This window comes from Hyperolius riggenbachi, chromosome 1 (assembly GCF_040937935.1).
Source record: "Hyperolius riggenbachi isolate aHypRig1 chromosome 1, aHypRig1.pri, whole genome shotgun sequence".
NCBI lineage: Eukaryota > Metazoa > Chordata > Amphibia > Anura > Hyperoliidae > Hyperolius > Hyperolius riggenbachi.
This window is the reverse complement of record NC_090646.1, coordinates 347,362,932-347,507,110: the sequence shown is the minus strand read 5'-3', so window position 1 is coordinate 347,507,110 and position 144,179 is coordinate 347,362,932. Positions and strand designations below refer to the sequence as shown.

The following is a 144,179-nucleotide window of genomic DNA, read 5'->3' as shown; positions in this document are numbered from 1 at the left end:
TATATAGCATTGTGTTTACTGCCACTCAGTGTCGCTGCTGGGAACAGTAGTACATCGCTCACCCACCACTGTATAGCATTGTGCTCTGTGTCGCTGCTGGGAATAGTAGTACACCGCTCACCCACCACTGTATAGCATTGTGCTCTGTGTTGCTGCTGGGAATAGTAGTACACCGCTCACCCACCACTGTATAGCATTGTGCTCTGTGTCGCTGCTGGGAATAGTAGTACACCGCTCACCCACCACTTTATAGCATTGTGCTCTGTGTCGCTGCTGGGAATAGTAGTACACCGCTCACCCACCACTGTATAGCATTGTGCTCTGTGTCGCTGCTGGGAATAGTAGTACACCGCTCACCCACCACTGTATAGCATTTTGCTCTGTGTCGCTGCTGGGAATAGTAGTACACCGCTCACCCACCACTGTATAGCATTGTGCTCTGTGTCGCTGCTGGGAATAGTAGTACACCGCTCACCCACCACTGTACAGCATTGTGCTCTGTGTCGCTGCTGGGAATAGTAGTACACCGCTCACCCACCACTGTATAGCATTGTGCTCTGTGTCGCTGCTGGGAATAGTAGTACACCGCTCACCCACCACTGTATAGCATTGTGCTCTGTGTCGCTGCTGGGAATAGTAGTACACCGCTCACCCACCACTGTATAGCATTGTGCTCTGTGTCGCTGCTGGGAATAGTAGTACACCGCTCACCCACCACTGTATAGCATTGTGCTCTGTGTCGCTGCTGGGAATAGTAGTACACCGCTCACCCACCACTGTATAGCATTGTGCTCTGTGTCGCTGCTGGGAATAGTAGTACACCGCTCACCCACCACTGTATAGCATTGTGCTCTGTGTCGCTGCTGGGAATAGTAGTACACCGCTCACCCGCCACTGTATAGCATTTCTGTACTGCCACTATAATGCTGCCAGTCAGCGTGTACTTTTACGGATAAGTGAAATGAAGAAGAAATCCTGTGAAAGAGGGAGGGGCAAGGGAAGAGGTGTCCCCCCTGACGGTTCACTTACAGGCCACAGTGGAGCACCGAAGAATACCCACTCAATACCGCCCATGTTGTCCAGGAAATCAACCCTCACAAATCCAAAAGAACAGGACCAGATAATTAATTGGATGACCTCTCAAGCGTCCAGCAGTGGGTTAAGCAGCACCAGCACATCACGCACGAGGTCCGAGTCCTCAGCCAGTTACAAGGAGCCAGTGGGCACAAAGCAGACACAACCGGCAGCGACACCATGCACACAACTGCCAAATAACCAGTCCGAAGAATTTCCTCAGGACACAATGGGGTATTCGCAGGAGCTATTCCCAGCCCAACAAACTTCCACCTTTCAAAGGTCAATGGAACTGCCAGAAATTTTGTGCCCGGATTCACAACCATTGACTGTGGGAAATGCACCGCGCACTGAAATGCAAGGCGAGTCTGAGGAGGACTCGGAAACCCAAATCCCAGAGCAAGTTGGGCAGGAGGGGTTTCAATTGCAGGAGGTCGGCCGAGAAGATCTTGAAGACGACGTTGGAGTGTGCTGCGCAGAGGTTGTTGTGGGGAGCTCTACTCCACGGCGGCGGCCCACAATCACATATGACGAGTTTGAGGAGATGGAAGAGGAGGAGGAGGGTATGGACAATGTTGACAGAGACCCAGATTTTGTATGTGAAGGAGAACATCGCCGTCGTAGCAGCAGCACAGATGAGTCTGTTGAAGAACCCACTGCTGCACGAGTTCGACTTGTGCCACAAGGTAGGCGGCGCGAAATTTCAGGCACCACAAGCGTGGAAGTTCAAGTGAGACAAAAAAGAGGCGCAAACAGAAATCGCCAGCAAGGCAGGTGCTCCAAAGTCTGGCCTTTCTTTGAAGACTGCAGTGAGGATGGTACCATGGTGATTTGCAAGGTGTGCAAGACCCGCCTGAGCAGGGGGAAACATATTAACAACCTCTCCACCACCAGCATGACCCGCCACATGGTATCCAAACATCCCACTCTGTGGCCACCAGGACAGGGTACCAGCAGCAACACTGCCTCCCTTGGGGTCACCAGACTCACCACCAGACCCTCCTCAGCAGCAGCAGTAGCCCAGCCATTGCGTGGTTCACAACAACATTCACAAACATCAGACAACGCTGACACTGTCACTTTCCGGAATAGTGCTCTTGAGGTCTCCCAGTCATCAAACACAACAACCAACAGCCGTTCAGTGTGCAGCCCTACGGTTCAGTTGTCTGTCTCGGAGATGCTTGAGCGCAAAAGGAAATTGCCAGCAAATGACCCCCGGGCCGTGGCAGTAACAGCCAGCATAGCCAAGCTTCTGGCCTGCGAAATGCTGCCATATCAAGTGGTGGAGACAAACAGCTTCAAGGGCATGATGTCAGTGGCCATCCCACGTTACGTGGTTCCCAGCCGCTATCACTTTGCGCGCTCTGCAGTGCCTGAGTTGCATGAGCATGTGGTCAGCAAAATAACCCGAAGCTTGAAGAATGCCGTTGCCTGCAAGGTTCACCTCACCACTGACACCTGGACGAGTGCGTTCGGCCAGGGTCGATACATCTCCCTTACCGCGCACTGGGTGAACCTTGTGGAGCCTGGCAACGATTCCTCACCTGCTACGACGCGGGTGTTGCCCACGCAGCAAACAGCTGCACCGCCGTCCCTCCCACTGGATAACAACAGCAGCACCTACCTCTCTGACTCCTTCTCCTCCAACGCATCTCAAAGCTGTACCTCATCCGGAAACGCTAACCCAGCAGCAGTAGGATCGTGGAAGCAGTGCAGCACAGCTGTTGGCATGCGTCAGCAAGCGTTGCTGAAGCTGATCTGCCTTGGGGATAAGCAGCACACAGGGGAGGAAATTTGGAGGGGAATAAAGGAACAGACGGATTTGTGGCTGGCACCGCTGGACCTGAAACCGGGCATGGTTGTGTGTGATAATGGGAGTAATCTCATTCGCGCTTTAAGGTTGGCTAAGCTGATACACATCCCTTGCCTGGCGCACGTGATGAACCTAGTAGTTCAGCGGTTCCTGAGGACATACCCAGGCGTGGCCGATCTTCTGTTGAAGGTGCGACGAGTGGCCAAACATTGTAGAAATTCCAGTACTGCTTCGGGGGCACTCGCCAAGATGCAGGAGCGCTTCAATCTCCCCCACCATCGCTTGCTGTGTGATGTCCCTACACGCTGGAATTCTACGCTGCACATGCTAGCCCGCTTTTGCGAGCAGAAGAGTGCAGTGGTCCAGTACATGATGGCGCAGTACCGAGGCGCATTCGGACAGCTGCCAAGCTTCTGTGGATCCGATTGGGCCAATATGTTGGACCTCTGCCAAGTCCTCCAAAATTTTGAGCAAACCACGTTGCTTGTGAGCAGTGACAACTCTTCAGTCAGCATTACCATACCACTGCTGTGTTTACTGAAGAAGTCAATGTTGAAAATCAAGGAAACAGCTGTCATGATGCAACTGGGGGAATCTGAAGGAGAAAACGATCAGCGTGATGGTACCAACATCAGGCCATCAGGAAACGCTGGCCCCAGCAGCTATGACGAAGAAGAGGAGGAGGAACAGCTGGAGTTGGAGCAGGAATTTCATGCCACCACTGACGAGGGCCAGAGCGGTGCACGTTGGACTTCCACAATTCAGCGCGAATGGTCAGCAGAAGCAGACCAGGAAGAAGGTGACGACTATGATGCATCACAACAACTATCACAACGCTCACAAGAGGATGATGAGGATTCTGGCAGGACTCTGGCACACATGGCTCAATTCATGCTAGACTGCATTGAACGCGACCCACTCATTGTGCGCATTCTGGACAACACCAATTACTGGGTTTATACCCTTCTGGATCCACGGTACAAACACAATGTTCCAAAACTGCTTGAAGAAAGAGTCAGACAGGTCAAAATGGAAGAATACCAGCAGGCCCTTGTGGAGACTTTAGAGAGGAGATTGACATCCTCCCCCTCCTCTAGCCAGTTGTACGCCGACAGACTGACTTCCGCAAACCCAGGACGACCAGGGGGGCAGCAAACAACACAAGCCGCAGCTAGTGCACAAAAGGGAATGGTATCGGCAGTGTCCTTGGAGTGGGAAAATTTTCTGACACCCATGCAGCAGCCCACAGAACAGCAAGCGTGCAGATCCACCTCCAACACCGATCGCCTGGAGAAGATGGTCAAGGACTACATGTCAGATGGCGTAGCTGTGTTGAACAATCCATCTGCACCCTTCAACTATTGGGTATCGAAGCTAGACACCTGGCACGAACTGGCAATGTACGCAATAGAGGTGCTGGCTTGCCCGGCAGCCAGCGTTATGTCGGAACGCTGTTTCAGTGCTGCCGGAGGCATCGTCACAGATCGGCGTATCCGCCTCTCCACAGAAAATGCAGACCGTCTGACTCAAATTAAAATGAATCAATCCTGGATTGAAAATGACTATGCAACACTCCTGGACCCCAACCAAGTAACATGAACAATGACCATCTGTGATGGGTTAGCGTTGCCGGTCCCTGTTTATGGAACCTCTTATCTTTATTACATTTATGACTGCATGGCGGCAAAAATCATGCTATCCGCACGCTTCTTGTCCTCATGCAAGGCCTGGGTTGTTGTGTCTGAAAGCGTGGCCTTCTCCTCCTGCGCCTCCTCCTGTTCCATCACGTGTGCTGCTGCTGGGTTAGCGTTTCCGGTCCCTGTTTATGGAACCTCTTATCTTTATTACATTTATGACTGCATGGCGGCAAAATGCATGCTATCCGCACGCTTCTTGTCCTCATGCAAGGCCTGGGTTGTTGTGTCTGAAAGCGTGGCCTTCTCCTCCTGCGCCACCTCCTGTTCCATCAAGTGTGCTGCTGCTGGGTTAGCGTTGCCGGTCCCTGTTTATGGAACCTCTTATCTTTATTACATTTATGACTGCATGGCGGCAAAATGCATGCTACCTGTGCAAAGAAAACAGACATTTTCCGCATTTTAAAGACAGTTTTCCCTTTGAAAATTTAAAATTGATTTTCTCAAAAACTATAAGCTCTTTTTGCTAATTTTTTTTTCCTCTTGTACCCACTCCCAAGGTGCACATACCCTGTAAATTTGGGGTATGTAGCATGTAAGGAGGCTTTACAAAGCACGAAAGTTCGGGTCCCAATTGACTTCCATTATGTTCGGAGTTCGGCGCGAACACCCGAACATCGCGGCCATGTTTGGCGAACGTTCGCGAACCCGAACATCCAGGTGTTCGCCCAACACTACTCTGCATGCCGCATGACTGACTGACACTGAGCCAGTCTGTTTGCTAGTACCATCATAAAGTTCTATAATTAATTTTCCATCCCTTCCAGGCCTCTGCTACACGTGACGACATGCTGGTCCGTTTACTTGAGAGGCACGCACTAAATTAATAAAAAAATTAGGTAAATTACACTGAGGCCCCTTTTACACTTAATCAGTTGCTCTCAGTTATAACTGAAAGAAAACTGATTTTCAAAGTAAGTCCCATGTTTTCTTATGGCACCTTTCACACTTAACGCGTTTTAACTGAAATCTTCTTCCCAATGCACTGCTATGGAAAAAACGCATACTAATGCATACTAACGTATACTAACGCACACTAACGCATACCAACTGAATAAGTGTAAATGGGGCCTGACATTTTTTTTTCTAAAAAACTTTTTTTTCTAAAAAACATTTTTTTTTTATAAATAACAACGCCCAAGCTCGTCCGTTCAGTTGAGCGCGCTTGCAGCACCCGCACACCTAAGGGCCTTACAGACCTGTTACCGCCCAATCTTGAGTGGCTGTGTGGTCGTGTAACTAGTTAGCATGGTGGAGTTCACATATAGACCCCCCCCCCCAAAAAAAGTTAGGCTGTACACTGAGCCTGTCTGTCTGGTGAACCTTGTAGCAACACTGGTCCATTAAGTTGAGCGCACATGCAGCACCACACACACACACCTAAGGGCCTTACAGACCTGTTAGCGCTCAATATCGGTAAATGCAGCATTTGGTTTGTCAGAGTGAAGTGGGCATAACCCTTACATTACCACTCTGGACATTTAAAAGCAGCACGGTCAGGGCAGGTATATCACCCTCAGCTACCCAGGGCCTATTCCACATCCAACATCCCAGTGCTGTAATAGCATTTTTTTTCAAAATGACAATTACATTTTCCTCATAAATAACATTAACAATTTTTTTCTCAAATTAAATTTGTATGTGTAAACCTGCGCCATCATGTGCAGAACCAAGTCACCGCATCTCTGGCACACAATGTTGGGGCAAGGGTCCCTCTAACCACTGACCACTGGTCTGCTAAGCATGGTCAGGGCACATATATTACCTATGCCGCACATTGGGTAAACCTGCTGACCACTGAGGCAAGCCTTCACTGCGTGGCTCTGCATTGAAGTTGGTGACACCCCCACCACCCACTCCACAAATGGCAGGCAGGCCTGCTGCAAGCCTGCCACCGACTGAACACCAATGGCAACTGGCAAGCCTTCAATGCATGGCTCTGCATTGGAGTTGGTGACACCACCACCACAAATGGCAGGCCTGCTGTAATTTGTTTTTGTTGTAATTTTTTTTTTCAAAAATAGTTTTTACATTTAAATAACATTGAAATGTAGTTTTTCTTTAATAACTTTGTATTTGTCTTTATTAATTTCCCCCCCAAAAAAATGTCAAAATAATTTTTTACAAATAAATTTGACATATATGTTTTAAGAAAATAGGTTGTAGACTGAGCCTGTCTGGTGTCTGCTTCAGCTGAGTGCGCATGCAGCACCGCACATGCACACCTAAGGGCCTTACAGACCGTTAGCGCTCAGTCTCGGTAAATGCAGCATTAAAGAGAACCCGAGGTGGGGTTCTGACAATGAAATCCGCATACAGAGGCTGGGTCTGCCTATACAGCCCAGCCTCTGTTGCTATCCAAATCCCCCCTAAGCCCCCCTGCGCTCACCCATAAATCACAGTCGCGCTGTGCGGGCTGTTTTTACCTTTGTATTGTCAGTCTCGGCTCTCCCCCCGCCTCCTGCATAGCTCCGGTCCCCACCCGCGTCCCTTCCCTCCAATCAGCGGGGAGGGAAGGGACGCGGGCGGGACCGGAGCTATGCAGGAGGCGGGGGGAGCAGCAGACTGACAGTACAGAGGTAAACACAGCCCGCTGTGACATGCTTTATGGGTGATTTATGGGTGATCGCAGAGCGCAGGGGGGGCTTAGGGGGATCTGGATAGCAACAGGGGCTGGGCTGTATTGTCAGAACCCCACCTCGGGTTCACTTTAAGAGTGGCAGTTCGAACATTGTCACTAGATACAAGGACATCATGGTGGTGTCTCAGGAAGTCTGCATTTTATTGCCTGCCAGAGAAGCTGCCACCGTGCTGTAATTTTAATATTGTAATTTAAAAAAAATGAAATTTAAATAACATTGTCGTGTTTTTTTTTTTTTTTCAAAAATAACTTTGTATTTGTGTTGTTGTTATTTTTTCATAAAAAAAAAACTTTCAAAATAATGTTTTACAAATAAATTTGACACATATGCTTTAAGAAAATAGGTTGCAGACTGAGCCTGTCTGGTGTCTGCTTCAGTTGAGCACGCATGCAGCACCGCACATGCACACCTGAGGGTCTTACAGACCTGTTAGTGCTCAATCTCGGTAAATGCGGCCTTTGGTCTGTCACTGTGAAGAGGGCATAACCCTTACATTACCACCCTGGACATTTAAAAGCAGCCCTTTATTCCTCCAATGTAGGAATGTACTGTGATTTCTGCTCTTTATGGATTAAAACCTGACTCTGCGTCAACTCCATAATTTTTGGTGGTACTTTTGGCATGGATCCCCCTCTGGCATGCCCCTATCCAGGTATTAGACCCTTTGAAACAAGTTTTCCATCACTTTTGTGGCCAGAAAGAGTCTTTGTATGTTTCTAAATTCTTCTCCCCATTAGTCTATGGAGGTTCGCCCGGTTCAAACTTTTCCGGAAGTTCACATTTGCCGTTTGCGAACCCAAAATTTGATGTTTGCAACATCTCTAGTAGCTAGGTAGTATATAGTATTTTCTATTTATAATACTGTAGGTGCAATATGAGCAAAGATTTGGTTTTTTTAGCTTAGCTCTTCTTTAACCACTTGAGGACCGCAGTGTTAACCCCCCCCCCTTCCTAAAGACCAGGCCATTTTTAGTTAAATAGGCCATAAAACCCAGCACACAGGTGATTCCAGCCCCTCCCCCCCTTTTCTCCACGCCAACAGAGCTTTCTGTTGGTGGGGTCTGATCGCTCCCCGAATGTTTTTTTTTTTTAAATAAATATTTATTTGTATTCTTTTTTAATAAAATGTTGTTTTTTTAAATTTATTTTACTTCCCTCCCTCCCCTGGCCAGCCAATTACTGCGATCAGCTATGATAGGCTTCAGGCAATTGGCGTGGAGCAGTCGGCAAGTAGTTAAAGTCTCTTCTCTTTGATTAAACTCTTCTTTCGGCTTTCATGCATTTGTCACCTTTTAATTTCAAGATTTGGCACTCAATTGATTAATCCTACAACACATATTTTGACAGAAAATAGAGTTATGTCAGTAACCAATCAACACAGTGGATGAAGAGATGCTTCAAAAAATCTGGAAGATGATTTCAGGCACTATCAGAGAGGTGCCACGTGACAGCAATCAAGAAAAGAAGAGGCTTTAACTCTTCCCCTGAACCCACTACTTAAAAGCAATCCTGAAGTAATTAAAAATGTAAAAGTTAGATACTTACCTCATTAATGAGAAGTCCAGAGGCTTCCCAGATCCTTCTCTCCAGCGGTTTGAATATGCTTCTTCTGGCACATCTGCACTGGGCATATGCAAGTGCAGACCGTGCATGCCCAGTCAGAGCCGGGACAAGGTCCTCCAGCACCCAAGGCTGAAACACCAAAGTGCGCCCCTCCATCCCTTCACCCCTGCCGTCACACACTGATTGCTATTAGACTAAGAGGCACCCCAGGGCCCCCAACACCTTAATCTCTAGTTATCTGGCTTGTAGTCACTTCCATGTATCTCCTTTTCTTATTTATTTCTGCTTCAAACACAATTAGGAATGACAGCTGAATGAATTGTGCGCCCCCTTCTACACTGCGCCCTGAGGCTGGAGCCTCTCCAGCCTATGCCTCGGCCCGGCCCTGTGCCCAGTAGAACAAAGCACTCATGTACGGAGCAAAAAAAACCAAAACATGCACAAGTGCATTATACTGCGCTTTGAGTCCACTAGGAGAAAAGCGCAATGTAAATTTTCTGTGTTTTGTCTTGTCTACTGAGCATCTGTGGCCCGTAGGTTCACAGACAGGAAACTGTAAGGACCTAGGTCCTGACATCACACTGTGGGAGGGGTTCACTACAATATCAGCCATACAGACCCCCCTGATGATCTATGCAAGAAAAGCTAAAGATTTCTCATATAAAAGGGGCTATCTGCTACTGTTTGAGATGAAGTTCAATCCTGGGTTACAGCGGATCCGAGATGAAAAACTAACTATAACAAGTAACTTGTCTATATATCTTATCTAAAGTTTAGATAGTTTACACAGCAAATATAGCTGCAAACAGCTTTAATAGAATATGATTATTTCTTCCTGTGATACAATGACAGCAGCCATGTTGTTTGTAAGCATTACACAGAGGCAGGCTTATCTGTATCTTGATCACTAAGCCTGTAAAAAAAACCTAATCTTTCCCCCTCCTCCCTCTGCCTCTGAAATCAATGGCTAGTAACACCTCCTGCTCCTCCTGCCCAGACTGAGCTCCCATGAGCCCTTGCTACTGCCAAGGCTCTCTGAATATCTGTGGGCGTAGGTTATTTAGTTTATAGGGAATTACAGTATTAAAACAAAAACAAAAAAGTATTTGGCTTGAGGAATCTATATATATAATAGACTAAGTGCCTCAACCTTCAAACAAGAAGAAGTACTTTGCATGAGAACATTTATGCGTGCTCAAACACCAAGTTTAAGGCCTCTTTTCCACGGACTGTTGAGCTGTGTGCTCAGCAAGCAGTTACCAGGCAGCAGTGAGCAGATACCAGGCAGCAACAAGCAGTTACCAGGCAGCAGCAAGCAGTTATCAGTCAGCAGTGAGCAGATACCAGGCAGCAACAAGCAGTTACCAGGCAGCAGCAAGCAGTTACCAGGCAGCAGTGAGCAGATACCAGGCAGCAACAAGCAGTTACCAGGCAGCAACAAGCAGTTACCAGGCAGCAGCAAGCAGTTACCAGGCAGCAGTGAGCAGATACCAGGCAGCAACAAGCAGTTACCAGGCAGCAGCAAGCAGTTACCAGGCAGCAGCAAGCAGTTACCAGGCAGCAGTGAGCAGTTACCAGGCAGCAGTGAGCAGTTGTGAGAGTTTGAGAGCCATTTCACTGCCTATTCACAGTCCATGGAAAAGAGGCCTTACCCTAGCAAGTCTGACATTGCAAATCTGTAATTGGCTATTCATGAGGCAATGCTCATGCAAATGCATGCACAAACCAATACCACAAAGCAGTCACCCTGCTACATGCTACATTAGCACTATCCGGCTTAGTGCACACCAGAGCGGTTCGGCAGCGTTTTGCGATCCACTTGCGGCTGCGGATACGCTTGGGTAATGTATTTCAATGGGCTGGTGCACACCAGAGCGGGAGGCGTTTTGCTGAAACGCATACTCCCGAGGTGAGGCATTTTTTGGATTGCGGAGGCGTTTCTGCCTCCAATGTAAAGTATAGGAAAAACGCAAACCGCTCTGAAAAACGGCAGTTCAGAGCGGTTTTGCAGGCGTTTTTGTTACAGAAGCTGTTCAGTAACAGCTTTACTGTAACAATATATGAAATCTACTACACCAAAAACTCTTTACAAAACCGCAAAATGCTAGGTGAAATGCTACAGAAAAATAAGAAAAAGCGTTTCAAAATCTGCTAGCATTTTGCGGATCTGCTAGCAGTTTTTGGTGTGCTCCAGGCCTCCAGGAGCGCCACGGGGAGGATTCCCAATGCCCCCTTTTTATACAACTGGGGGGACCGCAGGGTCCCAGGCTCTCTCACTGCCTGGAAACCACAGCGGCACCCCGGAGGGGGAGGCTGGGTGGCGTGAACGACCACCCCCAAGTGTGGCCAGCGCCGGGGAGAGCCGTCTGCACCCACCTCCCAATATTAAAAACAGGCACTTACCTTAACGTCCATTGCGTTCTGCTACATGCGCATTAATTTGGGGTCACCACATGAGAAAGGAGAGAAGCATGGGTCACCCCGAGCTTTAGAGCTCAGGGCTGGCTCACATACAGCACTCCAGAGGGGGGGGGGGGGGAGGACAGGCGCACACACTCCAGGGTTCACACCACCGGAGCAAGCCATCCACCACCTGCCTCCAAAGGATACAAACTGCACAAAATGCTTTCCATGAGAAAATTAATGCGCATGTAGCAGAACCCAATGGACGATAAGGTAAGTGGCTGTTTTTAATATTAGGAGGTGGGTGCGGACGGCTCTCCCCAGCGCTGGCCACGCTTGGGGGGGGGGGCGGCTGCGCCACCCAGCCTCCCACTCCGGGGTGCCGCTGTGGTTCCCAGGCAGCGAGAGAGCACTTTGCAGTATTGGTTTTTTGACCCTGCATAGTTTGGCATGCGAAAGCAAATGCATATTTGCATGAGCATTGCCTCATGAATAGCCAATTAGGCCGGATTTGCAAAGCCAGACTTGCTAGGGTTAAACTTGGTGTTTGAGCACGCATACATTTTCTCATGGAAAGCCTACTTCTTCTTTCTTCAAGGTTGAGGCACGTACTCTATTAGATAGATAGATGCGGCGTATGCTACAACGCGGGTTGGCTAGTGTCCTATAAACAATAGGAAAGGAACACAATTATGCAATGAGTAAAAGTTCAACTCGGATCCACTTTAAGTACTGGGTTTGACAGTTTGCACATTACAGTGTTTATTGTCAGACTTGCACTCAAGAATGTTTAAAAATTGTGTCAGGGCAATAATGGGTTACATTAGAAGTTTAGTCTGTCTCGCCAGTGACTGCCGTAATTTTACTAATAAAATCTAAACTCTTTCCATCTGCTGCCATTTATTCAGGCTTCTCTAGCATTTGAAAATTCACATTCAATTTGATTGCCTTGGGCTCCACAATTTCACTTCAAGTTATGAATAATTTTGACAAAACAAATTAATACTTCAGGCGGACATTTTTCCTATTTGTAATGATTCTCAGTGTAAAAGGGATGTTATCATAATAGACCAGTGTGGTAGTGATATAAGCTATCCATTCAAGCTGACCAAGCTGACCTCGTATCAGTGGCAAATTAAAAATGGGAATTACTGGAATAAAGGAAGAATCTGGTACTGGCAGGACTGGGAATGTTGCCATAGTAACTGCAGAGATCAGCTTTACTTCCCAACAAACTTACCTCACTGCAGTCAAGGAGATAGGACTCTGGAGGGAAGGGTGGAAAAACATGCCTTTAACCCTGGCAGTGCCAGCAGATATGCCATAACAGAGTTAGAAAGTCAACCCAACTGTAAATTTTACAAAAGAACACAAACCATATAGTTTTAACAGTAAATTGTATTTTATAATTCTAACCAGAAATGAGATCACAAGAGGTCACTGTGGATGCACTAACACCCAAGACCCACATCAAGACAGGAGACAAAGTGACCCAAATTATTCTCAGTGGGAAATTATATAGTTGTTTCTTTATATGCTATATACTGTATAGTGCACATAACCCTTTCTCTAGATGAGTCCATAATGTTAATCAGCAATCACCAGATATATGCCCAGACTGTCAAGATGAATGTGCAAAAGGTTTCCCTCAATTTGTATAGTTATTTTATTATAGCAAATGTGGAAAGATTTCTACCTCTTTACCTTCCATGCCGAGTGCCTGACCAGTGCACAGGAGCGGCTGACAACCAGTGAATTAACCACCCTGGCGTTCTATTTTTTTGCGGCGCTCGGCCGCAGGTGTTTTTTTTTAACCTATTTTTTTTTCATCATGTAGCTAGCCTAGCGCTAGCTACATGATTCCCCCCTCCTGCTCACCCCTCCGATCGCCGCCGGCGATCATACCCAACAGGAAATCCCGCTCTGAACGGGATTTTGCTGTTAGGGCTTCCCTCATTGCCATGGCGACGATCAGAATGACATCATCGACTTCATGATGTCAGGGATAGTCCCGATCCACCCCATAGCCTGAGGGTCTGGGGAAGGCCTCTTTCGCGGTGCGTAGCGGCAGATCGGCGGCAAGCGTCGGCGATCGAATTAAACACGCAGCTAGCAAAGTGCTAGCTGCGTGTTTAAAAAAAAATGTAAAAAAAGACGCACCAGGGGCTGAGATATCCACCGCGGCGGTAATGGATGAGCTGAGCTCGTCCATACCGCTAAGGTGGTTAAAGTACCCCTGCATAAAATGGACCTTACCCATCACTTAATATCTATTTTGCCATTTTTTCCCATTCATCAGACAATTTGTGGGCTTTCCATGCCATTTTGTTGCATATGGGTGCAGAAGCTGCACCTCTTGATGCTCAAACAAACCACAGAAATCCTTTCCTCAAGGACTTCAGTGTTGTTTTCATTTACTTCCAAATCCTAAGCCTTTTGACAAATCTTATCACAACGAAACAATCAATATCTTGTTTTTTTCGCCACCATTATTTTATTCTAACTCCGTTTTAATGGGAATAATAAGAAAAAAATGGAAAAAAATTCATTATTTCTCAGTTTTCGGCCATTATAGTTTTAAAATAATGCATGCTACCATAATTAAAACCCACACATTTTATTTGCACATTTGTCCCGGTTATTGCAACATTTAAAAATGTTCCCTAGTACAATGTATGGCGCCAATATTTTATTTAGAAATAAAGGTGTATTTTTTCCATTTTGTTTTTATCCCTAATTACACGCCCATAATTTATAAAGTAATTGTAGTAGACTCTCTTTACATATATATTAAAAAAGTTCAGTCTCTAAGGTAACTATTCATATATTTTATTTTTTTGCTTAATTAAAAAAAAAAAAAATGTGGTAACTTTAGGGGAGTGTGGGAGGTCAGGGGTTAATTTAAAAAGGAAAAACAGGTAACTAGGGATCATTTTACAATTTGGCCACAAGATGTCCTCAGTGGTGAATTCAGTTAGTACGGGAAGCGGAAGGATGGTTGGATGGGATTTGTGAATGGCAGAGCCACTGAATCATTAACAGGGGGACTTAGATCAATGAATGGGAACTGTGTTCCCATTCACTGATCTAGCAGCTAACGATTGGCGGTAATGAGCGGCGGTACCGAGCGCAGGGCGGTGATCGGGGGGCGCAACAGGGAGGGATGTAGTAGCTACGCCCTTGCACAGAGTTGTGGCATTTTGCAGGGACGTAGTTACTCATCCCGGCAGATGGGAAGTGTTTTTAAGCAGGTGTTCGATGTGATAGTGCTTTGTGTTTGTGTTTTGCAAAACATCAAGTGTCTAACTGGTAATATCCTTTCTACATGACTTTAAAGGGAGTCTGAAGTGAAAATAAAAACAAAAAACAGATACTCACCTAAGGAGAGGAAAGGCTCTGGGTCCTATAGAGCCTTCCCGGTCCCCACGTTCCCCCCGCAGGCTCCTCCGTTAGCAGTCTCCGACCGTTCAGTCAGAGACTGCTCTCTTCCACTTCTGGTGGGCTTTGGGAGTCTTTGGAAGCACTTGGACTTCCGAAAATGGGCCGCTCCATTGCAGTATAGAGCTGCCTGTCTTCAAGAGCCCGAGTGCTCCTGCGGTGGGAGATTTGAACCGGGGATCCAGTATTGGAATGAGGTGGTCGTGAGAAGAATGGGAAGGTTTTACAGGACCCAGAGCCTCCTTAGGTGAGTATATGTTTGTTACTTTTATTTTTATTTTAGATTCCCTCTAATAACAACACCCCTGATACAGACAAATCCACCTGCATGGAAGAAAAAGGAAATAGGAATGTCACAGATGCAACAATCTCCCTTTAGTGGTTTACATAGAAGAAAAAAAATCTGGTGAAGCTATAATAACGTTATATCTTATAATAGAGTAAACATGCATAGCATGTGGTTTAAAACTAGTAAAGCTGTAATGAAATTTAGGGGGAAAGGACATTACTAGTAGGTAGCTTTGGTTTTGTACTACACAGTTTATGGCAGCCACATCTGAGGAAGCTACCAGTGATCTCACCTTAATAGAGGAATATGTATCAAGAATGCTCCTGGTCTCCTATGTCAGAGGCAGCGCCCTTAACCAGTACACTAACCAGCCACTATGTACTTATGTTTAGCTCATCAGGTCTCATATGACTTTTGGTACACGTTAAAGCAAATTTAAACTATCCAGTAATGCAGTGTTGCATCGCTCTATTGGGTATGCCCATACCTAATTCCTGCTTGGTCAGTAGGAATACGCTTGTCCTCAGCCAGAAGTGCAGCTGGGAGAAGCTTATTTGATGGACTCCAGTCAAAAAAAATTGTGGGAACAGTGGGGTGTAAAAAGAAATGGGAAGTGTATGGACTATCCAGAGGTTTCCCACTATCGAGGAAAGTATCTAATTTTTATTTTTATAACCGCTGTAGGGATACTTTAAGTTCATGTAGATGCTCCTTTCCTTCACATATAGTATAATATATATAATAGCTAGTCATTGTTTTATGCAAAGCATCTGAGATGAGCTGTAGCGAGCTGTTTTATTTTTCCTAAAACCCAGTGTGCAAGTAGCATTACATACACGTGTTTATTTTAGAAGAATGAATTCACAATCTTTAGTGTATAAAACAGTATCTGAAGCACACAGATGCAACTGAACTAGGCTTCCTCCTGTTTTCAATGAAGGCAGCAACAAGTCAGGTTTGATCTGTTCGCAAAGCACTCTGGGTAAGCATTTATTAGTGCATGGAGTCTTACATCCTGCTGGCTCACACTGGGAATATCAGCTCAGCAGAAGAAAAAAAAAAGCTGACAGGGAAAGAGAAAAGCAGTCAGAGCCAGCGGCCATAGAACAGCAGTGTTCTCGCATTATATGTCAAACCTCAGGAAAGGCAGCCCTTGGGCTGCATGATAAGAAATACAAAAGATATAAATGTATACAGCTAATGTACCTACACACAGAAATAGAAGCTGGTAATAACATTTCTTGTAAATGTATGTTGAACATCAGATAGGAATAATTTTGTATGGTTCACTACAAATTCCTCTATACAGAAAAGCATCACATCTTTCAGATCTAATCCTCCAAACAAACTTCAATGCACATCTATTATTTAGCACATGCTAGGTGATCTCCCCTTTGCTTTAACAGCAGAGATAAGTGGACATTCAGATGAAGAATTCTAAGCCATCTAGTCAAATTCCACCCTAGCATCCTGATACAACCATTTTTGTAACTGATCGGTGTGTACCGTATGTCAGAGAATTTAAGCCAGGGGTGTCAAACTCAAGCCAGGGGGGCTACAATTTACAACATAGTCTAAGTCACAGGCAAAGATGTTTATTAAGTTTTAACACTTATTGAAAGGTCTCAAATTAAGTGGCATAACTATAGCAACCATAGCAGGCTCCCTCCTCCCCCTTCTGCAGAGTAGTACAGTGGAGCAGTGTGATATTTACCAGCTCCAGTGATGCTTTGGGTCTTCTCTGATCTTCCTGACAGCCACATGCTCTATGGGTTATTGCTGCACCCCAGGTCAAATTGGCAACGTTTCAGTCAGAAACACTGTCACTGGTGTGCTCTTTTGGACTGGAAGGTGGTGTGCTGTCTTTCTTTTGCTGCTTTCAATGATAGACATGAACCTCTTGAGGGCCACGTAAGAAGGCAAGTAGGGCTGCATTCAGCCCACAGACCTTGTGTTTGACACCTGTGATCTAAACCAATATGTATGTGTAGTCAAAGTCACTGTAAGTCTGTTTACTTCTTCTCGGCGTGCTACAAAGTGCAAGTACAACAACTCTCTATCAGAAAGTTGTGGCTGGACCTGCCTCTCCCACTTTGTTAAATATGCAACCAGTCAACTGTGACTTTTCAAGTGCAAAACCTGCACTACGATGTCCATTTCTTTTCTTAAAGGGGAACTTCAGCCTAAACAAACATACTGTTATTAAGTTACATTAGTTATGTTAATTAGAATAGATAAGTACTACAATCTCTTACTGACCCTGTTTTAAAAGAACAGGCAAATGTTTGTGATTCATGGGGGCTGCCATCTTTGTCATGGGGGCAGCCATTTTTTTGGTTGAAAGGAGGTGACAAGGAGCAGGAGACACAGTTCCAACTGTCCTGTGTCCTGATTACCCCTTCCAGCTGCACACGCTAGGCTTCAAATGTCAAATCATAATGTAAAAAAAATTTTTTACACCAAAACAGCAGAATGAGAACATAATCAGAAATCCCATCATGCTTTGCACAGCATCAGGGGAAAAAAAGCCCGGGCAGTTTTCTTCTGTGCAGCTAAAAATAAGGCTTGTATAAGAGAAACAAAGTTCTGATGCTGTGAAACTGTTAAATAAACACCAAGCCTTTCCAGTGCTACTGAGTCGATTTTTAGTCTGGAGGTTCACTTTAAAGTAAACCAGAAGCACATTACATGCTTGATGCCAGTTTGAATTCAGTATTACTCCAACCAATTTTCACTAAAATGGCTTTCGAATGACTATGGTTGCACTTTCTGGCTATTCTAGTGCCCCAAGCAAGTCACTTTTTGCTTCTCCCAATCCTATAAATAGAAATATTGTAGCTAGTAGTTAGTATGTGTAGGAAATCCATAATGCACAGTGTGCCAAGAATCAGAGATGGATTATGGTGTAATGGGGCCCTAGGCAAGGTAGTTATTTTGGTGCCCCCTTATGGTCCCTGGTAAGATGAAGTGGAGAGAGGTCAAAGAAGGTGGCCGGTGGGCCACTTGACACCCACTACGCCCTAAGCACCTGACTAGGTTGCCTGGTGGATACCACCCTAGAAATCTGCCTGATCTGCTTATTGCCTAAAATCACCTAAATACGGCACACTTAGGGCCCATTCACACTAGAAGCGCTTTTCTGAGCGTTTTGCAATTGATTCGCGTTTTTAAAAAATGTTCCCATTCACTTTCATTAAAATCGCGGTAAAAATTGCTGAAAAATCGTCTTGATTTTGCGACCGCATATAGGGAAATCACGGCGATTTTTACTACGATTTTTACTTTTTACCACGATTTTAATGAAAGTGAATGGGTGCGATTTTAAAAAAAGCAAATCAATCACAAAACACTCAGAAACGCGCTTCTAGTGTGAATGGGCCCTTACAGAAACTTTTTCTCTGTGAAGTCTATGGTGCCAACCTTTTTAATTATAAAGCCCAAAACATCATGTGAACCATATTTGCGAAGAAAGGTAAGTGACACTAGTCAAAAACCAATGTTCGTTTTTGAGAAGTTTCACATTAAAATAGTGTCAGGTAAATAGTGTTAAACCCTGTGGAGAGTGGGATTGTGGTGGTTTTTAGCTAACTGACATCCACGTACTTTCATCTACAATAAGTTTTTGCTAAGTCAGCTGTTGTAACTTTAAAACATTAAAGCAATAGCAACCATTTTAAGAAATGAATAATATGGGGTCCTCACTTTCAAGCACTTTTAACCCCTTTCCCCCTTGAAAGCTGCTATTCCCAAGGTATTTGGAGCTCACAACATGGAGCTTCACCCCTTAGCCATAACAGCCCCAACAACATTGAACTATTTTGAAAACAGTGGGGCAACAAATCCTTATTACATTACTGTCTCTGTTTGCTTAAGCCACCTACCGTTTGCTTGCCGAACACCTCCGCCACTAGTGTAACACCTACCAATGGCCGTCACTGCTTTCCAAACACTTGTGCTTCTCACCATTTCACTCGCACTGCTTACTGAAGTCCGAAGTCCTTGCGCTGCTTACCAAAGTCCCAATGCCAAATTCTACCTGCCCGGCACCTCATAGCCACAATTAATATTGTGGTCTATGTGATAGCAGATAAGATGCCTTGTGAAAAAATGAACTGCTTCAAGTTGGGAACTCTCACTAATTCGTAGAATGAAGGAACAAATAGGCAGGGTACAAGATAAGGGTATGAACTATAGAGGTAGTTGCAGACATATTCTGATAAATACAGGTTAAAACAGTCATGCATATTAGATTAAAATTCATAATCATAAGCTACAGTGGACAAGAAAGTTTAGTATATGTGCCGAAGCGAGGATGTGGACAAGAAAGTTAACAGATTGTTGGATGAACAATTGTACCTCCAGCCTTGAAAATGGTATCATGCAAATAAACCATGTGGTGTGTCTAATGACACATGTCAAACAACCAACTGCTTGAAAAATGTAACTAAAGACAGATAATAGATAGAGCTGCAGTTAGGATGAGTAAGAGTAAAACAGTAATAATTTTATATAGAACTTACACTGATGCCTTGTGGAGAATACTGAACAGTTTCCATTATTCAAAGAGGTTCACAATCTAATGTCTGTGCTATAGTCATGAATGGGGTGGGGGCTTCAGACAACAAGTATGTTTTTGGTTTGTGTGAGGGATTCAGAGCTCCTTGAGTAAATTATTGCATTCAGAAAGAGAATATCCATGGTAACTGCATGTAAGTAGTGTCCTAGGTAGGCATTGAACCTTGAACTCTGCCACTACAATGTAACCATGCTAACCAGTTAGCCATTGTGCCTTATATTATAAACAAACTTGAATTTTCCTTGTACTTTGGTCACCGTAGGGCCCGCAATAAGTTTTCCACCTCCAATGAGCAAGTAGATCAGTAATTTTAAGACACACAGAACAGGAATAAAAACAGCAAAGCTAATTGCCTAATTACATGTTAATTAAACAAGTCTAGCAGTCTTGGCAGCCCACGATCCTTGAGGTTTAAATTTGGTCCTGTTAATTAAACCTACTGAGATGTAGTGAATTGCCTCAGAGAACTACACAAAGTAATGAGGGAGCACATCTTCTATCACTTTATTTAGAAATGGCTGAGAGCTATGTAAGACAAGAGGTTTTGGGTATAAGTTTTACCTTTCATCAAATATACATACATGCCAGTGATGCCACATTAACTTGTCTCGTTTTCCTGGTTTGTAGGAGCATTCAGCCCACTGGTCTCTCGGTCAAGCATGGGGCAAACATATATTCTATCTGAAATACCCTAGTAAAAAGAATGCAGTAAAATTGTGGTCTCCTGTGCATATGTTAGCACAGGTTGCAGCACCTTACTGGATGCATGATTCAGTACAACAGCCATAAGATTTATTTTACATGCAAGATGGTGTGATAACACTCATTACTTCATATTACTGAATTATTATCCTGCCTAGAGCTACACTAGCCTTTTCCCTCGAGCATCCATCCTCATCAAACTCTTCTGTTCAGCTGATGTCTCTGTTTATAAACTCAGATGGATGTTGCAGCAGGGTGATGTGGCTTACATTAGCTTGGCAGCAAATTAAAATTAGCCCCAGCCTAGACTTATTTGAATTTTATGTCAAACTCTTGTAACCAAGCAGTCTATAAATAGAGGTACAGCCAGCAGGATTACATCTGTTGAACCAGAGAGCGTAATGAGAGACGATGGATGCTGGAGGCAGCATTTCTGCAATGCAAAGTAGACATGGGAACAGCACTGCAAGTAGCGATGGCCGAACATCACGATATTCCATATAGTAAGTAGAGGCGCCCCACAAGGATATACCACAATCCTCTTCCTTTCTCTCTTTGTGACAACAACCTTTGCAGCCGTGTTAGGGGTAGGACCCTTTTTCCTCCACAAAAACAATGTTAAATTCAATCACAGCGCCAGGGATTATGTTGTAAAGGAACTCCAATCCACCTCCAGAGGCCCCTCCTGCATTTGGGTGCTGTATGGAATATTGCTGTATGGAATATTCTCAGCGACCCAATGAGACAAAAGAGGAGAAGGTGCTCTCAGTGGATAAATGTCAGGCAAAGTTTTATTTGGAAGTGATAGATAAATACAGTAAAAACACTTACATCATGAGGGTCCTACACCAATTAGGACCCTCTGCGGTTAGATCGCTTCCCACCCTGTGGTACTCAGCAACAAGTGCGATCAGAGATGCATAGCCCGCTCTCGTCCCTTTTGACTAGTTTCGGCCTCTCGCCGTCATCAGGGGATACGAGAGCGGGCGGGCTGCGCAGCATTTATATATGCATTAGAAAATTAGTTCATTACCTCTTCCCATAGGAGTTCCATGTCCCCGCACCGAGCGCCGACCCGGAAGCCAACTACTTCCGGTCGGCGGCCATATTGGTTCCTGTGACGCAGCTGGAACGCGTAATGCGTTCCACCATGCGAACACACAGCGTGGGTGCGCAATAGAGCAGAGACGCAGCTGGAACGCGCAATGCGTTCCACTATGCGGACGTACACCGTGGGTGCGCAATAGAACAAAAACGTCGCACTACAACGCTACGCATGTCATCCAGTCATGCCTCTATTATGAAGCATGCTTAAGAGTGCCGCTCAGATGGAACTCCAATGAGAGATAAAATTAAATACTGTAATGTTGTCTAAAATATTGCCTAAGAATTAGCATAACATTGATCTAGTATCGTACAACATCTGCAACATCTAATCGTCAATAAAATAACATATAAAAATAAATGATGGTCATAACATAGATTAAATACCATAAGTGTCGAGAGGGACGAGAGCAGGCTATGCATCTCTGATCGCACTTGTTGCTGAGTACCACAGGGTGGGAAGCGATCTAACCGCAGAGGGTCCTAATTGGTGTAGGACCCTCATGATGTGAGTGTTTTTACTGTATTTATCTATCACTTCCAAATAAAACTTTGCCTGACATTTATCCACTGAGAGCACCTTCTCCTCTTTTGTCTCAATGGGTCGCTGAGAATATTCCATACAGCACCCAAATGCAGGAGGGGCCTCTGGAGGTGGATTGGAGTTCCTTTACAACATAATCCCTGGCGCTGTGATTGAATTTAACATTGTTTTTGTGGAGGAAAAAGGGTCCTATCCCTAACACGGCTGCAAAGGTTGTTGTCACAAAGAGAGAAAGGAAGAGGATTGTGGTATATCCTTGTGGGGCGCCTCTACTTACTATATGGAATATCGTGATGTTCGGCCATCGCTACTTGCAGTGCTGTTCCCATGTCTACTTTGCATTGCAGAAATGCTGCCTCCAGCATCCATCGTCTCTCATTACGCTCTCTGGTTCAACAGATGTAATCCTGCTGGCTGTACCTCTATTTATAGACTGCTTGGTTACAAGAGTTTGACATAAAATTCAAATAAGTCTAGGCTGGTGCTAATTTTAATTTGCTGCCAAGCTAATGTAAGCCACATCACCCTGCTGCAACATCCATCTGAGTTTATAAACAGAGACATCAGCTGAACAGAAGAGTTTGATGAGGATGGATGCTCGATGGAAAAGGCTAGTGTAGCTCTAGGCAGGATAATAATTCAGTAATATGAAGTAATGAGTTATTCCAGTTCCAAAAATGTACAGTGAAAATTTGTGAACTGGAAATTCACAGTGAGCCCCATTGACTTTTATGGCAGGCGGATATCAAAAACCTTCAGGCCATCTCTGCAGAAGACAGAAGAAGGAGAAGTCGTTCTTTCCCCACCATCACCACCATGTTTACCCAGTGAGCAGGGAAGGCAATGCACCTTCAAAGTCTGTGTTTTGAAGACCAGTGGCCATATGCAATTCTCTTTTTCACCTGAGTTTTCTCCTAGGTGATAATTTATCATCTTCGATTTTAAATAACTTTCCAGCCCTTTTCAACTTAAAACGTACCAAAAATTAGATGAGAAAGTTCTATCAAAATTATTTTGAGCATGTTCTTGCTTTCTGGTGGCCTAAAAGGCATTTTATTGACAAGTTTAAACATATCACCTAGGAGAAAACTCAGGTGAAAAAGTGAATTGCACAAGGGCCCAAGCCCACACTAGCGGCACACAGATCAGTGCTCCCTCCGGTGGCTGAACAGCGGTAAGTCTCCACCCGCTGTCAGCCGCTTCCAGCTGTGCGACACTTTGCAGATTACGGAGGGGAGAGCCAGGAAGGGGGGCCCCAAGGTGAGAGAAGGGGGGGGACTTCCCCCCTTCTCCGCTGCTATGCCCATCGCCCTCCTTCACTGGCTGTCTCCCCTCCTGCTCAGGGTTCTCTGGCGGGTGGCGGGCCCCCCCCTGACCACGGGCCCTCGGTCCGTGCCCGAGTGCCCTAATGGTCAGTCCGCCCCTGCCGTGAGCTGGAAAGTGTAAGAAAAGGGGGTGACAATGATGTGTTGATGGATGTCACAAGGATGCCCACAAGAGAGGAACAGGAGGAGGAGAGTTTAGAGGGAGAGACAGAGCATTGAAGAGGAAGGAAAATGGTAGAAAGCAGGAAGAGGTCGCAGGGGACAGTAGGCAAACAGCAGGGTGTGACGCCATATGGGGTCAGCCAGACACTGCTCCTGGTGGTCACTTCTAGCGGTACTAGACAGGGTTCAAAAGGGCTTATTAGTATGGAAATACTTCTGTGTGTGTGCCACTGACAGTGCAAAAGCCATCTGTATGCTATGTCACCAGCGAATAAGTCATGGGAAGACCAGAACCCACAAAGCCCTGTGGCAGGAAGCCCTGAAAGCAGGGGTCTCAAACTCAATTTACCTGGGGGGCCGCAGGAGGCAAAGTCAGGATAAGGAATTTCCAGGCCGCTTAAGGAATTTCACAATCGCAGCGCATCGCCGCCTCTGCCCGTCCCTCTCACTCTTCCTTCACAGAGAGAGCCGGGGAGAGGCGGCGATCCGTGCGGCGATTGACATCAGGAGGGGCAGAGCTGAAGCTGAAATCTCTGCCCCTTCCAGGAAATGCCGGCGAATTGCCCCCCGGGCGATTCGGGGGCTCTGCAGCCCTCGTTTAGCGGCGGGGATGCGGTGGATTACTTGGAAGCACTGAAGCGAACTATAAGGAAGCTTTTGCCAGCGAGGGCCACAAAATATTGTATCGAGGGCCGCAAATGGCCCGCGGGCCGCGAGTTTGAGACCCCTGCCTTAAAGAAAGAAGCACTCAAATCGCAAGCCAGCCTCCTTGTATCCCACCTTCTTCTCCTCTCCCTCATTCCCAGTTGTCCTCCACACCACCTTCCAGCCTGCCCTCTTCACGGTCATTGCTACAGAGTCAATGTTCCATCCCACAGATGTTGGGGGTGAAAAAAAATGTCACCCCTTTGCCAAACATCTGACTGCTGGCTTGTCAGAACTGCTATCTGAGGCCTTTAAAAATGTGTAGGCATCGCAGCACCGCAGTGAAAGGTACCAGGAAGAAGATATTTTTCACAGACGGGCTATCCGTACCTGTGCCAGCATGTGCAGCGGCAGGTCACCCAATATCTGGCACACAGTGTTGAGGCTAAAGTACATCTGACCACAGACACCTGGGGCCATATGCAATTCACCTTTTCACTTGGTGAGAGAAGGGGGGGGGGAACTTCCCCCCTTCTCCGCTGCTATGCCCATCGCCCTCCTTCACTGGCTGTCTCCCCTCCTGGAGACACCTATAAGCCTGGCTGCATATACTGGGGGCACTTACAGACCTGGCTATACTGGGGAGACCTATACACCTGGCTGCATATACTGGGGAGACCTATGCACCTGGCTGCATATACTGGGGGCAGCTATACACCTGGCTGCAAATACTGGGGGCACCTATACACCTGGCTGCATATACTGGGGAGACCTATACACCTGGCTGCATATACTGGGGAGACCTATACACCTGGCTGCATATACTGGGGGCACCTAGACACCTGGCTGCTTATACTGGGGAGACCTATACAACTGGCTGCATATACTGGGGGCACCTATACACCTGGCTGCATATACTGTGGGCACCTATACACCTGGCTGCATATACTGGGGAGACCTATACACCTGGATGCATATACTGGGGGCACTTATACACCTGACTACATATACTGGGGGCACTTATAGACCTAGCTGCATATACTGGGGGCACCTATAGACCTGGCTGTATATACTGGGGGCACCTATAGACCTGGCTGTATATACTGGGGACACCTATAGACCTGGCTATACTGGGGACACCTATACACCTGGCTACATATACTCTGGACACCTAAAGACCTGGCTATCTATACAGGAGACACCTATAGACCTGGCTATCTGTACTGGGGACACCTATAGGCCTGGCTACCTATTCTGGAGACACCTGTAGACCTGGCTACCTATACTGGGGACACCTATAGACCTGGCTATCTTAACTGGGGACATCTATTGACCTGGCTATCTTAAATGGGGACACCTATAGACCTGGTTATCTATTCTGGGGACACCTGTAGATTAGGCTACTTATACTGGGGACACCTATAGACCTGGATACCTGCACTGGGAAAACCTATAGACCTGGATACTTCCACTGGGGATACCTTTTGACCTGGTTACCTATACTGGAGGCACCTATTTTGGGGAAACTGCTGCCAGATTAACTATTTTTGGGGAACTGCTGCTGCCAGATTAAGTGTATTTTGAGAAACAGCTGGCAGATTATGTGTATTTTTGGGGAACCGCTGCCAGGTTGTGTATAATGGGGGAACTGCTGCTTCCAGATTCTGTGTATTTTGGGGGAACCACTGCTGCTACATGTATTTTTGGTGATCCGCTGCCAAATTATGTGTATTTGGGGGAACCGCTGCTGCCAGATAACGTCTATTTTGGGGGAACGACTGCCATATTATCTGTATTTTGGAGGAACCTCTGCCAAATTGCATGGATTTTTGGTGAAATGCTGTCAGATTACATGTATTTTGGGGGAAACACTACAGCAGAGTTCAGACTTCCCCGGCAGACCTTTTACACCACTGCTGAGGTCATGTATATTTTGCCCCACCCATGACCACGCCCATATTCTGTTGCGTGACCACACCCATTTTTTGGCGCGGTTTATCACAATATAACATATTTACTGTTGTCAATAAATTATATCTTACTCTGTAAAAATATAACGTGAAAGGTGGGAAACACTGGTATGGGGGTCCCATAATCTCCTATTGCCCGGGGGCCCCATGAGTTGTCAGTCCACCCCTGGCTCACGGTAGGCAGGAACAGTACACCATGTGGTGCCTTGGGTACTTTCTTCAGCCTGTCTGACTTCCTCCTCTCCTCCTTCATAGGATGGCCAGAATGCTGGCGTGAGCCAGGCAACCATCTCTTCTGCATTCTGGGAAGTAAGCAGCTTCTTCTGAAGAAGCTCACATATGCCAAGGCTACAGGATGACACACCATCTCGACCCCTAGTACCGCGGTGCTTTGGCCTGCCTCTGCCTTTCATTTTTGTTACAGTGAATGACAGCAGTACAGGGGTTCTGTCACAAATCTAATAATGTTTTTTTTACTGAAATCCCTGATAATAACACAAAGTATGGTCACACGAATGTTGATGTGACACCGATCACACAGCAGTCAGTGACCACTGCAGCAAAGAGGTATTGTCACCAACTTCTGTGACACTTTTTTGTGACACACTGAGACACACCAATAACACAGTATGGTCACACAGATGTTGATGTAACACTGTAACACTATAAGATGATCACACAGCAGGCAGCGACCAGAAAAGGGCTATTGTCATCAATTTCTGTGACACTTTATTTTTTTTTTTTTTGTGTCACACTGAGATGACCGATAACCCAGTATTGGTCACACGAATGTGTAAGTGACACTGTAACACTACAAGTTGGTCACACAGCAGGCAGCAACAAGCAAAGGGCTATTGTCTACAATTTCTGTGACACTGAATTTATTTTTTTCTGTAACACACTGAGATCACCAATAACACAATATGATCACACCGATGTTGATGTGACACTGTAACAATACATGTTTATCACATGGCAGGCAGTGACCACTGCAGCAAAGGGGTATTGTTACCAATTTCTGTGACACTTTATTTTTGTTTTTGTGACACACTGAGATTATTGATAACACACTACAGTTACACGAATGTTAATGTGCCGCTGTATATGGGTGTTGTGTTGCTACAAAAAGCAACAAAAACAAATCAGTATAGATAGAGGATATCCTTGTCAGACCCCATTGAAACTACATCCTTATATACTCCACCCAACCCCTCAAACAACCAATCGCTAATAAGGCGGACCTGATGGAGAACTGCAGGCAAGTCCACCCACCTTACACACCTGCATCATAAACAGCCTAAATGAGGAACCTTATCACTGCCTATAGGACACAAATCCGCTGCCTCTATGTATCCAAAGACAGCTGAATCGTCGGCTTTCAGCCGCTTCTGCCTTCTGGTAGGCGTGTATGTATGACATCTCTCAAAAAAGTCTCTCACGTGCGGTCGCGTAAAATGCGTAAAAACATATGCGTACATGTTCAGTTCAATACGAAATTCTGCATAACATGCGGCCAACATTTGCGTACATGCGGCTTTTATACACGTAAATACAAATAGAGGTGATGTATGTACTCCACCTCAGGGGAGCCACACTTCGCCATCTAGTGGGTATAACCACTCCAAATGTTCCTAAATAATGTGGCCAATCACTGTCCAACACCGAGCTATACACTTACCCCTATTAACCACTTCAGGATTCGGCGTACGCTTAACTACGCCCCTGAATCCTGAAGTGGATTGCATTGAATCATACGAGCGGCCGTTTCATGTCAGTTCACGGAGCGTGTCTCCGTGAACACCCTGCGAGCCGCCGATCGCGGCTCGCAGGGTAAATGTAAACACGCGGGGAAGATCTTCCCCGGTGTTTACATATATACGGCGCTGCTGCGCAGCAGCGCCGTAGAGGAGATCGGCGATCCCCGGCCTCTGATTGGCCGGGGACCGCCGGCACCTGATAGGCTGAAGCCTATCCTATCCGGCGCAGGACGGAACTCCGTCCTGCGCCGCTCACAGAGGGAGAGAGAGGGAGGGAAGGGGAAGGAGGCCAGGAAGCGCTGCGGAGGGGGGCTTCTTTAAAGAGCCCCCCCCCGCAAGCGCAAGCAGCCGGCGGCGATCAGACCCCCCCAGCAGGACATCCCCCTAGTGGGGAAAAAAGGGGGGAAGTCTGATCGCCCTGGCTGCTAGCTGATCGGTGCTGCGGGCTGGAGTGCCCACGCAGCACCGATCAGCAAAACCACCCCCTGGCACAGAAGTGGTTAAAAGAGGCATCAACTTTCAATACCCCTCAAACTGAGGGGGCGCTTAGTGAGAGACAATATTACCCACATATAGACCGTCCATGTATGAGGTAGTGCAGGTGGAAATGGAAATCTCCTGATTGTTCCATCTTACGAAAAATAACCTTAAGGGGCAAAACAGTGAAGAAATGCTATTTAGGCAACAATTGTTTGACATAAAAAGAATGAGACCAGCTGCAGCGTGAACCAGCCCCAATATCAAACTTAATATATTCACATTATAAAATAATGTAAAATACTATTAAGAGCTGTAGTTACATCCTGATTTGTGGTTGCATGTCCGGGCTGATGTTGTTCACATTGTGCAAGTGAATAAATCTACAGTTTGAAGTATCCTGTGCTGGTCACTTCTACTTCTGGATTCTACAAGTCTGTGGCAGCCTCGCAGACTAGACTGTGCACTACCAAGGCATTTGAGGTGTGCTGTCTGAGAAGAACAATATACTTTAATTTTTTACCTAGTGTATAATGTGCATTCACATGGAACCTGCAGGCCCAGACATGACTGCCAGAACAGTCAAAAAAATCCCTCCCCCGCTCAGTGCAGAGAGGGAGGCAGGTGAAAGGGGATTATTTCCACGTGCCGTCTCACTGCTCATGGATCTGGTCGACTATTCGTTTATAGTTCTGGCCACAGAACAGAGGGGAATGTGGCCCTGCCCCCTCTGTTCCGTTTTCCTCAGCCCTGCTTGTCCACATGCTGTGGTTCTGCATTCTTCAAAGCACCTGCTATGGCTCTGCCACCTTCACTGGCCGTGACGCTGCCCCTGCACTATCCTGCCGTGGTTCTGCCTCCTTTGCTGCCATGGCCCCGCCCCCTACATGGTGCCTCTCCTGGCTCCGCCCCTACAATGTGGGTGACCGAGTAATGTAGGGAGCAGAGACTGAGACAGAGAGAGAAGTTTGACAGACAAAAACGGAGGAAACAAGGAGGCACCCACTGAACTCTACAGCCACACCACCAGTCTCCTCTGCTGCCAGTCTCACCTCAGCTTCCTGACATCCGACTGAGGTATGTAGTGGACACAGCAGAACACTGTATGGGGTTTTAGCCCACACCACACCACACTAGACCACCAGGGAGCAATTTGAGAGTACAAAGTGGAGGAGGACAAAGACCAAAACTAGACTGCCAGGGCAGTAGGTTACTGTTCATTTTAAAGGATATCTGAGGTGGGGGAGGGGGAAAATGAATTTACCATATTTTTCCGACCATAAGACGCTCCTGATAATGACGCACCCAGGTTTAGAGTGGAGAAATCAGGGCAAAAAAATATACTTAACCTGGTGTGTCCATGGTGCAAGGGTGTCATGTGGATCTTTTCTCCCCAATCGGTCTCTATCTAAGCTACACTGCCCAGCTACACTAACTCCTGCTGCCCCCCACAGCTACACTAACTATCCTAGACTAACCCCTGATGCCCCACTACCTACACTAATGTCACTAGACTAATCCCTGCTGCCCCACTAGCTACACTAACTACCCTAGACTAACCCTTGCTGCCCCACTAGCTCCACTAACTACTCTATACTAACCCCTGCTGCCCCATCCACCCCCACCCTCCCTAATTACAGCCACAGAAGTTCGCACCACCAGAACCAGCCTGCAAGTCCTCTTCTCCATCTTCCTCCAGCTGAACATTTTAGCTCTGGCTCCTGTTCTGGTCTCCCCCTGAACAAATCCTCCAAGGCCTCCATGAAAGATGACATGCTGGGGGTGGGGCCAGCATGGCAGTACTTGTGCCAAAAACCCACTACACGAATGGGGACACAACAGAACTTAACCCTGTACATTTCGGCTGCACACAGATGAGTCAGAGCTGGCATGGCATGTTGTAGGGGAGAGGGCATGCTGGGAGGCATGGCCAGCACGTCTGAATGGATGCTGTCCTTGGGAGCTGCAGTGGCTGCTCGGGGACACAGCAGGACAGCCAGCAGTCCTAATCCTCCTGGCAGCATGTCGCAAGGGGGAGAACATGCTGGGGGGCGTGGCCAGGATGTTTGAATGGACGCTGTCTTCTGAGATCTGCAGAGCCTGACTGGGGACAGAGCAGGGACATAGTGTGGCAGCCAGCACTCCCGATCCTCCACACAGCGTGTCACAGGGGAGAGAACATGCTGGGGGGGTGGGCGTGGCCAGAACGTCTGAATGGACGCTGTCTTCGGGAGCTGCAGATCCTGGTCAGGGACATAGCGGGGACATAGTGGGGCGTCCAGCACTCCCGATCCTCCTCACAGCATGTCACTGGGGAAGAAATTGCTGGAGGAGGGGGTGGAGACGGGAAGAGTCGAACGTGCTGGTACTGCACCCAATTATGCTGGATTGCTGAACTCTGTAGGTACTTGGTAGGGGTACATTCGGACCATAAGACGCACTGACTTTTCTCCCCCAATTTTGTGGGAGAAAAAGTGCCTCTTATGGTCCGAAAAATACGGTACTTACACGGGGCTTCTTCCGGCCCCTAGCAGTCTGCTAGAATCTTTGCTGTAGTTCCACTGCCCTCTAGGGTGCCACTCTACCCTCCCACAGATCCCTGACCACTATGTTTGCAAGTATCTCACTACCGAATTGTTTGTACAGGTAACTACAATTTATCACACATTGCCACCAGGCTTGACCCTAACGTACATAAATTAAGTTAATTAAAACCTCGCCCTGTATCGCAGTTAAATTGTGTTCAAATATTCTGCTGACAGGGATTTGCTGAAACGCCGACTCGTATCATAGACACTGGTATAATTTGTCTTGCTATAACATATATTCACAATTGGTCAGGTGGGTGAGTGTTTCTGCAGGGGTCTTTGCTGATCCCCCCCAGGCATGGTAAACGTGTCATGGGGTGTAGCTATCCCACAAGACTCACACTGTATATAGTACTGAACCAACTGGATATGTCGATTATAGCAGTCTATAAGTGTCTAGTCGGCAATCAATCGATGTATTAGGTTGCCCTAGTAGTGTACAGGCAAACTATTATGTAACATACATCAAAAGAAAAATCCCCATAGGGGACATAAATGCCTTCATAGAAGGTGGCTGGATGGGAATAATATCACCATTGGGGTGTATGAACAGTGCAGTATAGATGCCCAGGTAGTGTCAATCAACAATTGTTTCACCTTATAGAACGAGGCGTCATCTTGAGCGGGGTGCTGGGGGAATCTCTGTTGGTCGGATGCAGGGTTGAATTGTACATTTTGTAAATATAATTGCTGTGTATCACATACTCCTGACGACGCCTCGTTCTATGAGGTGAAACAATTGTTGAGTGACACTACCTGGGCATCTATACTGCACTGTTCATACACCCCAATGGTGATATTATTCCCATCCAATTATAACTTCCTCTGTGATTTATTGACTCAAGCATGTCACTTGGGGTAAAGATATACTGTATTATGAGGTGCCCCAAAATATATTATATCTAGTTTAAAGAGAAACTTCAACCTAGAATTGAACTTTATCCCAATCAGTAGCTGATACCCCCTTTTACATGAGAAATAGAATGCTTTTCACAAACAGACCATCAGGGGGCGCTGTATGACTGATTTTGTGCTGAAACCCCTCCCACAAGAAGCTCTGAGTACCGCGGTACTCTGGGCAAACTGCCACAATGTAACAATGTTCACAGACAGGAATTAGCTGTTTACAGCTGTCTCTAACAGCTAAAACAGCTAGGAGCAGCTACATAACCTGCCCACAGTAACAATGTCATCATGTAATAAATGTCAGAATGTAAATCAGTAGGAGGAAAGATTTTACAATGAGCAAACACTGACTAAATCATTTATACATAATTATGGTAAAAAATGAAGCACTTTTTTTACTACATTATTTTCACTGGAGTTCCTCTTTAACACTTAAGAGTATAGAATTGACACTGGTCAACTTTACACCTGCAGACATATCCCTATGTGCCTGTCATATGTAATCAAATGAGATTTTGGAAAACTGATGGGATTTCCAAATACTGTGGCATCACTTGTATCTACTAAAATACTTAAGGGAATAATGACTGATCAGTTTATTTGTTTTCTTGTCTTAGGTTTTCTTTACTTAGATTAAAAGAATCCCAATTTGGTATCTGTAGAAGTATAGCCATGCCTTTTTTTTTGTTGCCAGGATCCCCCATTGATCTGTCCCTGCTGTGTTTGCAGGAACATAGTGACCTATTTTTGAAAGCTGCATTGTCTGGGAAAGACAGAACAAAGACTGCACACTATTGATGGAAGAATAACATTTGGTCTGCAGTTTATTCCATTGCTATATGAATGTGTGTGTTTTTAATGTACTTATATGGACAAACTACAGTAGAGTCTTGGTTAGCTGGCACCGATGGGTATCGGCTGATCCCTTATAAGTGTGCTTTCTGGTTGCTTGAGACTCAATGTTAAAAATAAGCCTAGCTAATACAGTACTATACCACTCTATATACATACCATGCACTCTGTATTAAATGTTAAAATACAGTAATTGAAATATATTAACCTTGGGGGAGCTGTGGAAATATGTGGTCTTTAAAGGAAGGATTCACGGAGAGAGATAAAAAAATAAAAATACTAATCCACTTACCTGGGGCTTCCTCCAGCCTGTGGCAGGCAGGACGTGCCCTCGGTGCCGATCCGCAGGCTCCCGGTCTTCTCCGGTGGCTCAACCGACCGGCCGGCTTCCAGGTCGGGCTCTTGTGCGCTTCAACATGGTCACACTGACGTCATCGGACGTCCTCCAGGCTGTACTGCGCAGGCCTGGAGGACCTGGCCTGCAATTGCGAATACAATCGATTGCGATTGCGATTACCAAAATCGCAAACGCAGGACATGCATCATTTTTAGCATTAGGGATTAGCGTTAGCGTTTCTGCAATGTAAAGTATATAAATGCTGGCATAATCGCTCGTGAAAACCTACACAGAGCGATTTTGCTAGCGTTTTTACATTACGGCACACTGTAAAAAAATTAAAATTAATGGAAAGGACCAATCAGAATTAAAAACGCTAATAGCTAATCGCTACACAATCTCTGGCAAAAAGCGAACACTTTTTAAAAACGTTACCAAAATCACCAACAATCGCTCATGAAATCACTTACAAACCGCTCATTAAAAACGCTAGCGATTGCGATTAGCGATAGTGTTTTGTAGTGGGTTCCAGGCCTAAAGGTGCCCATTTATGGTACAATGTTGTGCAGGGCCGGGCCGAGGCATAGGCTGGAGAGGCTCCAGCCTCAGGGCGCAGTGTAGGAGGGGGCGCACAATTCATTCAGCTGTCATTCCTAATTGTGTTTGAAGCAGAAATAGATAAGAAAAGGGGATACATAGCAGTGACTGCAAGCCAGATAACTAGATATTAAGGTGTTGGAGAGGTTGTGGGCCCTGTGGCACCTCTTAGTCTAATAGCAATCAGTGTGTGACAGCTGAGGGGGGAGGGATGGAGGGGCGCACTTTGGTGTCTCAGCCTTGGGTGCTGGAGGACCTTGTCCCGCCTCTGATGTTGTGAACCAAATGTGATCTTTTGATGTAATTTGAATGATTGAATTGTATAGAAAATGTGCCGTTTATGAAGGCAATCGATATGGAACGATTCTTTGGTTGATTGCTCAATAGGATTAAATCAATCCAAAAGTTGGATTTTATGATCGATTTTGAAGAAAGAATGTGTAGCTATTTACTTAGCTATTAGTAAATTTTGTAAATGCCTACATTTTCCATACATCTGCTATGGAATGTGTGCTGCTCATCCCTTGGTATTTATCTATAATTTTCCCCTGTGAGCCTGCATAACCATGCCCACCTCTAGCACAGTTAAGCATATAAATGAGTGGATTGCTCAGAGAGTTTATTTGGTAGCTAGTGAAAGGTGAGGTGTTTTTAATTTCCTTTTCTCCCATTTAGTTGACTCTTGGGTTTTTGGATTAGTTCCCACTAGACTGCTTATAAAAACTGGCATTTTGCATGGTAGAGTAGGACTCACCAGACTGGGGACACTTTGGCGCAGTTGGTGAGCTTAAGCGCGCTAAAGCGTAACCAAGAGCCCCTGTCACTGTTTTCCTGTTGTGTGCTGCAGCCCCTCTGTATTTGTACCCTTCTTAGGATGGTATAATACAAACAGCAACCAGTAAATGAATTACTTTATATCTTTGTGTCTCCCTCCTGTAAAAGCAGGTGAAGATGCACGAAACGTCAAGTTGTAAACCTGATTCGATTATTATTGAAATTTAATTGTTTATATATATCATCTCCATTTAAAGGCCCAGCACAGTTGTTTATGTACTCATTGACACCCCCCCCCCCCCCAAAAAAAAAATATACATACACACACATATATATATCTATGTATGTATGTGTATATATATATATATATATATATATATATATATATATATATATATATATATATTATATACACACACCCATCATGCTAATCATATTTGCATGAATTGATATACAGTGTATCCTTTGCTGCTGGAACATCTGTTTTTTGACCTCTCTATTTTTTCATAAGAAAAAATATACAGTATGTTTTAGTATATGGTTTTTTGATTCTTAAACTGATATTTAGAATTTATAGCCAAATTACTGTACATGGTTCCCTTGAAAGTCCCATGGGTCATAATTTGTTTCTTTAAAGTGTAATTTCAGGGTGGGGATTTCTTTGATACTGTATTAGTACGTTCACATAATTTGTTTACATTAGATTACCAAATCGGTAACTGCCCTGTCGCCATATTTGCATACCAATGATAAGTTTAGCTGTCACAGGTCCAAGATAGAGAAAGCCTTACCATAGGCATAGCCTTACTATGTAAGTCACAGGATTATTATTATTATTTTATTATTATTTATGCATGTATTAATGATCTTGAAAACTTACTGATGTGATAGTGACATTAACCTCTTGAGGACTGCAGGGCTAAACCCCCCTAGTGACCAGGCAATTTTTAGTTTAAAAGGCCACTGCAGCTTTAAGGCCAAGCTGCAGGGCCGCACAACAAAGCACACGAGTGATTCCCCCCCCCCCCTTTTTCTCCCCACCAACAGAGCTCTCTGTTGGTGGGGTCTGATCGCTCCCCCCATGTTTATTTTTTTTTTAATAAATATTTGTGTTGCCGCTTTTTTTAAAAAAAAACCCTCTTCCTTTAAATCCCTTCCCTCCCTCGCTCCCTCCCTCCCTCCCCACAGCCGGCCAATTACGGAGATCGGCTGTCATAGGCTTCTGCCTATGAGAGCCGATCGCTCTCTTGTCCCCCAGGGGGACAGCCGTGTCACACGGCTGTCCCCAGTGCAGCGCTGCTGCTGATCGCAGCGCTGCACAGAGTAAATAGACGGCGATCACGCCGTCTAACAGTCTCCCGAGCGGCTAAGGCGGGGCAGAGCTCCGCCCCCCCAAGCAGGAGATGCGCGCGCAGCCTGCGCGCGATCTCCTGCAAAACAGAGCCCCAGGACTTTACGCCAATTGGCGTTAGGCGATCCTGGGGCTTCCGCCGCGGCCACGCCTGCCGGCGTGACGCGGTCGGCAAGAGGTTAATTGTACTCATAAAAAAAAGTTTTGCAATATATTAAATTAATTCCTTAAAAAGTAAAAATTGTGTCAAAAATGTTTTATGACTGTTGCGACTATTTTTTAAGCACCTTTTTTTCCCATCCATCTGAGGGGATTTGTTTTCTGTATAGATTGTTTCAACATCATGACAACATTGTCAACATTTCAATAACGGTTTTAGATTGAGTGTTTTTGAGCTGTTGATTTTACATTTTGAAACAATAAAGGTTATGATAATTTAGCTTTTTTCGCATCCCACTGTAGCTGTCAATCATGGCTTTTAACATTGGCGCCTATGGCCACTCAGCACTCAACCACTTGTCTTTTTTAAAGGATACCCGAAGTGACATGAGACATGTGTATGTACAGTGCCTAGCACACAAATAACTATGCTGCGTTCCTTTTTTCTTTCTCTGTCTGAAAGAGTTAAATATCAGGTATGTAAGTGGCTGATTTAGTCCTGACTCAGACAGGAAGTGACTACAGTGTGACCCTCACTGATAAGAAATTCCAACTATAAAACACTTTCTTGCAGAAAATGGCTTCTGAGAGCAAGAAAGAGATAAAAAGGGGAATTTCTTATCAGTAAGGGTCACACTGTAGTCACTTCCTGTCTGAGTCAGGAGTGAGTCAGCCACTTACATGCCTGATATTTAACTCTTTCAGGCAGGGAAAGAAAAAAAAAGGAACACAGCATAGTTATTTGTGTGCTAGGCACTGTGCATACACATCTCTATCTTATCAGGTCACATGTCACTTCGGGTATCCTTTAAACTCGTTCACTTACTCCTTGTGCTGGTACTAATGTATACAATGTGATCATTGGGTGTTTTTAATAACCCTACTAGATACAAACACTAGGGATTCCTGATTAACTACAGTTTAAATGCATTGCATTGTACACCTGATGTACTTGCCTATTTGTAATGCTAAAAGTGCAAAACAAATTATACATATAGATGTTGCTGTTTACATCTGGCCAGATGATCACATTTAATATATTTACTATATTTTTAACCACATACATCTTTTCTCTCAGTGAAGTGAAGTGGCCTTTGAAACATGATGTACTCAGTGCATTAACACACTTCTTGAGGTGTTTTTTTTTTGTGGACATCCATAGGAGGCAAGTACTAAACGTACACTTCTTCTATTTTTCACTCTTTTGTTCTTTTTGAGTGCCTCCTAAACATATGTATGTGTAGTAAGGAACAAAGCCTGATTTCATTTTTTTAAACATGGCAATCAGAACTTCAAAAGTGGAAAGCAATATAGTGAAGAGCTTTTTTCCCGCTTGTCATTTTTCATAAATAGGCTCGATAGACGACATTACACATCAAAGTGATATTCTAGCTCAATGGCTTGTGTCATCACTGAGAAACTGTAACCATGTGAATGCCTGGGCTTGGATATTATAAACTATGCATTTAGCCATGTATACAGCATAGAGCTCAAACCACAGTATGTTAATTTAAGAAGGACAGAAGGGGAAATGTATATTTACGAACATAACATACGTATTCAACACTGAATAAAGACATGAAAAAACGAGTGAGTTTTCATTCATAGAAATATTCTTTATTGCACAAATAAAAACCAACTTTTTATTCAATATAAACAGACAGCACATTGGTTAATTAGTATTTTTCAGGATTTATTCATTCCGTTTATAAAGCAGTGAACTCTATTAAAGATTATAAAAGAAAAACAGTAACTTATAAGGAAGAAGGAATATTCCTGCTACTGCTGGAGATACCCTGTGCCAAGACAATATAACCCACCTCTTGGGATGCCCATGCAGCATAGAACAAAAGCATTCCTTATTTAGTGAGGGCAAGTTAAGTGCAATCATGACAGGGAATAGGGACTGGTTTAATGATCACAGAAGGCTACTATGAGCAGATCTCTATCGCTACATCCTATGTCTTGCTGTGATTCCAACCTCTAATTAGAAGAGTTCAATTAACACTTATTGCATTACAAAAAATGTTGTAACTGCTAGCATAAATATGTCATGAAGAGCAAAAAACATGGATTTTTGATTAAATCTATCTGGATTGTACTAGTCTGATAAAAGCCTAATCTGATTTGCTGCTTGTCATGGAATATGGTAAATGGGATTTTTTTGCCAGAGTATTCATAAATTCTCCTGAAAGTTTCAACGGGACCCCTTCTGATGTTCAAGATCCTTTGTCACTGGTACCTTTTGTCAAAATGTAAACATCTAGGAAGAGAAAGATTTAGCCTATCAAAACCCGGTAGCTGCTGATCAATGAGCAGACAGCAGGTGAAAAACAAACACCTAGAGGCTTTGACTACATTTCTTTCTCTTCCTGGGTCAGGGGAGTTTTGAATGAGAATTTTCTGTCCATCACTCATCACAAATACAAGTAGGCCTCGTTCACATCAGGGCCGTTTCTGTGCGCTTTTTACAGCGCACTGCCCTGTGCGATCAGCAAGGTATTTACTTTCCCATGTAACTAAATGTAGCTGGTTCACATCTATGCGCTGCGCTGAGCAGCGTTACAGAAACGTAGGGTTGCATGCATTTCTGTGCGTTGAGCTGGAAAGTGCACATCAATCCAAGTGAATGGGTGCGCTTTTTTAGCGCATAGAAGCGCGTACAAGCGCATAGAAGTGCATGCGTTTTTTACCCCTAACTGGAGAAAAAAATACATTTACATACAAAAACAAAGTTTTATTGACAACTGCTGCTGGTACAACAAGCAAAACGTGCTTTAAAGAAGCGCAGCGCAACGCACAGAAACGCGCACTAAAGCGCGCACAAGCGCATGCATTTTTTACCACGCGCTTTCACACGTTTTTCAGCACAGCAGATGTGAACGAGGCCTAACCCCTTTAGCTTACATACATAGTTACAGTAACAGATATTTCACTTTCTCCAGGTAACAAAGAGCCTATGCTAATTGAAACTTATTATGCAGTTTTTAATTGTTCAAGTTACTTTTTCTAAATGTGTTTATTATCTTTAGCTAGACATTTTAAAAATGTTCAAACAGGTAACAATTAACATCTGAATAATACATTTCAAATAGACTACTGTAGATGCTTTGTTGCCTGGTGTAGGTGAATGTCCGAATGTTCTGTACATAAACAATATTTTTGTATGTTTTTGCCTCAGTTGAATTGAAGAAGGTGGTTGTAAAAGTAATAACATATCTTCACAGAACACAGAAAGGGGTCCAGCTGATAGTACCTTATTTTGTCTTTGGCTATACTGTGACTGTAACAAATCTGAACCGTCACAGAGATATTCAGTAAAATTTTGAAATGGTCAACTGCAGAGTGTACTACTTGAAATGCAAATGCTGTACAAAAATGGAATAACGTACAATATGTTGCTGTAAACAGATATGCACTGTTATAATATTTATGTATTAAAAACCACAATAAAAAATACATTAGAAGGCATACCAATAGAACACATATTTCTGACATATAAAATCATTCCAATGCTAGGTAAGTAAACAAGATCTGTTACAATATTTCGTATATACAAATACAGATAATACAGAAGTTTTAAAATGACAGAACTTTTTTTTGAGAATAAATTTTGGTTTAACATTACAGAATCTAGTTCAATAAGGAGTTGAAATAATATAAACACTCTATATAGAAACACTCTAGACAAATGTTTTTTTCTGTTTTGGATAAAAGTTGGTAAAAATATACAATCACCCACCAACTTTTTAAATTTTTTGAAAGTTCCAATGATGTCCATGGTTTGTTTCCCCTACTAGGCTGTAAAAAAGGTGACACTGTTTGGATTGGTAATGTCTACAGCGTTCGGGTGAAGCGGATGGCTAACCATTGAAGCTTGTCCGAGTTATGAGAGTTATGCATGATTAGCAAATGTATCCTAGGGACCACACAAATATGAAATTCGGTATTTGGGTGGAGTTTGTCTTTAACTGTGAACTTCACTTCCTCCACATGAAAAGAAAAATTACTGTTACCCTTTTCAACGTTTTATGTAATTTTGAGTGTTTCTTACAAATATTCTTCAGGTTGCTTAAAGGGAAGGTTCAGGGACGCTGTGAAAAAAACAAAAATCCAAATCCACTTACCTGGGGCTTCCTCCAGCCCGTGGCAGGCAGGAGGTGCCCTCGTCGCGGCTCCGCAGGCTCCCGGTCTCCTCCGGTGGCGCGCCCGACCTGGCCAGGCCGGCTGCCAGGTCGGGCTCTTCTGCGCTCCAATGTGCGGCTCACTGGTGCGCGCTGACGTCATCGGATGTCCTCCGGGCTGTTCTGCGCAGGCTCAGTAGTTCTGAGCCTGCGCAGTACAGCCCGGAGGACGTCCGATGACGTCAGCGCGCACCAGTGAGCCGCACATTGGAGCGCAGAAGAGCCCGACCTGGCAGCCGGCCTGGCCAGGTCGGGCGCGCCACCGGAGGAGACCGGGAGCCTGCGGAGCCGCGACGAGGGCACCTCCTGCCTGCCACGGGCTGGAGGAAGCCCCAGGTAAGTGGATTTGGATTTTTATTTTTTTCACAGCGTCCCTGAACCTTCCCTTTAAGTTCTACTTTCAAACGGTGGCACAAAGGCAACAAGAATTATTTAATTGTGTATCACCAATTTAAGAGCCATATTAAAATCATGGGAAGACAATGGTTATCAAAGTATTGCTGTTATTGCTTAAAACCCAGTTTAGAAAGAGCTTATTTTTAATGTTAGCTTGCTTGCTTTAAAATGTGGACTTTGGGCACATCTCTTTCCAAGGAAATATTATCAATATCTATATATTGAATCCATCACAGTAAAATTTGTCTCGGTTTATTGCTTTCTTGGGGGAGATTTGCTCTATTTCCTGAAATAGGAAGCTAGGGATATGTCCAAATGGGACTCAGACTGCAACAAAAGTATTTTTGTTTAGACATTTCAGGAAGAAGAAGAAAACTCTGTCATCTTTTTTTACTGCTGTTTGTATTTGCACACTGGAAAGGTTTAGGTAGGGAAATTAATGTCTCCAACATCCGCCGCAATATCCTAAAGCATTCTTAAAGTTATTTGTATACAGTAATGCTTGTCTTTAGACGCTCCAGATATTAACTGTCTACAATGTGTTTATAGGCCATTGTAAGGCTGCAGGGTTATCTGGAAAGACAGATGTACTATGGTCCATTTGAGAGTACTAAAACATATGAGGACATCATAAAATGGCTAAAATAGGTACAGAAAAATATGTCATGCATCCATAAGAAGGTTATACATCCCGCAAAGAACTAAACCCAGTCATTTGCAATTTTCAATTAACTTTTATGTCTCTACTGGCTGTAATATTCTACATTAGTACTTTTCAGAATACGTAATCTGTTTCATGATAAGAGTCCCCACAACAATTTCTTCTAACTCTTTCATGTTCAGAGCTGACAAAATCAAGAAAAAAAGTGGACAGCCCTCTTTTCAGCTTGATGCACAGAATTTAGTTTTAAAAAAAAACATTAGATGTTATAAATTATGTTATAAATCTACAAAAAAGGAACACTCTTGATCTCTTTTTATCAATTAAACAAATAATATACAAAGAAATATAGGGTAACTTCAACTGGACACCATTTTAAGTTATGAAAGACTTTTCATCGCTCTTAAAGAGTGATGTCTCCAGTTCTACTGAATTGAGCTAGATAATCAGACATCTTTAGGTATAGTTTCTCCATTTAGTCCAACTCACAGTCTAGCTCAAGCATGGGCAGACTTGGCCCTCCAGCTGTTGAGGAACTACAAGTCCCACAATGCATTGCAGGAGTCTGACAGCCACAGTCATGCCTCATAAAGGCAAATGCATTGTGGGATTTGTAGTTCCTTAACAGCTGGAGGGCCAAGTTTTCCCATGCCTGGTCTAGCTAATGTACACTTATTATTAGTGATGGTCATGTCTAGGAAAACTCATGGAGAAGCATGAGATCAATTTGGTCAGATAATAGATATATCAGTCTCTGATTTGGTTGCTAGTCACGACCATGTGCTAAAGCAGGATGTGATCAAAGCAAATCAAGTTTTGCAAATCTGTCAGCTGATCAAACAAATCAAGTGCTTTCCCATAAGTTCTCCTAGACATGTCCATCACTACTTATCAAGCAGATAATTCTTGAAAGCAGATCCGAGATGAAAAACTAACTATAACAAGTAACTCGTCTATATATCTTATCTAAAGTTTAGATGGTTTACACAGCAAATCTAGCTGCAAACAGTTTTAATAGAATATGATTATTTATTCCTGTGATACAATGACAGCAGCCATGTTGTTTGTAAACATTACACAGAGGCAGGCTTATCTGTATCTTGAGCCATTAGCCTAATCCCCTCTCCTCCTCCCTCCTCCTCTCTGCCTCTGAAATCAATGGCTAGTAACACCCCCCTCCCCACTTCCTGCCCAGACTGAGCTCCCATGAGCCCTTGCTACTGCCTTGGCTCTCTGAAAACCTGTGGGCGTAGCTTTTTTAGTTTATAGGGAATTAGAGTATTAAAATAAAAACAAAAAATATTTGGCTTGACGAATGCCCTATAAACAATAGGAAAGGAACACAATTATGCAATGTGTAAAAGTTCACCTAGGATCCACTTTAAGTGCCTGGCTCAAGATGTGCATTGTCTTTAAAATGTCTAGCTAAGGATGATATACAGCTATATATTCCTGTGTATCATGATCAATGTGATTGGAAGTCACAGTGATCTGATGACTATGAGCTACCTTGTTCCACCTTTAGTTCTGCTCTCTTGGTGCCCGCTGTCATTCCCAATAACATATAGGCAGAAAAACACTGCACCCTATCCATGGCCACAAACATGGGAAAGGTGAAGCAGGGAAGATGAACTTTTAAGTCCCATTGGCTGCAAACAAATATGGAAGATCTGCCAAGTCTTCTTTATAACTTTGTTGCTCCCAAGAAACAGCACAGTGCACTAGCTGACCTTTTGTGGACATAAAATTGTTTTTTACTCGTAGCTAAATGCACATTTTACATTATATACATCCTATAAATCTGCCTAAATGACAAGGATCATTTTACAAATAAAACTTTGACTACAGAATTCCAATGACAATTGAAGGGCTTATAATTAAGAGCTCCAAAGCTTAAAAGAGACCCATGTTCCAGATAAAAATATAACAATAGGGAAGAAAAAAAAAGATGATTTAAAATAAATAAAAAAATTAGTAAACAATAAAGTTTATTGTATAAAATACTATAAACATTACTATAAACATTTCAAACCGCTCAACTCAAAAGTGCAGCAACTAAATGCAGCTAATTGTTGAGGCCCTATCCATGTGTGCCGAGTTTGAGAAGGGGCGGGAGGAGAAAAAGCAAGAAATAAATAAATAAATAAAAAATAAAAGTAGAAAGAAAATATCAAGTTGATCAACATTATGGAGTAAAAAAAATCCAAACAATAACAAAGATGATCAAGATGTTAGTTTCTAGTAATGACTAGTGGCAGAAACATGAGTGATAATAGTGCATGCTTGTTAGGAGCTGGCTACAATAGAGTCTCCACAATTATGGACTATAGCTCCTTAAATTTAAAGTATGGGAAACTGTTATGCAAGTTGAAAGAAACATCTAAAGCGCAGAATCAAAGAGGACCCAGAGAGAGGCGTGGATATAGGACATTCTTGTTTTTAAAAGGAAGAGGGTGTTCCCACTACCACCCAGCCACAGCGTCATCACACTGACGAAGCTCACGTTGGTGGGCGTAACGCGTATGTGGGCGTGGCTTACACGCTGGACACGAGAAGCAGCTCTGGCGTCCATACGAAGGGATGCGTGATATACGGTCAGCCGGCAAACAGTCATGAGTACAGGTACCTGTATACTGCGGGACGCCGCAGAAGGAAGCCCTTGCCATTAGAATCGGCAGCGGGAAGGTAATACCTTTATGCTGAAGGGAAAGTTGTTGGAAACCATCTAGCTGAGCAGAAGCCAGTTTGTAATATGATGGCATGGTGTTTAGAAGAGGGACTGTATACACATATTCACATAAGGAAGTGTTGAAAGACATGGTTATGCAGAAGTATGTTGCAGTCATTGAAGATTGGAACTCTGGACTGTGTACCTATGCTGCAGGATTAGATGTCTGGAAGCTATACCCCGGAGTGAATTATTAAAGTGGACTTTGCAAGAGCAGACTGAAAATTAGCAATTTAGCCTCTATTCATCTAGGTTACGGATTGATCAATCCTTGGTGGATGAATGTGGGTGTGTGAGTATGGTTGTGACCAGGAGCGCTCCTATGAATATCCAGCGTGGGTTTTGGGGGGTTTTAATAGGCGGGGGGTTATTGGAGGGTCTGTTGTTGTTATTTTAACCTTGACAAAATAAAGTAAGCATTAGTATATGAGTGGCGGTCCTTGAGTTTTGTGTTGATCGATTGGTATTGGTCCTGCCTTCCCTCACATCTGGTGAGGTTTACTAGTGAAGTGAATGATCTGTGCGCCAGATTTATAAATATTGTACAATAGAGTCTTGCAGCAACTCGATACATGTACCAAGTTGCAGCTCCAGGTAGACACCCAGGATCCATTCTGGTACAGATCCTAGGTTTTAAGTGGATGATGTCTACTTAATAAACACTAGATAATACACTTTGAAACCAAATGAGATCTTATTTATAGGCTGTAGGACATAGAGCAGGGATGCCCAACTCCTGTCCTCAAGGGCCGAGGTCCTCACACATTTTTGGTACAGCTCAAATTAATTGATAGGACAGAATCAGGAAAGGTGAGGTTAATCAAGCAGAACACATTTCTCCAATTCCCTGTCCATTCTAAACACTGGCATAATGGCCCTCAAGGAGTGGAGTTAGACATCCCTGAAATAGAGGGAACTTTTAATCTTAACAACAGAACAGTGTTTTTGTGTCCTGTTCAAGGACATTTTAACTTGCCTTTACTAGACAGATTAAAGCAGTATGTGTAAACACGTGTGTTGTATATATACTGTACTGTATATATTCATCTTTAACCATGCATAGGTAAATCTATCTATCTATCTTGCGTTCAGAGATGTTTAATCCTGACAGAGCATAGATTTAATTACACCGGCACCACGTGCTCCAATCCACCAGTGAAGACAGCATTACATGTGGGGAGATCAGGCCAGCGGTGGTTATGTGGAGGAGCAGAGTGGAGCCAATGTGGCACCACAGAATAGCCAATTTAGCAGAAACTGCACTCCTGCATCTGAATGGGGAGGCACAGCAGACAAATCCATTTTTATTAGACAAATAAAAGTAAATTAAAAGTTTAAAGTGACTCCGAGCTCACCCAAAAAAAGAAAGTTGTACTCACCAGGGGCTTTCTCCAGCCCAGTGCTGGTCGGGAGGTCCCACGCCGGCGTCCTGGCTCCTCTCCTTCTCCCCGCTCCGGAATGGCTGACAGGCCGCAGCCCGGGCGACACTCTCCCGAGTGTCGGGCTGCTCCTTCCGCGTATGACGCGGATTACGTCACACGCCGGCCGCCTCGCGTCATCACGACGGCCGGCGTGAAAGTAATGCGCATGCGCGCTTTAATCGCGCATGCGCAGTACTTTCACACCGGCCGCCGTGATGACGCGAGGCGGCCGGCGCGTGACGTAATCCGCGTCATATGCGGAAGGAGCAGCCCGACACTCGGGAGAGTGTCGCCCGGGCTGCGGCCTGTCAGCCATTCCGGAGCAGGGAGAAGGAGAGGAGCCAGGACGCCGGCGTGGGACCTCCCGACCAGCACTGGGCTGGAAAAAGCCCCTGGTGAGTACAACTTTCTTTTTTTGGGTGAGCTCGGAGTCCCTTTAAACAATCACCTGTAGGTACAACGTTTACCACTTAAGTACAATTGGTCTCTGCCCCCTTAAGGACCAGAGACCGCTGGTACAGAAACGGCGGAATCCCGACGCACATACAGGCCGTCACCGCCGCACGTCGGGAACCTGGACCACCCACTCTGCCGTCTCAATGGCGGCAGAGTTCCTGTGAGCCGGTCAGGAGCTGCTTTCATTGGCTCCTGACCCTGTCTTTCAATGTAAGCCAATGGGAGTTGCTTACATTGAAAGACAGGGCCAGGAGCCAATGAAATCGGCTCCTGTTTAGCTCACAGGGCTCTGCCGTCATAGAGACAGGCAGAGCCAGTGAGCTGCGATGGGAGACGGTGGGGATTCAGCGGCTAAATCGATGAAAACGGCGGATGCGTGCTGCGGCGGTGAGTTGAAATCTACGCCCTGGCAGCCAGATAGTCATCAAAGCAGGGCGTAGATTTCAACCCTGAACAAGCATGCAGATCAGATGTCTATGACAAATTTGACAAGATTAGCCACATGCTTGTTTGAGGTATGTGATTTGGACCGTATTTACCAGAAAGATCAGCAGGACTGACGAGCAACTGGTATTGTTTAAAAGGAAATAAATATGGCAGCTTCCATAGGTCTCACACTTCAGATTTCCCTTTAAAGCACAGACAGCTTTATATTTTACAGTTTCTTATCCTTTACAGTGAAAAATCACAAAATCATTGGGGCTAAATTACATGATTATTCAAATACTAAGTGGGCTTGTTGTTGTGATGTCACATGACGCAAGGCAGTCACTGGATGGACATGCCCAGAAATAGATATAGAATATTATCAGCTGGAGAGAAATCCTCAGAGCTGGCAAGTATGTTTAATCAGCACACTACTCTAAAAAAGTTTGCAGTGACAGACACCTTTGGCAGGCTCACAAGGCAGATGTTTTATCACATCTGTGAAGATATTACTGAGAATTTCATATTGCTAACCCTATTATAGTACCTGCACAGTACTGGGGAAAATGGAACTGAATTGTTGCAGATGCCCGCAGAGAAATCTGATGGTTCCTACAGCTTTCCCACTGTCCCCATTATCGTGCATACCTTTATCATGCATAGATGAAATCTATGCATGCCCCAACAATAGCAAATACTATTGCTGGGGCGACATCCAATACTTTCCAACACATGTAATACAGAAAGTCCAAACAATGATCATGTCCTCAACTATAGAAACCTTGGCAAGATAAACTAGCATTAAACAAGACTGTGTTTCACTACTGCAACCGAAACAGCAATAAACTGCAACTGTAATGTATTCTATGTCACAAGTCAAATAAATACCTTTGCCCTGTAGCATGGAAAGTAGTGATATGGAATCACTGAAGAATAATATAGATATACTATAAAAATAAAAAAAGGTTGACTAAAATTACAAGAAAATAAGTACAATTCAAACCATGCAAATAGATTTCCATGCACAAAATAAATAGTATTTACATTATAAACTATTTATTTGTTCACTGGCAGGCTGTATTGCTAGATATTACATGGATAGTAATAGAAATGTTGCTAGCTTTCAGGATCAAAAATGATTAATGTTGCTAATAAGAATGTAATACAGAAATATGCCACAGCACCAAACTATTATCGATGGCATGTGTATTGCACCTTGTGAATGGCAGCGCATCCTTATGCCTGCAATATACCAAGCACAAAGCTGTAGAACAGAATCACTGCTTAGGTGACGTAAACAAAGAAAGGAATGGTACAGTCACATTTATTTGTACACGGTATAGAGAGCTCAGGGGAGAAGGGTGCGTGACGGTGACGGTCTGCCTAAATTCTCTAAGAAAATGTATCAGACAACAGCTAGACTCTTCCCAGTTATACTAAATTAGACTTTATACGTGAAATTCACTGCAGATCTCTGTGCTTTAGGAGAGAAATGCATAATGGAGAAGATGAGTTCATTTATTAGAGTTATCGGATTCTCTGGCATGCATGTGTGTACATATATGAAAAATCATCATATAGTTCCTGTTCTAAAATAGGCAAGGCAATAAAATAGTTATAGAAAGTTGTCACCATAAACTTTAATATTATGACGTACTGTATACGCAAAATGCAGTTACCCTCAAAGGCCAAACAGAATGCATCCATCCCTTTTCTGGCAGCTGTAAATTCATTATGATGAGACAAGCGCCTAAAGACATGCAATGTGAAGGGCAACTGGTAATTTTCAGCATAAACATTTTTATACTGCACACCATTTATTATGTACTTCCCCACTTACTGCCCACTGTCACTAATTCCTGCAGTGATGCTTCTTCTTGTTCATTCTCATGGTTAAAGGACAACTGAGAAGTATATGGTGGCTGGATGGTGTAATGGTTAAGGGTTCTGCCTCTGACACAGGAGACCTGGGTTCGAATCTTGGCTCTTCCTGTTCAGTAAGCCAGCACCTATTCAGTAGGATACTTTGGGCAAGTCTTCTTAACACTGCTACTGCCTATAGAGCACGTCCCAGTGGTTGCAGCTCTAGCGCTTTGAGTCCACCAGGAGAAAAGTGTGATATGAATGTTGAGCTTGACAATTTTGGTCAGGCTGATCATTTTAAAATAGATTGTTTATGTTGACTTCAATAAACTCTGTCAATTGGTAGCCAGCATGAAATAATTAATCTGTCCATGTTCCCTTATTAGGGAGCTAGAGATGGAAATGCTGTACAAGCACTTTCTAGACATAGGCCACCGAGGAAGTGTGTGCTGAGTGCTACCTAGCCCTCCCGGCGGTATAAAAAAATACGCCAGGAGGCAGCGCGGCAGTTTTTTTTTAAATTTTTTTTTTCTATATCATGTAGCGAGCCCAGGGCTCGCTACATGATAGCCGCTGCTCAGCGGCATCCCCCCGCCCTCTTCGATCTCCGATCAGGAAATCCCGTTCAAAGAACGGGATTTCCTGGAGGGCTTCCCCCGTCGCCATGGCGACGGGCGGGATGACGTCACCGACGTCGGGTCGTCATTGGGAGTCCCGGGCCACCCCTCGGCGCTGCCTGGCACTGATTGGCCAGGCAGCGCACGGGGTCTGGGGGAGGGGGCCGCGCGCCGCACCGTATAGCGGCGATCGGGCGCGCGGCGGCGGCGATCGGGGTGCTGGCGCAGCTAGCAAAGTGCTAGCTGCGTCCAGCAAAAAAAAAATTAAACAAATCGGCCCAGCAGGGCCTGAGCGGCACCCTCCGGCGGCTTACCCCGAACTACGTTCGGGGTTACCGCCAAGAAGGCTAGTGGTCAGGGTGTGCATTGCACCCTATACATTTGACTGCAGTTGCATACATCCATAAACTGCGCCTGAAAATTTGGGCCATGGGTGAAGTCAAAAATTAATTACTATTCCCCCTCCAGGCGGCAATGGAAAAGACGTAGTTCGTGTGCCAGCTATTACTGTAGGTGTATACCGTAGGTGAAGGAGGGATCTCTACATCTACAGCAGTGGCATAGCAATAGGGATGCAGAGTTTGTGACCACACTGGGGTCCCTGGACCAGAGAAGAAGGAGAAGGAACCTACCTACAACAGTTGTATTAGCTCTTCACTGTTGCTATGGTGGTAATTATCACTTCTATATGTAATAATTTATTTCAAATACATTTTCCTATTTTACTGTTTAATACAAAGATAATTGAACTTAAAGAGACACTGAAGCGAAAAAAAAAACTATGATATTATGATTTTTATGTGTAGTACAGCTAAGAAATAAAATATTAAGATCAGATACATCAGTCTAATCGTTTCCTGTACAGGAAAAGTTAACAAACTCCAGTTGTTATCTCTATGCAAAAAAGCCATTATCTCTACGACTTTCAAAGTCGTGGAGAGGGCTGTTTTCTGACTTTTATTATCTCAACTGTTAGTTAACTATTTACTTTTCCTCTAGCAGAGGACAGGTCATTAGTTCACAGACTGCTCTGAAAGAATCATTTTGAATGCTGAGTGTTGTGTAATCTGCACATATTAGAGAATGATGCAATGTTAGAAAAAACACTATATACCTGAAAATAAAAATATGAGAATATTTTCTTTGCTGCTAATCTTCTAGTAATTATTCATAGTACACAACCAATTCATTATATCATATATTTTTTTTCGCTTCAGTGTCTCTTTAATCACTTTGATATTAAATAGATGTGATCATTTTACTGGGTCTGAAGCTTTAGTTGAAAACTGTGGCTAGCATTAGGATTTCATCAGGCAAAGAGTTATGTTCAGTTGAGGCCCCATTCACAGTGGTAGCAATTGTGTTTTGTGATTCCTTAACATTGCAATGCAATCGCTCCAAAATCACTAAAAAATGCTGGGTGCACCATATTTGACATTTCAGCAAATCGGTTATCACTGCCGATCACTACAGTGTGAACACTACCATTGACTTGCATTGCCATAGTGCTTTTTCAAGCACTAGCGATTTACAGACTAGCTGAAATCGCTAGTAAAACACTCCAGTGTGAATGAGGCCTTAGGGTTATCAGAGCTGCAGCTGTTAGGGATGATTCAAAAGTTTAAAATTATATATAGTAGGTGACTTTTTGTAAATGGGCATTTATGTAATACTGTATGTACTGTAATTGTATTTAGTTTGAACTAATAAGTTTTAGGAATTCTAAATATTTTCATTTTGGGGGGGGGGGGGGGGGGGTTGTGTGTAGGTACAGTATTTGTGAAAAGCATTCATTGACGTTACTGAACCTACATTTATTTGGACCGCCGTATACTTCTGTGTCCTGTTAGAGTACAGCAGATATGAGTAACTGACATTTGTGTTTAGCTTGGGAAAAGTGGTAATGAAACTCTTGAAATGTTATGGCAAGCATACAGTGATAAAACAATTAGCCTTGCTGCTGTATGTCAGTGGTGGAAGTACTTAAAAGTCAGTCGTGACAAGGCATGTTCAGGAAGGGTATTCTCAAAGTTACAGATGTCAGCATTGCCAAGGCTAATGAACTGTGCAAGAAGACCGAAGTCTCAATTTACACTAACTTCCAGCTTCACTTGGCATCTCATTTGAACAAACTCAAAATATTGAGACAGAGAAACTGAGTCAGTAGCATGTGCATCAGAGAGCAGTAGCGTTCCTACCTAAGGGCGCAGGGCGCACCGGGTACCAGTCAGCCAGGGGGGTGTCGCCACGACCCCCCTACACCTGACTAAGGAGGGGAAGAGCAGCGCTAGGAGGAGGGGTGACAGCAGGGATAGCGGCGGGGAGGGGGAAATATCCCCCCCTCCCTCACCTGGGTCCCCTACTTCTGCCTCTCTTCTCCCCCCAAAAATGCGGGCAGCGGGCCGGTGGCAGTGGGCAGCGAGCAGGCGAGCGCGGAGTATACTCACGTTACTTCCGCGTATCAGCCTGGAACGCTGCGTCACCGTCACGTGCCTCTTCTGCGCCTCCAATCATTGGAGGCGCAGTAGAGGCACGTGACGGCGACGCAGCGTTCCAGGCTGATATGCGGAAGTAACGTGAGTATACTCCGCGCTCGCCTGCTCGCTGCCCACTGCCACCGGCCCGCTGCCCGCATTTTTGGGGGGAGAAGAGAGGCAGAAGGAGGGGACCCAGGTGAGGGAGGGGGGGATATTTCCCCCTCCCCGCCGCTATCCCTGCTGTCACCCCTCCTTATAGCTACACCGGGGGGGGGGGGGGGGAGGAGCAGCACTATACTACCTAAACTGGGGGCCACTATACTAGCTGGGGGCCACTATACTGGGGGCAGCTAAACGGGGGGGGGGGGCACTATACTAGCTACACTGGGGGCATCTATGGGGGCCACTATATTACCTATACTGGGGGGGGGGCACCATACCAGCTACAATGGAGGAAACTATACTATCTAAACTGTGGGCCACTATACTAGCTATACTGGGGCAACTATGGGGGCCACTATACTAGCTATACTGGAGGGCAGCTGTACGGGGGTCACTATACAAACTACACTGGGGGCAGCAACACTACCTACATTGGGGGCAGCAACTAGCTACCTATACTGGGGGCAACTGCTAGCTACCTATACTGGGGGCAGTGGCGGCACGGGGGGGGGGGGTGCTTTGGGTGCTGAAGCACCCCTTAAAATTCTCCAAGCACCCCCCAGCGTGAACTGACTTTCGGCATCTAATAGACGCCGTATCAGTTCACCGCAGCGGCAGAGCAGGGCTATAGTAAAATGTCCGAAGCCCTGCTCTGGAGACTTTGGGAGTTGCTGGCTGCAGAGGATCGTGGGAGCTGCGCACTGGACAGAGGCCAGAACAGGAGCTCTGCTGCAGGTGAGTAAATGTTTTTTTTTTTCTTTTTAATTTATATTAGCAGCCAGGGGTCGCATTTATGTTCTGGCCAGGTCTGCTACACGATTGAAGTGTTTTCTGGACAGGTCTGCCACACGATTGCATGTATTTTCTGGGCAAATCTGCCGACATGATTGCATGGATTTTCTGGGCAAATCTGCCGACATGATTGAACGTATTCTCTGGGCAAATCTGCAGACATGATTGAACGTATTCTCTGGGCAAATCTGCAGACATGATTGTACGTATTCTCTGGGCAAATCTGCCGACATGATTGAACGTATTCTCTGGGCAAATCTGCCGACATGATTGAACGTATTCTCTGGGCAAATCTGCCGACATGATTGAACGTATTCTCTGGGCAAATCTGCCGACATGATTGAACGTATTCTCTGGGCAAATCTGCCGACATGATTGCATGTATTTTCTGGGCAAATCTGCCGACATGATTGCATGGATTTTCTGGGCAAATCTGCCGACATGATTGAACGTATTCTCTGGGCAAATCTGCCGACATGATTGAACGTATTCTCTGGGCAAATCTGCCGACATGATTGAACGTATTCTCTGGGCAAATCTGCAGACATTACATGTATTTTCACCCGGGTTCACGTCAAATTACAGTTAGCTCCGCCCTCATCCGGTCATGGCCACGCCCATTTTTTTGCCATGTTATAGCGCCACCCATTTTTTGCCCCCTTACTTTTTTTTTTGGGGGGGGGGGGGGGTCTTATAATACCCAGCACCGGGCGTCAAATGCCCTAGGTACGCCACTGTCAGAGAGTTACCCAGAAATCTCACAGAAAAGCAGATGCAACAATGCGTTAACATGTGCAAGAACACAGTTCGATTTCTTCACCTGGATTATGGCAAATAACGGATTTGTTATAAAACCTGGAATCTGAAGAGGTTGAGTGTGTGGAAGCATGCAAATTCAACATTGTGTCCATGTGTGTCCCCTGGTGAGTAAAAACGGGCTTCTGCTGTTCTCTGATGCTCATTGTATGATCCTAAAGCTTTGGGTCACCCCATGGAATGGACAGAGAGTTAACCATGACTACAATGCACATATCCCGTAAAAAGCCATGTGAATAGAGTCAGATTTGCTTATGGGTTTACTCAAGAAACAGTGTTTTTTGCTCCATGACAACCTTTTTCTGCTGTCTTATTCGGATGGGGGTGTCTGGGAAAAAAAGTATAATGGCCATACTTACTAAGGGTATGTGTCGGCGGTGGGAGGGATTTATCTACTGGCCACACTTACTTAAAAGAGTAGGCCGCAGGGAGGAATTTTTATACTGGTCACAATTAATAAGAGGTGGCCGGTATAAAGTCATCTAAAAACTCACCTATTCAGGCAAGCATACTCTCCTACCTAGGACACTTTGCCCACTGACCACCATTTCTACCACTTCATACACAGCTTCCCTTTACCTACTGTACTATCCCTTAAAGAGACACTGAAGCGAAAAAAAAAAAATATATAATGAATTGGTTGTGTACTATGAATAATTACTAGAAGATTAGCAGCAAAGAAAATATTCTCATATTTTTATTTTCAGGTATATAGTGTGTTTTCTAACATTGCATCATTCTCTAATATGTGCAGATTACACAACACTCTGCATTCAAAATGATTCTTTCAGAGCAGTCTATGAACTGATGACCTCTCCTCTGGCATATAAAAAGAAAACTGTTCACTTACATTTGAGATAATAAAAGTCAGAAGACAGCCCTCTCCATGACTTTGAAAGTCGTAGAGATAATGGCTTTTTTGCATAGAGATAACAACTGGAGTTTCTTAACTCTTCCTGTACTGGAAACAATTACACTGATGTATCTGATCTTAATGTTTTATTTCTTAGCTGTGCTACACATACAAATCATAATATCATAATTTTTTTTTTCGCTTCAGTGTCTCTTTAAACCTTTAGGCCTCTTGCACACTGCAAGCGATTCTGATTCAGATTCCGCTTTTTAATTGGTTTTTACATCCGATTCCGATTTGCAGTTTGCTCCCTGCACACTGCAAATCAGAATCTGAATCGGATGTAAAAACCGATTAAAAAGTGGAATCTGAATCGGAATCGCTTGCAGTGTGCAAGAGGCCTTAGACTGTAATGCCTTGTTTCCATCTGTGCACTTCTGTCCGCTTTTCAGCAACATGTATCAGGCTCCGGGTTTACAAAATTTGATATGGAGAGCAACCTCTTTAAGGAAAGATTTGTGCAACTTGTCGTAACATGTATCAGGCTCCCTGCACACTGCAAATCCGTTTTGCGATTCGGATTCCGTTTCCGATTTTCAATTCCGATTTTCCCTGAAAACATTCAACAGAAAAACGGATCAAAAAACGCAGCAAGCAGGAAAGATTAAAAATCGGAATTCAGAATCGGATGTAAAAACCGATTCAAAAGCAGAATCAGAATCGCATGCAGTATGCAGGGAACCTCAATCTGTAACATTGATGTGCTGATAAAAAGCGGACAGAAGCACATAGATGGAAACAAGGCCCAAGTCCTTTTGGCCAGGGCTCTCTTTCCCATTTGTCTCACAATGCTGTATAATGTGTGTGCATACCACTCACCCATGTAAAAATATGTAGTTGATTTCTTCACTGCATCAGCTGTACTCCACCATTGTCTTGTATTAACTGTTGTATTGTTTATTTTGTATTGTTTTACTTAGTATGGTGTTGTACAGTGCCACGGAAGATGCTGGCACTATATAAATTATTAATAATAATAATAAGAGGTGGGGAGGGATTTTTATACTGACTGCACTAACTAAAGGAAATAGGGGAATTATTATATGTGCCACAGTTACGCTGCCGTACTTGTTTTTAGAGTGTGTGTGTGTGTGTGTGTGTGTAGGTGTATGTCTGCACTTTATCTGATGAAGGGGACCCTTCGCAGCCCCGAAACAGTTGTCATGTTGTGCGTACAATAAAACTGCGTGGAATATTGACACTGGTGTGCCAGCCGAACTTGAATTGGTTGTGTGTAGGTGGGGTGTAGGTATACTTCTCACAGTTGTTATAGAGGGAAGGGGAGAGGACTGATGATGCTTCTGATTATCCCAATTTACCAATAAAAAAAGCATACTGTATGTCAATGTCTATGCCAAAGCCCTTTCAGTCCACATCCATCTGATACTTATGTGCTCACCACATCAGGGTGCTGCTCAATCACAAACAGCCAATATCCCTTTGTGTATGCTTAAAGTGAACCTCCAGACTAAAAATGTACTCAGCAGAACTGAAAAGGCTTGGTGTTTCTTTAACAGTTTCAAAGCATCAGAACTTTGTTTTTCTTACCAAAGCATAATTTTTAGCTGCATTTCTAGCTAAGCTCCACCCATCAAAGAAAACTGCCCAGGCTTTTTTTCCCTGATGCTGTGCAAAAGCATGATGGGATTTCCTATGTTGTTATTCACGTTGCTTAGCAACTGGAGGGGTGATCAGCACACAGGACAGTTGGAACTGTGTCTCATGCCCCCTGTCACCTCCTTTCAACCAAAAAAATGGCTACCCTCATGAAATCAAACATTTGCCTGTTCTTTTAAAACAGGATGGGTAAGAGATTATATTACCTATCTATTTTAATTAACATAACTAATGTAACCTAATGACAGTATGTTTGTTTAGGCTGAAGTTCCTCTTTAACCACTTGAGGACCTAGCCTTTACCCCCCCCTTAAGGACCAGTGCTGCTTTTTCAGATCTGTGCTGGGTGGGCTCTACAGCCCCCAGCACAGATCTAATGACAGGCAGAGCGACCAGACCGCCCCCCTTTTTTCCCCACTAGGGGGATGATGTGCTGGGGGGGTCTGATTGCTCCTGCATGCTGTGGGTGGCGGGGGGGGGGGCACCTCAAAGCCCCCTCCACCACAGGATTCCCCCTCTCCCTCTCCTCCCTCCCTTCCCCCGAGAGATCGGAGGCTGCACAGGAACGGATCTGTCCTATGCAGCCTCTAACAGGCTCCCCGCTGTCATGTGACAGCGATCCCCGGCCGCTGATTGGCCGGGGATCGATGATCTACTACAACGCTGCTACTGTAGCAGCGTTGTAAAAATGTAAACAAAGCGGATTATTTCCGCTTGTGTTTACATTTAGCCTGCGAGCCGCGATTGGCAGCCCGCAGGCTAATCACGGAGCCCCCCGTCGTGAAATGACAGGAAACAGCCGCTCCTGTTTCCTGATTAATTAGCCCACAGCCGGCGACGCAGAACTGTACCCCAGAGAACAATGGGGGTGTCACACAAGCTATGAATGAAACCAACTAACAGGAGTCATTTCAAAGTCATTGACCAAAGGCTTAATGCTGTAGCCATTTTTTTAATGTGGTAGGATTGCTGAAAACACACCATATGCCTCTTATATCACTGTGTCCCAAGCATGTATCACTGCCAGACTGGTCCACATTCTCCTCAGGAAAAAGAAATAGACATAAATAAAAGTTTAAAGGACAACTGAAGTGGGAATTATATGGAGGCTGTCATATTTATTTCCTTTTTAACAATGTCAGTTGCATGTTTAGTTGCAGAAGTGTTTGAATAACACCAGAAACAAGCATCCAGCTAATCTTGTCAGATGTGACAATGATGTCAGAAACACCTGATCTGCAGCATGCTTGTTCAGGGTCTATGGCTAAAAGTATTAGTGGCAGAGTATCAGTAGGATAGCCAGGCAACTGGTATTGCTTAAAAGTAAATAAATATGGCAGCCTCCATATCCCCCTCGCTTCAGTTGTCCTTTAAACTGAAAAAAGACCAAAACTAACTAACTAAGTTACTAAGCGAATATGGTTTGGTAAAGATAAAACAGCTATATGTATTCAACAGATAACTTTTCATGTACGGCACATCTCAACAGTACCAAAAATAGCAATATTAATAATGAAGATGACTCATCAACACACTTTACCTTGACAAAATAAGCACAGCTATGTTTGATATCAAGGAATGTGCACACCAAGATCCCTGTAGTTGTCCTCAGATATCACTACAGTAAGTTTAGATCATGCAGGTTTTTATTCTGTTTAGTGATCTACCATCAAGACTTCATTTAGAGGTTTCCTGTATGACTATGATGGCCCAAAGACAGACTCTCAATCTCATTGGTATGCTATAACTTTCCCTGTATTCTGGACCCCTTTGTTCAATCAGCAGGTCACTTCCAGAAGAAAGCCTGTCTTCATACACATTTTGTGTCCAGCTCTGAAACCTCTCACTTCTTGCACTTGTTCATCTTCTGTCAAACCCCTTTGCTTTCCTCATCTCTATATGCTCCATTTTCCTGTTTCCTTGTTCTCAAATTACTTTCTGTTTGCTGCCTGTGCCCTCCTCCTCCTTGTCTTCCATTCATCTTTTTTACTTGTATTACCATTCCTCCTATGTGTCCCTGCTATACACATCATTTGCCTCCTCCTCATTCTTGGCACTCGCCATGTTGTACACCCCACTGAATCCCATGCCTGAAAGCTTTTGAATGTGGGAAAGCTCTGTTTTTGAGAAATTGCTCATCAGGCGCTTTAAGCCAATTTTCAAACTCATGACATGACACATAGTGCAGAACAGGCCATTTTAGTAACCCTTCAGAGCAAATTAGGAGCAAGGGGAAAAGGGCTTTTAGATCAAATGATGTACGTGATTAAATGTAGGAGATATTTGCTATACATCTAGGATTGTTGCACAAAGTTCAGAGTATATACACCATACTTTAAGGAATGTCCCCATAATGCTACTTTTGCATCCTCTGTGTGCTATGCTGCCTAGAAAAAGGAAATGTATTGGAAATATATTGTGCTACTTCATTGTGCAGCTTTCTCTCATCTATAAGTACTAGTTATCCCCCCCTAACCCCACCATCACCACTTCCTCCCCAACAAGCCTATCCTTTGGACTTTTTGATGCTATTTTGTGTTTGCTTGTTTTGGTAATTGATATTTCTTGTTTTGTTAATAAGCACAAAAACTGATGCAGCTTACCATGGGAACACCTGCAGCGGCCAGGTTACTCTGGGGTGTCAGGAGACACCATAATGTCTTTGTGGCAGAGCTGAGATATAATTTTATACTTGATAATACAGAAATGAATGGTGCAGTTTTCCATTGAATCCATCATCGCCTCATCAATAACTGTCTGGTTCAGCTCAAGCTCTGTACAGGAGAAGGTGAGACTGCAGCGCATCATGTGATCAACAGGAAGAATCACTGACTGCAGATAACCTTCCCTGCAGGACCTCTATACTAGCAGGTGCAGAAAGAGAGTGACCTAGATTGCTTCAGAGCCCTCCCACCCTGCCCACCCCATCTTCCATTTTATGCCTTCAGGGGTGAGATTACAGTCAGTAGTAAAAAAAAAAAACTTCAAGGCACAGGAACAGCCTCTCCTTTTAGGTGGTAGCCCTGCTTAATGCAGAAGCGTGCTATTCATCCAGCACAAACAGCAATTCTGAAACTGCTAAGACTTGAAAGCATTACAGCACAAAACTGGAACTGGAAAATGAGTGCTCACCTCCTGTTTCCCATAACTTTAACTCCTATACTGTCCTTGATTTGTAATATCTATACGGCCTGCCCTTGTATTGTTTTGTCTGTGTTAAGCAACTGCCATGTCAAATTCCTTGTAAGTGCAAAATTATTTTTGCCCAAATAAAATGATCCAGGTTCTAGTAGATCAACAATACCAACATTACAATTCTGAAGCCTAAAAATGTATAGCATGTTTATTCAGGCATCTCCTATCGCCAACATTCCAGAAAGGAAAAATAAGTTGGCCTGGTTGTTTTTCTTCTCCTGCCAATTGGTATGGCACCTCCCTGCAGCAGGAGACATCTTGCTCCTTCACCTTGTCAGCTGTTGCCAGAGTACAGCATGCTACCTGGCAGAGTCTACCTGGCAAGTGTGCAAATCTGTATCAGAGTGCAGGGAGCACTGTCAAATGAAAGGGACATGTGCAATACAATTTGTCAACAAAAATATGTCTGTATGGGTCTTAAGGCAATTAGTGCATATAAATAGCAAAGAAAGGAAACTCATCCAAATCTGCGATCTTTCATTGCCTAGCAATTACATTCTCCCACGGACTGACACCTTCAAAAGCAGATATAGAAACTGCAGAACTCATCTCATATAGCAATGACTCACCCTTGTTGGAATTAAAAAAAAACAAGGGATAGATGTGACTTTTAAATGCTATGGTTTCCCAAAAGTGAATGTCAGGTGTTTTCACGTCATTGGTAGACTTTGTAACGTCAACATTTTCTCAAATTTTATGTGTAAAATGTCATATACAAGTTCTAAATTACAGAAAGTTGATTACCACAAATTGTGCAGATTGGGTACAAGGATCTAAAGTGAAAGCACTGAATGTAAAAAAAGATAGGCTCAAAAAAGATGTGAAGAGAGCTATATCCCCTGCCTATCCAGGCATGGGCAAATAATCATTTTCAGACCACCTGAAGATTTTGGAAGCATCTATCGCTTGTATCAGAGGATAATTATCCAAAAATACATATTTTCCTGCAATTGCTTGTTGTAGTACACAAAGAGTCTAGTCCATAGACAAATCAAAGCTCCATCCCTCCCTCCCCCCCCCCCCCCCCAAAAAAAAAATGCACAAGAAAGGAGCAATGTCCTGCTTCAAGGTATAATGCAAGAAGGCAGGTAACATGCAGATACTAGCTGGTTGCTGTTGCTTTGCAGTCTATAATAGTTCATTATCATCATAAAGTCAATGAATAAATACATATCTAATTACAGAGTCATTAGTTCAGCCTTTTAAATATGAAGCACATACCATGATGATACTTATTCAGAATATATGTGTATATATATATATATATATATATATATATATATATATATATATATATATATATATATATATATATATATATCTCTCACTAAGGCTGATCCAGCAAGTGTATGTACATGTATTACTCCAGTTTAAGAGTTGTTCTGTGTATCCAAATTTACTATCCTATTGTAAACTTCCATTTGATTGATTTTATGCTTTTTCAGACTATTTAGAAATCAGTTCCTGGTTATTCATTTGAATGTGAACAAGGTGCAGTGATCTGTGGGTTACCATGAGTAGGTATAAATACTCTACTGTTCAGCAGCACACTAGCAGCTCTTTGCTCAGCACTTTAGTTAGGATAAAGGTTTGACTATATTTGTAGATATGAATGTACTTTGCTATAAAGTAGCTTATTGTAACTCAGGAATGTAGTACTTTGTATGGGTATTCTTCATTCACTACAGGATATCACATTTAGCTACATCCCAGGAACCTCAAGTAAGGCCTTTCTCCAGTGCAGAACACCGTCAGCTCACTCTCGCACACCATACATTCTCTCACAGGTTCTCTATTCTCAAAGAAATGGCAACAGTGCTGTTAGTGGGATCTCCTTTTCTCCAAGCAATGTGTCCCTTTTAAGACTGCTCCCCTTGTTAAGTACTTTTAGTTTGAGGGACATCTTTTTCACACTTCCAGCCACCAATCCATCAAAGAAAAAATCCTCATTGAAAACTGGGTTTCTGCTATTCTTAATTATGGTGCTTCTCTGGCGGTGAACCTTACCAGGATTCAGGTAGAGAACTACACAACAGTTTACTCCTTTTAGATCACAAAGTTTATCAAAGAGATGTTCTGCTGCAATCAACCGTACCCTAAGCCTAGCATTGGAAGGATCATACTCTGCTGATAGCCTCATATTACCCCCTTTACTGAGGCATACATTGTGTTCCTTCTGTAGAAGATCCAAGGGCATGGTTCCTTGTTGAGAACCAAGGCCAGCACCTTTGGCACCTCGCATCCTTCTTCTGGGCATGCTGGGACTAGTGTCTGCTGAACTACATTCATCCGTAGATAGTGAACTGTTTCTTGCAACAGAATGCTTGAGCTTCATGAGCTTTGACTGAGTGTCTGGTGTGAAAATCTTCAGTAAAGACACAGAACGGGAAAGTAATGGTGAACTAAATGGAGAAGACTCTGCAGAGGAGCAAGTATCACTTTCTCCACCACTGAAATATCTGTAAGGATTCATCAGGGACATTCCAAAGTCTGAAGGATTCAACTGTGACCCTCCACCTCCTTCGGCACTCCGTCTCTGAGAACTGGGGGAGCTGGATTGTGATGGACATGGAGAAAGAGAGCCTTGTTCACTGTGAAAGAGAGATTCCTTTCGTCGTGTATGTGGACTTTCCATAAGCGTCACAAATCCATAGGATGTCTGAGCTTTAGGGACATATGAAAGAGACATAGCAGTCTGAGACTGTGGATCTGCATTAGTACCTAAGTCTTCTTCTGATGCCCACTCTTCAGCACTCTCAATCTGGATAATGTGACGGTTTGCAGCTTTTACAAGGTTTCGGCTCTCTGAAGTAGTTTTGGTAGGTAGACGAGGGCTGCGCTGTGGGCGCCGGCTTGACAAATTTTGCTCAGAAGCAGATGTACCAATATTGGATTTTGCTACTCCTTCCCCTTCAGCTCCACCTTCAGTTGGCATCAGTTTTGGAGGGATAAAAAAATCTGGAATTTTGTCTGGGGTCAGAACATTGCTGTAAGATCCACCTTTAGACTGTTTATCACCAGCTTCTCCTGTCTGACGACCACTGTGGTCCACTGTACCTCGGATTCTCTCTAAAAGCCACATTCTTCTAGTTGTCTGCGTCCACAGACAGATTCAATCTAGGGGAGAAAAACGCAATGTAAGATTTCCTTGACAAAATAATACTTTTCATAATAATATTATGACTATAACAAGATGTTGTGATCTGGATCGGGTTAACAGAAGCATTGATTGATTGATGCCACAGAAATTCTCTTCAGGGAGAAGCATGTGATGAGTTTAATTAGGTAATAGGTAGGTAGGTAGCCAGGTATAGGTGCCCCCTGTATAGATAACTAGTATAGTTGCCCCCAGTATAGGTAGCCAATATTGTTGCTCCTGTATAGGTAGCCAGTATAGGTAGCTAGTATAGTTGCCCCCAGTACAGGTAGTATAGTTGCCCCACTATAGGTAGCTAGCATAGTTTCCCCAGAATAGGTAGCTAGTATAGTTTCCCCAGTATAGGTAGCATAGTTGCCCCCAGTATAGGTAGGTAGCTAGTATAGTTGCCCAAGTATAGTTACCCCAGTATAGGTAGGTAGCTAGTATAGTTGCCCCGGTATAGGTAGGTAGCTAGTATAGCATCCTCTTTCATGCCACCACCGCTCGCCGCAACACAGCAAGTCAGATCAACCCGCTGCGCCGCTGAGACAGGACAGCGGCTCCCGTAGTAGTGCATATACAGGATGTAATTATGGGGGCTGTTGTAGAGGAAGCAGCCGGCGAGAAGGTGGAAGCAGGATGGGAGGGAGGGAGTCGATCGAGATGCCTCCCCAGTGTCCATGCCACATGACGCTAATGCGTCACTTGGCGGCATCATTGCCTGGAAGGCACTGGTCACAATTATGTGACTATGTCAAATTTCTGCTTCTCGCTGAAGGTTATAGGTTATACAGGTAGCAGAAGTAAAACAAAATCATGTGATTTCAAAGAGCCAGACGGAGCCTTACAAATAAGTCAACTGATCATATCAGTCGTGTACTTCTGCTCATGCTTCCCAGTGAATTCTCCTCAAAGAAAATGTTGGAAAAATAAATGTTATTACAAGTTACTAGTATTTGTTTCTGTAAGAAGAGAGAGAACTATATAAGATGTTAAGTTTGGGATGGTGACATGAGAGAAAAAGAACATTTTATTCCTCTGCTCTAAATTATTTTGGTGGTGTGTTGTTACAACACAGTCTATCATTATATACTAATACAGCTGATGTGGTCTGATCCTACAGATGATCAATCTATCCTACACAAATACTCCTAAAGATATTATGGCTTGATTTGTCAATCATGTGATCAATTTGTAAGTCTATGATTATCTGTTCATGATCATAGTGTCACTTCTCCTTTCTGTTTTGGCCAACACAGGAGTGAGAAATGACACTTGATTTTTTTTTGTATCTACTTCTTAGCACTAAACGTGAGAAATAACTTTAGAAGCATATACATTAAAGTGGACCTGAACTCTTGCACAGGACAGAAGGAAAACATAAATAAATGCTATAGTAAACAGACGTAGTCCGGCACTCAAATGCTGACTCTGGGGGGATTGAGGGCTCCACTCAGAAAGCACCTAGCATGTGCGTGCTTGCTAGCAACTTCCACCACCCTTGAGCAGGGACCTTCACACAGGCTCACAGTCCAAAGCAGGAGGCGTGCAGCAAGTGGGGTCAGTGCAGGGCACAACATACAAGGGTCATCCTACGCTCTGAAGCCATGGGCCCGTTGGGCCTGAATGATAGACTGGAGTTGGCCTGTTTCCTTGACCCCTAGATTCTCCACCACCCCCCGGCTTCCCCCCTTAGGTATCCCTTAGATATCCCTGGCCTTCTTTTCTCTTCTTCTCTTCTCTTTTCCTCTCCCCTGGGGTAGCACTCGTAGGGGACTGTTTCTGATTGACCTCTCCCCTTTTTCCTTCTTGGACTGCACCTGGTGGTCCACCGGGCTAGCCAGGTCATGCGGGAAGTGGAGTTGGCAGCTATGTACGAATATAAGCAAAAACAGAAGCATGATGTAACTGTCACCGCTCATTCTATATTAGTAGGATCAAGAGCCAGAGGGGGCTCTGGAGAAGGACCAGTGTGGTCCGCAGATTCCCCCATGAGCTACCATTAGTGATCACTGGACAATGGTTCCAAAACAGCAGGCATTATGCCCCTGTTTGAAATTTAAAAATTTAAAATTCAAAACTTAAAATGAATATATAGAGTGAGTGGAGTGCCCCTGGGGGCCAGTAACAAATGCAGACATCCACCTCCTATTGGATGGCCTGGCTTGTCCTGGTTGCCCTGGATACAGACCTCTGTCTGTACACTGCATGATAGGTGATACTGAGAGGCGGCCCCTGGTGCATGTGGGGGATCCGTTCTCAGGGCTCGAGGGAACTCCCTATGATCTGTCCCCCTTTGTCCCCTCCTTTTCCTTCCTTATTCCTCCCTTTTCCCTTTTCTTTGTTCTTTTTGGGATATGTACCCTATTAGAATGAACCTATCTCACAATGAGGTGTGGGATTGGTTGAACCTTAGAGAGGCAGTAGTCTTTTGTAAATAAAGGGAATAGATGGGTTGGCAGTCCTGAGAGGTGAATACACCTAATAGGTCATCCAAAATCGCACTGTTCCTCCTGGTCTCTCTTTTTTAATGGGGTTTTTGGGTAGTTTGGGGTTTTCTACCTTTTTAGGGGCAACACCATAAGAAATATGGCAATATAATAAAATAATGATTTTATGTAGCATAATAAAGGTAGATTTAATGACTAATAGCGCTCTTAGGCAAACGTCAGTGGGTATCTATAGGTGTTGTATAGTGCACAGTAAGAGTGTTTCAAGGTAGTTATATATGTTTACAATATTTACAAAAATGTGTATGTTTTCACAGCACTGACTATATTTTTCTTCCGCAGGGAAGATCGTAACACATATTTATTACTTTTCATTCACAGTTATGTAAATCACAAGTGTGTTTTTTTACTGGGCAGTGTTTGTATGCAGCCCTGTTTTTGTCACTGACGTGGTCTTTGCGCCGCTGGACGGCGAAGCCACGCCCCTTCACTCCCCGACCTTTCCCCATCACAATTCCACTCCAATGAGACGGTACCGGGGGCGTGGCTTGAAGAGTTTACTCGGAAGCCGCCCGGCGCCGCCGATGCACGGACACGCACGTGAACAAGCGCCCGAGTGGCGTGAAATGGCTGTTGTGTCGTCCTATCTGTCCCTGGTCACCCTCCCTCAACCACCGCAGCACCTTCAGCAGTTCAGGTTTGACGTTGTTTACGCATGTATGTCATAACTGTTTACCACAGGCTGTGTGAAGAAAATAAAACGGCAGTTCGAACAAGGAGACAGGTGCACAGTATCCTTTCTTTTACATGACATAAATAAATGCACCCTGTATGTATTTAGAGAGTTTAGTCTGTCTGATTGCCCCTCATCTGTGACTAATCACAACTGTAATTTGATCTCTCAGCTGTGTCAGCTGGCTGCCTTGGTAAAGCAGTTCATTTGGAAACACAGGATAATAACGATATGTCTGCTTCCATGAAAGCAGGAAGTAGACATACTGCAGATTTATTGCAGGATTTTCTACCAGCTGTAACAAATAAATGTTTTCTTTAAAGGTTATTATGCTGTTGCTTATCTTTTAGAGCAAAGAGAGGAAGTTCTGAGTTCAGGTTTGCTTTAACACTGATGGTATGTCTTTCTGGCTGAAGGTTGGCAGATTTCCATTTTCTTAAGTTTAAAATGCTACTCAGTTTTGCTCACTGAAATATGCTGACCTTTGTCAGCAGGCGGCCTGAGTAAAATTTTAGCTGTGACATAAAAAGTTGTAACAGAGAAGAATGGCATTTTTCAACAGGAATAGTTTTGTGTTGAAATGAGATTTTTTGCTTTTTCTGAAATGTTCTATGTAAACAACCACCATTTTCACCATGGGATGTCCAAGATGGCGCCTGTGCGGGTCGCCTCGGTCACATGGCTCCTGGATACTACTTGGGATTAAAGCACATACTGTACAGTACTCCACCCTTCAAACCCTGCTTTGTGGGTGTTGCTATTTTGGGAAAATTGGAGCCTTTTTATTTCTATCTGGTGGGCTTTCACAAAGGTGCCTAACCTTCTGATTGGCCAGAGCCATAGTAAAGATGACAACTTGCTAATTGGCCAGGAAACTCTTTGTTGTTAGTGGTGTTGCCAATAAGAGTTGTGCTTACTTCTGATTTTGGGCTTGATTTACTAAGAGGTGCTAACCTACTTAGCACGTCTAAAGTCTTAAGGCGCGCTAACCAGGGTGCTAAGTAGGTTAGCACCGGATTTCTCAATCAGATCGCGCGGCAAAGTTTTGCGCACAAAGTTTTAAGCGTGCAAAGTTCTATGCGCGCGCTAAGTCCCATAGGCCTTAATGGGCACTTCGCGCGGAGCGCCCTGCGCACTGTGCAGTGCGCGCGCAAAACTTTGCGTGCGGTACTTTGCGCACGATCACTACTTCTCACATTTCAACTGAGTTTAGACGTGCTAAGGGCCAGTGCTAAAGTTAGCACCATTTTGTAAATCAAGCCCTTAATCTCTTATAATGTTACATGTCAACATCAAATAAAACATGTTGGCTATAGGGATGTCTTGACTAGTGTTGGTGTTTGAATTTCCTGAATTCCCCCGGACGCCACACTTTAGCGCCATTTAGCACTGAAGCTGCGGACTGGGTCAGGAGGAGTTAACTTACTTGCAACGCATGGTGCTATCACGTGACTCTGATACTTCCTACTTAGAGTTTTGGAAGGAGGAAGTATGGAATTCCCTAAAACCTGCTGTGACGTACAGGCAAGTGAATTCCTCCTGATCCAGTCCGCAGGTTCAGTGCCGAATGGTGCTAAAGTGTGGCGTTCGGGTCAATATTAGCACTGTCTGGCAGTCTGGGATTCTGGTACAAAAATCTTTCATTCCTGTCGCTACCGCTGATTTTCTTAATTGAAAATTCCTTATTAAATATCAAGCACCAATTGATGAGACACGGGTTTTTACAAATAAAACACTGGCTGTCTGCTTTACTCAGAAACCAGTCTGATAAACAGCTACCTTTGACCAGATTTGAAAAAAATTGTATGGACATTGGACAGTTCTGCCACAAAAGGCTTAATCACTGATTTATATTTTACAATAAATAGTCCCCCATCAAGCTTTAGACATAACTACCGGTACATAAGTAAGTGGGAGGCTAGTCTCAACAAAACAAGAGATCTAGGGAATTGGGTATTGAGTACCTATTAGGCTGGCACGCTTTCCTGGTTCCAGTTCAGGTGCATATTTTAGGGGGTGTGGGGCTATGGGGATATGTTACACACCTTGTGGTCCTGCAAGATCTTGTCATGTTTCTGGTCAGTGGTGACAAATTTACAGATTGATACAGCAACTGATACGGAAAGTAATCTGTAACAATCCCTGGTGTGCCTTTTTCCATTTTGCAGTTGACAATGTTAATACATATCAACAAAGATTAATAAATGTGATTTTTGTGGCAGCAAAACAGGCAATAGCTAGATCTTAGAAGTGCTAATATGTTTCTCTTGAAACATTTAAAACCAGCGTCACTGCCTTTATCATGCAGGAACAGCTGGCCAGCATCTTTGAAGAGAAATGAGGAAATGTTGGTGGGGTGTTCTCTGGAGCCCTAGCTGTGTTTTTATTTCCTTTTCTCTTCTTCTCTTTTCCCTTTCTTACCTTTTACTGTCCCATGATTATTACTTGCCTTTTTTTTTTTTAACAGCAATGCAGGGCATGGAAACTGCTGTCTTTGCAGTTACAATTTGCTCAGTTTGTTAAGCTTATTGAGCTTTGTTGATAATAATTTGGATGATATTTTTGGAGATGGTGCTTCTAAATCGTATGTGTAGCCTTGGGACTGCAGGCCCATGTTATAAGTTTGTGGCAATCACTGGCGTAGCTAAGGAGCTGTGGGCCCCGATGCAAGTTTTACATTGGGGTCCCCCCAAGCACTCTATACATAACAATTGATAGGGCGCACCAAAATCTGTCAATGGCAACTACAGTGTCAGAGGTGCAAGAAGGGGATGGGGAACGGTTTGTTAATGATTACCAATATTCAAAGTACCTATAGAAGTGATAATTATGAGCACAGGACCAATAGAGAGCTAATACTGCAGTTGAGGCAGGGCACTTCGGGGCCCCTGTGGCCCAAGGGCCCCAAAGCGGTCGCAACCTCTGCACCCCCTATTGCTAGGCCCCTAGTGGCAGTTATTGCTCTGATTGTTGTACACCCCCCTTTCTTTTGTTTGTTTAAAAAATGTTAAAACTCAATAAAAACTTTGAAATATACAAAAAAACCTATTAAAATACAACCCTATAGAGAGACTGTTTGATTATGCATTTTGTGCTGACATAGCAGGGCTGCTGCAGGAGGATCAACCCTCAGGTAGCAATACTTTGCCCTAATTAGCTCTTTGAAAAACAACCCTGATCAGTAAGGCTTGTATACACGCTAGATGGTTCTCAGCCAAGATAGATGGTCAGGGCGGCCTCTGCCCAGAATCTAGCATGTGTACATAAGCCTTCAAGAGAATCTGTACCCTAAAATTCTTACAATAAAAAGCATACCATTCTATTCATTATGTTCTCCTGGGCCCCTCTTTGCTGTTTCTGCCACTCCCTGCTGCAATCCTTGCTTGTAATTGCCAGTTTTAGGCAGTGTTTACAAACAAAAAACATGGCTGCTAACCAACATGTGATAGGCTGAGAGAAGCACAGTCTGTGACTCATACAGAGCCTGGAGGGGGCGTGGAGAGGGTGTGTATAACTTCTACCTATCACAGTAGAGCAGCACATTCCTGCCTGAGCCAACAAAGCTGGCAAAGGAAAGAGGATTATATTATATTATTAGATTAGATATTAGATTAGATAATACAGCCACTGTGCAACTAGGAAAGGCTGCAGTAAGACAGACCACTTAAGAACAGGTATAGGAACTCGTAGGATAGAAGAGATAAGGCTGAAAATTTTGTTACAGCGTCTATTTAGATCAGACTGGCGGATTGTCTGGGCTATATGCATTGTTCTCCTACTCAACCTGCCCACTCCATGCAGCTCAGTCATGTGTAACACTGTTGGCCCTCCTACCACTTCCATAGCATCAGAACGTATTGCTCACCTGCAGGCTAGAGACACATCTGTACAGAACTCATCCTCAAACTGACACCTGTGGAATCGAATCCCGATCCCTGCAAGCAACTGTAAACAAAGGTACCGACTGGCCCAGGGAACAGCAACAAGATGGTACTTCTGTTCCCGTTCAGAACTGAATTGCTCTGTTAAGGCTACAATTACACTATTCCAACATGTTAGGGTACACAGTTTTATGGACACATAGCATTCGCATTTGTGTGTGCTAAAATGTGTATCTACGAATCTACATAGTGAACAATAGATACAAAAATGCACGTCGCTTAAAAAAGACAGCTGTTTCTTTTAACACACATGCAAAAACACATTTGATGTGAACTCTCCTATTAGTTAAGTTGACCTGTGAGATCCAATACGGTTACTGTATATACTCACGTATAAGGCTAATTTTTTAGCATAACAAATATGCTGATAAGTTACCCCCTCTGCTTATATGCGAGTCAGTGGAGCAAAACAAATGGTGGAGGAGGTTTTGTTACTGGCAGAGGAGCGTAAGGATTGTGCACTAGTGATCCTGCTCTTACCAGCTTGCATCCTGCTGTATCCGTGCCCCCATGCCCTGCATAGTGAGTGCACTGCATGGCTTGTGGAGCAGAGCGTGCAAGCAACGGGTCAGCTGTGCAATGATCAGGGATTCTTCCTGTGTGGCAATCACTGTGTCTCATATGTATGATGCCATGTAGTGGCATCTTGAGACACAGCTGTATGATCCTGGGGCACATCGGGCTATGGGGAAGGGGCTAACTTGTACTGGGGCAACATCTACCTACTGTGGAGGGGGCTTATACATGAGTCAATCACTTTTTCCTGGTGGGTACCTCAACTTATACACGGGTCCGCTTATATGCGAGTATATACAGTATTTGCATTAAATCTAACAGTAAAACATATAGCATCAATGAGGCTTAGGAAAGCCCAAAGCACACCACTATGGAGCCTCCAAACACTTTTGTAATGTATATTTAAACCAAGCCTTTTAACTCATAAAGAAGGCCTACACTTACAGTCCACCTAAAGGTTCTCTAATATATATACACTGGTGGGAAAAGTGTAGTCACCTTGTCAGGGGTGCAACTACAGCCCCACCCCAAGCTCCACAAGACCCACTATTTCACCTCTGCACTGGTGCACAGACACTAAAGGATGCTGCCCAAAAGGTGGATGGAGTTCCATGTTCAAAAGTTCAGTCAATAATGGGGGCCCACTGAGGGCTATCAGGGTGATGAGGCTGCCTAGCAAGCAACTCTACTATGAGTACCACTATGATTGAGACATTTCCAATTCACTTTAAATGCAGGTTAACATACAAATAAATATGGAATTTGATTTTAGTCGATGCTAGATAGTTTTATTTTATTTTTCTGTACTTTTTTTGTCAGAGAAGAGACAATACTGGTATATCTTGTTACATTGCAGCTTTTTAAAACAAGACATAAGGGGTTAATGAATGTCCTGTTTTCTGCTGGATTATTTATTGCCTGAGGTTACCTGGCACCTGCAGCAGGCTGAATAGGTACATCAGAATCCTATTAGTCACATGCCTCCTAGTTCTTCATGCAGTTTACCTGACTCTCCCTCTCACTTCTCTACACACATACTTGCAGTGTATTTTATCACCTGGGTGTGTCGAGCAAAGCCCGCAGAAAATTACAGAGCTTCCAAAATTTAGGGATGGAAAAGAGGGACTCCCGTACATGCCAAACCTTTTAAACAAAGCACTTACCCTTAACCTACAGTTAAGCAGGCCGATAAGAATTCATCAACAAAATGTAGAATTTTATACATTTACAGTTGTCTAGAAAAACAGGAAACGAAAAAACAAAAACACTTCTTTTTTTTTAAGTAAACATTGTAATAATGTAGATGTTGTAAATAAAGTTATGGCAGGTATTTGCCCAGATTTCAACATAAATCTGAAAAGAGGAAAAACTCAGGAAAAGAGAGGGACTGAATTATTTAGCTCCAAATGAGGGGCATTTATGACAAAAAAGGGAAGGACTTAATCTTAATTCTGATGCCCAAGAGGTAATACACACTAGAGTTAAGTTATGTAATCCCCTTGCAAAGTCTGCTGTACAATCTGTGACTGCAATCGTTATCTGTACGTTTTAATTGGTACGCTTGCTGCATACATTGCTACTAAGATTGTTTAATATAAATTTAAGTAGTTCAGCAGTGTAAGTAAATTCACATATTACATTTGTGAATCCTTTGTGTTCTGGCCCAGTGAGCAGTAATTATTTATTGCAGCAGGCCTGGTTTTTGGTAGCCACTCCCATCCTCAGCTGAACAGTTTTCCCAATTTCTAATTGAGAATCACTTCCAATTCAGCCATGGCAGCTACCATACCTATTTAAAGAGAACCCGAGGTGGGTTTGAAGAATATTATCTGCATACAGAGGCTGGATCTGCCTATACAGCCCAGCCTCTGTTGCTATCCCAAACCCCCCTAAGGTCCCCCTGCACTCTGCAATCCCTCATAAATCACAGCCACGCTGCTGACAAACAGCTTGTCAGAGCTGGCTGTGTTTATCTCTATAGTGTCAGTCTGCTGCTCTCCCCGCCTCCTGCAGAACTCCAGTCCCCGCCTGCATCCCTTCCCTCCCTGCTGATTGGAGGGAAGGGACGGGGGCAGGGACCGGAGCTATGCAGGAGGCGGGGGAGCAGCTGAGACTGACACTACAGATGTAAACACAGCCTCACAACACGGCTGTGATTTATGAGGGATTGCAGAGTGCAGGGGGACCTTAGTGGGGTTTGGGATAGCAACAGAGGCTGGGCTGTATAGGCAGATCCAGCCTCTGTATACAGATAACATTCTTTAAACACACCTCGGGTTCTCTTTAAGCGCTGGAGCTTGGTCACTCGTGGCCTAGGTCACTTGTGCCATTTAATTCCAAAGTGCCATTTATTACAAAGTGCTTTACAACTTACCAAGAATTTACCAAGAATTCACCCAGGAATTCAAACAGGATTCAACAGCCACAGGACTCTGCTGGAAACAACTACTCTGCATCCACAACTGCCTCCAATGCTGTTGCTAAAAATGCCACTGCTGGACATATGTTGCACGGCCAAGTAGACTCTGCTTCTTTACACAGGTTTGCTTGCACTAACTGCATACTCATTTAAACTGTTTAGTGGTTGTAATGATCGCTGCTGCAGCAGCTATTACTGGAAGTAGTAGTGCTGCAGCTCAGGCAGTTCTGATCTATTTCCATGCAAACTGCATAGCTTTGTCTGTCTTTCCCTGCTGTCAGCTTGTGACTGATTATCATTCACCTGTGTGGGAATCTGCATGTCTGCTCCCATTGGATGACCTCAGTATAAAGATCTGCTTCCTGCAGGGTTTCCTTGGGTTTTCATAGCTTCAGCTTAAGCCTGCCTTGCTGTCGCTTTAGCCCCCGATCGTGTTTCTTGTTATAAAGATACTTTGCTGGTCTTTGCATCATATATTGGTTCATTGCCAATATATATGCATACCAGCACGTTTATTATTTTCCTTGTATTTGTGTTACGTGATACATCAGTGTCGCTGATGTATACGTACACGAACTGTTTATATCCTGTGTGCAGTTAGTCAGCTTTCCAGCACGTTTTGGTAGGTTGCGCGTACCGTGACCACCCGTGCTGAGGTAGTTACCCTGCTCCTGGTTCTGTTTGTGGATTGCGTTCATCTCTGCGAAGAGATAACGGATCCTTCTGAATCCTGTCCTGTTACCGTTTGTGGATTGCGTTCATCTCTGCGAAGAGATAACGAATCCTTCTGAATCCTGTTCTGTTACCGTTTGTGGATTGCGTTCATCTCTGCGAAGAGATAGCGAATCCTTCTGAGTCCTGTTCCCTGTGTTACTCCATTCCTAGTCAGCGTTCCTGCTTATGTCATATATCGGTTCATTGCCGATATATACATATGTTAGTCAGGAGTTACAAATAGTTTCATTGATAGCTGTAATTGTAATACGCTAGGAAAACATACTTATTGTATATTTATCTGTGTTACGTTCACCTATCTTAATCCTGCTATTTTCTGACTATCCTGTCCTGTCTTTGTGAGGCACGCCATCGCCGCATCGCATTGGCTGCCTCATTCCCGTCTGTCTGGTTTTGGACGCTTGCTGTCGCTAAGTAGCCGCTAGCTAGCAAGCGTTCATTCTGTCTACCTGTCCTGATCTCCTCAGTTCTGGTTTATGCGCTCAGCGCTACTTTGCGCTGAGACGTTATAACGAAAGCATTGTTTGTGGCTGTCAGATCTGCACCGGCTCTGTGCGCCACAATCTCCTATTGGAGTCAGTCCTCCCCTCCACTATACTAGGGATAGCCTGTTTCCTGGTGCTAGTGTGTGTACCTCCTCCACGCCAGCTCATGCGTTGCATGCTGACTGTGGAGAATACACCACCAAGCCTTACATTATGAAAACCCCATTACCAATCCCCATTGTGGGGGGGATTCCCAGAAAGTATGACACTGTTAATTATGGTTCCTGTTCCTTTAAGAAATTTGAAGAACTTAGCTCTGAAACAGAAAATGAGTTTTTCTCTGAATGTGCCAGGTTCCTGACCAATCCTGATCTCCAAGCGACTCCTGTTTCAACCTGGGCACTCCAACTAAGTTATATTTTGTTTAAAGGGGAATTATTTCAGTGGGCATTTGATGTTCTCAATCATTCCGATTTGAAAGATAGACCGCTGGAATTTCTAGCGTTTGTGATCCATAACTGGTTGCGCATAGATCCATTGCCTTTTCCTCTTAATGAACTCCTGGCAGCAGGCCAATCAGCTGCTCCTTCAATTGCTTGCAAGAATGAGCAGCAAGCAGAAAGTGTTACTGATAATTTTCCTGCAGCTTTGAATAAATCACCAAAAACCGCAAGGTCAAAGGCAAAACGCAAACGTTCTAAGAAACGTGTCCAATCTGCAGAATCGTTATCCTTAGCGACTGAGACCTATAATGAGATTCTGCCATTAACAGATAATGAAATGCAATTGTCTTTCAGGGGAGTTAAATGGACTTATGAAACTACTAATGAACTTTCCTCCCTGGCTAGGGAAAATAAAGATTTTTGTTTAAAAGAATTATCTGAGTATGATTATGATGAGATATTACAGAGTATTGAACAAATCAACTTATTTGTGAACCAAGGGAAGTTTGCATACACTACAGTTCAACACTTGCTACAGGTATTGGAGATTCTTAAGAATAAGGAATCTGCCAATCACCTGCTAATTAACCCTATACATGTGCCTGCCACAATCATATCTGCAGACTGTGATCAGCCTAAATGTTTCGCTGTTAAGAATGCATGGGATCCTCCATTCGAGAGGGGAGAGATGGAAGCCCTGGTCTGTGAATGGAAGAATGATTCAAGTTCATTTTGTCAATTTTACAGTGCAAAAAGTGAAATGGTATTGAACGCATGCATTAAGTCAGCCTATAACCTAATAGAGGCTGGTGTGTGTAGGTATGACTGTGTGGCTCCCTTGATTGATGTGTGGGAACTGATTTTGGATGATTTTTATGTGACTCCGAATTCGCAAATTTGGCGTTCTGACCCGCCTGCTTCAGCACCTTTGGCTGATTCAGCAGGTGATTCGGAGCTCTTTTTGTGTGAAATTGAAGTTCCTGCAATTCCACCCTGTACCATGGATAACTCAGTGTTACTTCCCAGTAAAACAGAAGCCACTGATACATTCTTAACCTTGCCCTGCGCAAATTTCTCAGCAGAGAATCCAGAGGTCCTGCTGACTTCCGAGTCCAGCCTAGCCAGTACTCATGACTCTTTGTTTAGTGAAACAGACACCAGAAAAATCTTGCCTGTCTCTGCAAACACTTCTGCAGAAATTACCTGTGTTAATAAAGTTCAACTCCTGTCTGATCCAGCAGATGCCAATAGATGCACTACATCAGTTTCCGAGTCCCAGCAATCCTGTCTAGTAAACTCAGAACCCCAGCATCTGAATTTTCCAATTTTACAAATGAATGGTGATTCAGATGCGCAAACATTGTGTCTTGATCTTCCTGTTTCTACACCTCGCTCTAGTTTCGTGAATAGCTCAGAGCATCTGCTATGTGAACCTGAAATCGCAGAATTATTACCTTGTTCAGAAAATTTTCCAATAAATTTGCCCTGTACCATGAATTGTGCAGTAGATCTCTCCAATGAAACTCAGGTCACAGAATCATTATGCTGTCCAGCAGGTGCTTCCATGGTTTTGCCCTGCAATATGGACTGTTCAGTGATCCTGTCCAGTGAAGCTGTGGTCGCAGAGTCTTATGCTTCACCCAGTACTTTGGATACTTTAAACCCTCTAGCAGAGGAGGCTGAAGCACTGCTTACCTCAGTTGGTGTTGCAGTAATATTCACTTGTCTAGCAGCTGTTTTGGAATTACAGTCGGCTCTAATAAAACTTGATGAATTTCTGCCCAGCAAAGCAGAAGCCATTGAAATATTGTCCTCGTCAGCAAGTGTGTCAGATACCTTGTCCTGTACACAGTCTGATTTAACCAATGTTGTTGAGTCCCTCTCCAGTGTTGTAACAGCCGAGGAACTCCAGCCCTGTCCTCTGAATGTTTCAGAAGTCTTGCCCTGTAACATGGATAATTCTGATTCTCTGGTCAAAATAATAGAAATCTCAGAATTTCAGTCCGGTCTGATGAGTGTTCCTGAAACCCAGCCCTGTATCCTGAAAGATTCTGGTTCTCTGGCCGCTGTGGCAGAGGTTCCAGAGTCCCCTTCCTGTCCAGGGAATTCCTCAGTTTTGCCTAGTCCAGTGGGGGCTGCTGCAATACTGACTTGTTCTGCAGCGCCTCATGAGCTCCAATCCAGTGTATTAAATGAGTCTCTGTCTAGTCCAGAGGTAGTTGTGGAGTCCCTGTTTGGTTCAGTGCATACATCAGAAGATTTGTCCTGTCTTGTTAGTGCCCCTGAATCTGATTTGTTACTGACTTTGCTGGAATCAGCGACATCTAAGTCTGATCCAGCATTCTCGTGTAAAAGTCCAGTAGTTGCGAAGTTTAGTCATGATGATTTTTTTTGGCCAGTCCTGGTTTTGGTCCTGTCTTGGCTGACCCTGAGGCTCACAGTTCCTTGACATGCCCAGAGGTTTCTCTTGTGCCGGTGTGCCCAGATGTTCTTTGTGTGCCAGAATGCCCAAGTGTGTCTAAGGTGTTAGCGTGCTCTGATGCTTCCTTAGTGGGAACACGTTCTGATATTGCCAGTCTGCCTGCATGCCCAGAGATGGTTCTGGTCCCTGAAAGCTCTGATATTGATGTTTGTCCTTGTGGCCCTGACTCGGGAATTGCCCTAGGTTCCATAGGGGTTCTTGATGGTTCTCCATGTGAGCCTAAGGGGCGTTCTGACCTATGGGGATCTCTTTGGAGCTTCAAGGTGTTCTGGGAGGTCTCTGAGAAAACTTGTCCTGGTGCCTTGGACTGGTTCAACAGTGGGTTTTGTGTTGGTAAAGACAGTACCGGTGGGCATTGCAAAGGCTTTGGCGTTTCTGAACGGTTCCTGGAAGGCGGTGGGTATCGCTCAGGGAGTTTCGGAGGGCTTTCTTCTGGAAATCATGGTTCTGATGGGTGTCACACTGGGGCTTGTAGTACTGATGGGCATGGTTCTGTAGGTTCTGGTTCTGATGGGTCCAGTCTTGTGGGGACTGATTCTGGAATTCGGTCTTGCCGGGCTGTCCCGGTCATCATGAATTATCAGTCAGACTGTTTTGTTGGGAATTTCAGTTTTGAAAAGCGTCTGGAATCCGCTTTTAAAGGCGGGGGTACTGTAATGATCGCTGCTGCAGCAGCTATTACTGGAAGTAGTAGTGCTGCAGCTCAGGCAGTTCTGATCTATTTCCATGCAAACTGCATAGCTTTGTCTGTCTTTCCCTGCTGTCAGCTTGTGACTGATTATCATTCACCTGTGTGGGAATCTGCATGTCTGCTCCCATTGGATGACCTCAGTATAAAGATCTGCTTCCTGCAGGGTTTCCTTGGGTTTTCATAGCTTCAGCTTAAGCCTGCCTTGCTGTCGCTTTAGCCCCCGATCGTGTTTCTTGTTATAAAGATACTTTGCTGGTCTTTGCATCATATATTGGTTCATTGCCAATATATATGCATACCAGCACGTTTATTATTTTCCTTGTATTTGTGTTACGTGATACATCAGTGTCGCTGATGTATACGTACACGAACTGTTTATATCCTGTGTGCAGTTAGTCAGCTTTCCAGCACGTTTTGGTAGGTTGCGCGTACCGTGACCACCCGTGCTGAGGTAGTTACCCTGCTCCTGGTTCTGTTTGTGGATTGCGTTCATCTCTGCGAAGAGATAACGGATCCTTCTGAATCCTGTCCTGTTACCGTTTGTGGATTGCGTTCATCTCTGCGAAGAGATAACGAATCCTTCTGAATCCTGTTCTGTTACTGTTTGTGGATTGCGTTCATCTCTGCGAAGAGATAACGAATCCTTCTGAATCCTGTTCTGTTACCGTTTGTGGATTGCGTTCATCTCTGCGAAGAGATAGCGAATCCTTCTGAGTCCTGTTCCCTGTGTTACTCCATTCCTAGTCAGCGTTCCTGCTTATGTCATATATCGGTTCATTGCCGATATATACATATGTTAGTCAGAAGTTACAAATAGTTTCATTGATAGCTGTAATTGTAATACGCTAGGAAAACATACTTATTGTATATTTATCTGTGTTACGTTCACCTATCTTAATCCTGCTATTTTCTGACTATCCTGTCCTGTCTTTGTGAGGCACGCCATCGCCGCATCGCATTGGCTGCCTCATTCCCGTCTGTCTGGTTTTGGACGCTTGCTGTCGCTAAGTAGCCGCTAGCTAGCAAGCGTTCATTCTGTCTACCTGTCCTGATCTCCTCAGTTCTGGTTTATGCGCTCAGCGCTACTTTGCGCTGAGACGTTATAACGAAAGCATTGTTTGTGGCTGTCAGATCTGCACCGGCTCTGTGCGCCACAATCTCCTATTGGAGTCAGTCCTCCCCTCCACTATACTAGGGATAGCCTGTTTCCTGGTGCTAGTGTGTGTACCTCCTCCACGCCAGCTCATGCGTTGCATGCTGACTGTGGAGAATACACCACCAAGCCTTACAGTGGTTGGAAACTTCCTGGTTATAATCAGAGACCATTACCATGTTTACTGCACTTTTTCTTATGTTTTGCCTGTCTGCAAACATCTACAAGTTGCATTGCAATATGCATCCTCCCAATGTACCACACTCCATATTCATTTCACCTGCTCTGCTTTCCTCACCTTACTCAGCGTCTCATGAGCTGTTAGCTCTCCTGAAATCTCTCTCTCCCTCCAGCAGCTCAAAAACCTCACAAACATTTAAATCCCATTCACATTTGCTTACTCTCTCCCTCCTACTCTTACTTGCAGCTGGTGATATATCACCCAATCCTGGGCCACAGCCTGCTGCCAGACAAGCATCCCCTGCTGACCTGCTTCATACACTTCACGGCCCTCTGTCCACAAATAACCTCAACACTCATCCTCGCTCCAACCTTATTTCCATCCATCCCACCCACAAACACATACTCCCCCTACCCTGCGGTCTCTGGAATGCCAGATCCGTCCGCAACAAACTTACAGCAGTCCACGACCTCTTCCTCTCCAAATCCCTCACCATCCTCGCACTCACTGAGACATGGCTCACCCCCTCTGACTCTGCCACAGAGGCTAACCTCTCCTACGGGGGGCTTCACCTCAGTCACACCCCCAGACCAGACAACAGGACCGGGGGAGGGGTGGGTCTGCTCCTCTCCCCATCCTGCACCTTCCGTGTCCTCACCCCACCTACCTCTCTACAATTCACATCATTTGAGGCCCACACCATCCGCCTCTACCACCCCCTCCCTGCCATTGTTGCAGTCTTATACCGCCCTCCGGGCTCCACCTCACAATTTCTCAATGACCTTGCCTCCTGGCTCCCTCACATCCGCTCCTCTGACCTCCCCACCATCATCCTTGGGGATTTCAATATTCCCATCGATGAAGCCCAGAGCTCCGCTGTGACCCGGCTACTCACCATTGCCAACTCACTTGGACTAGTACAACACGCCAACACCCCCACTCACACTGCAGGTCACACTCTCGACCTTATAGTCACTAAATCTACCACCATTGCAGACCTTGACATCGCACCCTTTCCACCCTCAGACCATCACCTTCTCACCTTCAACCTCCTCACAGAAGGCACCTCCAAATTAGCCATCCACCCACCTGGTCGATGGCAGCGAGACCTACGCAAGCTCAACCCTAGTGTCCTTGCTGACCCCCTCCATGCCCTCTCCTCCACTCTCCCTACCCTAACCTGTCCTAATCTTGCTGCAGCTCAGTATCGCCAAACTCTCTCATCAGCCCTAGAGAAAGCTGCTCCACCAATATTTCGCCGCAACCGACCCCTAACCCCCAGCCCTGACGCACTACCCATACTCGCATCCTCCAGAGGAAAACACGCGCCACTGAACGGAAATGGAGAAAAACTAGACTTAACCAGGATTTCCTACAGTACAAGACCAACCTGCTGCAGTTCCACACTGCCCTTGCTCATGCGAAGCAGGAATACTTTACCAAGCTCATCGGAGCACAAGCTTCCAACCCCCAGCGTCTTTTTGCCACCTTCAACTCCCTGCTTAAACCCACCCCCCACCCTCAGTTTCCTCCCTCTCTGCCACAGATTTAGCCACCCACTTCACCAACAAAATTGTCTCCATCCGCCAGGAAATATCCAATCTCCAATCTTCACCTATCACCCCCTCCCAACCAGCTCCTCCTCCACCCTATCCTCCCCTCACATCCTTCACTCCTACTACCACCGAGGAAGTCAACCACCTACTGCAGACTTCCCATACCACTACTTCCCCCCTTGACCCCATCTCTTCTGATTTACTCCAGCCTTACTTCACGGAATTGGCCCCAGTCCTCACTACCCTGTTCAACCTCTCCCTATCCACAGGCACCTTCCCCTTCAAGCAGGCCACTGTACTACCCCTGCTCAAGAAACCCTCACTCGACCCCTCGCTACCCTCCAACTACCGTCCTATCTCCCTCCTCCCCTTTGCCTCAAAACTCCTTGAGCGTCTGGTTCACAAACTCCTGACCCAGTACCTCAATGCCAACTCACTGCTAGACCCACTCCAATCTGGATTTCGGCCTGCCCACTCAACCGAAACTGCTCTCACCAAAGTGGTCAACTGTAACTATGGACCATGCCTTGTAAGGGTTTTTTCGCCTTCCTCTGGATCAACAGGGATATGTGAGGGAGCAGGCTGGTGTTGTACTTTATACTGGTTGAACTCGATGGACGTATGTCTTTTTTCGACCAAAATAACTATGTAACTATGTAACGACCTTGCCTTAGCTAAAGCTGAAGGTAAATACTCCATTCTCCTCCTCCTTGACCTGTCAGCAGCTTTTGACACAGTAGATCATCCCCTACTCCTCCAGTCCCTCCAGTCCTTGGGCATTCACAATCTCGCCCTGTCCTGGCTTTCATCCTACCTCTTCAACCGATCCTTCAATGAGTCCTCGTCCATCCCCAACCACCTTTCGGTGGGAGCCCCTTAAGGTTCGGTCCTTGGCCCCCTACTGTTCACCCTATACACATCCTCCATTGGCAAGGTTATCTCCTCCATGGGTTTTAACTCTCATCTGTATGGAGATGACACGCAGATCTACCTCCACACCCCTGACATATCCACCACTACCATGGACAAGGTCTCCTCCTGCCTATCAGCCATCTCCTCCTGGATGTCCGCTAGATTCCTGAAACTAAATCTAGACAAAACGGAATTTATGATCTTCCCACCCTGGCCATCCAGAACCTCCCAGATGTGAATGTCACTGTTAACCACACTACCATTCGCCCTACCTCTCAAGCCCGCTGTCTGGGTGTCACCCTGGACTCCGCACTCTCCTTCACTTCCCACATCCAAAACCTTACAAAGTCCTGCAACTTCCACCTTCGTAACATCTGTAAGATTCGCCCTTTGCTGACCTCTGCCACCACCAAACTCCTCATCCATGCCCTCATAATTTCCCGCCTTGACTACTGCAATGCCCTGCTGTCTGGTCTCCCTATGACCCGAACAGCCCCACTGCAGTCCATCATGAATGCGGCAGCCAGAATTATCCACTGCTCCCATCGCTCCACCTGGCAGATCCCCTCCTAGAATCCCTCCACTGGCTTCCTATCCAGTCCAGAATCAGATTCAAGATACTGTGTCTGACCTACAAATCTGTCCACAAAACCTGTCCAACCTACATTTCCGATCTTACTCAGAGGTACACACCTAGCCGCTCACTCCGCTCTTCCAATGAACTGCGCCTAACCGCCCCCCCGCATCACCCAGTCCCATGCACGCCTCCAGGACTTCTCAAGAGCTTCTCCAACACTATGGAACTCCCTACATTCACCCATTAGGGCAGCCCCCTCCTTCAACATCTTCAAGAAAGCCCTCAAAACTCACCTTTTCACTCTGGCCTACTACCCCTCACAAGTGCTCTAAACCTATAGTTGAACTCTGGTCCCCTACCATTCGTGTCCTTACCTCTCCCTCTAGATTGTAAGCCTTTGGGCAGGGTCCTCCTCCTTTTGTGTCCTACCTGATCTTGCACCTCCATTACTGTGAACCCATGCTATGCATTTGAGTGAACCTAACTTGCCTAATCTCCATGCTCCCCTCCAGTGACTGACTAAGCATTACCTTGTACTCATACTGTGCTGTGTGATCTTGTTTTCTTGTATTCCTGTATTGTCATATTGCTGTATGTCACCCCTAAATATTGTCTGTAACCTAAATTAATGTCCAGCGCTGCGTAATATGTTGGCGCTTTATAAATACAATAAATGAATAAATAAATGTAATCAAACTAAAGATGAACTAAAATGTTAAGTGGTATATGCCTAAGTGCTACAATACTTTTTCCATACACTGTAGCTCCTGGAAACATCTATTCTCCCCACCTAGCAACCAAATACGTTTTAAACCTTTCCTGTTACTAGGACAGTTTAGAATATATTATGGGTACACATTTTTATTGTGTATTAGCTTTCTGGTAAGCAATCAGGGTCAGAGAGAGCCCAGAAACAGAAACTCTTACCTCCTCAAAGATGAGGAATAACAATGAGATGTCAAAAAGCTGCTCCAATTGCAATTGCACAAAAGCAGCAATAACCTAGACAATCTCATTGGTAAGATCAAGACCATGTGTATTAAACTGTTTTTTTTTTCAATTGAAAAAGTATTTTCTTGCTTGCTGGTAGTTTAAAAGGTATCTTATTTACAATGTGTGAAAATATCACCTAGGAGAAAACTCAAGAGAAAAAGTTAATTGCATATGGGCCCATGTATTTAACTGCAACCCTCATATTCCAAGTATCCAATTTTTGAGCGCAAGATTCAATATTGGAGAAATCCAGCAGAAAGGGAATGAACAAACAGCTCTACTACCGTAAGCTTTTACCTTTGCTGGACTATAATTTTGAGACCCAGAAGTTATGGTAATATGAAAGACTAAATGTAATACATCTTTGAGTAAAAGACTGAGAACATCCAAGATTCTTTAAAGGATTATCGAGGTGACATGATGCGATAGACATGTATTTGTACAGTGCCAAGAACACAAATATATATGATATGTTCCTTTCTCTGTATAAGGGCTGGTGCACACCGAGCGGCTTTTTGGGCGTTTTCAGATCCGCTTGCGGCTGCGGATCTGCTTGGTCAATGTATCTCAATGGGGTGGTGCACACCAGAGCGGCAGGCGTTTTGCAGAAACGAAAAATGCCTGGGTGAGGCATTTTTTGGATTTCGGATGCGTTTCTGCCTCAATGTTAAGTATAGGAAAAACGCAAACCGCTCTGAAAAACGGCACTTCAGAGCGGTTTTGCAGGCGTTTTTGTTACAGAAGCTGTTCAGTAACAGCTTTACTGTAACAATATATGAAATCTACTATACTGAAAACCGCAGCAGCAATCCGCAAAACGCTAGCAAAACGCCTCATAAAAATAAAAAAAAGCGTTTAAAAATCTGCTAGCATTTTGCGGATCTGCTAGCAGGTTTTGGTGTGCACCAGCCCTAAAAGTGTTAAACACCAGGTACACAAGTGACAGTCTCTGTCCAGTCAGGACCTGTTTCATATATAGTTGGGAGTAGCGTCTTTTTACACAAAGGGAAAAAGAAAAAACCTTATGATCCTTTTATGGGGTAATCCACTTTCCCCTATTAACACGTTACATATGTAGAAAGGACCCAATCGGTAAAAAATTCGGGCTAGAGCTTTTCAATGCAAAAATATCAAAACTTTATTAACGCAGACATAAAAAGAATAAAAATTCTCTGTTGGAGGTTCCTTGTGAATATATCCAATACAAAAATACAGTACAGACATCAGCTTAATCGTAGACTTAGTGCAAATTTTGAGAGAGGCAACGGCACGCTCGTTTCGGGCACAAAGGGCCCTTCATCAGGCCAGGTTGCAGAAAGCACTGTCTACAAAAAAAGCATATGAATAAATGTATATTAGTAACAATAAAATGTATAGGAAAAGTATAACCAGCACCTCACAGAGAAAAGGCCCCAAGGGTGAAAAATGATGACGCCATGTGGGCACCAGGTCTCATATCGACAGACCTCCACACTCGTCAGTGGGAAAGAAGAAAGGGCCCTTTGTGCCCGAAACGAGCGTGTCGTTGCCTCTCTCAAAATTTGCACTAAGTCTACGATTAAGCTGATGTCTGTACTGTATTTTTGTATTGGATATATTCACAAGGAACCTCCAACAGAGAATTTTTATTCTTTTTATGTCTGCGTTAATAAAGTTTTGATATTTTTGCATTGAAAAGCTCTAGCCCGAATTTTTTACCAGTCAGGACCTGGTCAGACAATAATGTATCCCTCACTGATAAAAAATGCAGTCATAAAACACTTTCCAGGCAGAAAATGGCAGGACTGAGATAAAAAGAGTTTTAGTTCTGGCATACTTCACTGAATTTGTCAGTCTGAATTGAGCAGAGACAATGAAACAGTAAAACTTAAAAAGTAGATTCAAATATAAAATAAATACAGTATGTAAGATATCTAAAAAAAAGTCATTTTTATGGGAAGGAGAATAGATATGATTATTTTTCTCATCAGTTTATTTTCACCTCGTTTTTCGTTTAAAGGAAAAGCTTCCTAAGGTAAGCACAGAGTATGTTCATGCTAGGTCGACATACCTCTGTGCATTGTCTATTCCTCTCTTCACTTTCCCTTTCCTGTAATAACTCCTTGAAAAATGTAACTTTTAGCTAAAGTCAAATGTTCAGACAAGAAGGGGCAGGCTTGTTGAGATGTTTCCTGCTATCAGACTTTCATTTACTCCTTAAAGTGAACCTCCGGACTAAAAATCTACTCAGCAGAACTGGTGTTTCTTTAACAGTTTCACAGCATCAGAACTTTGTTTTTCTTACCAAAGCATCATTGTTAGCTGCATTTTTAGCTAAGCTCCACCCATCAAAGAAAACTGCCAGGGCTTTTTTTTCCCTGATGCTGTGCAAAGCATGATGGGATTTCCTATGTTGTTATTCACCTTGCCTAGCAATTGGGAGGGGTGATCCGCACACAGGACAGTTGGAACTGTGTCTCATGCTCCCTGTCACCTCCTTTCAACCAAAAAGATGGCTGCGCTCATGAAATCAAACATTTGCCTGTTCTTTTAAAACAGGGTGATAAGAGATTATATTGATCCACTGCGCGCTTCCATGACCAAAAAATAAACACGAGTGGACACTCATTTTTCACCTGCACGCTGGATGTGTGATGTTATATAACTGCAGCAGTAGTAAAAGCAAAATTACACTATATACGATTTATTTTTAGGTTATGGAAGCGCGCAGTGGATCATTTTGAATTTGTGGTTGTATCCAGAGGATTTCTACACAGCGCACTGACATACGGCTTGTTGAAAAGAAAGTACACTTTGGATTTGGGTCTATGATTGATTTTAGGTGTATGATTAGACTCTAAGGAAATTTATCGGGTGGCGCAGCAATCTCTTTTTCCTTAAGAGATTATATTACCTATCTATTTTAATTAACATAAGTAATGTAACTTAAAGGGACTCCGAGCAGTGCAGAAACTATGGAAAGATGCATATCATTTTAAAGCTCTCTTTCTCCTCTTTCCAATGATATATAAACCACCACCCTACGTCTTTTAGTTTTCGTTATTTTCGCGATTGAAATTGCCGCGGCCGCGATTTTGATCGCGAAAATAGAGAAAACTAAAAGGCGTAGGGCAACGATTTAGGTGTCGTCAGAAAGAGGAGAAAGAGAGCTTTAAAATGATATCCATCAAGCCATAGTTATATTGTATTACACAGGACGACACTTTCCCCAGTGTCAGAAGCTCCATTCTGCTGAATGCAGCTGCTGACTTTGACAAAAAGTCGCCCTGTGTAATACAATATAACTATGGAAAGATGGATATCATTTTAAAGCTCTCTTTCTCCTCTTTCTGACGACACCTAAATCGTTGCCCTACGCCTTTTAGTTTTCTCTATTTTCGCGATCGAAATCGCGGCCGCGGCAATTTCAATCGCGAAAATAGCGAAAAACTAAAAGGCGTAGGGTGGCGGTTTATATATCATTGGAAAGAGGAGAAAGAGAGCTTTAAAATGATATGCATCTTTCCATAGTTTCTGCACTGCTCGGAGTCCCTTTAATGACAGTATGTTTGTTTAGGCTGAAGTTCCTTTTTAAAGTGGGATTGTCCTCATAAAAATCAAATTTCAACAGCAACTGGTCTGAGTGTATTAAGTGATAACAGGGCTGCCATCAGAAATGTCTGGGCCCCATACTGGAAAAAAAAACTACTGGGTGCCCCTCACCCTCTATTTTTGAGGGAAACCTCCCATATTTAAGGAGATTGCCAGATCAGCAAATCACTGTGACTCCTGTAATCCTATGGGATCACTCTCACTGCAGTGCTTGAGCAGTGCTATCAGTTTGAAATAATCACAAATGTGCTGTATGCAGCATTTTCTCAGTGGTTGCAATGTGATTCTCATTCACTGAAATGAGAATGGCAAAGCACAAGCATGGCAAAATCATAAAAAAATCGGAATGAAAATCATCCGGCCGAGGCAAACACAGCCACAATCACTGACAGCCTGTACATTTTGTGACAGAATTGCAGCTAGGGTCCATGTTTATGGCATCATTCGCTGGGCCCCAGACTCACTCGAGCCCCATACTGCAGTCCCACCTGTAAAGCCCTGAAGGCAGCCCTGAGTGATAAAGATGCTAATCCTGCATTCAAAACTTTCAAAACTTTTTCTGCTGTTATGGTTTTGAGTTATCACATACCTTAGGAGCACTGGCCCTTTAATTGCCAATACTATCGGCTGGCAAAACAATTGCATGCTGGGGGGTCTTTTTATCTATAGTATATTCCTCCCCTTCCCTTTATTTTCCTCCCCTTCTAATGACATAAGACAGTGCACTTCCTAGTATAGACCTAAGTGGGAGTGTCTGAAGATTCTGGGAGGAGGGCGGGAAAAAAATACACAATTAGCAAGAGGAGAAAAAACGAGTGAGGGAGGAAATGATGTCAGGATTAGCTTCATTCCAAGGTAACCAAGATGGAAACTGTCTAGAATAGGATTCTCAGCTTTTCCTTTATAAAATTCACAGGAATCATAACGTGGACAGTGCAATACATCAGTTATTTAAGTAAAACTAGTATTTATCTATTTACATATGTGTTTTTTATTTCTAGATTAGCATGGGTGTCACTTGTTCTTTAAGGGAATAAATTCTGGTGGGGAAGAGTAGGGAATGTAGTGATGATAGGAGGGAACATCATGGCAAGCCTGCCTTTTCCTGTTGGAAAATTTTACTTTAGCAAAAAGGAAACATTTTTAAGGAGTGATTACGGGGACCAGAGGGAGAGAGGAGAGGCAAAAACAATGCACAGAGGTATGTGGATCCAGCATGAATATACCTCTGTGCTTACCTTAGGTAGCATTGCTTCAGGTCAGGTGTGCTTTAACTTTTCTGAGCTATCTTCTTTCCAGGCTCGTAATCAGAAGATCTGCTTTGTAGGACCTCTTTTAAGACTAACTATTGACATACTATTTCTCCCTCCAAAGTTCCAGTTTTTGATATATTTTCTTTATCATTGCTAGCTTCTGAGCTTCTGGTACAACTGTGCCAATAGAGATGCTTGGACCCACTGATAAACTGCCTACTGAGACTATCATTACATTTCTTGTCTGTCTCCATAATCTGCTGTCACAGTGTGTGCATGTCACACCTTGAAATAAGAGCTTTTTTAGATCCCCCATGTCTCCAGTTTATAAACAATTGGAAATGACTTTTTGTAAGCCACTTATTTCATGTAATATCTGGCCTCTGGATAGCAGTCTAGATAAGATTAGCTCTGGATAAGATGGACCCTCTGGATAACTGACTGGCAGATAGGATGAAGCTGGAAAATGAACTGTTTCCTTCTCCTCACTTTTCTGCACTAACCCTGTTGATGACTTGTTCTTTATATGCTTTATATACACCTACACTTAGCTGGTCACACACAAATCTGTTTGACTGAATCTGCTGGTCATCTGCCCCCAACATATCCCTCTGATTCATTTATTTATAATGATAAGATTTGTCTCTGCCTGAACTATTCTGCATTGACATAGTGACATCATCCTTATTCTGAAGATGGCGATATCCATGACAGTGCCACTCTATGCCTTCTATTTACTTTTTATTGCTACTTTATTACCATGTTATTCTAGCATTATTGCTTTCTTATCACTTCTTAAAGCCATTCTAATGGTTTAATGTGGCTTTTTTCCAATTCAGCTATTTACAGTGATAATTTTGTTCTTTGTTGCAGAAATCACATTTAGTGTGTTTTTCAAAAATACCATAATAAATGCCAACAATATTATTCTGGTTTATCTGTTAATTCAGCTAAGTCTACTGTTATGCCTGTGAATCTGCCTCCTCATACCATCAAACTTATAGAAGCAAATGTTGATTTTGTTTTGCAAAAGCACAGGTTTAAATACTTGGGCGTTTACTTGACTCCCTCTTTTCATCAGTTATTTGATGCTAATTATCCTCCCTTGTTTAGTCATATTACATTTATACTTAAGAGTTGGGCTCCTTTTAAAACTTCTTGGTTGGGTCGGGCAATAGCCTGCAAAATGATACTATTGCCTAAGTTGCTTTACGTGTTCAGAATGCTCCCGATATCCTTAACTAAAAAGAATTTGATTTCTATGCAGGCATTGTTTAATAAATATATTTGGGATAAAAAAAACCTAGGGTTCGTGCTTCGGTTCTATATAGACACCACAATCAAGGTGGGATTGGGCTCCCCTCTCTGTGGCATTATTGTCTGCTAGACTTGGGCAGGTTTTGGACTGGGGACTGATATCCTTTGGTCCTTCCTGGTGGGAGTTTGAACATAAGTCGATTCAACCTTTTCAACTTCCCCACTTTATTTTTAATGTATCACCTACAATGGTCAAGCAGATTTCTACATTGAACCCGGTAGTAGCTCATCTATTGCAGTTTTGGACTCGGATTTCTTCTAAATTTTACCTTATTGAGCTTCTTCTCCAAAACTTTCCTTTATGAGTAATACTAGATTTACTTCAGCCCTTTCTAATCCTGGGGACTTTAGTTGGTGGGAAGACCGAGGGTTAGTAACAGCACATAGGTTTTGGTTGGGAGGCAGATTTATTTCATTTCAACAGCTTCATTTTGGTAGGGACGCTCCTTGGGAAGAAGCTTTCCACTATATTCAGATCCATCATTTTTTGTTATCCCAGTTCCTCACTTATTCCCCTTCTGATCCTCCTACTTTTGAAAATATGTATATTATAGGTAAGAGGCAACCAGGCATCATCTTGGCTCTTTATCGTCTCTTATTGCATACATATTCTGATGATATTACTCCTTATATGAGAGCATGGGAAAGTGATCTCCAGACTCAGATTAGTCCTTCTCAATGGTCCTCTTGTTGGTCTAATGTAGCCTCTGTCACTAACTCTAATATTTTAAAAGACACTGCCGTGAAATTAATGTTGAGGTAGTATGACAGTCCGACCCGCATGGACAAAATTTTCCCTACTAGCTCCCCTGATTGTTTTCGTGGGTGTGGTAACCTGGGTTCTCTTTTCCATATTTTTTGGACCTGTCCTGCAACTGTAAAGTTTTGGGAGGATTGGCAGCAGCTATTTTTTGAAGTTTGTGGATTTCATATTACTATATCTCCCTTACAGGGCCTACTTTATTTCAATAATCCTTTAGCTCCCAAATCATTTTTTACATTTTATAAGTATATGTTACTGGCAGCACACTGGTATATTGCTCTCAAATGGAGCTCTCCATCCTTGGATTTGCAATTAGTAAAGGATAGATTAGATGTAATTATGTTAACTGACAGGCTACACTTTTGGAGCATTGAAAATCTGGATAAATGTAATTGCATTTGGGAAAAATGGATGGAATACAGGGGCCTCAACTGATCTTGCCATTGTTTTTGTGGTTGTCTATCACTTGCATTGCAGTACCCTTTCCTTTGTGATTTTATAGTCGGTTCACTTATTGTATCTGACTCATTGAACTCTGTACTCACCTTTCCTTATCTGCGCTATTTGATTGTAGTTTGTACGTTTTTATTGTTTTTTCAATAAACACCCTTGAATAATAAAAACAAAAAATAAATAAATGCCAACAATAATGTATCTTTATCGCAGCAAAGTGCAGCAAGTGGTTTCTATTCGATTTTGTAGCTTTATAAAGAGGATCCTAAAAGTCAGTAAACTTGTCCTCACTATATTCTGATATGACCTAGGTGGAGGATGCTATCAGGGATGTGTTTAGGCATAGGCAAACCAGGCAAACGCCTGGGTTGATACCTGAAGGAGGGGGACACCACACAGCTTTCCTTAGTATTCTTATCCACTTATTTGAGTTGCTTTAAAGGACAACTGTTACGAGTGATATGGAAGCTGCCATATGTATTTACTTTTAAGCAATACCAGTTGCCTGGCTATCATCTGCCTCTAATACTTTCAGTCATAGACTCTGAACAAGCATGCAGCAGATCAGGGGCTTGATTCACAAAGAGGTGCTAACCTAAAGACTTTTGGGCGTGATAAGCATTGCACTAAGTAGGTTAGCACCGCTTTGAGGGAAAAACTCGCAAAGTTTTGCGTGCGCAAAGTGTGGTGCGCACGAAACGTCACATAGGGTTTAATGGCGTTGCGTGTGTAAGCTTTGCACGCGTAAAAGTTTACGCACGTAAAACTTTATGCGCAAAACTTTGTGCGCGAGTTTATTTTATCACGCCTAAACTCAGTTTAGGCGTGATAATGGGCTTTTCACCAGCGTGCTAACAGTTAGCACGGCTTTGTGAATCAAGCCCCAGGTGTTTCTGACGTTGTCAGATCTGAAAGATTAGCTGCATCCTTGTTTCTGGTGTTATTCAGACACTACTGCTGCCAAATAGATCAGTAGGACAGCCAGGCAAATGGTATTGTTTAAAAGGAAATAAATATGGCAGCCTCCATATTCTCTTCACTTCAGTTGTCCTTTAACCTCCTTGCCGGTTATCCCAAACACAGTTCGGGGTAACCTGCGCAGGAGGATTTCTCAGGCCCCGCTGGGCCGATTTGCATAATTTTTTTTTCCTACACGCAGCTAGCACTTTGCTAGCTGCGTGTAGTACGCGATCGCCGCCGCTCGCCGCCGATTCGCCACTACCCGCCGCGCCGAGCCGCCCCCCCCCCCCCCCACCCCAGACCCCTGCGCAGCCTGGCCAATCAGTGCCGGGCAGCGCTAAGGGGCGGATCGGGATTCCCTCTGACGTCACGACGTCCATGACGTCGGTGACGTCATCCCGCCCGGTCGCCATGGCGACCGGGGAAGCCCTGCATACTCTGATCGCCGAAGGCGATCGGAGTGGGTGGGGGGATGCCGCCGCTCAGCGGCTATCATGTAGCGAGCCCTGGGCTCGCTACATGATTTTAAAAAAATAAATTTTAAAAAAGTGCAGCGCTGCCTCCTTGCTGGATTTTTTATAACAGCAAGGAGGTTAAGAAAGGACTTTATGGATCTGAAAATTCACCTCTTCAGTCAAGCATACTCTCCTACCTAGGACACCGCCCACTAACCCTTTCTACCACTCCACACACAGCTTCCTTTACCTACTGTACTACACCTTAAACGTTTAGACTCTAAGGCCTTTTGGCCGGGGCTCTTCCCTTTTGTCTCACAATGCTGTGTAATGGGTGTACATACCCCTCACCTCTGTGTAAAATGTTATCAATTTGTTCACTGTTTTAGCTGTTATACCCTCTTGTCTTGTATCAAATGTGTGTATTGTATACCTTGTATTGTTATACCCTGTATTCTATTGTACAGCGCTGCGGAAGATGCTGGTGCTATATAAATCAATAATAATAATACATTTTAACACCTAAATGGACACTGCTGAATAGCAAAACAAAGGAGACATAAATAGCACAACAGTGATACAACAGGTGTTAGTAATCTGCTAATTCAGCTGTAATTGTTTTATAATTGGACTGTATTGATTGCTTAAAATCTTCGGGATTTTTTAGGACAATATTCCAAACTGTAAAGAGCCAGGTTATACATAAACAGTATTGTTTATAGTGGCTACACGTCACTCAGAACAATTATAGGAAGTATTTGTTATCTGGTTTTAGTACGTTTGGGCCAAAGAGGGTCCTGGTAATAATTCTTATATCCGTCACTGACTTGTTTTGAGGAACTTGAAGTATATAGAAAGGATTTTTGAAAAAAAAAAACAAAAAAAACAAAAAAAAAAAAAAACTCGTACAAAAATCTTCAAAGTACAAAGTTTTTTCTTTTCCTCATTGACACTTTCCTTTCCTGACAAGTGTCGAAGACCATGTATATGGCCTTCAGTGTGGACACTGTGTCTTTTTATCACCCTTTTTATCTTTTTTCCTCTGTGAGGTGGTGGAAATTGATTTACACAGTGACATTACTCATATGTAACTGTTATGTGTTTTTTTCTATAGACAAAACTTTCTGCAACTCGGCCTGATGAAGGGTCCTGCTGGGCCCGAAACGAGCGTGTCGTTGCCTCTTGTTATATTTGCATTAAGTTTATGAGTGAAGTATATGTCTGTGCTACACATTTTGCATTTTGAAGTACCTGCAAGGAATTTCTCACAGAGAATTTTAATGGAACTTTTTTGGAAATTTGTGTCAATAAAGTCTTTTGATATTTTTGTACTTTGAAGATTTTTGTACGAGTTTTTTTTTTCAAAAATCCTTTCTATATACTTCAAGCTTATGGAGGGGTGAAGTGGACGACCCCAAAAAGGACTTACGGTTTTTTGCTTTTTTTTCCTTTTGTAAAAAGCTCAATACTCCCAATTATATTTAAACTTGTTTTGAGGAACAACATAATTTCTGTATGTAATCTATTAGTTTGTTATTACAAATAACGTAGGCTATAATTTATTTATAAGAGGAAAGGGAGGCAGTGGGTGCCTTGCCTGGGGCACCAAAATGGCCAGAAACTGCACTGGTTGCTATATATTGCCAAATAATACCAGACATTTAAAAAACTATACAAACTTGTAAGACCACATGTCCTCATCTGTCTCTAATTTTAGTAAGTGAGCACCATTGTAAAGATCTTGGCACTAGCAATAGGGGATGCAAAGATAGCGCACACACTGGGCCCATCAAGTGCCCTCCTTTAACTGCAATATTAGCTTTTCATTGGTTCTATGCTGGTAATGATCACTTCTGTATGCGCTTTGAATGCTGGTAATCATTTGCAAACTTCTCCTCCTGCTCACAACTCTCTGTCACTGCCGCTGTTTTTGGAAGATTTTGGTGCTCCATATCCATTACTTTACAGGGGCCCAATGTAAAACTTGCACTGGGGACCCTAACTACACCACTTCTCAGGGGCATTGGTTTTGGCACCAGAGTTCTCAGTGCATTGTGCCAGTAAAAGCAAGGCAACCCCAACCGAACATGAAAATACTACACCCCTCCTGTGACGGATCGCTGCATAGACAGACAGCTGTTTGACCATTTCTTGAGTCTGAAGGTGGCAGGTCTCTGGAAAAGAGACCTGTCTTTCCATTGCAAGTTTCTGGTCTGTTTTGCTGCTGAGGAATTTGCATACATTAGTTATGCAAATCCCCTATCTGCCTCCTTTGATGACTGGCACTATAAGAGCCTTTTGCTCCCAGAATGCTTTGCTGGTCATTTCCCCTTCATGGTTTGTTTGAAACACTCCTGGAGTGTCAGCCATTGTTGATCTGTTAAAGTTTACCTTAGGATAATTCTTGGAACTGTACTAGGCAGTTTCCTAGTGCAGTTAGATTGCATATCTGTTTTGTCTGTCTGTTGCGATTGTCCTGTCCCAGCGGTGGTCGACAGGAAATCGTTCTGTTTGTCTGGGTGCTAACCGGAGCAGCGGTTGCTACTGGTAGCCCCTTCTGATCTGTCTTGCTTAGATCGCACTAGCCCTTAGCGGTAGTGGCAGTGGATCTATCTGATCTGTATTCTGGAGTGTAAGCTGGAGCAGCGGTTGCTACTGGCTACCTCATCTGATCTGTCTTGTCTGGATCGCACTGGCCTCTGCTGCTAGCGCTGTGGATCCTTCTGTTCTGTCCTGCCTGGATCGCACTAGCTTCTAGCGCTAGCGCTGTGGATCCTTCTGATCTGTCTTGCCGGGATCGCACTAGCCTCTAGCGGTAGTGGCTGTGGATCCCTCTACCTTATTCCTGTTTCTCGTTTGTCTGTCTTGTCTGTTACGAACGCTTGCTGTAGGCTCGGTGAGGTAACCGTTAAGCAAGCGTTCACGTTCTGTTTCGTGTTTATGTGTCGTTGGTTAGTCAGGGTGGCGTGCTTGTCTCTGTTGCGCTTAACGTGCGGAGACGCCGTAAACGCGTTCGCTGTTGCGATTAAGTGCGGTGTTCGCGTTTAGTTAGCGTTTGTTGTTTTCCGTATCTTCTTTGTTATTTTCTGTGCCTTTGCTATTCTCGTGTCCTGTCTTGCTCTGTCTGGTGTCTCTTGGCAATCGCCATTCTCGGCGATTGCGTTCTTGCTTTTTATTCTGCTGATGTGTGTTCTCCGTCGCCGGGTGGCGACTAGATTGGAGAACACACATTCATCTCTGTCTCTGTGCTCTGCCTCTTAGAGGGCTGTTTAGCCCTGCCTTGTCTTGGGTCTGTGCGATTCCCATCTGGCATCTGTGGCTGTGCTCGCCTGCACTCCACAGCGCCACCTGCCGGTGGGAATTTCCCTCTGCTGGGGCTGTGCACCTAGCCTGGGTCTTCCCTAAATTATACGCTGGTGGAGGGTTTTCATTGTGTCGGTGCGTGTCTTGTGCGCCGGCCACGAAAACGACTCCGCCAATGTCACAGAATGACCAGCCGTACCGTAATTCCCAGGGCAGAGGGAATGCTCGATTTGTTTTCGAGTTCGGCTCCTGAGGCAATGGCATATGTGGATCCTATCATAGGTAGGATCGCACACTATATAAAAGTGGTTAAAAAAAAAAAATCGATGCTCGTTCCAGATCTCCATCCATATGGAGATTATCTGGATACTGGCCTGTTTGAACCTCCATTTGCCTCATGGGAGATTGGGGCCTTGATGGAGGAATTTGACTTCAATTGGAAAGCCTTTTGCGATTTTTATATCGCAAAAAGCGTGGATGTCTTGATTGATTGTCTCGACTCTATAGACCTCTTGATTGATTCTGATGAATGGGACGAGTGTGTGGTGGATCCGGTGATGTATGTTTGGCAGACGATCTTGGATGAGTTGCACACACACCAACCCATTCATCCAAATAAAGAGACACTGTCGTCACATGCTTATTCCAGTATGAATCTTGAGAAATTCTCTTCTGATCGTGTGGAGTCTGAATCTGTTTGCGAGTCTGATCCTGAAGAAAGTATTGACTCTCCACCCTGTACACTGAGGTCTCACTTCACAGGACAACGTTATTCATGTTCTGAGTGTGGGGACTCTTTTGTACCTGAACTACCGCCTGTAGCTTATGGGAGATCATGGGAGATCTCGCACCGGTGAGAAGTTGTACTTGTGTGATATATGTGAGGAAGAACTTCTCAGTCATGGGAAGTCTCACACTGATGAGACAATACTACCCTGTTTTAAATCTGCCTGCAGTGAAACGGAGCTTAAAAAGTCGGAGCTAGTTTCACTAGATATTCCTAGATATCCTTGTCTTGCCGATGAAATTCAGTCTCAGTTTATGGTGGAACCATTCCTGGGACATCTGCCTTGCCTGCAGGAGGTATTTAATGTTCAGCCCTGTAATTTTTATTTTATTTTTATTTATTTGTTGTATTTATAAAGCGCCAACATATTACGCAGCGCTGTAATATGGATAGTTCAGAATCCTTCGTAGAAAACTTGGGAAATGACACTTCAGAGTTCTTGTTGGATGTTGGGGAGGTTTCCAAGTCCCTCCCAAAGGGTGCAGAACTTCTTGGAGATGCCTCCTGCCCCCTAGATCTGTCTGAGGTTATGCCCACTTCAGTAGGCATTGCTGCTTTGCTGACTACCTTTGCAGCTCTTGTGGAGCTTCACTCATATGTAGTCAATGAAGAATTTTTGTTACATGATATCACAGTTACTGAAATTTCTGCGTTTAATTTTGAGTCTTCTGTTGAAAGACCAGTACCGGTGACCTCTGCTCGTGATGATTTTCTGCCCGGTCCTGGTTTTGGTCTTGTCGTGTCGGACTCTGAGGGTGGCAGTTCCCCGACATGTCCTGAGGTTTCTCCTGTGCTGGAGTACCCCGATGTGCTCTGTGACCCAGAAAGCCCAAGTGTGCCTCAGTTACCAGCATGCTCAGATGCTTCCTTGGTGGAGACATGTTCTGATATTGCCTGCCTGCTTGCACGCCCAGAAGTAGTCCCTGAAAGTCCTGATCTTGATGGGTGTCCTGGTAATTCTGAATCCAGAATAATCATAGGCTCCATAGGGGTTCTTGGTAGTTCTCCATGTGGGCCTGGTGAGCGTTCTGGCCTCTTGGGATCTCTGCGGAGCTTCAAAGGGTTCTGGGAGATTCCGGGAGAAATTTTGCTTGGTATCCTGGATAGGATCAACAGTGGTTTTGTGTTGAAAGGGACAATTCGAACAGGTATTGTGGCAGATTTGGTATTTTCGGACGCTCCCTGGAAGGTGGTGGGTATTGTCTGGAGGGTGTCGATGGCTACTTCTCTGGCATTCACAGTCCTGATGGGTGTTACACTAGGACTTGTAGTACTGACGGGCATGTTTCGGTGGCTTCTGCTTCTGATGAGGTGGACTGACTCTGGAATTGGGCCTTGTCGGGCTGTCCCGACCTTCATGAGTCTTCAGTTACAGTTCTTTGCTAATACCAGTTTTGAGAGACGTCTGGAATCCGTCCCTGGGGGGGGGGGGGGTACTGTGACGATCCGCTGCATAGACAGACAGCTGTTTGACCATTTCTTGAGTTTGAAGGTGGCAGGTCTCTGGAAAAGAGACCTGTCTTTCCATTGCAAGTTTCTGGTCTGTTTTGCTGCTGAGGAATTTGCATACATTAGTTATGCAAATCCCCTACCTGCCTCCTTTGATGACTGGCACTATAAGAACCTTCTGCAACCAGAATGCTTTGCTGATCATTTCCCCTTCATGGTTTGTTTGAAACACTCCTGGAGCGTCAGCCATTGTTGATCTGTTAAAGTTTACCTTAGGGTAATTCTTGGAACTGTACTAGGCAGTTTCCTAGTGCAGTTAGATTGCATATCTGTTTTGTCTGTCTGTTGCGATTGTCCTGTCCCAGCGGCGGTCGACAGGAAATCGTTCTGTTTGTCTGGGTGCTAACCGGAGCAGCGGTTGCTACTGGTAGCCCCTTCTGATCTGTCTTGCTTAGAAGCACTAGCCTTTAGCGGTAGTGGCAGTGGATCCTTCTGATCTGTATTCTGGAGTGTAAGCTGGAGCAGCGGTTGCTACTGGCTACCTCATCTGATCTGTCTTGTCTGGATCGCACTAGCCTCTGGCGCTAGCGCTGTGGATCCTTCTGATCTGTCTTGTCTGGATCGCACTAGCCTTGCGCTAGCGCTGTGGATCCTTCTGATCTGTCTTGTCTGGATCGCACTGGCCTCTGCTGCTAGCGCTGTGGATCCTTCTGTTCTGTCCTGCCTGGATCGCACTAGCTTCTAGCGCTAGCGCTGTGGATCCTTCTGATCTGTCTTGCCGGGATCGCACTAGCCTCTAGCGGTAGTGGCTGTGGATCCCTCTACCTTATTCCTGTTTCTCGTTTGTCTGTCTTGTCTGTTACGAACGCTTGCTGTAGGCTCGGTGAGGTAACCGTTAAGCAAGCGTTCACGTTCTGTTTCGTGTTTATGTGTTGTTGGTTAGTCAGGGTGGCGTGCTTGTCTCTGTTGCGCTTAACGTGCGGAGATCGCGCCTTAAACGCGTTCGCTGTTGCGATTGAGTGCGGTGTTCGCGTTTAGTTAGCGTTTGTTGTTTTCCGTATCTTCTTTGTTATTTTCTGTGCCTTTGCTATTCTTGTGTCCTGTCTTGCTCTGTCTGGTGTCTCTTGGCAATCGCCATTCTCGGCGATTGCGTTCTTGCTTTTTGTTCTGCTGATGTGTGTTCTCCGTCGCCGGGAGCGACTAGATTGGAGAACACACATTCATCTCTGTCTCTGTGCTCTGCCTCTTAGAGGGCTGTTTAGCCCTGCCTTGTCTGTGCGATTTCCATCTGGCATCTGTGGCTGTACTCGCCTGCACTCCACAGCGCCACCTGCCGGTGGGAATTTCCCTCTGCTGGGGCTGTGCACCTAGCCTGGGTCTTCCCTAAATTATACGCTGGTGGAGGGTTTTCGTTGTGTCGGTGCGCGTCTTGTGCGCCGACCACGAAAACGACTCCGCCAACGTCACACCTCCATAACCTAGCCAAACACTCTCCAAAATGAAATTCTATTTTCACCCATAAACAAACAATAACTTCCCCCCAACATGCTATTGCTTCAACTGCTAATAGAAACTATGTCTGCTTTCAAAACCTATCTATAAACCCCCTAACATAAGTTACTATTCCACCTCCATATGGCGCTGTAACTAAATTTACTTTATTGAACTTTATTTTTTTGATGTAGTGGGTGTCTTCTACTTTCTAACCCTCTAAAATAGGTAGGGGGTCGTAAATGGACCCAAGGACCTAACTTGGAAAACTCACACGTCCTCCACTCAGAGGAAAGCCCAGCAGAGGCTATTCTTCCTACGTCAACTGAAGAAGTTCGGGATGGCCCGGGAGCTCCTGACGAGCTTCTACACTGCCACAATTGAATCTGTCCTCTGCTCCTCCATCCTCGTCTGGTACGCCAGCTCCTCCGCCAGCGATAGGCACAAACTACAGAGGGTCATAAGATCAGCAGAGAGAATCATCGGGAAATCACTCCCCTCTCTAGACCAACTCTACAACTCCAGACTTTGCTCCAGAGCTCTGAGGATCGTAAATGACCCATCTCACCCAGGCTTCCGCTTCTTCCAGCGGCTCCCCTTGGGCCGGAGATTCCGGTCCATCTACACCAAGACTGCAAGACACAGGAATAGCTTCTTTCCCTCAGCTGTAAACTCTTTAAACTCTATGAAACTCTCTAACCTGCCCCATCCAAGTAGCATTCGGTAGCACATGACTGCACTGCCGCACATCGTACACTTTACATATTTGAGCTCAAACTTGTGTCAGCGTTTATGGTTAATTCGCTGTATCTGTACTGTTTCACTGTATTGTTTTTGTACTGTATTGTATTGTATTGTATATCTTATTCCACACCTAGCCCTGTACATGCCAAAACCAATTCCGGGTATGACCTAGTCGTGCTTGGCGAAATAAATGATTCTGATTCTGATTCTGAAATGGCTTCTTTATCCCCTTTACGTTTACTACTTTAAGGACCCATTAAAATTTAAGGGTTTCCCAGATTCAACTATAAGGGCTTTTCACACTGAAAATTTCCGTGATCGCTCCCAAAGCGCTGCATGCAGCATTTCTGAAATTGCAAACGCTGCAGTGTGAATGCTCCCACAAGGAGCCAGTGGACTAGCGATTTGCTGATTGCCAGTGATTTGCAAATGCAGCCCAACACTACAGAATCACCCATAATGTGAAACAGCCCTAAGTCCCTCACATACCAATAACTCTAGCTTCTCCTAGGCATCAGAGATGGGGATGAGTCCTGTGTTCTTAACATGGGACAGCGATGCTTTGAAAAGGTGTGATTTTCTCCTCCGTTTCTTATAGAGTACCACCCAAAATTAATAAGCATGAGGGCCAGAATTGTTCAGGGCTCAACAGCTGCACCTTACAATATCAGCATATATAGGGGGGTAAGGGGTTAAGAAGGCTTAGGCATTTTCTTGTTGCAACTTTTGGCACACAGTGAATGTCCTTATTTATGCACAGTGTTTCAGAAAAATGTTTGATGGGCATTGCACTACACTGCCACATCTTTTATTAATGTCATAGGCCTCCTGTACAGCAGTGTAATACCAGGTGAGAAATTGACACTTTTCCCTTGTCATTAAATGGAACCAATTGCAGCTCGTTATGGGCAGAGAGCCATGGCAGTCCATGGTTCCCAGCATGTGACAACTGCTCAAGCAGGATGAGATAGCATCCTGCCCTGTCATCACAAACACTGTACTTGACTAAGAAGAAGGATTGCAGTTTCTAATCTTTTGGTTTAAAAAGTACTTATTTTATATGTAAACCCTTTAATGGGAAGCTCTATTACCCCCCTGCATGGATGAATAGAGCTCTAAAACTCCACAGCCATCTTTATCCAGAGTTTTTTGAAGCTCTTTGGCCACAGAGCAGGAACACTTTAGAAAACAAAATGCCCAGTTGGCTTTGCCAAAAGGGAGGTGTAATTTCAGAGTTCTAAAAAGTTACGGGTGGCGGATGAGTTACTGCTGCTGACACCTGCCAATCCCTGCAGGAGGGAGATAGAGCTTTCCATTAAAGGGTTTACACATTACAGCAAAGTCCCCAGTATACGGCACAGGTAGTTATTGCCTGATGCCGGATTCACGTGCTTGCCAGTTGCTTAAACCGGCACTAAAATAACAGTAACCTCCCTCTGGATCCTCTGGGCATTGTCTACTATGCATCCGGCAGCTCCCAGGGGCTCTACTGCATCATCCATGTACAGCTCCCACCACATCGGGTCAGGTGACACACCAAGAACTGTGCATAAACACCGAAAAGCCACTGGGAGTTGCAGTATGCATAGAAGATGATGCCTGGAGGATCAGTAAGTTATTTCTGCTCTACAAACTGCAAAATGTCCACCTCTGTTATCCTCTCAAGCTTGCCGATTAGTTGAGACTTCTGGATACCCGAGTTTTACATAACGGGGACTTTGCTGTATTAAATAAGTACTCTTTAATGAATCAGACCCATAAGAAATGACAACCTCACAGATGTTTTACCATTTCTCCAGGCTACTGAAAGTATTTTCATTCTTGTTTGTGTTTCCATTAGAAAGGTATCAGCTCAGTTACAGTGACCAACTGGCAGGAAGTGGGGGGAAATATGCCCAAATGCAACACAGCCAGCAGTTCTAACCCATTCCCAGTCTACTGAACACTGAAATAAAAGGTTTTGGCTAGAGTTCCACTTTAACCAATCTTCACATAGTTACATTTCTTATCTGATATCAAAAGCCAAGTGAGCAGGTGGCTTATCAGCCTCATAAAATTGTGAGTGCAAAAACGTAATGGGTCCAGCAAATACAGAGACTGCAGAAGCAATATCAGTGAGGCCAGGATGTATTGCTTATTATTTGCTGTCATAGCAATAAAAGAATGGAATTTTAATCGGAGTGTTTTAACTTGTTGGGTTTAAGGTACAATAGCGTACAATTCTCATTCTTTCTAGACACAGAGTCTGTAACGTTTCCCTGCTATTCATTCTTAGCATCCTTCTATATTTCAGTGTAATGCCTTCATTAGGCTTGCCTTGGATAATACAGAATAGTCAAGAATGCTAGCAAGATCCAGATATAGGAGATTCTCAGTTCACACTAGAGCTGTATAAAGAGAGGCGTTTGTAGCAACCACATTTCCAATGAATTAAACAATTTTTTCCATTTAAAAAATTATGGTAAAGTCAACAGTTGTATTCTAAAGACACTGGTAAAAAGAGTGGCACTCTTCCAAAGCAGGGATAAGGGTGCCCAAGCCTCAAAAGATCGCACCTCTGGATCAGATCAATGTAGAAAACGCATGGGAGGCTGGCACTTCCAAACGTGAAAAAAGCTCTTTTATTGAAACATTAAAAAGTGGTGATACAGTATCACCACTTTTTAATGTTTCAATAAAAGAGCTTTTTTCACGTTTGGAAGTGCCAGCCTCCCATGCGTTTTCAACAGTTGTATTCTATGCAGGTAATTCCCGGTTAACGAATGAGTTGGGACAGTAGGTTTGTTCTGAACCTGAATCCATTTTTAAGTCGAAAAGCTGTTAATCTCTATCCCCTGCACCTCCTACGTGCCCCCATTTGCCTCCAGTACCCCCCCCCCCCACCCCCCACCATGCTACTCTGTCCCCTTCTGTGCCTGTATGTCCCCTTCACTGCCTTTGTATCCCCTCTGTGCCACACTGTTTACTTTTTTGCCCGATTCCTTCTGTGCTTCTCTGCGCCTGTTTGTCCCCCTCTGTGGCTCCGTCCCCCACCTGTGCCTTCCTGTCATCTCTGTGCTTCTTCGTCTCCTCTGTGTATCATTGTCCCATCTCTGCCTCTCTTCCTCTTTGTCCACTCTTTCCCTTCTGTGCCTCTGCCCCTCTTTGTCCCCTCTGTGTCTGTGTTCCCCACTGTCCCCTTAGTGCAGCTGTCCCTTCTTTGTCTTTGTCCCCTCTATGTCTCTTTGTCCGGTCTGTGCCTCTGCCCCCTTTGTTCCATCAGTGCCTCTGTCCCTTCTGGGTCCCCTCTGTGCCTCTGCCCCCTGAATCCCTTTCAGCAGTAGTGGAGTCACCTCCCAGCCTGAGTCCAGCGATGTCCGTCTAGCCACACCGCCTCCTGCTCCCTCTAGTGTACATCACTACTTCCTATATGTTATGTAACGAACAGGATGCATGCTGTGCATAAAAGCCGGTGTTGTGTCTGATCGTGCTGCCTGTAAATTTACGCTGCTCCGCATGTGCAGTATGAGCCTGTGCTGCCACATTTCCTATTTAATTATGCTGCTGTTGCTAATCACCCCAAATATCTTCGCAGCCACACCACCTACCTATCCCCAAATTTTCAGGGTAGAGAGGGGACCCCCCAAACTAGCTCTGTGTCAAATTGTAGCCCCCAAGCCCCGCTGGTCCACAAGATAGTTTTCTCTAATCTATCTCGGAAACCGGTGGGGTTCGGGGTCCCCTCTCTACCCTGAAAATTTGGGGGACTGTAGGATGTGCAGCTGTGGAGATGTTTTGGGGGGATTATAGTAAAGTTCCCATTGAGCATGCATGTTACTTAGTGTTGAAGGCAGCTTCCGGGCAGCACGATCAGACATTACTCCGGCAGGTGGCAGAGATAGGAGGACCGATAGCTTTGGACTCGGTTTGGTGGTGAGTCTAACACTGCTGCTGCGGGCGACATGCACCGGGACTTGGGAAACGTTTGAAGCGGTTTATTCATACTTCCCTATATGGAAATTATGTCATTGTGTCAGGATCGGGCCATTCGAATGGGTGGGTCGTGCTTTCGAGGATCACCTGTATGTACATTATGACCTCTTCAACATCTACAAGAGTAAAGCTGGTCATACACTATACAATATTTTTTGGGACACAAAAATTGTGTTGCCACCTGCACCTCACCGACAATGTGATCAATCACGGGATTATTATTGATTTATAAAGCGCCAACATATTTCGTGGTGCTTTACAAGGTAAGAAACAAACATGGGGTGCAAAATAATACAGATGGTGGTATACACCAATATACAAAATAAAGAATTGGTACAAAGTACAGAATTGGTAATAACAGTGACAGAATTAATATGAATAAATGTGTAACAAAATCCAAGACGCAAAAGGGCAAGAGAGCCCTGCCCTTACGAACTTACAATCCAAAAGGGGAGGGTGGGGGGTTGTATTCAATATTCCTACCTAGGGGAAGTAATTTTAGGTTATCTGGTAGGAAGTACAACTTAGCCAGAGGTCAAAAGGTGAACTGGCCTAAGGTAGAGCAGAAAAAGTACATTTTGAGGGCACATTTAAAGATATCAAAGATTGGAGAGTGACGGATGTGTTGTGGAAGAGGATTCCAGAGGAGGGATGAAGCGCATGCGAAATCTAGTATATGTGAATGTGAGGAGGTCATTCTAGAGGAGGACGATGGACAGTCATGTGCAGATCTGAGATTGCGGTTGGGTTGGTATCTGGAAACTAATGAGGAGATGTAGACAGGAGAGAGATTGTGGAGAGCTTTGCAAGTTAGAGTTAAGATCAACCTTTTTTTTATACTGTGCGCAATGTTGACCGTAATGTCAATCACCGTGCCACTGGATTTCTACAGTTATTCCAGTATACTTCACACATAAAAGTGGTGATGAGATCTGCTTAATCTACCTCACCTACGCCTGTCAGCACAGGTCACATTGCAGCAGGGTTGCCAACCCTTGGGGAGGGTTTGTACTTGTCTGCGCAAAAAATACTTTATTTTGCTTTTATAAACCCAAACCAGGTTTGTGGAATGAATTATTTTCTTCAGTGACACCTTGCTGATGTGAACATTACTAAATCAAGCTTATAGTAACATAAGGAAGCTCTTTCAGACCTCTAGAGAGTCCATGTTAATATCTGTGAAGAAGAGGGAAATGCGTTAAGTCATCTCTTCCATCAGCTTATCTCAGGGGGAAAGAATGAGGATAGACCTGAAATATCCACCATCAGTCAGTATTTTCTTTAAAACAGGTCAGCCAGGCAGGTCTGTTGCTTTCAGGGGAATTGTTGCACAGTGTTATCAAATGGTTCAGATACAAAATTAACATATCTATGAAAACCTTTATGGCTCTGTTTTTCACTTGCTTTTAAGTGGATTTATCATTACAATCACATCTCCCATGAATCAGCAGGACACATATTGGTTTTAGCACGTACTATTTTTAAGTTTTTCTTCTCTCTGGGCACAAATGGAAGGCAATCGGTACAATCAGGCTGGACTGAGGTATTTTCAGCACAGCACACCACATCTTCAGACACAGCACAAGGCTCCAGCACAGGTTTTGTCATGAATGTATTATGTAATTTATAATATACCATCTTGAAGGTTGAAATCCACATTCATTAATACTGGGGCAGACTTATTGGGACCAGAACCTGAGTCCCTGAATGTTGAAATACGTAGGGGTGAGTCTGGAAACACGTGGATACTGGTGCACCTGGAAGGAGGATTAGTGCACAGCGTAAGGGCAGCTGGGGGTGTGCAACGGTATCTGACCATGGTGGATGCTGACACTTCTTTCAGATAAGCCTATTTACAGCTGTTACATTGTACACGCATTGTAACTGGATTTTACAACAATAAATGTTATGGTTTTACACCATGGGGATGTATGCTCTTATGTTTTAAAGTTACCAGGAAGAGTTTTTGCCCAGATCAAAGGAGGGCTGATGTGCAGTGTACAAGTGGGAACACAGTGAGTGTGACCCACTTGGGGGAGTGTGATGTTCCCGATACCACTGTTTCCTGGTGTGGGCATTCTCTTGTATGTTGTGCAGTGGTCACACTGGTGAATTGATAATGCTGGCAGATTCATCCACTATGTGCAGTATACTTTCTCTATAGGGTGATCCCTAAGTCCCCGTAGAAATATTAGTAACATTGATCAGATGACATTTCGATCTGAGCACTGCTCCTGTTAGAATAGTACTGATTGGAGATAGATTTGGTCTTGTGAGAAAGCGACCCCCTATATTTACAACTATATTTGACCAGACTGCCTGGATAATAGTCTGAGGCGCTATACCGGCTACCTGAGAGCTACGCGTCTGCGCAACGCGTTGCATCTTTTAGGGTACTAATAAAGTGTTTATTTATGTCAGTCTGCTTTTGGAGGTTAGTTGTGAGAAAGCGCAAAGGAGCCGCCGCCATGAGTCAGCGGCGGGCGGCTCCTTCAGCGCACAGCGGGCATCCGCACGGAGAGGCAGCCGCCTCCTCGCATCATGAGGCAGCTGCCTCCGTGCATCAGAGTGTGGAGCGTGAGGAAACCGCCGCGTTGGACGCGGCGGTTGGTACGCGGCTCCCCGCTGCGGAGACTCCGCAGAGCGGGGCTGGGCTGGCTGGGACGCATAGTCCCTCAAGTTTCAGAGTGACGCGCGCGCGCGCACTCAGACTAAATTTATGACTCTTAGGGGAGAGTCAGCTGACCAGGCAGGTCAGCTGACCATAGCTCCACTCCCCATTGGTCAGCAATCAGGGAGGTGCTGGGGGACACTTAAGTGTATATATACTGCCGGCTGTTCATTCTTCTGGTGTCTGGCGTTGCGTTCACATACGTGGGAGCACCCAGATCCGTTAGTCAGATCCGTTAGTGTGCCGGGACCAGCAGGAGCTGTAATCCTACACTAAGTTAGATTGTTGATAGCTTAAAGTACTAGTTTGATTGTGATTATATGTTATGACCTTTGCCTGCCTCGACTATTCCTCCGAACTCTGACCTTGTACCCTGATATTTCTGATACCTGTTGCCGAACCCTGCCTGTACCTTGACTCCGCCTTGCCTACTGTATCTGTACCTATCTGTCCGTGTATTTACGACTTGGCTTGCCCGATCTCGAGAACCGACCTCACGATTGGAGGCGGTTCCTAGTCCCGTTAGTGACACTTGCGCCTGAGTGTCATTTTCGGACTTTCCTTCCTACTGTCAGTCTGACTCCTCCCGTCTCGGAGAGCTCAGACCTGTGGAAGGAATCTGTGCAGTTCTCCTTGCTGCACTGAGGCTTGTCCTCTGTATTACTGTTGCACCAATCACAACACTCTACACAGGTGACCAGAGGTTAGTTAGTATATTGGATTATCGGTGATACTGCAGATCACATATAATCTGATATACGTCTGTATTTCCCGTGATACTGCAGTTCACCGGTAATCAGACCTCTCTGTGCTTCACCGAGCGTTACAGAACGCCAGACCAAAAATACTATGGAACGCACTGATCCTCTGACGGTGCTTGCCACTTCGGTGGATAGCATTCATCAAGCACTAGGCCAGCACAAAGCCTTAATTGATGCCTTATCAGGCTCTGTGAGAACCCTCCAGACATCAGTTGATTCAGTGCGATCCCCTCCCAGTGATGACATACGTATGCCTGTCCCTGATAAGTTTTCCGGCCACAAGTCTGACTTCCGGAATTTCAGGAGTAGAGTGTTGTCATATTTTGAGTTAAGGCCCCGATCCTCGGGGACTGAGACCCAACGGGTTATTTTTATTAAAACCTTGTTGACTGGAGACTCCCAGTCGTGGGCATACAACCTGCCCGCTACCGATACTGCCTTGACCTCAGTGGAGGAATTCTTTAAGGCCATGGCCATAATCTACGACGACCCTGACCTTGCGGCATCCTCAGAGCGAAAGCTCAAACTCTTACGGCAAGGCAGAGGGTCGGTCGAGGATTATGCGGCAGAGTTCCGTAGGTGGTCAGTCACCTCAAGATTTGATAATTTTGCCCTCATGGACTATTTTCTGTCTGGGTTGTCGGAGGAGGTTTCCGACCTAATGTTGACTGTGCCCGAGCCCAAGACAGTTGACGAGGCCATATCATCGGCCATTCGAGTAGATCGCAGGCTACGCCATCAGAGGCAGGCTAGGAGTAGTCACCGTGTCAGGGTGACTTCATACACAGTACCGGCTGTTACATCCCCAGTAACTACAACTCCGCCTATCTCAACCTCTCCGGCCTTGCCTCCACCAGAGCCAATGCAAATTGGTCGATCTAAACTGACCCAGGTGGAGCGGAGGAGGAGAATGACGGAACAACTGTGTCTATACTGTGCGGAGGCAGGTCATAGGGTGCGAAACTGTCCTAACAGGTCGGGAAACGGGTCTGCCTAGGAATAGTGGGGGGTGACACCCTAGGCACACAATTTTCACCCCTTAAAGAGAAAAAACTGCTTCTCCCCTGTATGATTACATGGGAGAATAAGTCAGTAGCCACTGAAGCATTTCTTGATTCCGGCTCAGCGGCTAATTTTATGAGTCTTGCATTTGCTCAGGAGTTGGGTATTCCCCTCAGTCCCGTGAGTCCCCCCATTCAGGTCACGGCGGTGGATGATTCCCCGCTGCAACGGGAGCGCCCACTGTCACAGACTCCGGAGGTGAAAGTCACCATAGGGGTTCTGCATGGGGAACTGTTACGTTTTTTTGTGTTACACATGTCCACCTCCACCATTATCCTAGGCATGCCGTGGTTGCAAACCCATTCGCCGCAAATAGACTGGGCCACGGGGCAGTTAACCACCTGGTCACCACATTGTTTCCAACAGTGTTTGGGGAAATTGACATTAGGGCAAACCAAGGTTCAGGTGGGAGGTGTGCCAGATCAGTACTCTGAATATGCCGACGTATTTTGTCCCAAGGCAGCTGACAAACTGCCCCCTCATCGGCCATTCGACTGTCCCATCGATCTCCGTTCAGGTTGTGTACCCCCTCGGGGTCATCTGTATAATTTGTCGGGACCCGAGAAAGTGGCCATGGGAGAATATATTCGTGAGAACCTAACCAAGGGCTTCATTCGGCCATCTCGGTCACCCGCCGGGGCAGGGTTCTTTTTTGTTAAGAAAAAGGATGGGGGCTTACGGCCATGCATCGACTACCGGGGGCTTAATAAAATCACAGTGAAGAATCGCTACCCTTTGCCCTTAATAGATGACCTTTTCACACAGGTCACGGAGGCTAGGATATTCTCGAAACTGGATTTACGGGGGGCATACAATCTTGTGCGGATCAGAAAAGGTGACGAATGGAAAACGGCCTTCAATACTCCGGACGGGCATTACGAGTACCTGGTGATGCCCTTTGGGTTATGTAATGCCCCGGCCGTTTTTCAGGAACTTATTAATGAGGTCTTTAGAGAGGTGCTGGGGAAGTTCGTTTTGGTTTACCTCGACGACATTCTTATATTTTCTAACAATCTTTCTGATCACAGAGCTCATGTCAGATGGGTATTGAACAAGCTGAGGCAGAATTTATTATATGCTAAGTTGGAAAAATGCATTTTCGAGGTCACGTCGGTAGCTTTCCTGGGATACATAATCTCTACCTCGGGCCTGTCTATGGACCCTGCTAAGGTCTCCGCGGTCTTGGAGTGGCCACAGCCGGTAGGGTTAAAGTCCTTACAACGCTTCTTGGGGTTTGCAAACTACTATAGAAGGTTTATTAAGGGGTACTCTACTGTAGTTGCACCCCTCACCAGTCTTACAAAGAAGGGGGCAGACACCACTCACTGGTCTCCCGAGGCCGTACAGGCATTCACCACTCTAAAAAGATTGTTCTGTTCGGCACCTATATTGAGGCATGTGAACACTTCTTTCCCATTTATAGTTGAGGTAGACGCCTCAGAAGTTGGAGTGGGGGCTGTGCTGTCTCAACGTTCAGGTCTTCAGGGGAAATTACACCCGTGTGCCTATTTCTCCCGGAGGTTCTCTCCGGCAGAGAAAAACTATGATATAGGCAACAGGGAGCTCCTTGCCATCAAGTTAGCCTTTGAAGAGTGGCGTCATTGGCTGGAAGGTGCGGAGCATACGATCATGGTTTATACCGACCACAAGAATCTCGAGTACATCGAGGGGGCTAAAAGATTAAGCCCCCGACAGGCTCGATGGTCGTTATTCTTTTCGAGGTTCACATTCTTGATTACATACACTCCTGGTAGTAAGAATACCAAGGCGGATGCACTCTCTAGGTGTTTTGAACCAGAAACAGCACAGCCCTCTGTTCCTGAGACCATTGTTCCACGGAAGTTGGTGCTAGCCGCTACTGAGACTTGGGAGAACTGGAAGGAAACTTTGGGTCCTTTCCAGCAGGATGTCCCAGAAGGAAAACCTGAGGGGGTTTTGTTTATCCCGCTGCCCTTTCGGCTCCAGATTTTGGAGTTCGTTCACTCACACAAGAATGCGGGACATCCTGGGGCGTCTAGGACGCAAGATCTTGTGGCAAGGTGTGCATGGTGGCCCTCTCTGGCAGCTGATTGCAAGGAGTTTGTCAGGGAATGTGCGGTGTGCGCAAAAAGCAAGCCCTCCCGGCTGGCATCTGTTGGTACCCTACAGCCTTTGCCCACCCCGAGTGAACCATGGACCCACTTGTCCATGGATTTTGTGGGGGAGCTTCCGAGGTCAGAGGGCATGTCGGTCATCTGGGTGGTAGTCGACCGCTTTAGTAAAATGGCCCATTTCGTGCCCTTGAAAGGACTCCCCTCGGCCCAGGAATTGGCCGACCTGTTCATCACTCATATTTTCCGGTTGCATGGCATCCCGGAGGACATAGTTTCCGATCGGGGAGTCCAGTTTGTTTCAAAATTTTGGAGGGCATTCTGCCACCAAATGGGCATGGGACTGTCATTTTCATCGGGTTACCACCCACAGACTAATGGCCAAACTGAGAGGGTCAACCAATCTTTAGAGCAATTCTTAAGATGTTACGTGGCTGAAGCACAGAATGATTGGGTTAAATTCTTACCTTACGCAGAATTTGCGCACAACAACTTAAAGAGTTCTTCCTCGGGGTTCTGTCCGTTCCAGATAGTGACCGGGAAGTTACCTAAATTTTCCCCGTTGCCGGTTGCGTCCAGTCCGTTTCCAGCCTTGGAGGCCTGGCAGAGGACATTTAGGGACATGTGGAAGATCGTAAAAGACAACCTTGTGAGAGCATTCCAGAGTCAGAAAAGTCAGGCTGACAAGAGACGCTCGCTGGAGTGGAAATTCAAACCAGGAGATTTGGTTTGGGTATCAACCCGTCACCTGACCCTAAAACAACCCTCTGACAAACTTGGTCCCAGGTTCGTGGGTCCATTCCCAGTTACTAGGAAGATCAACAATGTCACATACACCGTTGATCTTCCCACCAGCATGCGTGGAGTAAGGTCTTTCCACGTATCACTGCTCAAACCCGCAGTCCTGGTGGGTCCCACCCCTCCTCCTCCTGTCTTAGTCGATGCCCAACCCGAGTATGAGGTGGAGAAAATCATAGATTCACGTACTGTACAGAACTCGGTGCAGTATCTTGTACATTGGAAGGGTTACGGCATTGAAGAGAGGCAATGGGTTCCGGGGAACCGTATGCATGCGGACAAGTTAGTGAGAGAGTTTCATACGGTACATCCAGAGAAACCTGGAAGGAGCTGTCCGGAGTCCACTCCTCGGGGGGGGGGGGTACTGTGAGAAAGCGCAAAGGAGCCGCCGCCATGAGTCAGCGGCGGGCGGCTCCTTCAGCGCACAGCGGGCATCCGCACGGAGAGGCAGCCGCCTCCTCGCATCATGAGGCGGCTGCCTCCGTGCATCAGAGTGTGGAGCGTGAGGAAACCGCCGCGTTGGACGCGGCGGTTGGTACGCGGCTCCCCGCTGCGGAGACTCCGCAGAGCGGGGCTGGGCTGGCTGGGACGCATAGTCCCTCAAGTTTCAGAGTGACGCGCGCGCGCGCACTCAGACTAAATTTATGACTCTTAGGGGAGAGTCAGCTGACCAGGCAGGTCAGCTGACCATAGCTCCACTCCCCATTGGTCAGCAATCAGGGAGGTGCTGGGGGACACTTAAGTGTATATATACTGCCGGCTGTTCATTCTTCTGGTGTCTGGCGTTGCGTTCACATACGTGGGAGCACCCAGATCCGTTAGTCAGATCCGTTAGTGTGCCGGGACCAGCAGGAGCTGTAATCCTACACTAAGTTAGATTGTTGATAGCTTAAAGTACTAGTTTGATTGTGATTATATGTTATGACCTTTGCCTGCCTCGACTATTCCTCCGAACTCTGACCTTGTACCCTGATATTTCTGATACCTGTTGCCGAACCCTGCCTGTACCTTGACTCCGCCTTGCCTACTGTATCTGTACCTATCTGTCCGTGTATTTACGACTTGGCTTGCCCGACCTCGAGAACCGACCTCACGATTGGAGGCGGTTCCTAGTCCCGTTAGTGACACTTGCGCCTGAGTGTCATTTTCGGACTTTCCTTCCTACTGTCAGTCTGACTCCTCCCGTCTCGGAGAGCTCAGACCTGTGGAAGGAATCTGTGCAGTTCTCCTTGCTGCACTGAGGCTTGTCCTCTGTATTACTGTTGCACCAATCACAACACTCTACACAGGTGACCAGAGGTTAGTTAGTATATTGGATTATCGGTGATACTGCAGATCACATATAATCTGATATACGTCTGTATTTCCCGTGATACTGCAGTTCACCGGTAATCAGACCTCTCTGTGCTTCACCGAGCGTTACATTAGTCCACTACTGCCTCCCCAGAGCTGGCGCCTCTGTTCATCAAAGTCATGGATAATAATCTGTTATTACACATTGTTGTAAGGACATTTATTTTATAGGATCTGTGGCTAGGGAGCTCAACTTTTGTATTGGACATTTACCAATCAATAATGTACCATCTTGAAAGTTGAACTCCACATTGATTAAGCTCTACTTACTGGGCCAGACTTATCAGAACCAGTGCTAGGAAAATTGAAGGAAAACTGAAGAAGATGTAGAAGGGATGATAGGAAAAAGCATTTTTATTGGTCTCTCTAAACCTGTGGAGTAGCTAAAGCACTGTGGGCCTTCGTGTGAGTTTTACATTGGGCCCCGTCATGCACTGTATACATAATAATTGGTATGAAGTACAAAAAACTGCCTAGGACAGCTGCAGTGTCAGAGAGGTGTAAGCAGGGGGAGGGAACAGATTGTTAATGACTACCTCTATTCAAAGCTCATACAGAGGTAATCTTTACCAGCATACCACAAATGAAGAGTTAATACAGTGGTTGAAAGAGGACCTCTGATGGGCCCATCTGGTCCAAGGTTGCCACCTCTGTATGCACTATTGGTACGTCACTGCCCTGAGGAACTGCTTCACTTTTGCTTCAGTTATGCCCCAGTGACTACAGTTCGTTGCCATAGCTGCTCTGAAGCAAATAAGTTCATAAGTAACACTCCCACACAAGTTAGTCACAGGAACATCCATTCAGCTACAGCAGTGTACAATATATAGGTAAAAGCTGTTTTATCAGTACTGCTGTGAACATTACTAAAGTGTGTAATCAGGAAAAGGAAAACTATAAGGAAAAAACTCTTCGATAAAAATAACACTGTCAAATTCCCTATGTCCCATAAATATAGTAGGTAGATGGGCGTTAGCACATGTGTGTTAGATCTGTAATTATTTGGAACGATGCCTTTATTTCATAGGAATTTGGTTCGGTGGTCCGGTATATTTACACACCCTATTTTCTGAAGACATAGACGTTGTTCTGTATAATATGTTGAAGCAGATAATGTAAGGAACAAATAACAGAATAATGCTGTGTATACAGGTCAGTAGAGGTGGCACTGTTGTACCCTGACTTTATACGTAATGGCTGACTAGCACCTGTGTCTGATATAGTGAGGTTTTAGAATATTGTAATTTGTTAATTATCTGCCACATCCGTAAAACCACATTAATACTGAGGTTGGATATGACAATAGCAACAGTTCTATTTGTGTTGGTAGATATCCTTTTTAGCTTGATAAATAAATGTAGTGATTTCTGTATAGCTCCCAACTGTCCCTCTTTTGCAGGGACAGTCCCTCTTTGAGAACTAAATTCCCCGCCCCTCTTTCTTCTTTGAGTGTCCCTCTGTCAGGACTGATGTACAGCAGTCACTCAGTAGCGCCGTGCGGTCCACATCAGATAGCTACCAGAAAGTTCTTCCACCTCCAGAGATCCCATATAGGTGCAATATGTACCTAAGTGTGCAGCTCAGTACACAGGATAAAAATGGAAAGGGAGTCTCTCAGTGGAAAAATATAGAAGACACTTTTATTTGAGCATATATGTGCAAATATGCAGATAAAATCACTCACTTTCATAGGGTCCTACTTCAGTAGGGACCCTCTTGGCACAAACCCTTCCCACTCAATGTGGTACTAGATCAGTCTACTTGCGATCAATTAATGCACTACATGCCCGCTCTCGTCCAGGACTGGACTGATCAATGTAAAGATATGTATATTTCTCCTGAACTATAGTTTAAATTGACTCTGAACTTTATTCTCATCCTTTAAATTATTATAGTTCTGACTTTTCATTGTTATTATGAAATACAACTAATGATGAAAGATAGGACCAGCGTGGTTTGAATGATAAAATTACCTTGCTTATGAATTCTTTGTGATATGTGTGATGAGGGGTGTGGCAGGGGCAAGTCTAGAGGTGCAGCAGGGATGTTTCTTAAAGTGTCCCTCTTTCTTAACTCAAAAAGTTGGAGGTATGTATCTGTGTATGTGATTGATATACAGATTGGTAATGGTTACACTATAATCTTCTGTTGCTTGATTTTAATTTTCATTTTAAGTCACAACCTAAAACAAATACTCTTAGCTGCTATGAATGTTCCTCAATGTGGACCTGAATGTCAGCATTACGTATGCAAAGCTAAATTCCTTCGGACATGTGCAGCTGTGCATCTTTCTCCATTAGTCTCCAACCTAACATTTCCCAGAAAAGCATAGATGGACACAACATGAATAAGTCAAACAATTACTTTGCGGAAACTTGCTACTGACTCATAATTAACTGAACAGCTGCTTGGCAGGGAGTGCAGAAACAACAGTTCACACCTTTTCTCCAGCTATTTATGCACCATACTTGACACTGTAAAGAAGGGGGCAGTCTGACCCGAGCAGTGGGAAACCCCCCAATGATAATTGGGGTATATTCCACACAATGTGTATTGAAAAAGCAGTCAGAACTAGGCCTTTATAGGTACTGCACTCTGGCTGGCATTGCTATATCATCCATAAATGCCAAATGCCAAGCTGTCTCTAGATTCAGACGTTTCTTAGCTGCTGACCTGAAACAAACATTCAGCCAGGGAACTCACAGGACATTTAGAATATTTGATCCCTATATCCCCACCGGGTCAGTGACTTGGGAAATACAAGTCACTAGATCAGTATGACAGTCAAACAACTAGAAGTTACAGAATATAATATAGTGGGGGACTTTGTATTTCTCTCAGCTCATGTTTTCTTTTAGCTACTTGTATATTAGAACTACCCTGAAATAAATAGCAATAATTTACTAAGCACATGCTATAATACATGTACAGAACAAGTAGCAACAGTTTTCTATAGTTATCAAAGTATAACTGCGATTGCTTGTAAAATTCATGGCCAGATTTCCTGATAATCAACACTAGTTGGCTGCTATCGTTTTGTTCCTGAACAAATGATGTTGTCCTATAAATATATTTCAGTTATTTGGCCTACATCGCAATTTCTGACCATGTGTTCTCAAACAGAAGGTAATTGCAGGCCATTCTTTCTAGCACATGTTCATAAAACAAAACCATAATTCATTACAAAAGAGACAGCAGTCAAGCAAATCATCCCCTTATGCCCTGTATGGCAAGCAGGTATCTAGTGTCACTGGTTAATAAGTCATTCCACTTACAAGCGAGTTCAAATATCCAAAACACCCTTTAATAAAAGTCACCCACCATACTGTATATACTTTTAGGCCCCTTTCACACTATGTTGCACCCCATTAGACTTCCCCGCCGCAAGGGCAATGCAAGTCTATGGAGACTTGCACACTTAACGCAGTTTCACCGCATTCCTGGCGCAAAGTCTGTAGTGCGTTGCCGAATGATCTGTGCCTACTGCACAGATTGTGCAGCAATGCAAGTCAATGGCCAACGGGAGCGTGGTGTACACATACACTGACTGACGGGAATCCCAGGGATGTACTTCCTGCCCAGCATGACACTGAGTGGTAGCGGCGCTATGCATATGACCCTATCACTGTCATCGTTGGTGCCGCAGGGTCATATGAAAGCTGGTTTCTGTGAATCGAAACTCAGGTGTGCAACTGGCCTTAACCTTAACCTCTTCCTAACCCCTTTTTGTCCTGATAACCCTAACCTGAACATTTTGCTTGGACTTAACCCATTGTCAAATTTAAACCTCCCTAAGGATTTCCACGCATTGTTATCAATTGATAGCAATTAAGATCCAATAAAAATAAATCTAGGTAAAACCACTAGAGGCTTTAATAACTGAATATATGAACACATCTTCAATATAGAAAACCACAATTTTTGCTCGCCTATAGCGTTACTTATGGTTGCATATCTAGTTCACACAATGTTTCTTCCAATGTGGTGGATCGTATACATCCAGCACAGATTTTGATAAGATGTTACTCCAACTTAAATGTTGCTGGATTTATGATTTAAAGAGAACTCGAGGCGGTGCGAGGGGGAAAGGGACAGATGGGGGACAGAGGCATGTTTTCTGCCTCATGACATGCCTCTGTGTCCCCCAGATGCCGCTCTCTGCCCCACCCCAACCACGACAATAATTTCGGTATTTCGGAGGGTAATGGGAGGAGAGGGAATCCCTGCTCAAAACGCCCACGAGGGGTGTTCCTGCAGGCTTTCCTCAGCTGCCACTGGGCAGCTGTCTCTCCCTGACCGCTCCCCCTGCCGCTTCCCCGCCTCCCTGCACGCTGGGAGAGAATCTCTCACTCCTTCCAGCATCGTGACCCCAGAGATCTCAAAAGCGAAATCAACTTGCTGCAGGCCATAGGATTGGCGGAGAGGGGTGGGAATGGCAGTTACTTGATCTGCCCAGCCTCCTGGATCAGGTAGCCTAGTTTTTTATTTAAGGTGCCGACCTCGGGCTCTCTTTAAAAGTAATAACCCCCTGGACTAAATGATGGTTTCAAATATGCTCCCTTTTTGTGATTTTACTGTGATGACCCACTTTTGTGAACATGGGAAGGCCCCCCTATGGGTGGGGGGACACTGGCCCTATAGTGGCCTTAGGCAACAGCACCTCTATGCCTGTATGGTGTTATTTACTGACAGGCTATTATATATATTAGAATAATATGCGAAATTCAAGTTAGTGATAGATTTATTGCTTTATGTATATATAAATAAAGATAATGTACAGTGGACATTATGTGTACAATAATTACTATGTTTGAATTATGTTTTGACTCAGCACCTCTTATGTCCGTTGTGCTGAGACTGACCGGGGAAGGGGGGGTGGTGGTTTGGGGGGGGTTCAGCTCAATTGCTATTTTTCCACGGTTTAAGGTTTTTATCTTCCCTTAAGTGCCATGTCCATTTGTCTTCCCCCCATTCCTTCCTGCTACCATGTCCCTTTGTTTGTATATACTGTGTGACCCTGCATTTAATCTCATTAAGCAACTAACCTGGGAAAGTGGCGCCGAATAAGCGGCTTCAATGGCCTTGATTCATAAAGCCTTACCTCATTCGGTAATGCAGAAAACAGCTGACTTTACCGAGCACTTAGGAAAATGTTAATTCATGAAGGCTGTTACAGCATGAAAAGCTGAAATTAACGAGCAGTGAGGTAAATTACTGACTTGTGCAGTAAATACCTCAACACATGTCAGTAAATGTCAATTCATAAAGACTAGAGCATGCAGTTAAGCCCAGAAACATTACCGGTAGCTCTGATGTGGTGTAAACACGCGGTGACTGTGCAAAACTGTGAGGAGTTGTGATTCACATAAGCAGAAGCAGAGAGAACTATGATTGACAGGAGCAGAGAGCCAACAGAAAAAGCCCCTGTCTCCTGCCAGTCCCGCTGATCAGATGTTGATAGATTGTGAAGTTTCTCGGGCGGAACAAGCTTTTCTACCCCGCAGGTAGCGAGCAAAGAGAACGGAACAACAGAGGTTTGCCCTGCAGCCCTTCGACGTTTAACCCTTTAGGTTCCTGTTTGAAGTGCGAAGGAGCTAGTGGGGAAATCACCTAAGCATGGCATGTTTTATTTCTTTTTGCAGTTCATGTAAGCTGTGGTAAATTTTTTTAATATAATATTTTATTTTGAAAAGAAAACAACCAGTAAATATCATGGTAAGACAATTCCAGTCTATAAGGCTGTAACCATACAATATACGTAAGGAAAAGTGAAACAAGCAGATACATAAAGCTCGTAAGGTCTATCAATCAGCATGCGAAGAGGTCAAGGTACGTAAGTACTTAGAAACTCTCAAACCCTGACCCCTACTTATGCCTGCAGCGGTATGTACTATTCCAGGTAAACCAAGTGCTTCCATATAACATATAGAAAGTTCACCGTTGTTACTTTTGTGTAAATAGTTAATGTCACCCTTGTTACCATTACATTATAACCAAAACTGAAAAGAAAACCGGTAACCAACTACTAATCCTAGTCTGGGCCATCCAGTTAGTGCAGCAGGAAATTACACTCTAATGCATGGTACAATCAGGATTCTATAACCTAATTACCGTAACCTATAGGTCCAGGTCAGTTCTGGGCTCCCATTTCCATAGCCTCCATGTATTCTGCAGAATCTTGGTACAGGATCCAAAGAAGCCAGATCATTTTTTATTTACCAAATTTATCCCTCCCTGAAAGAATAGTCTCCACTGCTTCCTGTAAACGGTTCACCCTCACAAACCAATTTCTGACCGTTGGTGGGGAAGCCGACTTCCAAAGATTAGGGATTAGGCTCTGCTGCTTTGAGAAGAAATGGTATTCCCGGTGCCTTGTACTTTTTAGTAGAAAGTGGAGCCAAATGCAAGAGGACCTGCCATGGATTCGCTTTGAACCGCACCTCCGTCACTTCCTGAGCTGTGGCAATTAAATCAAATGTTAAGAAAGACTAATAGACAGATTCAGAGTGAGCAGAGGCAGTGAAACAAATATGTACATTCTAAAGGGAAGTCGGGGTGCCTCTTACTATTGTATTGCCCTAATTGCATGGAACAGCATGTAACAACACAGAGACAAGTCCACACTCTTCTGCTGTTACTGCACAGGTTTTTGTCAATGGGCGTTAGTATATTACCAAACTTTTATCGCACCTGTGAAATTTTTTATGAATTAGCAAACAAAAGTCTAAAATACCGAATGCGACTTGATTTTTTGTATTGAACAGCCCTTTATGGATGGACCAATGTGTAATGCTGCCACGCAGGTGTCCCGTATTGTTGCCAGGTTACCGGACCAGAATCAGAGAGACGCATTGGGCATGCACGCTGTTTGGATTTCCGGGCTGGATGGACGGGCTGGAGTGCATAAGCCGTGTCCTTTTAATAACCTGGCAAAGGCTGTTCCAGCATAGACGTCCTGAAGGAAGAGATTAGGTGTACATTCCTGTTGGTCTGTGTCCTAATCAGCCAAATCATTTGGTGAAACCAGTAGACTGGACGCCGTGCACCTCGGTGAACTTTCTCCCATTACCCTGTAACACTTGGCTACACTGAGCTTCCTGTGCATCCCGCACGGCCAGCCATCTTTACCACACTACCCCATCACTACGGAGACCATTCTGGTGGATACAGAAGCATGAAAGATCATTTTTCCAGCATTTACAACTTATCATGTTTTGGATCTGCTTTGCCTCATATTGGGACTTTTCATATGACTCATATTGAGCTGCATATAGATGTCCAAGTCTGCATAATGTACTGTCTCCATAATATAACTACTGAGACTTGCATCATCATCCTTATATCATCCTTTCAACAGTGTTAATTCAGATCACTTTGAACACCACTTCAGCTGGATATTGGATCTTTGGCAGCAATAATAACTGGTCTGCATCATCATATCATTGGATGACTCACATCTTTACTGCATATCAACTGCATATATGTTTGGATAACGTTGCATTTACACTCTGTTATTTACAGTTGTGGAATTTCATCTGCGGCCCAAAAACCTTTTCTTTTGCACCCACTTAGCACCCAATATTGATGGAACTGTTTTTATTGTGTTTTCAGGAACTATGCATGTCTAATGGGACTATAGTAAATTAGAATGGTATTATGCCAGAGTACTACCAAATTGCAATAGACAACCAGACCACCTACTTTTTATGAGATTTTATTGGCTTTGTATTAATAAATATATTTCTATTATTTTGCTAACCTATGACTCATTGAGTTTGTGTGGGTACAGATGGGTGCTGTATTTTTGCTAAACTTATTTCAAACCAAACTACTCTGAGTCATATTAACCTAACCTCTTAAACTTATATAGTTGCTAGAGTGAGTTGTTGTTGGTTGAGTCACACACACAATGCTCTTCAGTATAGTTCACTGTGAGAATGAGCTTTTGGTGGAACTGGAATGGCAGATACTTCTTTGATATGTTCTCTCTACATTCCAGTCCATTTGACTACCGTTTGTCAAGATATCCCCTATCACTGACACCTTCTGATGGGCGGAAGCTATCCACAGCTCCTCTGTTTCAGAGCACATACTCCCTTCAGGCCTTTTGTGTGTGAATGAGCCTGCCTCACGTTAAGTACTTTTGCCCCAACCTTAGCATCAACGCACTAGGCTGGCACAGCGTCACGAGTTTGGGGGTGAGCAAGAATACAGTGAAAGGGAAGCAGGAAGCGGAACCATTTCAGCACTTCTGTGTAACCTTTCCTGCATCAACAGCACTTGTGGACTGGGGGTGGTTTCGTGTTTTTTCCTATGAACATCATACTAAACTTTTCTTCAGAGCTGTCATGGACGGTTGCAGGGCCGCAGGCGCGTCCTGTAACCGCCCGTGAAGAAAAAGCGATCGCACTCGATTCTCTGCATCGATTGCGCTTCAAATCAATAGAATCTGGATTTATTGTGTAGGAGGTCTGCAGTCCTTTCTCAGCAGAGAAATAGCATCACCTTAACTGCAGGATGGCTCTTTTGATATGCTAACGAGCAGGGGCAAACCCTTGAGTTCAGAAAGCTTGTCCCAGCTGATTTCACATCCAGATGCTAATTACAGGAACCATAAGGTTCCTTTCATAGAGGGAGATCCCAAGAAGCAGACACAGCTGGACTCCAGTCAGGCTGACTCCAGCCTTAGCAGGAAGAAATGAATGTACTATATAATCTTTTGCCCATTTACAGAATACAATAAATAGGGTGGTTATGAGCGCGGTATCACTGGATCCGTAGGGTCATGCTGGATCTCTTGATACCAGTTGAGAGGGGCCCGGGGCCCCTACAACCCAGGTATGAATCTACCCAGGACCCTGATCTGCTGCACTAGCCATGTCGGATATCATATTAATCTGTATTTTCCTCCAAGTATGAAGCTGTTACCCCCCTAAATGTAACGTGTATGGTTCAGGAGTTACAGCAATTCATAAGTTTAGCTCTAAAATCTCTCAGAGGGAATGAACTGTCATTTGCTGGTAGCTCAGAGGGGGCCGGCATTGCCACACCCCCAAACCAGCTTCATCAAAAGCACAGAGCCAGCAGGCGGGCTTGGTCCTCCACCCTGAAAACATCTTGAACTCATCGGTGCCAGCTTGAGGATATGCTGGCATCCACCTGGTCTGAACTCTGAACTTTGATTGAAACCCAGAACTCTGATTTTTCCCACAAAAAGGACATCTTTCCAGGAACTAAGTATTTTTCTCCCTTCTTTTATTTTTTATACTGGCTATTACTGTTTTAATAATTGTTGATTTTAATAATTGTCTGTATATATTAATTATTTATATTGCTGTGAATAAAAGACTTCCTCCAAGTCATTCACTGTTCCGCTACCCTGCTTATCAGCACACACAGAACTGATCCCGGGTCTCTGAAGATACGCTACTGTTTGTTTGTTGTTGGCTAGACAGAATACCGTGTGTTTAACCGTTTTATTCGCAGGACTAGTCAGTCAGTAAATCGGGTCCACTGGCCCATACCAGTGGTGGTGGCAGATACCGTGGAATCGTGTGTACGTTGTAATTACCCGTGTCTCACAGGCTCCCTTCTGAGTTGTCTGCGGCTAATTCTTAACGGTTCCTGCGCATTGACTGCGACCAGAGTTCGCACGATCCGTGCGCTGGCACCGTTTAGAAGGCTAAGTGCGGTCAGCCACTAGGGCTCCTGTGACAAGAGCTTTTTCGCAGAAGATAGTTTATTATTTTATCTACAAAATAACTTTTTCAGTGCCTAGCAAGTGAAAAAGTACTAAACAGTAGACAAGAAATGTAATATCAAACTCTTTTGAGGACTTTGCTCTTGCTGGGGGCTGAAAAGGGACCGTATTTTAAGGTGTGAAAGCATCTCATACAGGCAAACTCAGGAGGCAAGATAATTGAATCAGGTCCCAAGTGTATTTGTCAAAAGTCACAAAAAACAGTGAACAAAAAAGTAACCAGAGAAGTGTTTCTGAAACTGTACCTCATATGTCATGACAAATAAATGTAGTTAACTAAAAAACAAAAAAAAAATACACTACAAGAAAACTCTTTTCATCTCACTGCTTATTTAGCATTTACCTTACATTATTTTTTTCCCACAAAAAGGTGCACCAATCAAAAACTGGAGAGAGCACATTGAGGGAGATGTATTTTTAAACATTTACCCTATGATTGGTTTTAAAGAAGATGTGTATAAAACACCCTTGCTACGTTTGGCCTTTCATTTTTTTTTTATTTCAATAAGGTTTTTTTTTTTTTTTTTTTTTAAATTTACATCCTAATAAAAAAGGTGTGCCTAGTCCCCCCCCCCCCCCCCCGTCCCACCTTGTTAACTCCTTGTTCCCAAGGCAGACTGGTATACCCCAATTAATTTGGAGCCAGTCTGTCCCTGAGAATAAAGTGATCAAGTAACCCATTGGCTGGAAAATTCCATATTTGAATTCGTTGCATCCCTATTTCTCCCTACAGGCTCTGAATTCCCACCAGAGGGATTTTTTTTTTGTTTTCTTTTTCCTTATGAATCTCCAGCAGGTACTAGTAATAGTTCTAATTTCTAACAAAAGCTCCATTGCGCCAGGAATAGACAGTAGTGAGTTCTTGTCAAGATGAGAGAAAAACAGAATAAAAAAAATACAGAGGAAGAGAACAACTTAAAGAATAGAAGAACAGAAGATCAAAGAAGTAGAAAAGTATAGAAATGACAATGCTGGAAGAAGACATAATTATACAGGAGAATATAGAATAATAATAATAAGAAGAAGGTATACAGATGAAAAAAAAGTGTATTTCAAATAAAGGTTACATTTTAACTTTATTATAAATAGGTAAAGGGTCAAAAATTAATCATTTTACTTGTTTACCCTGGAGAGGTAAACATCTGGGTTCCTATAGTTAGCCTATAGTTAGCAAGGCCTCTTTCAGACAGATGGCTGAACTGCATGCTTGTTGGGCAGTTCAGCCTCCCATCTGTCTGCCATAAATGCCATTTGGGTGCGATTAAAATGCAGTCAAATGGCAGTGTTTGTAACAACACGTGTCAGCATTTCACAGGACGTGGTGTTACCCGGAGGCAGAGAACCATGACATGTTGCATCTGAGCACAGCCACGCTCCAATGTGACCAACTCTTCACCGCTGGTACCAAGCGCTATCAAGCACACAACACTGGATTGGAGCAGTTGACAGGCAGTGAATTCACCACCTTTAGCTTCCCGTGTGAAAGAGGCCTAAACAGGGCTCCAATGAAGATGAGCCCCTTCTTCACAACATTGGGCAAAGGTAAAGACTTTGTTGCTCCTGCTTCCCCTCAATATTTTTAAATTGCCCTTTTTTTGATATGGCTGGGTATTTAGCTCAGGGGCAGAGATTAACACTGGTGGCTCCACAATCCCTGGATTTTGCTAGCCCAAGCCTGCATGTAGGACTACAGTTTAATGGATCTTGAGGAAACAGGGATTGGCATGTTCATTTTCTTTTTTTTAATTAAAAATAATAATGCTACAAAAAAAAACGACTTTTGACATGCTGGGCAAGGTCAAGCTGTCAAAAGAGACATTGCCAGCTACTGTACTGCACACCAAGGAAGAGCAGGCAAAAGCAAAATTCTGAGCAGGCCACATCCTTGGTCACTGCCTCTGGTATCAGCACTTCATGTCCCTTCAGCCTCCCGATATTCCCTCCTTCTGCTCGCAATACCTCCCCCCTCTAATTGTAAAGGAGGCATCGGGAGAGTCTGGGAGTGCTGGCGCCAGAGGCGGTGACCAGAGTGAGTTAATCCCTACTGCCATAACCTGCTTCATCTAACGTTCAGTTTCGCCTTAGGCTGGTTTCAGACTGCAAATTAGTGTTAACAATGCGGCGCATTACGACCATTGCACCGTACAAAACAGTTCTTCAGGGAACACCGCGTTAGTACACGGTGTTCCCTGTCTGGCAAACGGCCAAGCAGGAAGTGATACTTGCGGACACTTCCTGCTTTGGGTATGCGGAAGTGCACAGAAGCGTACTATAAAAATACACTATTGCACATACGTGCCACAACACCAACTTTAAAAAAAAAAATGCGTCAGGAGCCGCTCGGTAATGTAGGTAAGCGCTAGTGTTAAATTGGGCACTTCCGGTGCAGTGTACCACAACATGGGAAGTATGAACTTCCCCATAGGGTTTCATTAGGCTGCAGTAGCAGTGAGGCAATTTGCCACAACACACCGTGCCGGTGTGAAAGGGCCCTCAGGCAAAACTACATTTTACTTCTTCCCCCTCTCATCCTTAAGCCCCATCTACACTGTACAATTTTCCATCAGTTAGACCAGTGGTGATAAGAAATTGTGTAGACATCCAAATTGTTTCCGATCGGTTTTTGCAATCAATTTTACATTGATAAGTACCCAAAATCGATGGCAAGATCGACTGGAATCTGATCGGAGCGGTCCGAAATTATCTAATAGATCCGCCAATCTGATGGAAAATTGTACTGTGTACATGGGGCTTAACCCCACACGTTTAGCTGATAAATGTACAGACAAGCTGCAATCTAGCCATTGCACTGGATAGCAAGGTATATGGAAATGTACATGCACACTGTTTTCTTATTTACATCAATGGAGTCATGTGCTGCTACAGTAGCACAGCTCGAAAAGTGCAATATCCTGCATGCTTGAGCATCTGACTGCTGCTGCACAAAAATTGGTTATGTGATCGCAGCACTGCTAAAGTAAGTAACTGTCTTGTGCAATTTCATCTTAGTGAGCCAGGTTCTGTATGCTATATGCTTTCTTTATTGCCATTATAAGGGTAGTTTGAAGCTTTTTAATTGTTTTTGAAGCTAAAGTTGATAACTTTTTGTAGTGATATATAAATTCGATTCATATATTGAAGTAAAAATCAGGGGCATGGCAATAGCCATAGCAGCCATAGCTGCCGCTATGAGGGCCCCAGGTGATACTTGATGTATTCACTATTAATTTTCTTGTGTTTCTCCACCCACTTAGTGCCCCTGGACTATATGCAGTGCAGATTTCACAAGAATGTATATGGCCAATTAACTCATACCTATAGGGTACTGACAGGTGGCATAGCTAAAGAGTGCCTACATCTGAGGGCCCCATGATAGTTTTGCTCTGGAGCCCCATAATTTCTAACTACGCCACTGGTCAAAATCAGGAGTTGTTTTGTTTTTTAAATTAAAGCTAATCTTAAAGTGTAACTGAGATCAGACGTAAGAAAGATTTTATACTTACCTGGGGCTTCCTCCAGCCCCATGAACACCACTCCATCCCTCCCCATCCTTCCAGGTGGCTCCGTTTGGCCGCAAGCAGCCCCAGTAATCTGTCTCGGTTGTGCCAGTTGGGCTTTTCTGCACAGAAGAGTCCAACTGACGTGACCAAGCCAGATTATCGGGGCTGGTTGTAGCCGAATGGAACCACCCAGGAGGACGGCGAGGGACACAGCGGTGCTCATGGGGCCTGGAGGAAGTCCCGGGTAAGTATAAAATCTTTCTTACAACTGATCTCAGGTTTCCTTTAAGTAAAATAAGGAACATACAGTTAAGTTGTATTTATTATATTATTGAAATCTCCCCTTCTGCTTTTGTCAGGCATAAATCTTAAAAATGTTTAAAAATGTCTAATAATTATGACTATTTTTTTTATGTACTGGATGTGAGGCTGAGGCCTAAACTGTGCCATATCGTGGCAGTACCTGCTGGGCAATGCGTTAAATCTTGTAATTATCCCTAACATCGTACACCTATTACTCATATTTGAACTACATTTCTCCTAATTCAATTTGGGTGTGGCTATGTTAATTAGTAGTGGGCTAGGTATACTGAACGCAGAAATTTTGTTTTGTGTTTGTTAGAATAAATAGTGAGTATGTTAATTTTGCAACACTAAAATCCTCAACACAATGAAAAACGAAGATTGGCGAAATACTGTCTGCTATCAGCTTGTAATATTACAGTACTAATTGTAGTTTGTCAAGACTACTTCTCAATAGAATGTAGGAGAAGTCTGTGCTGTCAACATTACAGGAAATCAAGGATTAGTAGAAACATAAGGTATATATTACTAAAAGTATCAGTTACCTAAGTAAAGGGCTTTTAGTGAATCTAAGGCACTATATACAGACACAAAATTCACCCACTGATTTTTCATTTATGACTTTAGATGGCCTTTAAAGTAGCAGGGTCAGCTATACTATGCCAGAAAAAAACACATATAAAAGTAGATAACTATTTGTTCTACTTACATAACAGATGTATTGTACTGTCCACGTTTTGATTTCAGTGAATTTTATATAGTTAATAAAGAGAATTGTGTTCCTGGCATTTGCCATTTTGGTTCCCTCTGACTGAAGCCAATACTGATGTCATTTCCTCCCTTACTCGTTTTTTTTCTCATAGAATCTGCTTTTTAAACATGTGAGCACAGCAAGATCAGATTTCAGCCTCATGTCACACTGAACTGCCCTCAGCCAATCGGTGAGGAGCAGGAATGTAGGAGGGGCGATGACAAGCGTCCTTCTTGTTGGCAATGTACCAAATAGAGCCAGGCTGACAGCTGAGATTTAATACAGCAGAAACATTTCTGATTAGATTGGAGTGCTTGCAATACAGTAAGGTTCCAGGTTGCACAACGAACGCAGAGCAGTGGGTAAATGGAATTTGATTTTGTGGCTGACAATCCGGCTTTAAAGAGAGCATGTCCGTGTTCTCAGAATTGGAAAGTTTATGATGTTTTTTAAATAGTGGTATTGCAGAATGCCTGAAAACTGAATTTGTGTTCAAAATCCTTTATCCTTTCACAGAAAACCTTTAAAATCCCCTTGTCAGCAGACAGTGCTAGTAAAATTAATGGAAATCCTGAGCATCCCTCATGTCAATAGGAGGTTCAGGGCTGTAAGACAGATAATACCTACTGCAAGTGATAACATAGGTAAGACTTGAGAAAGCGGAGGATGTTCCTCCGGGAAACGCGTTGTCATTTTAATAAACCTTTATTTTATAGTCCCATATGTATTTTGTGCCATATTGTAACACTGTGGCCAGTCTATTCCCCTGCCTCTATTTTCACCATTCACGGACAATTGGACGCTGCTCACCACGCCTTCCAGCGTGTGTTTGAACAGACGTCCTCGCTACCATCGCAAGGAGGTCTGGAGCTGGTGACGTCGCCTCCGCCCTGTCTCTGCCTTGCTGCCACGGAGAGCCCGGTCCCCGGCTGCCTAAGAGGGACGCATGCGAATCGCGGCTGAGTACGCTGTACCGGCCACACTAATACTAGGTGAGACCTTTCCTAGTGTTAATTGATCTATCATTGCTGGAAATCTCAGAGCGCTCCTCTCTTTTTAACATAGGAAAAAGTCATTTATAGTGAATTTTACTCTGGTGAAAATGTACATCTTTATACAGAATGCATGTGTACAAATGTATTTTACAATTGTTCCTGCTACTGGCCTTGCCACCAGTGCATATGCTGCCATTGGTTAGAGAAGCAATCAGTGTCCTGTGATCATGGAGGTTTCCTTCCCTCCAACCTTTCCTACCTTACCAGGCCATTCATTCTTGAGAGAGAGACTTGCATGGGTTACAGTACTTGCTGTATATTAGTGAGATCACATAAAAGCTTTTTATGGCAAGGGCCTTATGAATGTAAAATCAGAGTGGGGATTCCTTATGTCAATCACAGAGCTGCTGCATCAGCTTAGCAAGAAAGTGACCGCAAAACACTGTGATCCTGTTAGCAGGCAGCATTTCCCAGCAGAAAAGCCTCTCATCTGACAGCAAACCTCAAGAATGTAAAGCAATGACATGACCTGAATCTATATTATGTGGATGCTGTCTACTACCTGTTCTCCCACAGGTGGGCGAGACAGAAACAAAGCTAACAAGCAGAACACAAGCACAGCTCATAATAATTCACTGTACTCTGGTTACAGGGCAAACCATTACACAAAGCACAGAGACCAGCCCGACTGCACAAATAAATGTTCTCATGTATTTTGTGATCTCTGTATCGCTGAATATACAGGCCATGAGACTAAATACCGAATTCAACAATATTTTAAAAGAGGAAATCACTCAATATTATTTTGTATCTTTGTAACTTTACATATCATATATAAAACAAATATTAACATCTCTCTGCACTTAGGAGATTGATAAAACACACTAAGGTCTTGTTAGTAACTGTGTCAACTCCAAAAAAAGGCAGATACTTACCTATGGAGGGGGAAGACTCTGGATCCTATTGAGCCTTCGCCTTTCCCCTTTCGGTCCCCTCATTCCAGCACTATCACCCCCCTCACAGGGGGTCTTGCACATGCGCAGGAGACCACTAGTGGCGTGTCTGAGCCAGTTTCCTGGGCTGATTGCGGCTGAACGGCAGATCGCGGGAGGACAGCGAGGGACTCTGAGGTGCTTATGGGGCTGGAGGAAGCCCCGGGTAAGTATCAAATTTATAGTTTAAACCGTCTCTGGTTTCCTTTAAGAACAACATTTTATCAATTTAGAGAGCTGGAAATTTGGTCAAATGCAATCAAATATGGCATATTTAAAGCAATTGAACCTACAGCGATAAAAACAGGTAAGCATATTGGAAACAGAGGAACTTGTAAAAATAGCAGAAGCCCCTAGCTGACTTGCAATATTGCTCTTAGTACATAGGGACCCCTAATGAACAATTCCCCCCAGTACCACCACCTTCATTCCAATGAGAAAAGAGACTCGCAAGAATACATGACTTCTCATATAATTTCATAACAGAGGAATGAATGAAAGGTGAGTTTCTGTGGATGGCAGAGTACAGTATATGTCCCCATAGCTATGCAGGGAATTACAGGTGGCTGATTCAAGTACTCTCATCGGCTCTATATAAAGCTGCATTTATTTTATTTTTTTTCATACCGGATATCCACATCATAATTCAGATTTCAATTTTCAGCCAGATGTTGAACAAGCCAGGTGTAAATGATAACTGTGTTTCATAAATAGCCTATTTGTTTCCATCAACGTTTCAATTAAAGGAAATAATAAAACTGAGGAGAAGCATAATGATACATGTGGCCAGCTGAGCAGAAGTGATAATGGTCATGTATGCCTGAGGACTACACGTATTCTGAACACTGCAGAATGAACACGTAACTATAACTAGGCAGCCCTTATCCTCCTCACTGCCCTGCTGGAGGCAACAAACTGACTGCCTTACAAGCAGAGATGCCTTAGGAAAAAAAATCTCCAGCAGCTTACAGGCAATACAGAAAAAAAGACTGCAATATGTAATCTGAGCTGCAGATACTCCTGTGTTATCCCTTTATCAATGCACACCTAAAAACCACATACAACTAGTTGCATTAAAAATGTGCTGCACACAGAGCTAGTAAAGCTGAGCTCGAAAATCGGAAATAGTTTGTCATGTGTAAAGGAAATAGTTTGTCATGTGTACAGAAAGTAGATAGCTGTCTTGCGACTACCAGCACGGGGTTTGTATGTTCTTCCCGTGTTTATGACAAGACACAGAACATTTATATCACTCTTTTCTCCTGGTGGACTCAAAGCACCAGAGCAGCAGCCACTGTCTAGGGCACGTTCTATAGGCAGTAGCAGTGTTAGGGAATCTTGCCCAAGGATCCTCACTGCATATGTGCTGGCTTACTGAACAGGAAGAGCCGAGATTTGAACCCAGGTGTCCTGTGTCAGAGGCAGAGCCCTTAACCATTACACTATCCAGCCTTTTCACCTTTTATCTCCTACATTCAGTAAACATACTAGCAGAGTAAGTCACTGTTATGTGTGTTATTGTGCGCATTTAAACCTGAACTAAACTCATAAAACATAAGATTTAAACTAGGGGATATCTACAATGGCTAAATCCTCATCCACACTTTGTTATTATCCTCTATAATAATCCGTAAGTGTCTCCGCGTCCCATGTCCCTGTGTGTGTCCTTTTGCGCTCTGCGCATGTGCAGGGACGCAAAGACACTGAGGGGGGAGTGAGGCGCGGCTTGCAAGGCATGACGGGCCAAGGGGTGGACGGACAGACTGGTGGGCGTGCGCGCACGTGGCGGGTGGGCGCGACGGACATGTGCGCGTGCGCATGCACAGTGACAGACCTAGCCCGTTTTTTAAAAGGGCTAAGGTCACTAGTCCTATATAATAAACCCCATGTGTCCCTGCGTCCTCCTCTGTGTCCGTGCGTTTTTACTACTGCATATGTGCAGCATGCGGGCGGCCGTTGGGACAGAAGGAGGATGGGGCCAGGAAAGCGGGAGCACCCGCGGTGCGTGGGAGGGTGCGCGGTGACATGCAGTGGATAGCAGCGGTGATAGGGGCGGGAGGGTAGTTGTGAGGGAGGTCTAGAGCCCGTTATATTAACAGGCTTAGGTCCTCTAGTTGATTTATAAAGTGCCAACTTTAGTAGGCCCTAGGCCAATGCGGCCGATTGGGTGAATCTCTGCAGAGAATCTAGCATGTGTACAGCCTCCTCAATGCATCGCAGAGAGTTCTGCCGTGCCAGATTGTCTAGGCCAGGCACATTGTTCACCTCCTTACCCCGCCCGCTGAAAGACGCACCAAGACACATTGTGTCATTGTCCCACCTTTTCCCTATATAGCAACAAAACGTGTCATGAGGCTATAGCATTTTCTGAGGATATAGCAATTCTTTCCTCGTGCCTCCACCCCTCTACCCTCTAGATTTTAAGCTCACAAGGGCAGGTCTGGCGTTCTCTTTGCAGCCACTAACTATATGTAGCATACTTGCCTCAGGCTCCTGACGGATGTAACGTGACTGCACCAGGAGGCATGTATGCAGCACAGTGCATGCAGTTGGAAGGAGGCCAGATGCACAGTGAAGCAGGTAAATAGAATGCTCTGCTCTGCTACCTTGCAAAAGGGGGGAGACAAGTGGGCCCTCAAAGCCTCCAGGCCCCACCATGGGGGTCACAGGGGCTATAGTTATAGCCCTGATCTTAAAGAAAACCTGAACTGAAAATTAAGTCAAAATAAGCATACACAAGTCATACTTACCTCCCGTGTAGTCTACTGCTCAATCTCTTTCTCCTCTCCCACGTCCTGTTTGTCCACTGTGATCAATGGAATTCTCCGTCCTCCATTTTGAAAATGGCCATTACCCCCTAACAGCTTTCTGGTCAGCACAAAGTTAAACTGTAACATCGTCCACTTGAGCCATAGGGAAACATGGACACATCAGTTCTCCTCTCAGCTCTAACTGACAGCAACTGATACATAACTGACAGCAACTGATATATTTCAGTTCTGACAAAATGTTGTCAGAATTAGAAGGGATTTTTGTCAGAAGAAAATGGTGAGCTTCTGAGAGGAACTGAGGGCAAGGTAACTATTTAATGTTCATTTGAAGTTACCTCATGTGTTTATTTTAAATAATTTTACTCAGTACAGGTTCCCTTTAAGTATGCATGACCAGCTTTCAAGGGTATTTGAAGTGAAAATAAACTTATGAGATAATGATTTGTATGTGTAGTACAGCTAAGAAATACAACATTAGGAGCACAGATATGAGTTTCATACTGTTTCCAGTACAGGAAAAGTTAAGAAACTTCACTTGTTATCTATGCAAAAGAGCTTCTCTGAGCTCTCTGACCAGTTTAGTTGGCTACAGTGCTGTTCTCTGAGGCACTTATACTTCAGTGACACAAGAAACAGTGACAGGCAGCTTCAGATAATCTTTTTACTGCAGGGAAGTTTAAAGGGTCACTAGCTCTGTTCTGTTTCATAGCTTAAAATACAGTATACTTTGTAAATTGCAAATATGATAGAATGATGCAATGCTATGAAGAAAAAACAAGCTTTATACCCGAAAATAAAAACATGAGACTCTTTCCTTTGCTACTAATTTTCTATTATCTGTACGAGACATATAGTTCATTATATCATACTTTTTTTCACTTCAGTGTCACTTCAAGACAAGCTAGCCTTCTTGGGTTGAATCCCTAGGTGACTAACTTTAGCCTTCTTACCACAACAGGACAGTGCGTGTAGCAAGGAATGTGAGGTACTGATTAACTTCAACGGGATTCATTTTTCAAACAGAGAACTGAAGAATTGTCTACAGCAATGGTCAGGTTTCGGCTGTACAATGCTGTAGAATGAAATGAGGATTCTGACTGTTTAGTTACAGATTTCTTTGCACCAGTCTTGGTAATGCATCCTCTCTGTATAGACCAGTCTTGTAGATATGGAAATGTCAGATAAGCACAGACATTTTCCTGATCATTAGGTGAAGCAGAATTATTCAAGAAAAGGCTTCCGATGTCAGGTGAAGGGCTTTGTTCTTTTTGCTGCCCCTCAGGGCTTATATCATTTGGTAATAAGATTTGACCTGATAGATTATGGACTCGTACAAGGGTGATGCTGATCATCTCCTTAGGTGTAATGTTTTCATGATTGCTCGTCTGAAATTTACATTGTGTACCCTTTATCAGTTTATGTAAATTGCTGCATAAAATGTTGACATTTTATCGATAAAGGATAAGATTATGTCACAACTATATAACATTTTAATCCTCCTTAACATGTATTATGCCCAACAAAAGCACAAACTAACTAGGCATAGTACCAATTCCCGGTTATATACTGTCAGGGAACATTAACGTATCTGTGCTTGTCATACAGTTGTGTGTCTGCAGTGTTTACATACTACTATAGGCTAGATGTACAGAACTGCAGGAGTCTGTCAACAGACCTCTTTACAAGCCGGTACACTGCATTGTTTTCTGCAATTCCGTGTCACAGTGATGTGTGGAACATTCTGCAGGTTGTATTCCATGTAAATAAGGTTATTGCTAACAACACAAGCACATAGAATAGTGCTGCATATAATGACTGCATGCTTATACATCTAGGCTCTGTATTTTCCATAAGGACAGGCAAGCTTTAAATGCTGCCTGAAATCCAAATGAAACCCCTAACTCAAGAACCAATTCATACTATATAATAATGTTCATGTCCTGCATCCTCCGGTGTCCATGCGTGTTGTGCCTGGCACGCTTGCAGCCATGGGTGGGCTTCAGGCAGCGTCCGGGACAGAGGTGGGGCCTGCGCCAATGAACATGTGGCTGTGGATGGCGCATGTTAGTCCATTATTAAACAGGCTTTGTGGCTAAGCTCACCATTTCAAAGGTAAATTATGATTTGTAAATTAAAGGTAGCTGGGTTTGGTGACTACCAAAGGGGTTTGATACAGAAAGGGTAAACACATGTGATCTAAGATCTTGCAAGACATCTAGTATAAGACTTTATTGTGTCAGTGTACTTATACTTAAACACAGTTAAAATGCCACAACATGGGGTTCTGATCAATATGGCAATGCTTATGTATTATTGATTTTAGTTGTGATGTAAAATACTCCCTTTGTTGAAATGCCCAATTGCTTATGGCTAGTCCATATATTGAAGTGCTGATAACACAGGGAGGATAATAAATGCAAAGGTGCAACATTCAAGCTGACATCAGCACACAGTGTTTACTATCAGTATAAGCACAGAGTAGCAGATTTTATTGTCCATACTGGAGTGACATGCCAGTATCTTAAAATAAAGCAAGTATATTGCATTTATTATACTTAAAGAGAACCCGAGGTGGGTTTGAAGAATATTATCTGCATACAGAGGCTGGATCTGCCTATACAGCCCAGCCTCTGTTGCTATCCCAAACCCCCCTAAGGTTCCCCTGCACTCTGCAATCCCTCATAAATCACAGCCACGCTGCTGACAAACAGCTTGTCAGAGCTGGCTATGTTTATTTCTATAGTGTCAGTCTGCTGCTCTCCCCGCCTCCTGCAGAACTCCAGTCCCTGCCTGCATCCCTTCCCTCCCTGCTGATTGGAGGGAAGGGACGGGGGCAGGGACCGGAGCTATGCAGTAGGCGGGGGAGCAGCTGAGACTGACACTACAGATGTAAACACAGCCTCACAGCATGGCTGTGATTTATGGGGGATTGCAGAGTGCAGGGGGACCTTAGTGGGGTTTGGGATAGCAACAGAGGCTGGGCTGTATAGGCAGATCCAGCCTCTGTATGCAGATAACATTCTTTAAACACACCTCGGGTTCTCTTTAAAGCACAACCTGAACTGAAAATTAACTTATTTCATAATATATAATTAAATGTGAAGTAGGGAGGTACATAGAACTTTCCTGCAGTCTCACTTTCTTATTTTCAGTTTAAGGGCTGCAATTTTATGTGTGAAGTATAAACAGCAGCCAGTGGCACATTGAGGTAGGATCTGGTTTATTTGGCACCTACGGTCGAGAACTAATTAACATTAGTGTTATAAGGTTATAAGCAGTGTTTGTTTACCTCCTTAGCGGTAAAAGTTCAGCTCAGGTAGAAAAAACATGCCAGGAGCGGTAACCCCGAGCTAAACTCGTGGTAGTCGCCAGGAGGTCTATGCAGTGCAAAGTGCACAGTGGGCATTTTAACTCACCTCCCTCGGGATCCCGACGTTGGCCGCCTTTCTTCTTCCTCTCCGCCAAGGCTCTGCTTCCCCCTGGTGAGATCGCCGTCTGTCGTCATGACGACTATAGGGTTACAGCGCCACCCGGAGAACGAAGGGAAAACTGCAGCGCTGGATCCCAGGGAGGTGAGTGAGTGCTGGGCTGCTGCAGAACTCCCTAGCAGCATGATTTTTTCCAGGTTTTAGGATCTAAAAGCATGCAAAAAATTCCACTGCTTTTAGACCCTAATGCTGGAGATACACGGTACATTTTGACCGCTGAATCGAGCCATTAGATGGCTCGATTTATAAATTCCGACATGTCCGATCACCCGCTCGATACCGCGGGCGGAACAATGGAAAAAGATATGGAAAACGAGCAGAAGATAAGAGAAGTGCCTGCGGGGACGAGCGGGAATCGATCCAGGCGCCCGCGGGGACGAGCGGGAATCGATCCAGCGGCATAATCGAGCGTATATTCCCAGCATAAAATCCGGAAAGAATCATAACACCAAGGGAGTTAAGACAGATAAAAGTGTTAGGCTTCTTTTTACTTTTCAGGAGAGCCCTAGTTGTTAGACTGCCTCATTAGCCTAGATAAAAGCACTGGTTTATTAACTCTTGCAATGCAAAAGAATAGTAAGTGAACTCAGGGGAGCATGCTTATACATTTAACACTATTAGCAAGTTAACTCAGTGAACCTCTAAGTAGGCCTGGTACTACATGTACCCATGTTTATCTCATCAAGTGGTTGATTCACATAGCTAAGGTAACAGTGCTGTGCACAGGGAGTGCATACAATATTACTGGTACTAACACCAGCAGTATACTGCACTTTGCACAATTAGCACGACCCGTGATACAAGGGTAAAAAGAGCGTTACGCTGGTAATGCATGTTGCACAAGTACTGTATTGCATGTTACCGTAATAACAATCACATTACCCATATGCACGAACTGCCCAATACACTGCTGCCATTAGAACCGGTAATAATGCTGTGCGCTCGCTGCCTGTGTATGGAAATATTACCGTGGCTACGTGAATGAACCTCTGTATTACGTCAGTTCAGATACACTGTCCACACTGTAAAGAGAAGAAGCACTCACATGCGTATTTTAAGATGCCACGATCAGCACCCTGGTACCATTAGGGGCCACACATCCACCAAATCAAAAGAGGTTGGCACCACTCATGTCATATGTCTTTTTGTACAAATAATGGTAATTGCGCTTTAAATACTCCTGGTGGTGTGTGTCGACCGCTTTTGATTTGGTAGTTCAGATACACTTTAAGAATAACTGACACTGTGATAGATGTGAGATGATGGTTGTCTTGCAAATTTCTGCTGAATCCAGAGATGATTCCTATGTCTATCGGCACAGATTGCTGCGGACATCTCTAACTAAGGGATCATGGAAAAAGTAGAAAACACCTTGCTTACTAGCTTGCCATAAAGTTATAGGGAGGCAGTGGGCGCGATTGACTGAAGCATTCCTAAAGATCTTATGAATCTCCAGTGAGTGAAGCTGTCCAGCAAAATTGAACTGGACTTTTATTTTTTCTTCTAAAAGGTTTTGATTGAAATAAATCAGTAAACCATAATGACTGTACCATAGTGTACATTGCGGGAAAGTAAGTGAATTCACAGTTGTATGATGCCAGCCTCACATATATGACTTCATGGAGATTTTTATGTATTTCTTTTTACAAACTCAGGATCTCCTGTAATTATTAATTTAAAGTGAATTTCAAGGGGACGGTGCTGGAACAACAGGACGGACTGATGACTGGGAGGGCTCTATGTTATCCAGAGCCTTCTCTCTACATTGGTATATACCTAACCTCAAGTGAATTTCCATAAAAATAGACTCTAATTATGGATCTGCAACTGCAATTATCCAATCAGTATTTCACAAGCCTCTTGGCAACCCAGATCTGACTCAGATTCACCTTATAGCATATGCATAATGAATCCAGTCCAGATTTGCTGTATCATTTGTGATATTTCCACTGCAGAAGTTAGGAGATCTGTAGATACCTTAGTAAATCTGCTGCAATGTGCTCTATACATACTTATATGTGGAAAAGACACAAAAGCATATCATTCATACATTTAAGGGTGAGAGCATTTTTTGTTGGAAGTTGCTAGCCTTTTCCCCTAGAAAAGATGCCAAGTTCAATGACTGGACTCTCTTTTTTGCCTGCATTGACATAACTAGGGGCATCTAAGCAACCTGAGATTGCAGGTTTATGGAAAGATCTTTCTAAAGAGGGATCATTTACGGTAGCAATGTATTTGCAGCAGTGATTCTTGCTGTGATGTCTATGACCAGCCTTAGACAAAGAAAAAAAGCAAACATCTGTTCAATGCCTGATGTAATTGCAGGGGAGGTGGGGCAATTCTGCATGGACCAGGATTTGGGCCAATGCTATGCTTGCTTATAATTAAGATACAGTAACCTGTAAGAGTCTGTTAGCTACTGAAAATGGATCTAACAGAAACTCAAACTCAGTTAAAAGATAAAGAGATTGATCTAATAGTTGTGTCAGTATATGAAAACAATGCGTATTTCATATTGCTATAAATAGCAGTATGCCTCTTTCCAAGCCTTCTTCCATTCTTCTCTAGCGCTGCTGCCAACTGCCCATTGCATCTCTGCTGCTTGTAGGTCTCTGGACCTCACTACCCTCTGACAGTAACACTGTAATGGAGGAAGGCTAATGATAGCTCCTTCACTTTACTGCACAATGGAAAAGTTTAATCAATTGAACTTTAGAACGGCGTTCTCTGCAGCACGGAGTCAATGATGTGATTATACATGGAGCACTTACATTACAGCACTGAAGAATAATACTTGGTCATGACGTACATAATGGTGTACTGACCTCTTCTCTTGCTCCCAAAGAGAATGACTGAAGACTTCCATAAACGTGGTGAAATGGTCATAAAACAGACACTATTCTGATGTATTGAGTAAACAACTGCTTCCTTAATTGGGCATGAACAGTCACTTCCTATGATCTTTAGAATACCCATATAGCTCATGGTGGCCCAGAACCACCAGGAAAGTATAGGGTGCCAAAAGAGACTGAAAAGCCCTCTTACTACAATACAAAGCAATGCTAAACTATATTCGTATGATCTGGCGTCTGCAGAGTTATATCAACTGGGATGGTGTGGACATTTTATCTAATACAATGTGGAAAAATATCTGACCAAGAGTGAGATATTGTTAGATGTCAGTATATAGACCGGTTGATGTATCAAGATTAGTGCAAAGACAACTGGAGTAAAAGCGGAGTGCTTCCCAAGAGCAACCAATCAGAATGCTTGCTGCATTTAACAACTGATACCAGGCTGGTTACTCAGGGTAACTGCTTTACCTTTGTTGCAGTTTCCTTAGACATCTTCATAATTAGGCATGACAAATTGTGCATTATTAAATCTTACATAAGATGTCATCCCTTTCCCATGATGTCACCCTTTCACTGAACATGTGGGGCATGGTATAACAGAAAAGATGTATCTGATAGTGCTACACTGATACAGACTAGATCATCCAATTAGGTTGTTCCTGTGTATGGGGACATTGGTGATAAAAAAACTGCTCATTGTTTACTGCCAGATGAAAACACACATGTATCTTCACTTTTCCAGGGTACGCTCTGACAGAGAGATAGATGGAGGTCTGCAGCAGTTCTGCATCTCCCTGCAAATGCTATGTGACTAGGTCCTGACACTGTAACTAACATTTACTGTTCTGACACACCAGAAACAGTTTCCCCATTGGGTTCAATAAAACCTGTGTGCAAGACGGCATTTTTAAAGGGCAACTATATCCTGAATCTGCTGTGCAGAAATAAGAACTATGCACTCTGACTTTTACAGTTCTTTCATATGATTGCCCTGAAAATATGATTATCCATTAGTGATAAGCAACAGGCATCAGCATGCCCCTGCTACTGCCCTGTTGTGAGGATGTTGCTGTCCTTTGTACTGAGATAGCACAGTGGATTCACCTACCTGTAGCTTCTAGCTGGTACTGTACAAGCAGCTGCTGGAAGATCAGTCGCTACGTAGGATAAGCTGGTGGTCCTGCTGCAGAAGTCAGTAGCCAGATGCAGATGATCTCAACAGAATATTTTCAGTAACTGCAATATATTGTGAAATCTATCAGAACTTATATTTAAGGTCCTCGCTTTCTAAGGTTTAGATGGCATAATAAGGAAGCTGCTCTGACTTGTGACTGCGGTAGCTGCAGGTGGTCTTCTCTGGCTGTTGCCAGCGTCTGCCTATGAAGTAGCCGGGACTGTACCTTATTATATATACACAGGAACAGTGATGCCAGCCAACCACATGTAGTCCTGCTCACACACACCTCCCCACTCTGGGAGGCACTAGATGCAGACTCACCTAGTTCAAATAGGTTCTAGGAAGCAACAAGTCTCTCGAGCCCTGTGATTCCTGTAACAAGTGCTCTGGCTGCTAGCACTTGCATACGTAATCACTCCATATATATGCACATAGATAAGTGTGTGAGCCTATTCTTCCACAGCTATAATGATCTGCTTCGCTAAAGGATCAATTAATATATTCAATGCCACTAAGACACTCCCTATCGCTAAAAATATTGCTGGAAATGGTAGCTCTTCAGGGTACAATGTCTTGAATAGTGGCGATGAGTGTACATCTGACTCCTGTAGTGCCCCCAGATATAGCTTTCCATATTTTATTAAGGAATATTTACTGTTATTGTTCTATGGATCATTTCAGTGCTATCACGCTATGTTATTTGTGCGCTGGTGATTATCTTATTGCACTGTGTGCTGTTTGCCTTGCAGTCATTCAATATTATTTTGTGTGGCAAGGTGTGGTGGTAACTGTGTTTGATCATTTGTACTTTTATGTCTGTGTGCTTTGTTAACCTGGCTTTCATCCATCATAAAGCTGCATTTGGAGCCATCGTAAAAGCAGCAGTAACACAAGCCACACTGTGCTTATTAAACAGACAAGCTGATTCTTAAAACAACCAGATTCTCCCCTTATATATTCCCATGTAAGCAAGATAAATATTACAGTAGGTTATATTTACCATAGCTCTGTTTTTTTTTCCCACTGGCACCTCTGCTGCTCTCTGTGTAAAACTGAACAATTGCCTTTTTTTTTTACCTTTCAGTTAATCTGCGCTGGCTTCCTACACTGATATCATTTCGGCTTTAGCAACCTGAGCGCGCTATATTCTGCAGTTTAATTGTGCTGTATATATTTTGTCCTCAGGGAATGCCTGCCTCTGATTATGAGAAGAAGTTACCGTAGTCCTCAGAGTAGAGGTCATTTCTCCCATTCCTTTCAGCACCGCGCTACCTTTTATCTGTGCAGAAAGTGTTAACTACCATAAATGCTATCACAGATAGTTAGCCTGGTTGGGAGATAGAGGGAAGGAGAGACAAAGAATACAGCAGGATACCTGCAGGTATAGAAAGTAATGAAAGTACAAGTCTGATACACACAACAAGGTTGTAACACCCCGTGTGTTATTTAATTCTGCACTGCATAGGTGATGTCAGTTGGCCACTGAGACATGCTGCACTTTTCTTAACAGGAAAATACTCTTGGGGCCATTTCTTTTTTTAAAGAGGAACTGTAGTGAAAATAACGTAATGATAAAAAAATGTTTTGTTTTTTCTTTACAATATTCACCAGTGCTTGCCCATTGTGAAATCTTTCTTCACCCTTTCCACACCCTGATTAATGCCTTGTGCACACATACAAGGCATGTCGCCCGGTTGAGATCGATGGGACCAGATCCCTCAGGCGACATTGAATGGCTGAAGCTGTACAGGCGTGTTGTTAGCCTTTAGGCTAGCGACTTGTTCTGTTGCTATGCAGGGCCGTTGAGGGCCGATGGAGTAGCACGGGAGGGACTTCAGGTGTAGTAAGTGAGGAGAATTTTGCTGTTGGCCGTCGCTCAGCTGAAATGATCCAACAGGTGGTTTGCTGGCTGAGTGGGGGAAGGAAGCTGCTGTACACACGGCTGGATTCTCAGCAGGGGCAAATGTTATTGGCTGTCTCAGATGAGTTTCATCTAGTGTGTATGGGGCTGCACATTCTGAACTCTATTACAGGTGGCAACATCTTTAGTACTGGCAGGTACATCACTACGGAATGTTTGTTTACAGTGTGTTCTGAAGCTAGTAGAACTATTACCTAGTTTCCCAGAATCAGACCCAGATTTACCATCAGGCACTTCCCTCCCTTAGTGCCTCTCTTCCTCCTTCCCTATACAGAGTCCTGAGCAGAGTGTAAATGAGAGGTTACTCACTCGGCTCTCGGCATTCCATTGACCAGATCTCCCTTCAGTCAGGAGCACCTCTAGCTACATAAAGGGGCACTATGGCGAAAAATTGTAAAATGAGCCATACATTACTTATCTCCTATGTTGCTGTCACTTACAGTAGGTAGTAGAAATCTGACAGAAGTGACAGGTTTTGGACTAGTCCATCTCTTCATAGGGGATTCTCAGGTAAGGCTTTTATTCTTTATAAGGATATTCCCTAAAAAGGATTTAAACAATGATGCTGGCCAGCTTCCCTGCTCGCTACACAGTTTTCTGGCAGTTGGACAGAGCAACTGCCATTCACTAAGTGCTTTTGAAAATAAATACATCCCTGAGAATCCCCTATGAAGAGATGGACTAGTCCAAAACCTGTCACTTCTACTACCTACTGTAAGTGACAGCAACATAGGAGAAAAGTAATTTATGGCTCATTTTACTCTGGAAAAAGCATGCTTGTCTATGTTTGCACACATTTTAAAATGTTTCGCAATAATGCCCCTTTAATACTGAGGGTACCTCTGGCCAGCTAATGCTAAGGGGCACCTACACCGGGCAAGGGAAGTAAGGGAGAAGTGACAGCTGGAACCGCCAGCACACTCGCGGTGTGGTGAGAAGTTGTCGGTCCATAGAGGGCAAAGTCTAGGGTGCCAGGACATCCGTGCCCAGTCTCCTGTGATGTAAATTCAGGGGGCTGAATTCCACATCGCTAAACAGACTAGGCTAAGTATCACTGAAAGGCAGGCTTACATACCAATATGCAACAATACATAGATATATTAAGTGTTTATGATGTTGAAACCAGGATAATTAATGTAAAAGTGGGTATGCTGAATAATTTACTACAGTCTACTCTATGTCACTGCTTAATGTAAACCAACAGAAACGCTGCATTATCTTAACAGAGGGGAAATGGAGATCACTCTCGTCTAATAAAGCAAAGTTACCCTCTTTCAAAAAGGCTGCATATTTAATTTTGGCAAACTGACTGCATCTTCTTGCATACATCGAGTACTGAATCACCCCATGCAGTGCCCATTTTCCTCTTCTAAGGGCCCGTTTCCACTGTTGCGACGCGATTTCGCCGGCATTCCGACGCTTGTAAAAACGCATGCGGATGCGTTTCCGCATGCGTTTTTACCCGCGATTTCGCGTGCGATTTCGCATGGCAGAGTGCCATGCGAAATTAACCATGACACTGCCAGGGCAAAATAACATTGAAAAAGGTGAGAAATCGCGGGTAAAAACGCATGTAACAAACGCATGCGTTTTTACTATTAAATACATTAGCGGCGATTCGCACGGATTCCCGACGCAGGCGAATTCTGTGGGTCCCGTCGTGCAGATTTGGCCCGCCGCCAAATCGCTCCCGCACGCCGCACATGTGGAAACAGCCCCGGCCACTTCAGTGTAACAAGCGAATCCGCATCTCGTCGCCGCATGCGGATTCGCTATGGTGGAAACGAGCCCTCAAGCCTCCTGCCTCTGCTCAGGCTCTACAATCTGGGTATCCAGAGGTGAGGTACGCAGTGGCAATATCCATGGTTGCTTCAAGTTCAGACACAGTCTTGAAAGCCAGCTGTTTTGCAAATTGTTCAGCCCCACTTCTAGTTTAATGGTGGAGATAGGCTCACCTCCCGGCTTGCTTGTTGCGCTACATTACGGGCTGTCTGCACCTTCTCGGCACTGGCATGTTCAGACACTGCCCAATCGGGGATGAGCTTTCCAGCCTCTTCCCTGAAATCTGGTTGTAATAGATTCCTCCAACTCTCCACTGCTGCTGCTGCTGCTGCTGCAAGGTGGCGTCCACTTATCTCCTGCCCTCACTTCGGAGCTCCTCTGCCAGCTTTCCACGACGAGACACTAGATGCTAGATGTTACAAATTTGTTCTATGCTATCGTCGTTTTACATCAGACTTGCACTTTCATTACTTTCTACACCTGCCGCGTATCATGCTGTATTCTTTGTGTGCTCTGTGTCTTGTACCTCCCAGGCTAGCCCTCTATGACAGCATTTATGGTAGTTAACACTTTCTGCACAGATGAAAGGCGGCGCAGTGCTGAAGGGAATGGGAGAAATTACCTCTACTCTGAGGATTACGGTAACTGCTTTTCCTACAGGCGCAGGCATTCCCTGTCCCTGAGGACAGAACATGGCACACTGCAGAATATTGCGTGCTCAGGTTGCTAAAGCTGACACCAGAGCACCGTAAGATTAAAAAAAAAAAAAAAAGACATTTAAGTTTTACACAGCAAGCAGCAGAAAACATGATTGCCTTTCTACTACAGAAAACAGGCTCAAACTCTGGACTTACTACAAAAATTCTGGACACCTGGTGCTATAAATTTTCTGATTTTTAAAAGTAGGTAGTTTTTTTTTCGGTAACAGCCAACATGTGTACTGCCCATTCCACGTGGGTCCCTTAAAGGACCACTATCACGAAAAAAATTAAAATGTAAAATACTTGTAATAACATACAAATAAGAAGTAAATTTCTTCCCGAGTAAAATAAGACTTAAAGGGGAACTGAAGAGAGAGGTATATGGAGGCCGCCATGTTTATTTCTTTTTAAGCAATACCAGTTGCCTGGCAGCCCTGCTGATCCTCTGCTTCTCATACTATTAACCATAGCCCCTGAACAAGCATGCAGCAGAACAGGTGTTTCAGACTTTAAAGTCAGATCTGACAAGACTAGCTGCATGCTTGTTTCTGGTGTTATTCAGATACTACTACAGATAAATAGACCAGCAGGGCTGGCAGGCAACTGGTATTAATTAAAAGGAAATAAATATGGCAGCCTCCGTATACCTCTTCAGTTCCCCTTTAAATTACTTTTCTCCTATGTTGCTGTCACTTACAGTAGTTAGTAGAAATCTGACAGAACCGACAGGTTTTGAGTTAGTCCATCTCTTAGGCCTAGTGCACACCGGAGCGTTTCCGCTGTGGTTTGCGATCCGCTTGCGGGTGCGGATCCGCTAGGGTAATGTATTTCAATAGGCTGGTGCACACCAGAGCGGGAGGCGTTTTGCAGAAACGCATACTCCTGGGCTGCTGCAGATTTTGGATTGCGGATGCGTTTCTGCCTCAATGTTAAGTATAGGAAAAACGCAAACCGCTCTGAAAAACGGCACTTCAGAGCGGTTTGCCAGGCGTTTTTTGTTACAGTAGCTGTTCAGTAACAGCTTTACTGTAACAATACATGAAATCTACTACACCAAAAACGCTACACAAAACCGCAAAACGCTAGCTGAAACGCTGCAGAAAAATAAGAAAAAGCGTTTCAAAATCTGCTAGCATTTTGCGGATCTGCTAGCGGTTTTTGGTGTGCACCAGGCCTAAATGGGGAATTCCCAGCATGGCCTTTATTCTTTATAAAATTCTACCTGAAAAGGATTTATACAAAGATGCTGGCCCACCTCCATACCCGTTTCACACTTTTTTGGCAGTTGGATGAAGCAACTGCCATTTGCTAAGTGCTTTTGAAAATAAAGAAACCCCTAAGAAACCCCCCCTAAGGAGTTGGGCTACTCCAAAACCTGTCGGTTTTGTCAGATTTCTACTACTTACTGTAAGTGACAGCAACTTAGGAGAATAGTCATTTATGGCTCATATTACTCTGGAAGAAATGTACTTCTTATTTGAATGTGTTTACATGCATTTCAAATTTTAAAATTTTCGCGATAGTGGTCCTTTCCTATAGTGCAATCTCCTGTGCTAAAGTTCTCAATTCCCACTCCTCTGCTATAGTGTCCTGTCCCTCACTATAGTTCCCATTTCTACTACAGACCCCCCTCCTCTGCTAAAAGTCCTACCCCTATGCTATAGTGCCCATTCTTCAGTTATGGTGCACACCTCTCTGTTATAGTGTCGATGGTCCAATGAAATAGCCAACATCGTCAAACTAATCTACATCCCATTGACTTTACTATCCCCTTCCCTAACCCTAACCCTCTTGCCTTCGCATTTGTCAATGCATGTAGGCAGATTCGACGGGTAGGCTATTTCGTCGGCAGAACCAACCCTCCGCCATGGTGCACACTCCTCCACTATAGTGTGCAATCCTCTGCTATGGTGCTCTCCATAATAGTGCTGGCATTATAGTACACTCTGTTTCAGTGGCCCTCTTTTAGTGCTGGCAGGAAGGCCTCACAGATATTTTCTAGATGTCAGCGTTGTTCATGGGCATTTATTTCCTCACAC

At 44.2% G+C, this 144,179-nt stretch overlaps 1 protein-coding gene across 3 annotated transcripts; it reads right to left on the bottom strand.

The window, feature by feature from the left end:
• Positions 1–59,834: 59,834 nt before the first annotated feature.
• Positions 59,835–142,356, bottom strand: C2CD4C (C2 calcium dependent domain containing 4C). 3 transcript variants are annotated; one of them, XM_068271246.1, is made up of 3 exons: positions 142,294–142,356; positions 137,668–137,795; positions 59,835–61,582 (listed from the first exon to the last, which is right to left on the bottom strand). In XM_068271246.1, exon 3 carries the CDS (start codon positions 61,545–61,547, stop codon positions 60,264–60,266), a length of 1,284 nt encoding a protein of 427 aa, XP_068127347.1. In that variant the 5' UTR covers positions 61,548–61,582; positions 137,668–137,795; positions 142,294–142,356; the 3' UTR covers positions 59,835–60,263. The 3 variants fall into 3 exon arrangements, with proteins under 3 accessions (XP_068127347.1, XP_068127348.1, XP_068127349.1); XM_068271247.1 differs by lacking the exons at positions 137,668–137,795; positions 142,294–142,356 and adding exons at positions 89,341–89,403; positions 111,723–111,809; XM_068271248.1 differs by lacking the exons at positions 137,668–137,795; positions 142,294–142,356 and adding an exon at positions 111,723–111,795.
• Between the last annotated feature and the right edge of the window lie 1,823 nt (positions 142,357–144,179).

Excerpts from the sequence above, each read along its gene's own strand:
- C2CD4C (XM_068271246.1), bottom strand. The coding sequence starts at position 61,547 with ATGTGGCTTTTAGAGAGAATCCGAGGTACAGTGGACCACAGTGGTCGT.